At 42.0% G+C, this 144,179-nt stretch overlaps 3 protein-coding genes across 6 annotated transcripts; 1 reads left to right on the forward strand and 2 right to left on the reverse strand.

The window, feature by feature from the left end:
• Positions 1–6,912: 6,912 nt before the first annotated feature.
• TGFBRAP1 (transforming growth factor beta receptor associated protein 1) lies at positions 6,913–44,962 on the reverse strand. The gene is made up of 12 exons (XM_086769658.1): positions 44,842–44,962; positions 41,249–41,950; positions 32,308–32,502; positions 31,172–31,326; positions 25,304–25,386; positions 20,355–20,696; positions 19,082–19,139; positions 17,520–17,663; positions 16,333–16,479; positions 14,656–14,815; positions 12,624–13,057; positions 6,913–11,689 (listed from the first exon to the last, which is right to left on the reverse strand). Exons 2-12 carry the CDS (start codon positions 41,931–41,933, stop codon positions 11,501–11,503), a joined length of 2,592 nt encoding a protein of 863 aa, XP_086625784.1. The 5' UTR covers positions 41,934–41,950; positions 44,842–44,962; the 3' UTR covers positions 6,913–11,500.
• Positions 44,963–46,634: 1,672 nt separating this feature from the next.
• On the forward strand, positions 46,635–59,190 carry TSLIG2 (tRNA splicing ligase complex subunit 2). The gene is made up of 4 exons (XM_086769697.1): positions 46,635–46,827; positions 48,677–48,843; positions 54,307–54,679; positions 57,613–59,190. Exons 1-4 carry the CDS (start codon positions 46,699–46,701, stop codon positions 57,667–57,669), a joined length of 726 nt encoding a protein of 241 aa, XP_086625823.1. The 5' UTR covers positions 46,635–46,698; the 3' UTR covers positions 57,670–59,190.
• Positions 59,191–60,773: 1,583 nt separating this feature from the next.
• On the reverse strand, positions 60,774–105,367 carry FHL2 (four and a half LIM domains 2). 4 transcript variants are annotated; one of them, XM_086769672.1, is made up of 6 exons: positions 105,247–105,367; positions 77,932–78,111; positions 68,880–69,054; positions 65,081–65,250; positions 63,180–63,366; positions 60,774–61,659 (listed from the first exon to the last, which is right to left on the reverse strand). In XM_086769672.1, exons 2-6 carry the CDS (start codon positions 78,085–78,087, stop codon positions 61,508–61,510), a joined length of 840 nt encoding a protein of 279 aa, XP_086625798.1. In that variant the 5' UTR covers positions 78,088–78,111; positions 105,247–105,367; the 3' UTR covers positions 60,774–61,507. The 4 variants fall into 4 exon arrangements, with proteins under 4 accessions (XP_086625798.1, XP_086625811.1, XP_086625803.1 ...); XM_086769685.1 differs by having other exon boundaries at positions 77,932–78,106; positions 105,247–105,310; XM_086769677.1 differs by lacking the exon at positions 105,247–105,367 and adding an exon at positions 89,043–89,211 and having other exon boundaries at positions 77,932–78,106.
• Between the last annotated feature and the right edge of the window lie 38,812 nt (positions 105,368–144,179).

Below are 144,179 nucleotides of genomic sequence, written 5' to 3' on the forward strand. Positions count from 1 at the left end.
TTCACCATTAGAGCATGCCAGTATTCAAGGAGAAACAAGGTCCTTTTCTACCTCAGTTACAGTTTTCTTCCCATCAAATGTTACAAAGAAGAGGAAAAAAAGCTTTTCGTATGGCAGGGTGTTCCCAGCGCTGCAACAGCAGGAGGACAGTTGCGTAAAGCAATGGCAGGTAATGATGCGTAAAATGAGCATATCAAAGTTGCTGGGATTTTTAATGATTTCTATTGCTGGAACTACTTGAACAAGATGTTTTATAAGTTTTCTTGTGATGGATCTGCCCCCACACTGTAGGCAGCACACGCCACTTAGGTGACATCTTATACCAGAACTAAGGTAGCTAGATAAGACATGATGAAAAAACATGGATAGCACTTTGCTCTTCCTCCACCTCCCTCAGCTTACCTCCACCAGAGATGGAGGTCAGCCTCAATGGCCTGAGAAACCCACAGGTTGTAAAACTTGTTGCCTAAAACTGGCATGAACTTCATCCTCAAAATATTAGGCTAAAACCCCCAAGTTTTCTTCTTTAGGAAAATGCTATGAAATGAAGAGAATCACCCACACAGGCTGGGTAGCTTTAGCCCTTCAATGTTACGTTGGCGGCATGAAAGAAAAGAGCAAGTTCAGATGTAGCTGTCACCCCTGTTACCAAGTGTTACTGGCTACTCTGTCACCCAGCTGCCAGGGTCTCAGGCTAAATCCAGAGGGGCTTGGACATGAGAAATGAGGAACAGCCCAGCTCCCTGTGCATCTGCCAAATCTCCATCATTCTCTAGTGAGGAAAGTGGTCAAACCCAAGGCAAACTCTGTGTTTTGCCCCTTTCGCTTGCTCTCAGCTATAAAAGTTTTTGACAAAGTAGCTGATAGAATTAACCCTCTCCAAACAGCGAAGGGGATTCTGACAAATTAACAATGTCATTCACCTTTTGTTAGCTCCTTTCTGCTCTCCCTCACGGAGTCCTCTAAAGCTTATGGACACACCAAGATGTCACAAGAAGATACCAATGTATTTATTGTCGAAGAGCTGAATAGGTGAGAAATCTTTTTTTTTTTTTTTCTCTAAATGAAAGGCATAGAAAAAAGAAGGGAAAACTGTTATAATGCCAAGTAAAAAAGGCAAAGATAGGAGAGGGAAAACAACTACTTCCAACAGACCATGCTGGCAAAATGATGGCAGGAACTACTGTTTCCAGCTTTTCCCCACACCCTCCTCCAGTGCTGCTCCTCCAAAGGCCATGGTCCATGGCTGAGAACGCAGCTGCCCAGCCCCGGCTGCAGCCCCTCTGCAGAGGAAGCCCCCAGGCAGGCGACAGCCTGCACCGCCCCGAGAGCGGTGCAGCTCTTCAGCCAGGAAAGATGCCCGGAGAACAAGGTGCAGCCAAGCAAGGGAAGCAAGCAACCAAGCCAACCAGGGACCAACGGAAGCCTGCGGTTCAGTGGAGACCAGCAGCTCCTGAGAACAGGAGCGACAGGGTTTTTCCCCAAGGGAGCAAGAAGGGAGCTATGTCGAGGAAGCTTTGCAATTTAGGAAGCCACCAAAGTCTGTTCTGAGGTCTAACAAGATGTCAAAGACTAACCTGACAAGGCATGAGGTGGGGGGATTTCCTTGCAAACCTTTAAAACTTTGTCCCTACCCAACTCATAATCTTTTCCCATTTAAAATTTACTGTAGCTCCTGATTTCCTAAAGCCTGGCTTTTCCATTCAGAGCCCTCTTGGTACTTTTGGGGGTATTTGCTTTGAAAAAAGGCCCAGGCAGATCTTTTTGGCTGCCTTCAGATCCTGTCACGGCATGGGTTCAATCAAGAAAGTCTTTCCATTTTTCCTTCCACGGCGAGGAAAGTTATCAGCACAAGTGATTATGTGTACGAAACACTATGCACACTTGTAAGTGACTTGATATTAAGCAGACGAGAAAACCAAAAGCATAGGGTATCGAGAGATCAATAATTAATAGCAGCTTAAGAAGAGAATTCCTCCCTCCTCTGGGATTCAGATCTCTTTAATTTGCAGTTTTTAGTTTTGACCATCACATTTCTATGGCCATTCAGCATTACGGAATAAGCAACTGCTGTCAGAAACACTCCCGGCATGCTGACAGGAGTATCTGAGGGCGATACACTGAGCGGCTGCTGTCCAGAACAAGAGCTTTCGGGGAGGTTTTCAATGGGGAACACTAAATCTTCTGCTTGACAACTCAGCATGTCAAAATAGGCCACAGAGATGCTTTGAAATAAGATATGACAAGTTAAAACCTAAAGATGGATCAAACAAGTACAAAAATGAAACCCTTCTTTCCATTTCGCAAATATAAATCCCCAGTGCACAACATTTTTTAAAGCAGTGGATACAAATCCATCCTGTGCTCCTCCCTCCTGATCTTCAGCTGCTTGTGGTTCAAGTAGAAAAATCCATACTTCTGTCAGCCTCTGGCAGCTTTCTGGTATAACACTGCAGAGCAACCTTACACGGACTAAAGGGATTGAACCATCTTTGCATGCAGTCTGTGACTTTCAAACAGACATAAAGAACTTGCATTTTATTTGACTGTACTTCTCCAGGTCAGAGAAGCACCAAGCAGACACTCCTGAAGCTATCATCAGTAGCTTGTTATTTTATAGAAATTCCCTGTTTATTCGGTCCTCCTGTAATATCTGAAAAAAACAAACAAAACCCCAAACAATTCCTCCAAGACAGATGCACCTTTTAGCCATTTACCCACCACAGAGCCTTGCGGATGCTTAAGCAATACATTCGTCTGGCAAAGAGCTGACCAGAAGACATCTGGACCCTTCCCAACCTGGTTTCAAGATTGTCAGCACTGGTCTAAAACAAGACAACTGACCTGACACAGGTTGACCTTGCTTCAAGTTGGGGCTTGGACAACACCATGTCTGGAAAAAACAGCCAGCCTAAGTTTTTCTAGGATTTTAACACACACTGGGATGGTCAGATCCCACTCAATGCAAGTACCACACTGACAAGGCAGTGTCTTCAGGGGGCTATTGGCAATTACAGGCAACGGTAATGTTGTTCATGACTGCTGTTGGATTTTTAGGTACTGTTATCATCAGCCTCGTTACCTATTGAAAACCTGCTGTGTGTTCAGTCATCAGCTTTCTGTTGGCAACTCTGGCCTCTTTGACCCTATGCTGTCCTGCAGCTATGGTTGTTGCAGTGAACTGGACCTTTGGGGCTCATTTCTGCCAAAACTCAGCTATGCTCTATTGATTATTTGTCTTGGAAGGAGTTGCCATCTGGATGATTAGCATCCACAGTCTAGAGGCAAAATTAGCTGAAATCCCACTGTGCCAAAGCCACAATTGCTTTTTTTTTTTTTTATGCTTTCTGCATTGCCTTTCCTCTCCTGACTGGATGGATGGTTGGGGAAATGCAAACCAGGGCTCTCCAGGGTGTATTTCCTGCTGGCTGCGCTAACAAAGTGATATTTATTGCAGTAATGTTTTTTATTCCCTTCAGCATCATGCAGCACTCCAGCCTTTGTATCCCAAACATCTTCTGTAAGAGCATCCTGAGCACCCACCAATCTGCCCATGGCCTTTGCTTCAGCCCAAGGTGCAAACTTGACCTGCAAGGGCTGTAGAAACCTTGCCAAGTGAACATAGACCTGAACTTCAAGACAAGAGCCCTTCAAGACAGTTCCCACTCAGTTTGTTGGATTTTTACTCGGCTCCCCAGCTACGCAGTGCACAACCTAACTTTGGCCTCCAGTGGATGTCTGCAGTGTTGCTAGAGCCTATGTTGCCTGGCTGAGGACTCACCCCGTTCTCTACAGCCTGAGCACCAAGATGCTTCAAGAAGTTTGAGCTGAGCTCAGCTCGGTCAGAAGACATCCAGGATTCTCTCCAAAGGGCCTAAATGAGGAAAAAAAATACAACCTATACTTCTGATGAGAGTGACTCAAGCGTCTAAGCAGCAGTATCAGAGAAGTAGCTGAAAATCAGGGAAGAACTAGTCAAACTGCACAAATTTTACTTCTGCATCTATCTTTCTGATCACTCCCATGAGTTTTTTTAATACATAAACCAAACTGGAGAACGAGCATGTTTCCATTTGTTATTTGGTTTTGAGACATGAAATAAAACCACAACAGTGCAATACTGTCAAAGCCACACTTGCAACTAAAACCAAGTGGACTGAATGGCACGTGGCTGCTGCTCAGCAGTCTTTACGATATTATTTCTTCATATAAACTTACTTTCACCTAAAAAATGCAGCAACAAAGAAACAGGTGAAAATCTTGTTTGCACAGACTTGAAACAAGCAGTAAGTCCTGATGATTACATAGCGTATGCGAATAACTAAGTGATTTTTAGCACAAAAGCAGTAAAATACTGAGGTGACAGATTCATTCATACCAAGGTTAAACCGTGGCTTCAGTGAGGTCTGCCCATTTTATAGTTTGTCAGGACAACCATCGCATCCACAAGCTGCATGTGAAAGATCCAGCAGGCAAACGACATCCCACCCCTCCATGATGCACAGGCCCATAGTAATACACAAACCTAGCAGTGACCAGTGTTTTTTCAGGCCTGAGAGACATTTCATTTAGTTTTCCCATTTCTTATCACCCAAAGGCCACCACTTCCCTACACTTTCTAGCCAGCATCTTCAGTACATTTCATTCTGTCGTAGTTCAGCCCCGATTGGACCAGACTACGCAGTCTCTCTCTCACTCCCCCCACCTTCTGAGAGAACAGGGAGAGAAAATATAAGGAAAAACGGCTCGAGGTTTGAGATAAGGACAGGGAGAAATCCTTAAAGTTACCATCATGGGCAAAACAGACTCGACTTGGGGAAAACTATTCATTTATTACTACAAACAGCAGGATAATGAGACAGAGAACAAGATAACCACCCCTCCCTCTTCCCGAGCTTAACATTATCTCTACTACCTTCCCCTCCCGAGCGGCACACGGGGGAAGAGGGAATGGGGGTTGTGGTCAGTTCATCACATGTTGTTTTACGCCGCTGCTTCATGGTCGGGGGAAGAACTCCTCACATTCCTCCCCTGCTCCATTGTGGGGTCCCTCCCACGGGCCACAGTCCTTTGTGGAACTGCTCCGGCGTGGGTCATCTCTTCCACGGGTGCAGTCCCTCCAGAACAGCTGTCCCAGCGGGCCCTCCACGGGCCACAGCTGCCTTCAGGCATCCACCTCCCCCGGTACGGGGTCCTTCACGGGCTCCAAGTGGATCTCTGCTCCTCCGTGGACCTCCATGGGCTGCAGGGGGACAACCTGCTCCACCATGGTCATCACCACAGGCTGCAGGGGAATCTTGGCCAGGAGCCGCATTACTCCTCCCCCTCCTTCTTCACTGACCTTGGCGTCTGCAGCCGTTCCTCACAACAGGCTGGTAGATGTCTCTCAGGATCTTTTTTACATCTTATTCACTTCTCATCTCCTCTCCACTTCTTGCAGCTGGGCTGGACCGAGTCAGGCCCAGTCGGCTGCCTGGCGAGAGGCCAGAGGGTGAGGCCTGCAAGGCCCATGAGGCCTGCGCCTCCCCCTCTGCGCCTCTGCCCCGACTCAGCTTCTTCACATCTTCTCTTCTCTCTTTTTTTTTTTTCTGTTTTCCCATTCTTAAATACGTTATCGCAGAGGCGTTATCACGAGACATTCTGCTACCAATCGGCTCGGCCTTGGCCGGCAGCAGGTCCGCCCTAGGCCCGGCCGAGTCCACTGAACAAAGGGGAGCGACTTCTAGCAGTTTCCTACAGAAGCTACCACCTTAGGCGCCCCCTCACTAACAAAACCACGACACATTCATGTAGGATTTCCCCTATACCATGGGCAGGGGAGATGCAGAGAGAAAATACCCAAGTGCATGCAGAATGGGGCCGGAGATCAACTGAATTAGGTCACACCTACATGTCCTAAACACAGATTCCTGTTTTCTGTGCTTGTCCTTTTCGTTCCTCCCTCACTGCCTCCCCTTGGAGATAACACTGGAGATTTCCTTGCCTTACCCACAGCCTCTTCACCAGCCCCTACCACCCTCCCTTTCCTGGAGTTTCCTCATCAGCAGGTCCTACAGTACCACTGTGGTGGCCCTGGCCCCTTCTGCTGGAAGTGGGAAAAGGGGGACACCCGGCCCTTTGTACCTGAAGCTTCCTCTGAGTCGGGACCATTACTTCTGAGCAGCGAGGAGGAAGATGAGGAACACCGGCTCCCTGCTGTAGAGTATATAAGCGCCAGCCACATTTCCACATTGCAGGGATACAATAATCCCCTTTTCCTCGCAACACGGGGTAGGCTCTGGCAGTAGCTTTGCTTCTGGCTTCCCAAGGTGGAACTAGGGATCTCTAGTAATAAAAATAAATACCATCCAACCTTGGTAGGACTTGAAAATTTCAGGGAAACAAAGACGCATTTTTACTACAGGGTGCCCCAGTAGAGAAGCTGCAGATTAAACTCACTTACTATGCTCCCAGATCCACACCGGCCCTGTTCAAGGTTTTCCCATCAAAATGTTTTAGACCTTCTGTTTGTATTGCTCCAGGATGCCAGTGCAGCCACCGACCAGACCCCTCATGTAACTGCTGGCTTTAATCACAGAAGGGATTGCTTCAGCTACACAACAGAGGCAGATTGAGATCATCTGAATCTGTAATGGCAATAGCTGCTTTCACCTGAACCGGTAAAAACCCAGATCCAGTCAAGGAAGAGGTAAAAACAAAGTAAAACTTTTCCCCAAAAGTAAAATTCACTAGTTTTTAAGAACATGATTTGCTCCATTAACACCCTGCACTTGCTTAATTCATCCTTCTCATCTGACCACCTCTGCCAGTCACCCAGGCGAATCCTCTATTTACCACTGAGGAACTTTCTCCTTCACTTGGCCATTCACATCCCAGGGTTTATATGTCTAGGAATGAATGACAGAAACATAATTAAAAGGGTTTTTTTTTATTAAAAATCAACATATTTATACATTTGTACAGTCCAAATACTGCTGTATATGTTCACCAACATAACCATTAAGTCAGAAAGCATTAACAGTACAGTTATCCATCCAAACAGATTTACTGCAGGGGAACTTCAGTTTTGTAATCAATCAGATATTACAGAATATCATTAACTTCTTTTCTTCTTTTCCCTTTGAAAGTAGCAGCACATTTAATTATCAGTGTTCACAAGGCATAAGCCTCAAAGTGTTGTACAGCAAGAGAAAAATTAATTAGTAAATATAGGCAGTAGGAGGAGAGCTCATAATGAAAACGCATCAGTTGCTGCCTATTATAAACAGCAGGATGCTAATAAAACATTTAGAGCTACGCTGAATACAGACTGCAGCAAATTGGGAAGAGTAATAAAATAAAAAGTTACTTCTTGATACAACTGTATAAATAAAATATTTTTTAATGCCATTCAGGATAGGAGTCCTGCAAAGAAGAGAGGATGATATAAAGTTTCAGCAGAGTCAGGAAAACACTTGTGTGTTCAAATGTGTGATAAAGGTCCTGGAAAACGTACACATACTCCACCCTTACCACCACCTTTCCACAGCTGACATTATTAGGGTTTCACGTGATTGATGTGATACAGTGACATTTTATTGAACAAAGACAGATGTGCTCAGGCATCCACCCAGAACTCTCAATATTTACACCCATGTCAATTAAGCGCTAGAAGAGTGACATTAATCAGGTAACAAAGGTTAAAAGTTTTTGGACATCGGGAGCAGGGGGAGCAGAGAGAGAAGTTGTCATTGTAACCCAGACTCCTGTGCATGCCTGAGCCACCACAGCATGGGCTGCCTGAAGAAGTCAGTTCATAGGTACTTGTGGTGCGCTCTGTGTAACAAAAAACAACTGCTTATTTTCTCCAGGCTTTGAGATCAGTATTCTTGTAACATTATCAATGGGGTAACTTATCCCTTTAGAACTCAGATCTTAATTTCTATGATTTTTCTCATAAACATACGACCATTAACCTTATTTCAAGTCAAGTGCCACATTCTGGGCAATTTTTTCTCATTAATATTTTTCCTCTCTTTTTGACCCCAAGGCAGGGAAAAACTGCATATGATGACATTTACACATCATCAGTAACTTTTACGTGAGGAAGTGTGGAGATATGAAAGAGCAGAAAAGGGTTAAACGAGTGCTTTTTGTATGTATCAGCAACTGTTACAGAGGACAGCTAGAAAAAAAAAAGTCAGAGCTGTGATGGTTCTGTAATTAGAAGATACATGTCAAGCAAATGTGCCTCAATAGCTGCAAAAGCATCTGTATGAGAGACTAATCTAATTTTCTATGTCCTGAACCACAGACACATAGATTAAAAAAAAAATATTAAAAAAATAAAATAACCCCTGTACTACTGTTTTGGTTTTCACACATACCAAACTGGAGGAGACTCACCGGAAAAAAAAAAAAAGTGAGAGAGATGAATTACAAACACAAGTAAATCAGCAAGTGCTAAATTAAGAAGAAATAGTCTGACACAATCTCTCCCTTCAAGGGCAGATTTAAGACACCACATTCCCTAACCAGAGAGAAAAACCTTGAATCAAGCTTAAACTCCCAGAACCCATTTAGTTTCCAAACCAGAAGGATGGTCAAATAAATATGCCTCTTTCCTGCCTCTCTGTCTTCACACATCCAGTCAGCAATGAATAACCAGATTCCCATTCACTCCCTCTGTGCTGCTGCAGCCATACCAGAAGAACTTCCCACAGTAGCAATGCTGTCCCAGGACTTCAGCTACGCAAAACAAGAATGAGCAAACCGACAGTGCCAACATAAAAGCAGGAATTAATTCAGGTTCTCCAATGTGAAGTTCTCTTACCCAAGCGGTGTTTTGTAGCTGCCCCACCTCAGGGAATTTGAATGCAGACCTTTCATAAGTTTCCTGGTGATAAAGTACAGAATACCACGCACCACTCTGACACAGGCTGTCATCTCCTCTGCTTGAGTATTACCCCAGCTGCCCAAGTGCTGTACACACACTGCGAGAGCATCCTCCACCTGCTACCTCCCTGCTGAGCTCTTGTTCTACCTCAGCCTCATTTTTTTTTTCCCTTTTTCTTTTTGTTACCGTGGGATTTCCATATTAATTCACCCAAATGAGTTACAGTATAAAATTTAACAAAGAAACAGGTAACAATGTTTAAATCAAATGCCAATATTTTTTTCAGTTCACATTTCTGGGGGGCTAAAAGAATTAGATCCTCCAGTCTAAATATTAATCACCCTTCTGGTCATCTATGATTGCAAATATGCTACCTTGCATTACTCCGATTTTTGTATTTGTTCTGTATGTACAATTACTGTTACTGCTGCATTTTAGCCAAAGTACAAATCTGAAAAAATACTGAATATTAATAAAGAATTGTTTACTCTTCTATAGCCATACCTTTTCATGCACTAACAATTAAGAACTTTCTTGTGGTCTGGAATGATATGATCCCTACTCCATTGCAACACAAGTTGACAAGACTTAGTTCATCACTGCCTAGCGGCTAGTATTAGACTTAATCATGGAGAGTGGTATTTGCTTCAGTACCTCCTTATTCAATAGGAACAACGCATAATGAGGAAGCTTGCAGCAAAAGAATTTATGAATCGCATGCTACTGTACGCAACAGGCTTATCAGATCTTTGTAAAAATCACTTCCTCTCTACCAGCAAATATTTTGAGGACAGGGGACTGCAGATTTGTCTATGTCATCACTGCCAGTTGTACACACAATGTTTGAAAACCATGAATACAAAATAGAGGAACCTGTTCATACCAGTGCAACATAGGAGAATCACTCATGCCAGAATTAACTGAGAAATGCCCACATGTGTCTTTTTTCAAGGTGCCTTTCACTAAACATAAGGCTTACATGTCTTAGTAGAAAACGCAACAAAACTCCCTACTTGGATTTTATTTATTTTTTAAAATTCAACACAACAGCTATACTTTTCCAATTTCAAACTCTGGAAAGAGAAAGATCCAAAGGCCTTTTGTTTCAAAGAAAGAAATGGATATTTTTCTCCCCTGAATGTAGTCTGGTTGCCCCTCTGAGCACTATGCTTTCACAAGCCAACCTTTCCATACCAGGTGACCTCTGCCAAGATTGCATCTAGAAGACATCACGCACATATCCCACTTTGCTGAAAGTCTCCACTCTGATTTGGAACACTGCAATGGTGAGCAGTCGTACTAACTCAACTGTGTGGTGGCCAGTAAGCCTGGTATTTATTAGAGCTTTACAGAATTAAAAGAAATGTTTTGAATTTGAAATACTTAACTTTTATTTAAATTTGTAATTTTTCTTAACATCTCTTGTGGGAGGCTGCTTCTTTTAAACTGATTGCTTTAAAACAGTTAAATAGCAGTGTGAATACTTATCAGGTAGGTTAAGTAAAAGGTTTTGTTATTATTTGAAAAATCTTAGTTTACAGAATGTTTGTAGAATATAACAAATCCAGTACTCCTGTAGTGCATCTTTGTAGATTTCTTCCCAATTACACCTTCTTTTCATTACTTTGATTGCACAAAGTCATCCACAAGTATGAAAATCTGTTCTCCTGGAGTTCCAATCTGCCTAAGTTATGTTATAGCAAACATTTAGCACATAACCTGTACATTTACATATCAGCTACATCTTTGTCCTCCAAAGAAACTCTAGAATGATATAAGATCAATTTATTCAACTGTATGTACAGTATATTTGCATATTAATAAATAAATCAATATTAAAGTTAAGGTCTCTTCCCCCATATAAAAGTGACTACAGTCTGACCAGACAACCTTTGTTTTGTTTTTCCTTTTTCTTCCAAAAAAAGAAGTGTGTGACTGAGGCTATCGGTCTCCACTCAGATTATTACAGTAACTGTAGGAGCAGAGACCTAACAGACCAGTGCTTACATTTAAATTCTATATAGCAGTGGAGGGGGCGGGGGGGGAATATTAAAAAGTGCATCAAAAGCCAACAATTTGTAGAGCAAAAATCAAGTTCATAATGTGATCCTGGGGAAGAGAATCCAGCCCAAAAGAGGACATGCTGCAGCAAACATAACCAATGCACATTTTTGTCTTGATAGTAAGCTGCACGATGCCAGCCTTGTCACATAATGTTCCAAGAATTCCAACTCCAATAGATGCCATCTCCACCTCTACAAATTTATCAACATCACACTCAGTGTAAAGTGACATTTCATAAAAATAACTGTTTGCCTTGCCCCCGTAACATTCATCCTTACTGTGAAGAAAAGGCTCAGTTCCTTTAACTGTTTATTACTATATACAGAAGAGCCTATATTTGCACCTCTCCATTTCCGGTAGTGAATTTTCTTTTTTATCTACATTCATTAGAAATCAAAAAAGGTAAGTGGCGATGTTTCATATTTACTGGAAGTCTTCCCATTAACCCAAAGACTAGGTGTTCATCTTGACTTCTATCTAAAGTAGCTGCACTTTGTTCTTTTTTCCAGCCCACTTTCAATGGGGTGTAAGTCATGGGCACCTGTGGGACCACAACATATTTCAAGTCTGATTGCTGGAGCTGGAAGAGTGATGAGTTGTGTTTGAATTCAGATGTCTGTTTGCAGCACAGCGTTTGTGGACCATACTCCCATTTGGGTATCTTACAAATACAGGCTCGCAGAAAGGATTTTGGCACACCTGGCAGACCTTTTTGTCCGAAAGAAGAATTGGAGTTCCTTTTTGTTTAACCTAAAGAGAGGGGAAAAAAAATTCCAAACATGAATCTAGCAAGAAAGGAAAGGAAACTGAGGCATATAATTTCAACTGTACCAAATAGACAAACATGGTCAATGAGAGAGGTAATAGGAAAAGACAGCTTGAAGTGTTTAACTTGAATTCAGTTTCCACATTCACACTCATTCATTTTGATGCTTCCTGTTAAGTACCGCCTTTTTTTTTCCTTTTTCCTTTTTTCTTCTTTGTTTAATAAAAAGAAGCACTCACACATTTAATGCATCTGAAAACCTGATGCAGCTTCCTAAATAAGGCCACAGGACAACTCCACAGCAAACCGAGCACTGATGCATTTTTACTCCAGACATTCTGCTGGATATACTGTCGTTGGAACTAAACAGGTTTAAGAATCTGCTGGGACCTTTAAGCAACATTGCTCCAGCTAGGAATACAAGAAAGCTTCACAAGTAAATTTATCACTAACAAAAGCTACAAACAAGTTTCAATTCATACTAAGTGCTGGGTAACACTGCTCTGCAAATTCTGACAGGTCTCTATCCTAGTGAAAAAATGCTAAATCACATTTATTAAAGTTTCTGCAAGAACTTCATTAAACTGAAAATCCCAGATTCACTTTCATTCAGGCCAGAAGTTCACCAAAGCTGTTCCTATTTCCAGGCCCCCACTTTCCCTTCTGTTTTACAGAAAAAGCATAAAAATAAGTTTTAATCCAGTAGTCATGGGAAAAAAACCTAATAGATGCAGCAAGTAAAATTGCCAAGGACATGAAGACAACTTTGTCCTAATTCTTCAAACTTCTTCTGATTATTATATATCAAAGGACTTAATTGTAAAGCTTCACAGTGTCTCGATTAAAAAAAAAAAAAAAAACCAAAAAACCAAAAAACTAAACAAAACAAAACCCAAAAAACCAAACCCACCAACCTACCTTCTCATGCTTGTAGATTAAGTTTTCAGCTTGTGCTAACCCAAGTGCAGCCTGAGTCATTCTTTTTGTATGAATGCTTTGCCTCACTGCTCCAGCCAGGAAGGGGGAGAGGAGCTGCACTGACCAGCTGTCAGGCACCAGCTGCAAAACTAGAGCTGCATCAAATTCAGCAGCGTGTTTATTCAGAAGATCCACAGCAGCCATGACTAGTGCACAATCTGAAGTGCCTGGATTTAGATACACTGACAGCAGCATATGGAAAAGCCTCTGTCTGTACTGCATGTCTCTGTTCTCAGAGTTCCACATACAGTATTCTTCAGCAGCGTGGAAGTCCTTTAACTCGTGAACAAGGATATGCAAAGCCTTCTCATGTTCTTCTAGTTTTCCATATAAAATTGCACTTTCCATATGAAGGTCTGTGCCCTGGATTTTGTCTGTTAAATGAGAAACAAGGCAATATTTCCTCAGTGGAGGAGACGACCACTCCCTCTCCCAGAGTCAATGCAAACAAGAGCACAAAACTCACCTCCTGCTATTTTTGCAGGGATGCTGGCAGCTATAAAGAGGACAGATATTTAGAAGTACAAAAATGCCTAGATGTATAGAAATATATCTCTAAAAAAACAGCACCACAAAGTATGGGGAAAAAGAAATTACTAAATAACAGGTGATAAAACCAGTATCACTGACCTCTTGAATTCTAGCATGTCAGTCCTGCACATTTCTGCACACACTGATACCATGTATAATAAATTGTAAGATGCAGTTGCAATATTTTTAACCTCTGCTTCTGCCAATATTATAGAAAATTACAGAATGAAGTCCATAAGAGACAATAAAGATCAAACAGTACATCCCTTTAAAAAAAGGACGCTACAAACCCTTAACCCAGTCTGACAGTGTAAAGTGTCAGTGCGAGGCACGGAGAATGGCAAGTTCATCTGGCGTTCCAAGATAAAGTAGAAAAATCCTTTACTTACTGTAAAGGTGACAAAGATTCGGCATAGGCCTCTGTAAAAGGCATGGAAATAAAATGTTTTTCTCCCTAAAATATTTTGGTTCTCAAGAGGAACACACTAGCATGCATTGATCTCACCTTCATGTAAGGTAAGAATTGTGACATAAGAAATCCTATGTTTTGGAGTACACAGATTTCAACAGAATAATCCATCTGCTAACTCTTGCCCTTACAAATTGGGTTAAAAATTAAAAAACGAAAGAGAGCAAGAGTTTCAACAACTGTGTTATACTTGTACATTGTCTATCATATAATGTTTTGCTGACTGGAAATGCAAGGGGATATTAAAGGTTGGTAAATTATTTTAGTTGCTACTCAGCTTTTTTTATTTCCATGTCCACTGGATTTTTCCACTGAATTTCAGAAAAAGATGTCACATCTTTCAGTACAATAGCAAGTCATTTCCCTCTCATGCACTGAAATATTAAACATTGGCCATTATGAGAATTGGCCAAGGCAAAAAAATGATCTCAATTGTTGCTTGCCTTATACCAACATTAAAACGTATGTTACACTTCTCACTCAAAAAGATGTTAATATTTTTGTTTAGCAGGAACCCCAGTTTTCAGGGTGAGAGTGGGTTACAGACAACAAACAAGTCCTTGGTAATCAGATTCCTCAAAGCTTTGCTTCAGTTCACTGAGAAACAGATTGCCTAACAAAAAAAAAACTTGTAAGTCTTCTGTTTGCAAGATTGTCACAAGTTACATGCTCATCATTAAAAGAGACAATAAATTAAGATAAGTGTACAAATATATTTTTTCTAGCTAGTTATGGTATTGTCTTTGATGCAGTGGCAAACTACCATTGTACCTCACGAGCTATGGGAGATCAAAGACACCATTATCAGATATGCTTTCTAAATTAACTTGTGCCTGTTAGAAATATACATAATAAGCCTAACAACTAAATACACCTAGAAACCTCAGATCTTTTAGTTTTCTATCCTTATGATAACTTTGTTTCCTGCTGGAATTGACAAAAAGCACTTACAAAAGACAACATGCATCTTACCCAAAATAAAGTGAATTCTGTAAAGATCAGATTTCTGAAGAAGACTGCGTAGTTTAAGCAGCAGTTCAGTTGTTTCTGTACAATTATCTGCGGTCACAGATTTTAGCTGAAGTATTGCCTCCAAGTACAAGACAGCTAGATGAGTATGGTACTTTTCTCTCTACAGATGAAAAGAACAATGTTAGCCCAGTTTACAAAGATAACCCCTTCTCCCCAGCAATAACAGTGATGAATATTTACATAATTATACAGAAACATGTTTTAATTAATTTCTTTAATTCAAATTAATCAGAAAGTCTTTTGTTCATGCAGATAGACACCTTATTCAGACCAGCTTCACAAAATACACTATATCTATGTTATGGGATTCTCTAACTCACTAATACATATATTTCCAAAATGTAGATACGAAACATCTTATTCCTATACTCTTCACCTTAAATAAACAAGCTCTATAAATAGCTTTCCTTGTGCAAAAATTATTTCCTTTCAAAAGTTCACCTAATGAAAGTCAATGTAGTAAAGCAGATCTCTCCCCTTTGAGTACAAGTATGATCTCCACTGTGTCTTCTCCTTTTGTTTCCCTTGTAAAATGAGCAATTTTGATGTAACTCATTCTTCCTCATATTCAGGTATATTCTTTAACCTTTTCTATTTCTGCAATAAAATTTGAGAAAGCCACTAGAGGTAGACAAGCACTCTGAATGCACAGTGCTTTTTGTGTTACTCACTACAAAACAAGCAGATGATTTGACTTTTTTAAACATTCTCACTAAAGCATTCACAATAATCTAGTACTTTCTAAAGACCAAATCAATTTATAACCCAGCATTTACTAACAGGTAGTGTAGATTTGTTTGAAAATATTAATGACATCAGAAACCAGTACATTTATCTGTCACTGTGTCACACACCTTGACATATCTGCAATAGGGACAGAGGGAAACCATTGATCTAGCATGTGTATTCAAAGAACGTAAATTAGTGAACCAGTCATGAGTTCTGCTGAGTTCTTTCAATGTTTGTTTCCTTGCTTTATCTGAAGGTTAAAGTAACTTCTCCTGTGCTTAAAACGTCTCATATCCAAGTACCATAATGTTTGGCTGCTTTTATATTGTGCTTAAAAACCCAAAGGTAGAATACACTGTCACTTATGACTTGTGAACACATCTTTTTGACATTTAACATCTAGAGTGGTTTGGAATTCTACAGTGAGAGGTGCATGGTTTATATCATTAATTGCTCAAATCTCCCCAGAAGGACAAAATAAAACATATCCCCTTGTAAAAACACTGAATTAGCAGTTTCAGTATAGTGCTGCTGCCACAGTATTAGCAGTTGCTCAATCATTTTTCCGTGATCTTAACAGATGGAGGTTTTAGCCTCATCGGTGAAACAGAAAAGTATGCAATAATCAGATGTAAGAAAACCCCAAACCTCTGAGGGGAGGTAAGCAGCTATCTTGGCACCATGAGAGTCAAAATGTTAAAAATAATGCAGATATCTGCTCCTCATCTTCTACTTTCATCTTAAAACCACTCCTTCCCTACTCTGAGTATGTTTGAAAGCCTTCAAATTATGCTTAATTCTTCTAGGCTTCGGCTTTTTTCAGAGTTGCTCATCACAGTGCGTATTCTGAATCTCATGTCTATCTTTTAATATTCTTGTAGGACTCACCTCTATTTTTCTTTCCAATACTAGATGTTCTAGATATTTAACACGTGCTTTAGGATATTTGTTAAGGCTATTGATGATATCATCTGGATTAATGCTGTTTTTCTCCTGTTCTTCCAAAGGCCTTTTAGTGAAAATCTGTACGCCAACCTAGAAAGAGTTAATTGTATTTAGGAACTCAGTGGCAACCATTTCATTACCTTTTTATTTTAAATATTTATTTAATAGCACTATCAGATTACTTAGTACATTATTCAGGAAGATAAACAACACAAAACCCTTCTCAACACCAACAAGATTACACTACTTAATGCTTATCGTGATCTCACTCACTCCTGTCTCCATTACCTCAACTCGCAGTGTACACATCGCCCAGCCTATAAACCTTGTGTTGGGCATGACCTCTACCAGTCACAAAAAGTATTGAACAGATCTGTGTTAACAGCAGAACAGCAGACTTCAGCCTTTGCAGCAAGAAAGTGTTCAAGTTAGAGACCAGACCATTTACAGCCTTACTAAATGTGAGGCTATATATACAGAGTGAGAGACTTCTAAAATTTTGATTTGATCATTATAAAAGTCTGTCATTGCATGTAAAAACTGAGCTTTAAATTAATGCAAACTAGGCAGTGACAAGTTCCAGTAGCACAGCCTCTCTGATACGGCATCAAGCATCCCATTTAACAGCACGCCACACTACTGGATTACAAAATTATTTTTTTAATTTTGGAGGATTAATTTAATTCTTGTAGCAATGAGATTTTGTCTTGAATTAAGGCTATTTATTCCACATACTAGTGTACACAATGTATCATCCACCCCTGGAATTCTTTTTAAAAGAAACAGTAGCAACAGTTAACCTGTTCAGTCTTCTTGTTGTTTCTTTGTTTTTTTAAGATCTGAAAAATATCTTGCTTAATATGAAGAAAAATAGAAAACATGCTGCATCTTTCACTGTACAGAATGACCCAAACTTTGTTTTCAGAAGAAAAAGAGGCAATTATCACCAGCACTTGTTAACAGACTTGTAAGTTTTCTTCTGTTGATCACTATTTAACTGGCATTAAATATTCTGCAAAAATGGTCCAATCAGCTGTCTAGAAGAAATAAAGTTAATGACCATCCAAACACCACTACAGGGAAATACTTTGTATTCATGATGTTCTGTGAAAAGCACACCAATCACAAACCTCTTCATTTTTTTGTAAAACCCATTCTGAGTATTTCCACACTAGGTCCTGGTCTGAGCAGAATGTGAGGAAGTCTACTATATATTCATAGAGGTCTGAACGTGTAGAATCTTCAACGTCTCCATCAACTATTTTCACCCATAACTGCAATAAAAACACACGTGGGTTAAAGTGCTTAAAATATGTACTAGCTCTTCCGACTCAAATTTTACATGAGCTACTACAACACTTAGTATTAGCTATTGGTACTTGTGGAATTAGAAAGAGCTCCTAGGAACGTCACTTGCAAGAGACCTCGCTGGTCACTACATTTATGCCTTCTCTCCATCACAGGCTTTTCTTGCACCTGCCCCGTATCAGACCCCATATCACGTGAGTTCACATTCTAAGAGTGACTGGTCGGATCACAGAATGGTTTAGGTTGGACGCGACCTTAAAGATCACCTAGTTCCAATCCCCCTGCCCTGGGGCACCTTTCACCAGACCAGGTTCCTCAAAGCCCCATCCAACCTGACACGAGGTACACTAACCAGCTTTTGATAAAAGTCCTTTTATTCAATGCATAGTATACTTTTCATGTGTTCTATGTGTGCAAGATTAAAAGTAAATGATACAAACAATTTAGAAGAAAATCTGACTTTTTTACTCTTCCTTCATTTTGACTGAAGAAATTTAAGTACCTTGTGAGATTATTTTTATATACTTTATAATTTCAATTAAAATGTGTCACATCTATCAGTAAATCTTGTCCCTTGAAACATAAAGAAAAATATCTTGCACGTAACAAAGGTACATACTGGTTTTGTTGCCCTTACTGGTTTTCTGCTCAATAAATTACTATTTACGTAACTGACCTGAACACATTTGCCAGTGCTAGTGTGATTAATTTACTCAAAAAGCCACACTGTAAGGCAAACTACTAAGGTATTGGATATGGTCTCAGATATACATGCTACTATTGATTAAGAACATAATTTTTGTAGATGTTTTGCAGGCAGGAATAACAAAACTATTTAGTCTGCAGTCTACAGATCACTGCTAGTCTTAGAGACATCAGAAGCAGGGGGGGCCCCAAAGGGATTACTAACCCAGATGAAACCCACAGATCTTGCAGACTGTGTTCACTGTCCATCACTGGATAAGGAAATAAACACACAGTTGCTGTCAGTGTCTGCCATGAGATTATAATACTGCCTTGCTGTGTGTATACAGACTAATCGGCACACGATGTGTTCCTGAAGTCTCTCAAACACCTTTTTAAGTGATCCCTTGAATATTTTATGGCTTCTGTCCACCTTTTAAGAGTACAAACATACGTCGCAGTATCATAGTTTTGCTTAAAAATAGCACACAAGCATCTAAATAGCTGTGATCTTCAGTAAGATCTTAGGTTTTTCACATCTAGCTTATTAATTTATTCAAGGAAGTCTTAGCGTGAGTTTCTCTTACATATACGCATCACTACTTTTCAAACAGATAAATTATCACCTCAGTTTTTTATCTCAGAGGTAAATAGGTATTTCTGAATAGTTTACAGAAGACACCAAAAGCTTTATTCTAACCTGAAGTGCTGCAGCATCTTGACCATTGTAATGATACAGAAGACCCAGGGCAAAATACCTGCATAGAAAGAGAAAATAATATTAAAATTGCTAGATCTTTCCTACCAATTTCATTATGTTTGATTAGCACAGAATATAACAAGTAATTGCTCACAGGGACATGTACATGTCCATGTCCAAACTTGAACAAGTATCTGTAGGCCCTTTTTCAGAATCCAAGAAGAGAAGTTCAGTCCTAGAAACGTGCCTGCATCTCTCCTGTCTCTAAGGCAGTTTCTAGTTACTAGCTCCAACTTAAAGTATGCATCAAATTGGAGAGGATCCCCATGCTGTTCTTTTAATTTTATATACAGACTTAACACATAGCTCCAAGTAATAAATATTCCTCCAATAGTTCACTGGCTGTGCTTTTACTGCAGCATTAAATCAAGTCAGGCACGGGAGACCTTTGTACAGTGCCATTAGAGTTTTTGTTGTGTATTGTAATAAAAATACAGCTAATGCTCTGTAATAGCTGTTCTCATGGAATGATGTTCTACTGTTCACATTTCAAAAGTTTGCCATGCAAACCGTACTTACCAAGAGGATTTAACAGAACACCTGAAATAAATGAAACTACCCTAAATCTAACCACTATTAAAGACTTCTCCTCACCACTGTATGTGTCATTATTGCACCACACAATTTAAAGATTAAATAAACTAAATCCAAGACAGAGACACTACCTACGACTAGAGTCTGTATTTTACATGTTTACTATCTAGTGTTTCCTGCTTAATGACAGTCAATTCTCCACCTGCTGGCATTTCCAATTTGAAGTAATTTGCAGCTATCTTAAGGAACCTCCTTTCAGTGAATCAGTGGGAGAACAAAAAGCATGCAATTCAAAAGTAAGATCTCTCTCCCTGAATAAGCAACTACAATTTTAAAGCACCTTTTACATCTGTCTGAGTACGGTGCCCATTCAACTGCCTTTGCCACAAAGGCAAATGAATAACTTTTTTTTTTTTCCCCCAAATTTATAGCAACCCTTTATTTTTGTGTTGGACACAGAAACTTTCAGGGAGAAATCTGTATTTACCAGCATAAAACAAAATGCATTTCCTTTACCTCAGACTGTCAATTAAATGCTGACAAGTCAGGCCAAGTTGTCTTTTGGACATGAAAACACAGAAATGATAAGGATTTAAACATGTTGCTCTAGAAGCCCATAGCATTTAAGACAACTTTCCCTCTAGTCTCAAAAGGTGCGATACTAAAAAAATCCACTCACTTTTTGTGTTTTTCTAGCCAGGCAGCACTATCTGTTAAAAGACAAAAGTTCTCCGAAACTAGAAGATCCAACAGGCTTTCATGATTTGCCTCTGCGTATAGCTTGAGTAAAGCTGTGTCAATATCTTCCTTGTAGCCATTTGCAACCTCAGTGCTGCGGACTTCATTCAAGTAACTCATGAGGAATCGTTTGCATTTTGTCATCTTCTCCTGGTCTCCTTGGGTCAGCTGGTTTAGGTCCGCATACTCATGCAGAGGGGGATGAGACCGTATAAATGAAGAGGAAGTAGGCAACAGGAAGGGGTAGAGAGAGATCAGCTCCCGGACATCAAGCTGGCCGCTTCTGCAATTACAGTGTCAAACTAGATGAAGCAAAAAGAAAGAAAAAGTATACATAGGCACAAAAAAAACCCACAACATACTGGCAATGTGTGCTCACATATGCTTAGAGTCAGGACACTAACAGGTTGTCAGTTTCTGAATGTTATTGCCTTCTATGCTGGAGAAAATATATTCAGAACAAATTTGGATTTTTTTTTTTTTTTGATATTTCTATCCAAACTTGTTTATCATTCTTTTTCCTCCTCTAGACATTGAAAGCTCTGAGAATTTGGAGACTGGCCAGCCTTTTGCTATTGATATCCCATAGCTGTTCTGTGCCATATACAAAAATCAGCCTTAGTGCAGTTCCTAGGACTGTCCTAGACTTCATCCCCACATTCTGGGAGCTAGTCTCCTGATGCAGTTGAAGAAAATGGAGAGAGTGAATCCTTTCAGGCAAGCCACAAAGACAAGTGTAATTCTGTAGAAAACAGCAACTTCCTGTAGAAAACTAAAGTTTCAGAACACATGTTTGGATGAGGAAAATGTTTTCTCCAACCCTGAAATGCACCAGATTCCTGCTCTGGCTCACTTCTAAGGATGTTCTGAAAACAAATCGTGGATATTGATTATGTTTCTGTCTAGCCAATAAGTAGTAGTCTACTGTATAGGCATAGAGCATTTACACTTTATCCAGGAGCAAGCTGTAACACAGATATGCTACACAAAACATTTTCTTTCAGCCTAGATTGCAGAAATTCCTCAAGCATTTGAAGAATGCATGTTGCAGCAGAAGTTTTTTCACACATCACAGACGACAACTCAATTTTCACTGCTAGAATTACTACTCCTCACAGGTCTTGCTTCAGAAGAACAGCAAAAAAAATCAGGATTTATACTTTATTTCACTGTCAAAGTGATTATTCAGAATTCACCTTTAAAGATGAGCTTTCCTTAAATGCAGGACATACTGTTGCTAAAAAAAAAAAAAAAAAAATCAGAATAAACTGACAATTCTCTAAAAGAAATCCTGGTTAGTGACTATATTCTGCAAAAAACCCACAAATCTTCACCTCACCATCCAACTTTTCCCTGCACTCCAGAAATTCTGGCCTTAATGACCATCTGTTTCCAAAAGGCAAATCAAACCCAGCTTCCAACTCAGGCTAGCAGAAAACCCTGGGCTGTGAATCACCAATGGTCCTCTAAGCAGCTCTGACTTGGGCTCATGCTGTAGTTTTACTCTCCTCACAGCAATAGTAATCAGCTATCAAGTAGCCTCCTTTAAAGCACAGTACCATCCAGAACAAACTTCTTCAGAAAAATACCAAATACTAAACAATGACTCCACCTGCATGAATGGTTAACATTCACCTCAAGGCTTATGGCTACTGAGATCTGTGGATGTCTTATGGCTCTTTCCAGATTTGGAGGAAATAGTTTAGGAGCAGCTACAAAGGATCTCATCTCTCTTGAAAAACACATCTTAGTCTTCAGCTTCTAGCATCTCAGGTTTAGCAAAATCTAGCTAGCAACTTACTACAAAGTAGAAACCAGGCTCTTAAGACAAGTCAAGCCACGATTTAGCTGGTTTTTTTTCTAGATCTCACTGGCTGTAATAAAAGCTAATATTCTTTAATCACATTTAAAATGCAAATCTCACACTGAGTCCTACTTCTTATGTCTCCAGGTATAAGTATCAGCAATTTTTTAACCTTTTCAGTGTAGGAGAGACTTTAGTTTTAAGCCTCTCTATAGCCTTCCCAGGTGAGACAACACTGTGAAAAGAGTTAACATTTTGATTTGTTAAAAACAGCAACAAGTTTAGAAGAGTTCCAGTACCTGACATGTCAGATTGTAAGCAACATCTAACCAGGGAAAGGACATAACCAAACATGCTGGAGAGAAATGGTTTCACTGTGACAGCTACCAACATCTCGGCAAGACATCTAGAATTCAGCAAATGGCCTGCTAAACATTGCTGCTTGGGCTGTGTGTGAACCTCCAGTGATAGCAATATGAAATAGCAAAAACATAACATATAAATCACAATTCTGTTATTGCTTATAACAGAATTTGTCAGACCAAAGAAGCCCCGCTTTGACAGCTCACTCAGTTTAAGGTTAACGGATCCAGCTGAACAAAGTTCTCCTCCCTTTGTTAAGCTATTTGAATTTCAATAAAGCCATGACTTCCTTCCTTTTTGTTAGTCTTCTTCAGTACCCAGAAGTATCAGCATAACCAAAATGAACTTAGCAGGAAAGTATTTATCTTAAAAGCTTCACTATTTAAGAACTACAAAGTTAAGCATAAGATATAACTGTACCTTGACAAGGTTATCCAAGAAGGATTACTGATGCAAGGAAATGAGACCTTTAGTCCAATATAATAATTTCCCCTTGTAGCCTGTAACTGACAGCTATTTTCTGAAGAGCGAGAGAAATCTTTTTTGGTATTTGGCCAGAAGTAGGCCCATGTGACATCAAGTTCTTCGAGGTACTGCTGCCACTCTGTTTCACTGCTAAATCCATCTTTTCTCAGTCAGGTACCAAGATGCCCTTTGGCATTTTAATTCTGAAGTTATTTCTGACTAACTCTAGCTTGAAACACCAGCAGAGTAGCACATGGGGACAGGAGGAAGTGTCTGCATAGACTGCCGTTATCTTTCTCATTTTTCCTCTGAGTATGAGCAAGTCTAAACCTAACAAGATTGTTGGAGTATATATCAGCTTGAACTGCGTCTGTTCACCAGGGCTGAAAAATCAGGTAACCTGGATTCCATGAGGTGTTTTTCAGAATCACTAAAACACTCTGAATAGCTTATATATGGCTGGCCAAAAGAAAAGCACAGACAACTTCTCTTGCTTTTTCCCTTCAGTCGACTTCAGCAATTCATGAACAGTTGTTCTGCTTTGGAGTTGCAGCTTTTTGAGGAAGGGAACACCCTGGCATGCCGACTCAGCTCCAAAATTCATGCCTGGGCAGCATGTTTTCTTGTGAAGCACATTTCTTTCTATAGAGAAGCTCCCACAATCCTGGTCATTAAAGGTCATTTATCAGATGGACTGCTAGTTGGATGAAGGCTGCCTAACTGATCCTGGCTTCTTCCACAAGCTGCTACAGCTCCCCACAGAATACATTTCCTCCTCTTCAGCTTTTAAAAAATCCTGGGGCCACTACCAGCAAGGCAGAGTGCCCAGATTAGACCTCACAGGGAATTACCAACAGGCAGGGTGGAATAAAGTGACAGAAAAAAAGCTGAAATGTTAAACGTAGTCAAGACAGCAGCAGAGCTATACAAGTCTGGTCACCTAACCACACCTAGACAACAAAGACACTTTATAGCGACTGCAACTTCAACAAGCTTTTTTACCAAAGTTGGTCACACTGAAAAAATGGAAAAAAGTTAATTGGAAAGCCACATGGAAGAGCTTTGTGGGAATGTTGTACAGGATTCCTAACTATGTACAGCTTGTACTTCTACTTCAGATACACAACACAGCAGCAATTCAGTTTAGTGTCTGGAATATCACAGGGAGGAGGAAAATTGCAAGTTGCTCTCTAACGCCAAAAGTGATACAGAAAGTGGTCATGGCCAAAACAAATGACGACCAAATGCTATTCAGGCCTTTCCTGTCATTCCCTAATCTTTACTCAGTGTGCACTGCCCATTCAAGCCCAGTGTCTCCCACTATCGTGCTGAGTAGGAGGCAAAACGGCCAAGTCTCTCATCAGTGTAACGTTCCCAAAAGCTTTACTTTCCTTGATAAATTTCCATAAATCCAAGGACAACTTTTTTCCTATACTATACACATTTGCAATGAACAGCAAATTGTCTAACCTTAATCCTATTCCACAGACTCTAAACTGATTTAAAATGAATTTCAGCAGATAACAAGAAGAGTTATTTTACATGATCAGCATGGATTACACTAACTCTGGTCAGTGGCTCATCACAGAATGAGCCAGCATGGCTCAGCACAAACGAAATTATCAGGTAAAATAAAGATAACGAGCAGCACTTTTTGAATGAAAGTGGAATACCAAGGTTAATTTGTAAACAAGTGACTGCTGAAACAGCGAAACTGGGAAGGTTAGTCCAGACTTCAAGAACAAATAATCTGTCTTCTGGAAAAGACCTAGCAGAACAAGTGTTAAAACAAATTCAGTATCAGCATCCTCAAAAAAAATAGTGCAATTGCGTCAATAATATTTAAATTGTAACTAATACCTAAATTGCAATTTTTGTAATTTTGAGTGGGGTTTTTTTCCCCCTCTTGGGGGAAGGAAAAGAAGTTCATGTTGTAAATCACAGTACAGGCTCAATAATAAAGCCTAGACCTTCATGGGCATAAAGTAAAAAAAATTCCATAAACAGAACACTCAGATTATAAGATTGCAGCCTTAATGTTACTGTAAATTACTATACAAAAACCAAAATCAGTTGCATTAACTCTTCAGTTAAAAGTTGTTTCAATGTTACTCCATTTTTATCCCAAACAAAACCATTTTATCACAATGAACTCACATCTGCATCAAAAAACATGCAATCAACTAAGTTTTTAACACCCAAACCACTAACTCCTTATTTAAAGAAGATAAATCAATAATGTCTTGTCACACAATTACCTGAAGAGTTCTTTTGCTTCAAGGAACTGAAGCTGTGCAAACTGTATAAAGCCTGCTTGCTGCAGGATTCGTTTGTACATTACCTATGAAAGACAAGAGGGAGGAAAGAAAAAAAAAAAAAAAAAAAAAAAAAAAGGTTTATTATATTTGTAGGGAGTATTTACATAGTGCTAGTCACTACTGCAGTAACTACCTGCCAAAAACACTGAACACATGATCTTCAACCAGACCTGTCAAGTTACATGCAAAATTAAGCCTTGATCCTCTACATTTTAAATTATATATGTGAATATTCTGAATCTGCTACCCAGACTCAATTTGTTATACAAAAACTGTGTGAACACAACACTGCTCATGAGTACTTACTAAAAGCAAAGTCAACAACAGCAAGTTTAAGCTTTCTTACTCAAATAATGACTTATGTGATGTAAGTCTGACTTGCTTCAAGTTTTTGCTTGTGGTATTTGCAAACATAAAAGCCAATGGTCATCTTTGAAGTTCCCCATGATTCAGCAGGCGAAAAAAGATTTAAACTCAAGGGTGGTCCCACTTGACTACACACAGCCAACTTTCTCCCCACTTCACCTCATTTCTGCAGCAACCTTACTGGTGATTCTCATAGTCTCATCTCCAGCTGATGACCGTATTCCTGACTTTCTGCCAGTTTGTTTTTTGTGTGTGGTTTTTTGTTGTTGTTGTTTTTGGGGTTTTTTTTTGTTTTGTTTTGTTTTTTTTAAATAAAAATAGTTCCAAAGTAGTTCAACTTATCCAACATGCAGTACGTTATGCAATGTATGTAGAAATACAGTTAAAAAGAGGAGAAGTAAACGATATGAAAAGCTATGTGTTATGAAGTTCTACTGTTAAGATCATGCCCAGACAAGAAAAAAGTTTACAAGAAGTTCACTAGAAAAAGAACGTAAAACTACTTTAAATGCTAGGTATTTATTTAATCTGAATGGTCAATTAGTTACAGTGAGGATAAATTAAACCCTTATGCCTAGAATATTTCCAACAGCAGAAGAGAACTACTAAAAGCAAGGAACCTAGACTGTGTTCTGCACAGCATTCACCATTAGTACAACACTGGTGTTTTCAAATATACCTAGCTGCACCCACATGCCCTCAGTTTTATCCTTCAACTTTCTCATGAATATACAGCTTTCTAACATTTAACAGTGTACATGAGTGCTGTTATTAGTAACAGACTGTCATTTTCAAAGAAAATTCCCAGAGAAATCACAACACATTAGCAATGTATTCCAGGCAGGAATTGCTAAAAAGTGTCAGATCTCAAGCAGGGTAGACTCATATTCTAACTGGTGATTTTTCACCTTGATTAAAGATTGTGGATTGACCAAGAGAAAAGCTTGGCTTAAGTCCATTTAGTATGTGCATGCTTTACTAATGGATCATTTTAAGGAAATACTTAATCCTGATCATTAGCAAGCCATTAAAATCTATTGATTTGTAAGGTTGTGGGACTCTTCTTGCTTCCCCAGTGTGTGGGAGAGAAGGGGAAACAGAGGGAAATGCTTTCTGGCACACCTTTTCAGACAAATGTAACAATATAAAAATAAACAATATTTCATTACATCTTTATATTAATTAATTTTACTATGTTTTACATCCAAGTGTACTAATTCAAAAGATAGCTACCTAAAGCTAAAATGGAATTTAATTACAGTAATAAAGTAAAACTACTCCAGGTGATTAATTCACAAAATATGCAACACATTTTGGATTTATGACTGTGTTATTACATCAATAAATGTAAATCTGTGAACCGGTGAATAGCTGTCTGGTCACATTCTTACGGCTGCTGGTAAAGGGTTTCAATTTGTAACTACCTGTATCTTGTGGCACCAAAAAAAACTGCAAAATCTGCCCTCAGACTTTCCAGCGAAAGTTGAAGTACAAACATTTTTCACTCTGCTAACCGGTAAAAAAAAGTAGGTTGGTGGCTTTTGTTTGTTCCCCCCTGAAGTCTCTTCTCAATCTTTGCAATGAAGCGAACGCTAATATTTACATATTTAATGAATCAGGATATTGGAATTAAGTTTGAGTAGACCTAAGACACTGAAAATACTGCTTTAATTGTAGATCTTAGTCTGTACAGCAATCTTTTCAACTAGAAGTTGAAAACAGCTCGTTGATATTGTAAGTAAATGCCGAGGGCATCAGTTTTAAATTTGAAGTGATTAAGTGGTATTCAGTTTCATTTAAATGTAGATATATCTTCACTTGCCCCTTAAAGCCACACAACAAAAAAAAGCTGTAGGATATCTACAGAGAGATGCTCTCCCAACTTTTGAAAGGTGCAGTGATGGGATAGGGAGTGTCCAGGTTGACTTTTAGCCCACAAGATAAGTATTAGACATGAAGATGTCCTGTGGTAACGATTACGGAAACAACAGACCAGACTGTGGAAAATTCAATATTCTCGCTTTCTCACAGGTTTTTAAAAACAGCCTAGACCTATATGCCAACTACATACAGTTAACTTTTCTTTATTATATAAAAAACGTCTTGAGTTCTTCCAGATTCATTTGCCAGAATATTGCAATGGGCTTTTTAAAAAAATGTACTAAATGACACCCAGTCAAAATCCAACGCGTTGTTTATTCCCCTATAGTTTTTTAAATATCACCACAGGACTTGAAGTGCTTTAGGCAAATCCTATATTGTTGACTGAAATCACACCAAAAAAATAGCTACAAAAACACGAAATAAGATTTGTATTAATTCGTATCTGAAAAAGTGCTGGAAAACAGAAAGACGACTGCTGAAGCCACAATAGCTATAGCGAAGCGTTAATTCTCTCAAGTGCTAGAAAAATCCTTTCTAAAATGGTCAGAATTATCAACTAGATTGCAAAAAAATATTTTTTCTAGAAAGTTACTGTGGCTGTTGGTCAGGTTTGAGTGCAGTTAATATGTTTTCTGAAGCTAAAAAGAAATGAGAAGGAGAAAAAAAAAAAAAAAAAAAAAAGAAAAAAGAGAGATACCTATGCAAGATGTGTGTCAATCTAACCAAGGTCTTCACTACCATCAACCATGATTTCTGCAAACTTCAGCTGTCCTGAAAAATTAATAAGTCGTATTCAGTCATTTCATGGTAGCGTGGTAGAAAGGCCTTTGTATTCTTCTACCAAAAGTGACATTCAGCAAAGCCATCTCCTTGCAACACTTTTACTTAGCATTTTTTACCTAGCAGTAATTCTTGATGCTCAAAGACAAAGGAATTTTAATGTAATATGGCACAGATAAATTTGCAGTCTGCAGTGACCACAGGGTACATAACAGGTTAGAGCTATTAATGAATGATCTGCTTCTTTCCAATAACTAAATATTGGCTGTACAAATAATTCTGAGACTACAATACTTCACTGTTTCAATCTCACTATCATTCCGCATTACCAGTGTATACATATTTATCCTGATATAATACTGCTGATATAAAAAGAGAGCATGAACCTGCGTATGCATGCAATACAATGCAGTATTGAAGTGCAGGAAAAAAACCCATGTTGTCAAGAACTGTCTGTCCTACAATGCCATGACCGAGTCAAATCACATGTAAGATGGCAACAGCCATAGCAAACTGCAGAAATTAAAGCAGTATGTGGAAAACAGGGCACTATACTACACGTACCAGACCATTACTATCACTCTTCTGTATGGATAAATTACAGTGGTTGGATCAACTGCTTTAAATGCCAAACCTGTCCATTCCTTCTCAAGGCTTTATTTTAAGGCCTTGAAAGTGTCAGTTACTCAAGAATCAGTAAAGCTTGCAAAACAGATATCCAACGATATCTACTAGAAGATACCTATCTATCTATCTAATATCTATTACCTGAAGATCTCTCTTAGACAGGAGTTAGAAAGGAGTTAAAGTATGCCAAAGAAATGTTGCAAATGTAAAGCATGTAATTTGGTTGAACTCCATTGGATTTATATTATGCGAGACTACCGTAAACGAAAGTCTAATGTGCTTGTAACAAACCTGTAGTGATAGCATTAAGTATCAGAGGGACATTAGAATGCAAGCTCAACACGTTACGTTTCCAACTACAGATAAGCTCTGAAAAACTGGACTAACATTTCAACAACTAAGCCAAGCTGAGTCATTTTAATATGAGTCAGTGGCAGACACCATCAGTTTAAGCTGATTAATATCAGTTTGCAAGTCTAGCGCAGAACTAGAACTGGCTATTTTGCTTGCATGTAATACGTTTTCTGTTTTTCAGCTGTAGCATTGACTCAAAGCAACTGAACATCCTTAAAAGCATGTTAAGTTGGAAAGAACTTAAAATATTCTTGGAATAGTAATTTCAGGAAGTCAGACATTGTGCAGATCTGATACGTGTGAACAGAAAGTAATTTATTCTAAAGACAGAAAAATCCTAAATGCAAGAAAACTTAAAAGGAATGATATTCTACATCACATTTTAGATAATGAATCGCAGCTCATCCTATGGCAAAACACAGAAAGACATCTCCCACACTAAATCTATATATACTAGAAAGAAATAATTGGAGAATTAAAGGCCATCATACATAGAAGACATGGATTAGATCATGCATCCTGGCCTCACAGCAGCATTTCAGTTTGCTTCTTTAAACAGACTGCAAAGGAAAAGTTGGAAGTGAAAATGCAAAGCAAAACATGCTGGAAACTGAACTCTGTATTTGTCTAAATACTTTCCAGCTTGAAGAAGGAGGGAAACACTTTTCTGGCCAAGCTTTTTACTTCCAGCAGCCTCCCAGCTGTTCATTCAATGGAGGAGTTAAGGATCAACAATCAAAGCTGATATAAATTTCATTCAATTTAATGAGTGCTTTTCAAGGGCCCTGGCCAAAACTTAAATGACAAGGAATGAAAAACTTCTTAAAATTAAAAAAAAAAAAAAAAAAAAAAAAAAAAAGAAAAAAATCCTGACAGACTGAATCATTCTGGACAACCGCAATTCTGTAATTTCCACAGTCAGATTCCAAACTTTACATCTTCCTAAACAAACCAAAAGTAACGCAACACATAGTATTTTAATGGCAACAAAATGCTTCAAAGTCAATTAAAAAAACAAACCAGATTTTCTGCAGGTTACAGATCAAATTTTGCTTTTACAAAAGGAATGAAACCAAGGCAAATATTCATTCACCTACTTGGTGAGTAGAGATTTCGGGCTACTTTTTCCAATTTTCAGTCTCTAAATGACAAATGGGAACAAATATGGTACAATACATATTGTAATAGAAACCAGAGGTAGAAGGAAATGAGTACAAATCTCTAATCAACGAGTTACTAAGATACTTTGCCATACAAAAATCTTAAACATTCAGTTACACAACAGTACAAGTACTTCTTGTATGAGTTTGGAACTAGGACCTATCTGCTTTAGATTTCCCATCACTTAACTTCAAAGTTGTACTACTGTGGAGTTTAGGATATGGTGAGAATCTGATAAAAAAAAAGTGAGACCTATAAATTCTGATTTGAAGTGAAGTATACTTTTAAAAACAGCAACAGCAAATAATAACTGAATCTAGTACTAAGGAAGCATCACAGTGGATTTTCTATCACTAGTTTGTTGGGTTTGTTTTGTTTTCACACAAGTTACACACTTGAAAAAACCCAACACCAAAACCCCAGCAGAACAACAGCATTGAACCCTGCCAACACCACAGTCTTTACAAACACAAGCCAATTCAGCAGCACATCTATTTCCTCAGGCTGAAACCAGAAAAGGTATTAGATTTCTCTTCAGTGTAAATTCCTCTCCCACCCTCTCTAGTCATCTGACCATTGGTACACATGGTCCCACTGTGAAATTTATATTTCATGAAAATTAAAGGAAAGACAGACCTGAAATTTCTCTTTTGGGATATTCCTTCGAGCTCCTTTTGCTAGAACAAGGGCTTCTTCCACTCTGTGGCTAGCTAGAAGATCCTGAATCTGTTTTTCCAAAGGTAGCGGCACCAGGATATACACACCCTTATTAGTAGCAACAATCACCTTTCCTGGACAGAGCAAAGAGATATATTCAGTTTACATTCTCTACAGAAAAAAACCCACATTTCACAAATAGGCTTTAAGATTTACTATTTAAGATATAAGAACCTAAACAGTGTTGAGAGTTCCAAAACTCATCTTTGTTGTTACCATATTTACTAGATAGTATAGTTTACCTGTAAATTGCACCTCAGAAATATAGAAATAATAGTAAATTTACTTTCTTACAGCATTTTTTGTTCCACTCTAAGTAAATGAAACTGGCTATAATCTTCATGATGAACTAAGCTGTAAAGGCCACCACTGAAACTATTGCCCTAGGGACTTGAAACTGCCAGATACTTCCAAAAGCTTACATTAGAAAACTGCAACTTGTACACCAAAGGTAGCAAGTAACATGCAGTTCATAGTGCTAGAGTTTGTAGCTCTCTCGGAAAAAAATACCAGTGAAATGTATTCCACGCTTAAGAGTTCTTCAGTTAAGAAGAGATCAAAAGATTTTTGTATTTTTTTTTTTGTTTAACAATTCTTTATGAAATATCCCCTTTTAAACTTCTTGAACAGATATTTTAGAAAGGAATACAAAATAACATTTTTTAAGATGTTAGAACTTTGTCAGGATAGTCAATGGACAAATACCTGTAGCTTACAATTACTGACTCGTAGCATTAAATTAACATTGCTCCTTTGAAAGAAATAATTAAGTTACAAGAAAAAGCTCTAACTCCACAGACGCCTACCCCACAATTAACTTAACAATTAGAGTGCATCTAATGGGCATATATTTTGTCAGAAGTGTGGAATTCTGAATGAGTAAAGCTTTCTTATCATAGTCTGCAGGAATCTAATCAGGAAAGCATTTGCAGTAAAGGTTTCAACAGTTAATGTACTTGCTAGATATTTTGTTTAATAACCAAACTGAAGTGACTGTGCCCACAGCAGTGGCTGTTCCAGAATTACTGATGCAAAAAAAGTGTCTTTTTGAATACCTTCAAAGTCCTGTAGAATGTGACCTTCTTTAAAAGGCAGTGTCTGCTTTTGCTGCTGGTCCAGCATGCTGTGCACTGTAATGAACTCATCATCGAGAGCAACCACGTAAGGAAAGCACAAAGCTGCTCCAATCACGTTCTCTGACCAGTGCACAGGGGCACGCTGTGAAATGCCATCTACAGTTGCAAACATGCCTACAAAAAGGAAAAAAATCAAGCTTGACGCTCATGCTAGTTGAAGACTGTTCCCCCCGCCCATACAGACGATGGGTACCAAGGTACAGAAATAAAGTCTCAGAAGAACAGATGCAGTATCATACTGGCATGATGACAGCACATCACACCTCCTGGGACCTTACAGATGTGTTGGTTAATTCACTTCTTCCCCCCCGCCCCTTTCTCCTTCACCACAGAAACCAACACCACCAAAACCTGAAAAGAGAGGAATACTGGAAGAAACCAGCAAGAATTATTAAAGTTTAGTAAGTATCTGACTTTTTAAATAAGAATTATGCCATGTAGCTTGAATTAATTTCAAAACACTAATATTTAGTGAGACTCAGTATTCAAACAATACTGTCTTAGTAGGAGCTAAAGACCTGAACTGCCTGACCTACGTGGCAATACAGGCATATTTGTTCCTTGCAGTGTCAAATGTCTGAAGAGCATTTTAGTTGACAATCATTTACTTCCACTTCTTCACTTTTGTTACAGCAAAGTTTTCATAGAATGAGGGTCCGGCTCCTTGGGATGAGTCACTGTGAGGCATTTGTGCTTTCAATCTTTTGAAAAAAAAAATAAAGGCAGAGGCTGCGTATAAAACATTTGCCCAAAAGCCCAGCACAAAGACTTCTTTAATATCCCAGTGATACCTCCTATGCTGTCCTCAAAATAAGCACATGAAATCTTCAGTTAATTTTGGTTTGGTTTTTTTTTGCCACTATCTTTCCTCCTGTCTATTCTATCCTCCTTCCTTCTCTCAGTTTAATAGAAGTTTGACTTGCTTTTGCAGCACATGCCACTGGTTCTATTTTTGCTACATGGTATTCCTCAATTCTTCCCCAGACACTAAATGAAGAAAAACTCCAGTCAAATTTTTCAGACCTAGTTCAGTTACCCTTCGCCAGCTGAGCCATATGGAAGCACTATGTAAGCTTTTGTTCTAAACATGAATGCATACCCTTTAATACCAGTACTCTCATGCCATTAAAAAGACACATCCATGAAAACTGTTCTTTGGCAGGAATGAGCCACTTGACAGCTGGCAGAATAAGTCTGAGCTCTAAAGGACAGAGGAGATTAAAAGATTATGTTATTCAATTTACAAAATTTCTTCCCAACAGAGGATAATGAGTAAGGAGTACTATATCTTGGGAGGGGCAAAGGAAAACAGAAGCTTGTAGATTTTTACAGAACCGTGGTGTAGAAACTAAGCTTCTGGATCCTTTACAGTGGCTCTGAAATAATCAGCACTTTCCCTTGCCTAAGGATGCAACACAAAATTAAAATTTCACATCTGACTATTAGCAAGTAATGCTATTTGCTTTTTCACTATAACTATTAGCTTTTCAATCACAGAAAAATTACATTCAAAAAATTACATTTCGATTACAGAAAATAGTGTGGGTTTTTTTTTTTTGCCATAATATATAATTCTCAATTTCCTCTATAGATCTTTATATTCTTATGGATCAGAAGTGCAATTTTATACCAAGCAGACTGCACTATCTGTTTTTCATACCTTTGAGTTGTTATTCTCTGCTATAATTCCATTTCAAAAAGCATCAGAAAACTTGAGTTAAATACATATTAACCAATAATAAACTCAGGGCTAATTATATTTGAAATATTAATTCTTAGAATTTTCTATTTCTCTGACATCCTCAAAAACAAAATAGGATAAAACTCTGATTTTAAGAACTTTTTTTAAAAATGACAGAATTATTTTTTAGGTCATTTCAGAAAATCATTTATGGAAGTGCAAGGGTATGCAGAGCAATGGACAGTACTTTTCCACGTCAATGTGTCTCTACATCCCTCTGCCCTCCGTAACTGGGGCTTCTGCGGTAGAATGATGTATTTTCTGTCTTCATCCAGCTCTCATCTAAGGTTAACAATAAACACAACAACTCCAGTCAGGAACCACAGCCTTTTTATAGTACAGGAATGCATTTGATGAAACCGAGATGAACCCAGTAGTCAATTCCATATTAAAAATACATGCGCTATCCAAAGGCTACAAAAGTTACCCAAAACACAGCCAAACTGTTTTCAGCACCAAGAGATCTAGAAATCTATGGAATCATAGAATAATTTAAGTCAGAAGGGGTTTCTGAGGGACGGCCAGTCCAGCTGCCCCCACCGCTCAAAGTGGAGCCAACTTGGATCAGATTACTCAGGACTTGAAATAGTGCAATAGACCGTAGATTTTGTTTATTTGTTTGTTTTAAAACAAAAAGTTTCTTACTGAAAATACATGTAAAAATTGAAATAAAACTTCCTTATTATTATTATTACTACTTGTTTAAAAAGGAATATGAAAACTTTCAGTTACCATAAAAATTGACAGCACGAGGAACGCTACCAGTGGGTGAAAACAAGGAGTGAACATTCTGGTTACTGTTAACTACCCTGCTCTACGCCGTGTTGTCAGCTACGAGAAAAGGCACTGCAGAACCTTCTATGAACCACTCTGCTCACTACCTGTGTGCTTGTTATAAGGTACATGGCTCAGTTCAACTCCATTCGTAGTCTACTCAATCACTGTACAACTCATGTTCAAATCATGCATCACAGAAGAGTTTATTCTGGAAAAGCAAAAGGCACAAACTAAAATTAGGTATTTAAAATTTGTATTTTCTTATTCATTGAAGTCATGGAATAGTTGAAGCTTGAAGGAACCTCTGGGGCCTGTCTAGTCCAACTTCCCTGCTCAAAGTAGGGTCAACTAGAACAGGTTGCTCAAGACCTTGCCCAGTCAGGTTTTGATTATCTTTAAGAACATAGACTCCACATCCTCTCCAAGATCTGTCTCCTGGACTGACCATCACCACAATGAGGAATTTGTTCTATTTTGTTTATGTAGAATTTCCTGCATTTCAATTTGTACTGACTGCGTCTCATCCACTGGATACAGTATCAGTAAGCAATTTGGCTCTGTCTTCTTTACACCCCCTATATACGTTAAGATGTCTGCAAGCATTTTCTTCCGCAGACTGAACAATCCCAGTGTTCTGAGGGGGCTCTCCACATTTGAAGTGCTCCAATCACTTAGTTGTCTTTCTGGTCCTTCAGTGGATTTACTCCAGTATGTCCATGCCACTCCAGGGAGCCCAGAACTTATCCCAGCACTCCACGCATGGTCTCACCAGGAGTGAGGGGAAAAGTTGCCTCTCTCAACCTGCTGGCAGCACTTTTCCTAATAAAATAATTTAGGTTGGAAAAGACCCTTAAGGTCATTGAGTCCAACCGTTAACCTAACACTACCAAGTCCACCACTAAGTGCAATCCAATAGGCTGTTGGACTTCTTTGCCACAAGGGCACATTGTTGGCTCATGGTCACTTTGCCCACCAGAGGCCCCAGGTCCCTCTCTGCCAAGCTGCTTTCCAGTCAGTCAGCCCCTAGTCTGCACTGGTGCACAGGGCTACTCCTCCCTAGGTGCAGGACTTGGCATTTCCTTTTGCTGAACTTCATAAGGTTTCTGTCAGCTCATTTCTCCAGCCTGTCACGGTCCCCCTGAATGGCAACACAAACCCCTAGTGTACCAGTCACTCGTCCCATTTTTGTATCACTTACAAACTTGCTGAAGGTGCACTCTGCTCCACCATCCATGCTGTTAATGAAGACGTTAGTACTGACCTCACTGTTGGCCCCCTGGGGTACACAACTAGTGACTGGCCTCCAGCTGGACTTTGTGTTGCTGACTACAAATCTTTGAGCCTGGCTTTCAATCCACTGTTTCTTTAGTTCATTCTTCATCTGTTTGTTGAGAGATAGCATCAAAAGCCTTGTTGAAGTTCACAGTATCACTTATCTCCCTTCACACACCAAGCCAGGCATCTAATCATAGAAGACTATCAGGCTGATCAGGCAATTTCCCTTTTGTAAATCCATGCTGATTACTCCAAATCACATTCTTGTCCTTCCTATATTTGGAAACAGGTTCCAGGATTTTCTCCATCACCTTTCTTGAGATCAAGGTAAGGCTGACCAGTCTGTCATTTCCCGGATTGTTTCTCTTGCTCATCTAAGCCAGGAGTGAAGCCATTTATTTTCTTCCAGTCCTGAGGAAAATCCTCTGATCATCATGATCTTTCAAAGATAATCAAAAGTGGCCTTGCAATGACACTGAGCACCACCCTCAAGCATTCATGGGTGCACCCCCATTTGTCTGTCCAGTTTATTTAAATGTTCCATAAACCCTTCTCTACTGAGTGCAGATTTTTGTTGCTCCAGATTTTCCCACTGGTCCTAGGTGCTGAGGATTCCTGAAGGAAGGTCATACCAGGAACAACTGAGGTAAAGAAGGCACTAAGCACCTCAGCCTTTTCCGTGTCCTTTGGTACCAGGTCCCCTGCTCCATTCAGCAGTGGGCATCTATTACCCCTCCTTTGCTGCCAATAAGCTTGTAGAAGCTCTTTATGTTGCCCTTCATGGTGCTCAGTAAAGTCAATACCAGATGGACTTTGACCTCCTTAACTCCATCTCCACATGCTTGGATAGTGTCTCTATATTCCTTCCAGGCCACCTGGCTCTGCTTTCACCTCATTTGCTTCTTTTTATATTTGAGTTCAGTCAAGAGCTGTTTGCTCATTAATGCAGGCCTTTCGCCACCTTTGGCTGTTTCCCTCCTCATTGGGATGAGCCACTCCTGAACTTGGAGGAGGTAGTTCTTCTCTCCAGTGCCACATCCTGTAAGATTCTTTCAAGCATGATGCTGGACAAAGCAAAGTCTGCTGTCCAGGCTTGTGGTCTTCCTGCCTTCTCTCAGGATCCTGAACTTCACCACCTCATGGACACTGTAGCAAGGCTACTCCCCTGAAATTCACATCCCTAACCAGGTTCAACAGAACACATCCCTTCATCAGCTTCTTAGTCACCCATGTGAAGAAGTTAACACCAGTGCCCTCCAGAAATCTGGACTGCTTGTGCCCTACTGTGCTCCCCCTCTAGCAGGTATGGGAGCGGTTCAAGTACCCCCTAAGAACCAGGGCCTGCAAATGTAGATTTCTTCCTGTTACCTGAAGAAGGTCTTATCTATATAATCTTCCTGTTAAGGTGGTCTGTAGCAGACACTCACTACAATGTCATCCATGTTAGTCTGCCCTCTAACCTTATCCATAAGCTCTCAGATGCCACCTCCTTTGTCCCAAGGCACACTACTACACCTTCCTGCTGCTCTCATGTAAGAGGTAACCCCAACCTCAACTGTTAATACATAGCTGTGCTGATTTCCCCCAGAAAAGTGGGAGAACTCTCACCATCATGTTGTTTTGTACACACTTCTTTGTGTGCATACGCCTGAAGCAGGGCCTCTTCAGCCCTGTTTGTTGATTATGAAGTCTCTCATCCACATCATCCTGCACTCTTTGTTTGCCAACTCAGCCTACAACCACCATTCCTAGTTTAAGTCCTACTCACCAGGTTGGTCAGCCTGTTGGCAAAACCACTTTTGCCTCACTTGGCCTGGTGGATCCCATCTCTTCCTTAAATAGGCATCCATGGTCATAAAAGCCAAATCCCTCTTCACCACAAGCTGTGCAACCAGTTGGTGGCCTGCACGATTAACCTACTCCTCTCCAAGCTCTTCTTCCTTACCAGCAGGATTGATGAGAGAACCTCCATCTCTAATGTGAGGGAGTCTCCCACTGCTATTACTTGCTAATTCCTCCTGGTGCTACCGCATTGTACGGGCTCAGATGATCTGCTGGACACAGCCTCCCGCTTCTCATTTGCTAGTACAGCACTGAATATATTCTACACATGCAGATCTGCAGGCAGAGAAGGAGAGTTCTTCCTTTTATGTTCAGTCACAAGTTGCCAGCCTTTGCCATCACAGAACAAGTAGAGATTCAGCCTGCCCTTTCCGCGGTACAGTTGGGGGTTCAGGCTTGTGTCTGGAGAAGATTCAATTTCCTTTTTGTCATCTCTGATGCCATGCACTCTGCTGACCTCCTTCTGCATCTCCTTTACTTGGCCACAAAAATCTTCAACCAAGCACACATGTCGTGCAGGCAAGGACAAAATTTCCCCCATCCCAGTCTCAGCAAGAGGCACCAGAGAGCAGCACTCTCCCTTGGGAGCTCGGTCTCAATTAAAGCCTCTGACGTTTTAGGGTAGTTGCTCCAGCTGCTGCTAGGAAGCGAGCCCTGTGCCAATATGCTAGAACTGTTTGCTGAAATTAAAAAAACTTAAAGCCTCTGAAAGAGCTTCATGAAAGGAAAAACTGCATTTTAGTAAGCACAGTTTCATACATAATCAGAAAGAATTGATTTTCAATTAGAAATGAACTAATTACTGGACAGAATGACAGTGAATCATAAATCAAGTTCCTCCTCCTTTTGAAAGAATGAGCTATACACTAACTGCAAGTAGAGCAAACAAAGTATCAAATGGCTAAGTATATGGATCAACTATGAACAACTCTAACAATTAGTTTTAAATGCAAAGAGTCCAGGTAAGGAAAAAGGTTACATACCCAAGAAACTCAAAGACATTTTACTTCATTATTACCATTTTAGGCAGCTGCTTTCTGCCATTCTAACCCCAGTTCTAACTCAAAAGCAAATTAATCTAGGTAAGTGTCACTTCAAACACTATAAAGCCAAATATATTAATGCAGAATACACCCACCTCAGCACTAGAGTCTGAATTTAGCATAGATGCTCTACTAAGTGCCAAACGAACACGCCTTAACCAATAAGAAAACACAAAAGCAAACCAAAATTAGAATTGAAGATTTACATTAAGCCATTTCAGGTTCATTCACTTTACAGCAGAGGCCTACCCCAAATGCCAAGATATACAATGCTTATATATTATAACAGTGTTCAACCAGCTTCACAACTTCAGAGAGAAGTGCTAAAGACACTAAAGAATTTCACCACGGAAGAACAGCAAGAGGCATAATACTACTCAAAACAATAGTGGGGAGGGAATAGAGAACAGATGACTTAAAAACCCCCAATAATCTGAATTAAGTGAGGAAAAAACTATGCAATCCATAGCAAGCAGTCTTTGTAAGGTTTCTGAGCTAGTATAAGGAAGCCTTTGCCTCTGTTATGGGCAAAAAGGGAAATTTATACCATGTTTAGAGCTGCAGAAGTGCACTGGCTTAAGACACCATGTATCTGATACTTTAAGCCCAGGACAATATACTCACACAAGGATGTTGGATTTTATAAGTAAAAGCCTTATTGTATAGCTCTTTTCCAGGACACCAGATAAAAGCAAAAGTTGGACTAAATAAAATTCTACTTTCTAACTAAATACAATTATTCTTTTGAAAGTGTACCTATTCTTCTTAAATCAAAAAATAAATGAATCAGTTGAGCAGAATCTGCTCTGACATTCCTAAAAAGATAAAGACTGAAGTAAGAATGGGGTCTCCTTAGAAACCTGTCAAAGGGGAATACTTGAATTTTCAAATGTTAACTTTCATAGCACTACTAAAATGGTTAATGTCCACAAAGACACGTCCACATTTCAAGAAACTAATGGTTTTAATAAGAAGTGGGCAACCAAGATGACTTAGAAAAGCTCTACGTCTCAAAAAACAAGGTAATCTTGGAATACCTTTAATCTGCATAAACTGATCTGAGGAGTCTCTATCTCTTTCAAGAAAAACTGGTGAGTTGATGTACATCTCATATTCTGGTCACAAGACAAAATCTCAATATAAACAACTGATTGCACTCTTGCTTTTCTTTGGAATTTCTATTAAAAAAAAAAAATCAAAACCCATGCAGATCCCCGAATTCGGGACCTAAGTAGTTGTGATCTTTGCGCCATGCTATTCTTAATGTGTCAGTGAAGACACATAAAATGCATCTCCTAAATGGAGAGCCATATGGCAAACAGCGTGAAAGCATTCTGCTTGTGGTCTGTCAGCTCTGGGATATTGCAGCTTTTCCAAAAATAGCTCAAGATTATTGACCTCGCAGCACATTGTTAATTTAGACAGATTACAGCAGCAGCAGTCCTTACAATCATCTGTCTATTAGATAAGAGCATTATTTCACATGATCTAACTTTGGTTTTGCAATACTGAAACTACTATTTTCTGTAACACAGAGCTGGAAAATACTATTAAAAATTAAGCAAGTGGGAGCATAAAAACTGGGTAGTACCTGACAACATCGACAGTTAGGACAGAGTTTACTTCTACAGGAGTTAGGATACAGTTTACTTCCACTAACATTTCTTACTATGTAGTACAACATACCCACTTGTGAATCTGTTACAGTCTACAAAATGGACCTTGTATAAACTCCCCCAAACTGCAATTGAGGAAAAAATTAACTCATCTACACTAATTTAACAATTTTACAGCAACATGAGGCTCCTCAAACCCAGTCCAGCTAGTCACTACATAGAGGTTATGAGCTTCTGAAGTTTCACTTGGTACCAACCAATTTTTTCACTCTAGTCTGCAAGATGCTACTAGTGTTAGCTGTCTATACAGAAATGAAGCTTTCTACAGGCATGATTAAAATACAAATAATCAAGTTCTTGAGCATTAAAAAAGCAGGAGAGTTATAACACTTAGTGTGAAAAATTTACAATCTACCTTTTTATCTCAACATTCCAGTGTAGCCCTGTAAAGAAAATAATCATCATTTTGAACAGCACTTCATTATTTAAGCTTTGCTTCCCAAACAGAAGAAATTAAAAGAGAGAAGTTAAAAAATTGCAAAAAATTTTACAATCTTTAGTCTCACCTAGGCCTCCGGGGCCAGCCAATAGAAACTCTTGTCTGCCTATCCTTTTCACAATCGGTCGCTTCTCTTCACTGCAGTAAGGAAACAGATCCTGGGAGACTCCAGTATTGTAATTCAAAATTATATACTGTGTAGTAAGTGCAAGACATAAGTAATAACCATCTACAGCCACAGCACAGGGTTGCTCTGGAGTAAACACTTCCTTCACTATCTGGACTCTGTCTTCAAACACCATGAACATTTGAATGGTCCGTCGCTTGACCGAGATAATGCAGACTTCAACACAGAAAGGATCCCCACTCACAGGGTTTTCATTTAGTGTGAATGTCACAGCTCCTTTGATCCTAGCACCAGTGGGGACAGGTTCCAAGTTCATCATGTTAACTAGTGTTATTGTGTTGTCGCAAAGCACAAGAAGCCTGGTGAGGGCAGAGGCTGCTTTCAGCTCACTCACAGGCTTCTTCAGGCCCAAATATTTATGCAATTGCTTGGTGACAGTAAAAGTTATTTTGCCAGCTGTTGAAGTCTTTTCATCCAACAGAAAGTGATAGATAAAGCAGTCATTGGTTCCAATATAGAGGTTCTTTCCACAACACTCAATGCACTCGATGTTGATGTAATTTTTGTCTCCCATTAACATCTCCCGCTCAACAGCAGAAACGAGCTTGAAAGCTTTAACACTCATTGTGTCTTCTGGGTGATCTGATTAAAGAGAAAAAAAACCACAAAACTATTTACCTCCACATACATAATTGAATATCAGAGGCAGCCATTTAACATTCACTAATACAAAAACTTCATTGTTGCATTTTTAAATTGTCTATGCTTTATTTCCAACCTGATCACACAAGCCAGAATGAACACATTAGTAAATACAGAAATTAATTGAATTGTATGCTTCTACTTTGAGTCTATTCCAAAGCAGAACCACAAGAGCACTCAGCTATTTCGACGTGATGCTTTCTCCACAAGTAACCAGCATATTACTGGCGCTCTCAGGTATTTTCGCACTACATGTGGTTCCTGCCTGTGTAGTTAATGATTTCTAAACCTATCACGCACAGGTTTCTATCACCTACATAGGAAAAGATACAAGCTTCAGCTCTCAGATTTCTAGAGAAGCCACAGGGCATTTAGTGCTATAAGTTAACATCTCCTGTTGCTTTACACTCAATTTAGGTCTATTAGTACGTGGTCTTTTAGTGAAATATCATAGACATACTCCATTTTAATACCTACTTTACATCCTTACTCTCCAGCAATCAGAAATACAAAACTTTCAAATCACTTAAATAATAACTTATGCAAGGTATCATCCAATTAATAATAATTTTTTTTTGTTTTGTGGCTTTTTTATTTTTAGTATCTTCAGTGCTACTTACATGTTCCCTGTAACAGACTACATGCACCAGCAATTATAAAGCACAGTCACACAGCAAATTTGGAAGCATGGTACATAAGGCATTCATTAAGCTCAAGATGCAGTATCACGGAAATTAAAAGAATTTCTGTTCTCCACTATCACAACCATTCCAAAAGTCTGTCTACAAGAACTAAGTAGCACTTCTAATATTCATTCTACAAACTATACCTGCCCTTTTGCAACTAAGCACTGTCAAGGGACAGATGCAATTTATGAAGCAATTATTAGTGGCTAAAAACCAGTTTGTGTAATTTTACTGTACTCCAGACTTGTGTTATTTTAATAAGAAACCAGCAGACAGCTCTGCTCAACACTCCAAAGAAAAGCAGATGAAAAATTGCTGACCTTGTTTAATCACCTTTTAATTTGTCATGACTGGTCTGTAATGGTAATGACCAATCAGCCAACACAGGGGAAGACACAACACTGAACATCTTGAATGGATTTAAAAAAAAAAAAACATACACAATTACTTCTAGTCCACACGTACAATGGAGATATAAAACATCAAATGAAATTTCTGTGGACCAACAGAGATCAACATCAACAAGATGCTCTCCTGAACAATCCTGAAACTAAACATAGTCAAAATGAATTAATTTTCAAATTATCACATCTAAAAAACACCTTTGCTTTTGCAAGGGAACATTAAAAACCACGGCAAACTTTTCCAAAACTGAGTGAGAAAAAGTAAGGTACACAACTCACAAGTAGCCACTCAATAAAATTAGATCAACCTAAGCAGAAGTGAATCATGCTACAAAGAGTGTAAGGATCTTTTTTGCCCCAAGAACTTTTTTTTTTTTTTCAGAAGTTAAAAAGATTTTACTTTGGGCTTCCATTAGATTTTCAAATTGCATCCTTACTTGGAAGTGTAAATTAGTGTTCTGACCTTCAACATAAAAACCTCAACCCAGGAAGTACTAGAGAAACAGCCTATGGTAAAATGATAATGCAAGTCTCCTGCAACACAGCCATGTTATCCTCCAACGTTATCAAAAGAAACACTGCATATTAAGTTAAAGAGGGCTGCCCAAAGGTTGGCTGCCAAAAATATCCCAACCATTTTTCAAAGTATGTGTGTAGCCTGAAGTGATAAACTATTGTTTGGAGAGGTTAGGCAGCTTTTGTATCTGAAACTGTCAACAACTTAACTTTCCTGCAGCCCAAGGTAAAAATGTTAACGTATGCCACTGGAAGAACTACAGAGTTTTGCTCTTGACCAAGATGTATTTAAAACTTCCAAAAAACTTATAAAATGAAAGTAGATGAAAAGTAAAAGTGTAAACGAAATCAAAACAGATACACAATCCCTGAATAGAAAGAATGAAAATATAACATAGTATTCATAAGTCCTGCAGCAAAGAAATTAACATTCATGCTAAAAAAAAAACCCACGGTGTAAAGAAAGCTTTTAAGAAGAACCAATGTCAACGCACATAATCTGCATGGGATTTTTTTAATATGTATTTTGTTCTAATTTGTAAGAGCTTAGGTGCCTATGCACACTGCAAAGGAACAGGTTCTGCAGAACACACCGTTCCTTTAAAGCGCAAGGGGCCACCCCAGAGTTACAAACAGAAGTCAGTACGCTACTTTTTAGATGCTCAGAACTCTGGAAAACAAGATAACGAGGACGTCTGCTGCCAAAAATAAATAAATAAATGAATGAATCAATAGGCAAGTAAATGATCAGTCTGCTAAAGAGCACTAACGCCCCTGCACGCACTCATTTCCGGCAAAAGGTGTAAAGAGCTCTCCCTCACCGTCGGTAAGCAATACCTCGCTTTGCATTTACATTTTGTGCGCTGCCGCCCCGCAAGCCAGCGCCCTACCTGCCCACCTCATCTCCCGCCGCTCCCTCACGCACAGCCCCCCCGCACCCCCTGCAATCAGCTGCCTGCAAGCCCTAACGAGCCTTCGGACGTGACTCCACCGGCCCGAGGCGCTGGCCCACTCCCGCCCCAGCCCGCCCCCCCTCACCCCCTGGGAGAACGGAGACGCGCTTCACCCCGGCCGCGCCCGCACCCTGCCCGCCGCTCACTCCACCCCCGTCCCCTCACACGCCCGCAGCCCGACCAGGCCCGGCAGCCACCGGTCCCCCGGCCCCCGCCCCAGCAGGTGCCGGAGCCTCCCCCCCGCCTCCCGCTCGCTCGCCCTCCCCCTGCACCTGCCAGCGCCAGGCGCCGCCACACCGGGAGCTGGGCCCGCCGCTTGCGAGGCCTTGCGGCGCTGTGCCGGCGGCCGGGCACCGCCTCAGGCCGCGCTGTCAGCGCCCAGGCCTGGCGGCGGGCGGGACGGAACCGGACCGGGCGGGACGGAACGCACCGCTTCCGGCGTGGCACAAGCCCCGCCCCGCGCAGCGTCACCGCTTCCCGGAAGGAAAGGGGTGACGAAGGGAAAGGGGCCGGAGCCCTTCCGGTCAGGTGAGGGAGGGACGGCCGCCGTCCCGGCGCCAACGGGTGGGGGCGGCGGCTGCTTCGGACTTCGGGAGCGCAGCCCCGACAGTGGGCACGGCACACGGCACACGTCACTCGTGACGCCGTCACTATTGCCAAAATGCTGTAGTTAAGCCACAGCAGGGACAGACCAGGTCCAAGGCTGGCGTACAAAGGACAAACGTGGATGGAAAAAAGCAGGTGTTTTTTTTTTTTTCCTGAGCAAAATCAAAGAATAAGGGTAGACGTGGACGGGCTGGGAGGAGGCAGCTTCGAGGACGCCACGTGAAACGCTGTCAATGAATGTTATTGCGTTGCTCACTTGTATGTGTAAGCGATTTTTAAATATTCAGAATTTGAATTTGTATTACTGGAAGCGCTGCATATAGAAAGCAATAATGTTACCTACATAGTCGTATATATGCGTATATATTCATGGAATCATGGTAGAGTTTGGGTTGGAAGGGGCCTTAAAGATCACTTAGTTCCAACTCCCCTGCCATGGACTGGGACACTTTCCACTAGCCCAGGTCTCAAAGCCCCGTCCAGCCTGGCCTGGGACACTTCCAGGGACGAGGCACCCACAGCTTCCATGGGAAACCTGTTCCAGCGCCTCACCAACCTCATAGTGAAGAATTTCTGCCTTATACCCAATTTAAACCTACCCTTTTCTAGCTTAAACCCATTACCCCTTGTCCTATCACTACATGCCCCTGTCAAAACTCCCTCCCAATTTTCCTATAAGCCCCCTTGAGGTACTGGAAGGCTGCTATCAGGTCTCCCCGGAGCCTCGTCTTCTCCAGGCCGTGTTGCACGTGTAGGTACTTCTGTTGCGTTACCCGTGTTACATTACCTGTTGGCTGCACCTCTTAATTCTGTAAAATCCATCAACTACTGCAAATTACATTGCAACTTTATGCTGTGATGACAACACGGTTAATTTACTGATGTAATTATTTGCAATTCCCTATTCTGCTTTTAAACGTGTGAGCAGGTTACCAACTCAAATGGGCAGGCGGCTGTTTGGCTTTTGTTCCTGCAGATGAAGAAGCGTTAACAGGCAAAGCTCACAGAATCACAGAATGGTTTGGGTTGGAAGGGAGCTTTAAAGGCCATCTAGTCCAACCCCCCTGCAAGGAGCAGGGACATCTCCAACCAGATCAGGTTGCTCAGAGCCCCGTCCAACCTGGCCTTGAATGTTTCCAGGGATGGGGCATCCACCACCTCTCTGGGCAACCTGTGCCACTGTTCCACCACCCTCACTGTAAAAAAATGTCTTCCTGCCAAACTCCTCCCGACCCGCCCGCCGAGCCCCCTCCGGGCAGGCCCACCCCCCGCGGTCCCCGGCCCCGAGCCGGGCCGCGCACGTCAAAGGCCGCCCCCCGCTCCCGAGCGTGACGCCGAGGCGCTCTTGGGCGCGGCGCGGCTTTTCGGGAAGCCCCGCTCCCGGCCCCTCCGTTTGTGACGGCCCACGGCTGCACGCAGTCACCGACCGGAACACCGGGAAAGCGGCTCCCGGCCGGTCACGTCACTTCCCGCTCTCCGTGCGGCCTTGTGGGAGGCCGGAAAGGGGTCGCCGGGGGAAGAAGATGGCGGCGCAGGGAAGGGGTCGGGTGGGCGGCGGCAGGGAGGAGCGGCGGTCAGGGCGCCCGGAGTCGGAGCTGCTGCTGCACCCGGAGCTGCTGTCGGAGGAGTTCCTGCGGCTCACCTTGGAGCAGGTGCGGCCGGGCCCCGCCGGGCTGCGAGCCGGTCCCGCAGCGGCGGCCCCTGAGACGGGGTGGCGGGGGAGGGTGCGGCTCCTGCCCCGCCCGGAGGGAGGGGAGGCCCCCTGGGCCTGCGGGCCTGCTTCTCGTCCTGTCCCCCCATCGCGTTAGACTCACCCCGTTTGTTTCTCCGCTTTACTCCGGAGGGAAACTCCTACCTGCCTCCCATCTCATATACCGGAGGTTTTCTCCCAGTCCGCCTGCGGTTTCCACTCTTGTTACCCCCCTTAACGGGTAGGCAAGAAGCGTTCAGGGGCAAAAAAAAAAAAAGAAAGACGAACAACAAACCCAAACAAAACCCAGGTCGATACTCTGTGAGCTAGATACTTGCTGAGAGGAGGTCTGTAGGGTGAGAGTTGTCTCTGTGTTTGCAAAGAGGCTGTAGTCAAATACTGCTGCTACCCCAAAATAATTTACCCAGATCAGCACGTCTGTGAGAAAGTGTCTGCGCACAGTAAAATTATCTGGGGAAAGATGGTCTTTACTCTCTTAGAGCTGCCACATTCATACTCGGTGAGTTAAGGAAATGCATCCTACATAGTCAGTCAAGCTAATCCTTAAGTAGGCATAATTGAAAACATTTGAGTTTGAAAGTGAGTTATTAAGAGTTTTGGACCATATGAACCTTCAGTTTATGTGATTTGGAATTACGTGTTACTGCCTTGCCTGAAAGTTTTAAGTGCATGAAACAGTAGTAATCAAAGTTTTAGGTTTTTGTATGAGCTCGTTGAATTTTTGTGTGCTCTTGTGCACATAGTTTATGTGGACAAAAATGTACAGGTTTTAGGCTCACATCAGAAGTAATGAAGTGTTGCTGAAATCAGTAGTGCCAGAGACATGACCTACCTTTAGTGACCTCTAGTTTGTATGAACTTAGTGGAGCATCTTGTCTTTTAATAAATTTGGCAGGAAGTACCAAGACATTTAATTTTCACAACCCTATACATGATTAGAAAGAAAACTGAAATCTCCTTTCGCAACTTATTCTTTGGGAACTGAGGAAGGAAGCACGGCTCTACATCTGTGAGTTTGAACTGTGTTAAGTTCTAGTTGCCCTTTTTTTTTTTTTTTTTTTGAAGTGTGAAGAAGAGCTCTGGTATTGTAGCTGGATTCAGGGAAGTGTGTGTAAGAGTGCGTGAAAATATCAGTCATCAATAGTATGTCTATCATAACTTTTTCCTTTTTTGGCTGTTATTTTTATTAGGGAAAATTGCAGGATTTTGGATAGTGAGAGGGTGCAGGGTTGACCTATGTGGGCAAAGGTTATGAACTGCCCAGTACTGCTTGAAGCTGAATCCAGCTGTTTCTGAAGCTGATGAAAACAGCCCATCACACCCCAAAATTTCAAGCAGAGGCGCTCATGGCACCTGTGCTCAAAAGCAGTTAACAAAGAGTGGCAGCCACCAGGGACAGGAGACATAAAAGGTTGCACAGGAAGAGGCACAGGAGAAGATATGTGAAGAGATGCACTTGCAGGTAGTGGAAAAAGAAACCATTTTGCACTGACCCAAATGTCCTGCATTTCCCATTGCCTCACTGAAGGAATTGATCAAGTGTAATCTACATGGTAAACAAGGGAAGTTGACAGTAGGAAGGCAGGAGACTAGGCTTTCGCTGGCACAGGGCAGCTCGTAGCCTTTCCACACCAGGCACCCCTGCAGCCTCCTCACTTCTGAAACCCTGGCATTCATGCCCAATACGCTACCTTAAAGTGACTTTGGGAAGAAAAGAAATTATACCACTAAGATGCCTATGCTTGGAATTTGTCATAGTAATAACAACTTTTGCTTTCTGTTCCCCACAGAAAAATATACTAGTTGAAAATGATGTAAAGATGGACAAAGATGATCTCACTGATCTCTATATTCAACATGCCATTCCCCTGCCTCAGCGTGACTTACCAAAAAGTAGATGGGGGAAAATGATGGAAAAGAAAAGGCAGCAAAATGAGTTGAAAAGTGAGCATAAAAGGTAATATAGCTTTTATTGGGCTAGGTTTGGAGAATTTAGGACAATGCATTTAGTTTAATCTTTGGTTGCCTAATTAATGAAACTTGTACAGCTTTTGGATGTTGTTACAGTTTACGGAGAATGCCATGTCAGGTCTCCTGTGTCAGAACTGTTAGATTCTACTACTGCAATAATAGGAAAAAGGAGAAGATAATATTTTTTTTGACATCCAAATGTTATTAATGGTATGTAGCTTATAGTGCTTCTTTTCATAGAATCATAGAATGGTTAGGGTTGGAAGGGACCTTTAAAGGTCATCTAGTCCAACCCCCTTGCAAGGAGCAGGGACATCTCCAACCAGATCAGGTTGCTCAGAGCCCCGTCCAACCTGGCCTTGAATGCTTCCAGGGATGGGGCATCCACCACCTCTCTGGGCAACCTGTGCCTGTGTTCCACCACCCTCATTGTAAAAAATTTCTTCCTTATGTCTAGTCTGAATCTACTCTCTTTTAGTTTAAAACCATTACCCCATGTCTTATAACTACAGGCCCTACTAAAAAGTCTGTCTCCATCTTTCTCACAAGCCCCCGTTGAGGTACTGGTAGGCCAGTACCAGGTCTCCCCAGAGCCTTCAGCCTTCAGGCTGAACAGCCCCAACTCTCTCAGCCTGTCCTCATAGGAGAGGTGCTCCAGCCATCTGGTCATCTTCATGGCCCTCCTCTGGACCCTCTCCAACAGGCCCGTGTCTGTACTGTGCTGGGGGCTCCAGAGCTGGATGCAGTACTCCAGGTGGGGTCTCACAAGAGTGGAGGAGGAGAATCACCTCCCTCGTCCTGCTGACCACGCTGCTTCTGATGCAGCCCAGGATACAATTGGCTTTCTGGGCTGCAAGCGTGCATTGTCAGCTCATGTCCAGCTTTTCATCCACCAGTACTCCAAAGTCCTTCTCTGCAGGGCTGCTCTCAATCACTTCATCCCCTAGCCTGTATCGATACTGGGTTATTGGTACATTTCAAAATACTTTATAATGAAGGAAAAGTAAGTATTTTTTGTTCACCTTATAATTGTTAAGTAATTGTTGTATTTACAGTGTTTAAGAAAAGTACCAAAAGCATGTTTAATTATGCTTGCTGCCTGGACAGAGTTGCTCTACTCTGGAGTCAGGGGTATATGCTGCAGCAGTTTTGTATGTCCAGTTCAAAACTCACACCTGCTTTCTGAAAGAAACGTTTTGCCTTGTTTTTAAAACCTTTCTGTTTGCACTTGATCAGAAAGCAAAATCTTCCTCAGAAGTTTATTTTACTGAATCTCTTTCCCTCCCGACCTTCCTCCTGCCCAAGACTATGACTTTGACGTGTGATGTGCATGGGCAGCATTCTGATTTAGCTTCAGCAGTAAATGCTAAAGGAAGGGTGGATGGAACTTTACATTATGCTTTTGCAGTATTAGAGCTTGTTGATAGCATGAATCTGGTTTAGCTTTACTGAAGTTTCTAACTGGAAGAGCTAAACAAATTCTGTTCAGTGTTTTGTTTGTTTTTTTTAAAAAATCTTTAGCAGTGGCTAAGGTGTTGAGTTGTCTTGTTATCTCAGGTTTTGGTGTTTTTTTGGTTTTTTTTTTTTTTTCTTTTTTTCTCATGTGCTTAAAAGATTATAGTACTTCAGTTTGTTTGCAACTTAAGGATGAAAGCATGAGGTTAGTGTTTGAGTGATAAGGAACTGTTGGTGTGCTGAAATAGGTGCAAAAGAATTTTTAATCAAAGAAATAAAGATAGCAGACTGGATGTTTTTGACAGAAGGAGGCAATGTTAATTTTTAGATGAGAGAATGGCTTAATCCAGAGTTTGTATGTAGAATAAGTTTATGTGCTCTTATTTTGGTACAGTAAAATTCAGTCATGGTTAAACCTGTGTAGTATTTGCTGGGAAAGCAGTAAGTAATATGTTTAATCTGTTGGTCTGCTTTGCTTTACCCATTGCTCTTAGCACGTAATATCTAGCATGTTTGGCTTAGTCTTTTGCTCTGTTATTAGACAGTTTTAAGATTTTTCAGCAGTTACTGGTTTTGCTTGTATTGCATCTTTTGTACTTAACAAGTATACTGGCAAAATACTGTCTAGAAAAGTTAATCTTTTACTGCTATTTTTACTACTCCCAGAGAAATGGGAGAAATAGACTTTCAGCACTTTCTGTAAGTAAAGTTGCACAGAGAAGACTTCAGTTTTAATGTATTCACTGAAGGAATCAATGAAGTTCACTCATCTTTTTGGATGTTAAAATATTACACTTTTCCTCATAGTTGTGTACACCACTAAAGCAGAACTGGTACGATGCCATTGTGTAGAGGAGGAAGTAGAACTTGGCATTCTTGTTTTTAAAAACAAAGCAGAATTCCTAGGTATTGTGAGGCTGTAAGTTATGTGCAAGTCAGAGATGGGAACTAAACGTCCTGTTTATTTGTTTTAGCAGTCAGATAAACTGGTCGTATGAACAACAGGAGCTCTCTGATGAGTTCTTCTGTGGAAAGCACAGCTTTACAATGTGCGTTGGAATTCATATGAGGCTTGGAGACTTGATCAGCACAGCTCAGTGTGTGTTTGTGTGCCTCTAGTAGTTACAGATAGGAGGGAAAAACACACTAAAATTTTAAAGTCAGTGTTGAATATTACAGTTAGTTTTACTGCTGGTGATTGATGACATATCCTAAAAGACTTGTTTTATATCAGCTGAGCTGCAGTAACGTGTTATAACTCCATAATACAATCAAATATATGAGGTCACTGATGATGGTTTATACATCTTATTACTGAATATTTAAGCTTACAGACAATCTTACCAAATAAAAACAAATGCAATCTATCCACCTTTAAACATTTCAGAAAGTATTTGTGTTCAGGGACAGTTAATTTTGTAGATCTTTAAGAACATCTCTCCTGCTGGAAGAAAAAGGATGGTATGAATCTCAAAATGCTTATGTAGTTTCTGAAGTGCCATCGACTCTGAAGACGCTCACCTGCAAACTCTGTCTCCAGCAGCACTGTGGCTGTGTATACTCAGAGTTGTGGCCTTGGCAGAGCTCGTAATTTCTCCTTACTCACCTGAGAGGTTGCTTTGGCATCCTCTGAGAACTGCTAAGGCAGTGTTGAGTTCAGTGTAAAACATGGTACTTCTGACCAGTTTCAGACATTCACAGAAGAGGTGATCACCTCCCTGTTTAGGTAACAGGTGAATATTTAGGATAATCAGGGAGCAGGAGCTAAAACCTACACTTCTCTTTGATTTTAAGGTGCTACTTTAAGTACCAGGCTAAGCTACACAAGAAAGGGAGCATTTCATTAAATCAGGAGTTGCTCAGAGGCCATCCTTACTGCATGAGTAATCATGTGAAACAGCGGAAACTGAGATTGCTCATGGAGAGAAGCTTTTGCTTCCTCTAGTAAATCTTGTATTCTTTATCATGTGCTAAAAAGTAAACAGCAGGATTAGAGCATGCCCTTGGTCCAGCCTGCCCCAAAGTGTGGCTAGAACATTCCTCTAAGATGTAGAGTGCATTTAGATCTAGGTTTCACAGAGAGTGTCGTGCAGGAGGTGACATGCTCCCAAAATGGTTCTTTTCAGCTGTTAGCTAGTGTCAGTGTCCTCCCTCAGAAGAGTGCTGGCTAACATGAGTCCTGCTCTGAAGCTTTTAAGCTGACTGTACTTTATAAAAAGAAAGTGACTGTCACACCCAAGGTTCTGTGCTCTTCTGTGAGCCATGTATCTAAAAATTAGATATGGCAGTTTTTGATGGTACAGCATCCAAATTTCTTTTGGAACTTTCCCAAAGTGTTTCTCTGGGAATGTTGTGTGTATTGTAGTATGTGGTAATTTGTACAAGTGCTACAGTTCTAAAATTCAATTTAGAATAGATAACAATCCTCCTAGAATTGCAGTTATTTCCTGACTTAGCAGCTCTCAGCAAGCTGAATTAAAAAAAAAATCTCCATAGAAAAAGCAGACTTCTTATCTCAAGGAAGGTGAAAAAAGGTATAAAATGTTTTCTTTCACATGGTTTGTAAACTAGCTTTCCAAAAAGGCTGCCGAGGAATGTATTATTTGTCAGGAGCATTGAATAAATTCTTGGACAAAGCTAAAGTGAGCAAAAAGTATTGTGTTTTATTTTTGAAGTGTGTGTCAGCTTTTTAGGCTTTTCAAGTGAAATTATACTCCTTAATTTAATGGATGTGTTAAATACTATTGTTGTTTCGGTGACATATGTCATTGTGAACAGATAGTAATGTAGAAGGAAATCTGAATAAGAGCTGAACTTTCTCTTGCTCTATGAGCTCTTAACTTGTGACTCCTTTCATTTTTTTTTAAAGAAACACCAAATCTTGACAAAATTTGTGCAAGCGATGTGTAATTTCTTAGTACGTGAGGTTTATCAGCAGCTATTGATCTAATGTTGTTCCAAGTCAAACAAATAGAATCTCTGCTTGCAGCTTAAAGTCTGTTGAGATACCCAACATCAATATTGTCAAATACATTAATTACAATTTAATGAATATCTTTCATTGTTGAAAACATTATAGTTCAACTTTTATTCCTCTGTTTAATATGAGATGATTAAAGCGTAAGTGTGTACTGAAAACTGAAGTTTCTAAGCAGGAATATTATATAACTTGATGGTGGCTTGGCTTTTTTATTTGTTCAGTCTATGCTTTCCAAACACTTTCTCTTTGTTATTCTTGAGCAATGCTTTTTAAAACTCTAAACTCCTGTAGAGTGAGCTATGATAACTTTGTGCTTTGGTTTTTGTCAGTCAGGATGCTTTCTGATACTACTGTTTTGATATTAGCTTGATAGTATTTGTTTTTCATAAATCAGTTGTTACTAAATTGGGTGGCTCTGACTACACATAGGCTTAAAGGCAAAAATAATTTAAAAGAAGTAGTCATTAAGTCATTAAATCCTGTTCAAAGACAGCTTTTTTCAAAAACAGGTATGCTTTTTTTGCTTGATGTTTGCATTCTTTGTCCAACAGTCTTTTAGACTATCTTAACATTATGATTTTGAATAAGAGTGGAACCGGGAGGTTTAGAAGCTTCAGAATATTAGATGCTGTTCTTGTAGGTAAGATGGCACACGCTTTCTCAAATACTCACCTTTTGAAATACTTAACAGTTGGTATCTCTTTAGTTACTCTGGAATAGCTACAGTGGTATAAGCATATATTCTTTGGTTGTACAGCTGCAATTGTCTGCTTAGAAAGTTCCTCACATAACTCTTTGAGGAACACTTCCTCACACAACTCTCTGCCCCTCTTTATGTTTTGGAAGCAATTTCTGTTGCCTAAGTTCAGAGCAGCTAAGAGCTTAAGGTTAGTATTTTGGGATGTATTTTTACTTTAGGCAAGATTAAATTCATTTCACTACTCACATCTTGGATATGTTATTTTTGGACCATCTAGCTTGTGTTTCTGAGAATTTTACCATTTGTATTTTCAGTGTCACAACGGGGGAAGGTTTAAGGAAACGGCCATTAATTGTATTTGATGGCAATTCAACAAGTACAAGCATAAAGGTGAAGAAGACAGAGAATGGAGCTGCTGATCGCCTAAAACCTCCTCCAGCTGGAAGCACCACCAACACTGTTAGAAGATTATCAGTTCCTTCAAATGCATCAACGTACATTTCAGCCTCCAGTTTATCAGAGGACGCTAAGCTGGGAATGAGGAATAGTGAGGCTAAGCAGAACAATATTTCAAAGACTAACAGCAGTGTGTTGTCTAGTCTGAAGGTGTACCCTTTGTCACCAGTAGCAGGAACTACTGTTGTGAAGTTAAAGAGAGCTATTCCAAAAGAGGAGTCTGATTTGCCGGTATGTATGTGCAGTATCTTGTTTTCCTGCTTTTTGAATTGGAACTTGCAGGAGCCAAGGGCAGACCCTTATAAGAGTTTCCAGGATTATTTTATTTTGGAGTAGTATTAGAGTCTTTATTTAGAAACAGGCAAAAGAGTAGCTGGTTTGGAAAAGACTAGGAGGAGAGAAATAAAGTACTTCGTACTTTTCCATGGGAAACTTCTGTGTGAGAGATGCAGCTTTGTAGAAAACATGTATGTAATTTTAAAATGAGTAAGTAGGTAATACTTAAGGTGGTACTGGTAGCAGTCAAATATAACATAAAATAATCCTACTGGTAGGTCTGAAAGAGAGAACAGGTATTACAGAACAACACGAACAGCCTTAAAAGGAGGGGACAAGTGGTCTGTTTTCTGTAACAGGAAGGAAGAAAATGGAATTACAACATTTGTAACAATCACACTTGAATGGTTGAGTAGGACAAGCTTTCATTTGTCAAAGTGAAGGAAGAGATGTTATGGGAACTGAAGTGAGATGCTGAGAGCTGTAGAATATATTGTTAGAGGAAGAATGCCATCTGTTTTAAATCTCACATAGTGATTGGCAAGCTAGAGGAAGGAACTGGATGTGAAAATCTGGAGAGCTGCCTAGATTGTGGGTCTGAATGAGAAGCCATAATAACAAACCATGCTAGCTGAAGTGAGAGACCAAAGGTCGAATGCTCATTTTGAGCCATGGTGATTTTGATCAGGTACCTGGGCTTCTATGAGATGATGAGAAAGGCATGCTAAGATCTTGAACAGAAGGGTGCTATTCTCAGGTAGAAGACTGATGACTAAGCTGTTAACCGTAAAGGTAGATAGTTATCTTTCTGCAGGTTAGAGTCAGCTGCAAACAAATGGTCTGTAGAGAAGAGAACTACACTACAGATGGGGGCAGAATGAGGCTGATGATCTGAAGTGATGAGAGAAGAGCTAAGGTAGGATATGTGAATTCAGGAGGCCGTATCTTTAAAAGTGTAGGTTATGGAGCTGAATGTAGCTACCAGTTGAGGTAGAGCAGTAGTTATTTTCTCAAAAGGTGTGATTAATCTTTAAGGGCTTGTCAGTGACCAAGGAGCAATAAGACATCTCCTCTTTAAAACGTGCCGTGAAGTAAGGATCAGTCTTATGTTTGTGTTGTATTTCTTCATAATACAAATGAAGGAATTTTCATATTTCCTCTGGAATATGGGAATATCTGGAGTAAGTCTGGGCTTCAGAGGAGGAAATAGAAGTATCTGTTCTCAGTTGAACTGCAGAGGGAGCTTTGGATAGACGGTGTGCCTTGATTAAAGTTTTCCTAGGATACCAGACCGAACTTGTGTTTTCTCAGTATTGCCTTATGAAATGCTTTCTATTAATTTTTTTTTTTCTTTTTTTTGATTTAAATCCTTCCATGAAAAAAATTCAGGTAATATCCTTGCTGCATGAATTGGTTCCATCAGACTTTTGTTAAACATGAGCATCTGTACGCGTGGCTATTCTGAAAGACAGCTTTAGCAACTTTTACAAGAATCATGGCTGAGGCCCTGATCAAATTTATGCTGGAGAGATGTGTTTCCCGCTACCGGGATCACTAATTTATTTTAGTATTTAGAAATCTTCTAAGTACTGGTCAGATCTGAACCTACATAGCTCTTGAAACTTGTTTAGTATACACCTCACAGCTTTAATTTAAATGTTTTGTAGATGGAATGGTGAAGACTTTTAAGTGACACTGTGTAACTGACACTCGGAACCTATGACTTCTGGCACTTGACATTCTACCTTAGCCACAGTTTATGTTGTTCAGGTTAACACTGTTCAGTCATGCCTTGGTTAATGTTGATCAGACACGTTTGAAGTTAGGGAAGTGCGTTGTATGGATGTTACTTTACTGTTGGAAATTAAAGAATGTGGTGTTCAATAGTAAGTGGTGCAGCCAGGAAGAATCAGTATACCTGGCAGATGGCTGTACAGTGTAAAGCCTGATGTGTTTTTGATGTAACGGCAGTGATGACAGTTTCAAGCAAGTGACTGTTCTTTGACTTTCAAGAAAAACGGAAGTTCTTGTGCTGAATAGCACAGAGCTATCCCTCTGATCCTTGGGTCTAATTCTCTTAAACCTTTCAGTGGTTGCAATCCACAAGATTGCTGTGAATAAACTACTATTTAAGCTCTTAAGGAGAAGAGAGATCTGTAGATTGTGTTCTCTAAACCAATGTGTTGCAGAATGTTCTGAAAGCCATATACCTATCTTTGCTCTACTTGTGTGGACTGATAAAGCTCTAATTTATCAGATTTTTTTTTCTTATTTTGTATGGTGAAAGGTAATTATTTCAACACTTCAATCTCCTGTTGTTTTACTTTGGCTTTGCCTGTTTTTTTTCTGGTTTCTTGGGGACAGGGCCTGAAAGATCAGCTTGTCTGAGGCTTTGGCAATTATTTCACTTTTTTACGGGAAGGAAGACTTAGTTTTCCTGCTCTTTTTCTAACCTTTTTACTATTTGACAAAAGTAAATTGGTTTCCTAATTATATGTTTATTTTTTCTTACACAATATCATTTCGACAAGTATTTTAAGAGGGCAATCTGAAATAACTTCAGAAGTATGTTTTGGAACTCCAGTATGTACCTATTTCTAAGCAACATAATTGAAAGATATTTTTGCATAATTAATTGTAGGATTAAGAAAAAACAAAAGGTGTATATGATTTGCAGGTAGTTAAATTCTTTGACTTTATTTTTATCTTCTCCAGCGAAGTTCTGTAATATTTAACTTTCTCCACAAGATGGCAATAGAAAGCTACTGTAGTAGCTTGTAGCTGAGTAAAACAGTAGTCGGTACTAGATTCGAACATGGCAGGTTAATTACTAGCTTCTACTTGCACAGTATATCTGAGAATACTTAACATATTTTCTTGTTTTCTAGAATGACCTAAAACCTACGGAAGCAAAGAAGAAAATCCAGCATGTTACATGGCCATGAAGTAGCTAATGGTGCTTGAAACATAAATGTTAACTTCCATATTTTCAAACAGATAAGTCATATTTAAGCAGTTTAAGTACAGTTCTTTTTAAACCTTACAGGGATTTAGATTGCTGTGAAGTTTTAACAAGTTTAAAAGTTCCCTGTTGTAAAGCTGGAGTCATTATCACCAGTCACCTTGAGAGTATCTACTCTTGTACACCAAGTAGTTCAATTACTTCTTAAAAAGGTGGTAATATCACAATATACTAAACCCCCCTCTTTTAGTTTTCAAAGTTATTATAGTTCATCTCCTGCATGTCCTTACGATTCACACATATAAATATATGGGATTTTTTGTTTCAGTAAAATTCAGTTTCTTTTCACTTCTGGTTAAATAGTTAAAATAGCTATTGAGATTCAGAGTGATCCCAAGAGCCTTCTTAGCTTCAAAAAGATAAATCATTTAGATGAGAAAACTGACAATTATGCTGATAAGGTAGTAGGTAGTCTGAGACAAAATTTTTTCCTTTTTGTTGCACAGAACAGGAGTGTAGAATTTACAGCGCAAGTTAGGTTGAAAATAAGAGATGAACTATTTAACAGCATTACTTCAAATTGAAGTTTCTCTTATTGACTTATGGAAGAAGAAATGCACAGATAGAAGTATATTATTAGACTGTTTGATATGAATTATTGAGAGGAAGTAGTGAATGGATTAGTGCCATGTTCTCGTAAAAACACAGGCATATTTTATACATGCATAAATGTAAAATGTGCTGATGTAGCAAATTTGCTTGTTTTCCTGGTTACAATCATGCTTATAAAATGTAGGGAAAACTTGTAGAAAGCAGGCAAGTGCTTTCTCAACGTACTAACAGATGGAGAGGGACAAGGATAGGAAGACAAAGAAGTACCTTGAGAGCATTAGAATGTGTGATTACACTCTAAAAACTGACCTGTTTTCCTTTCCTTTGATAATTTAACGTGGATGTTGGTTTTCTGTAAAACTTGATGTTCATCTGGATTATTGTAGTGCCTTACAAGGCAGAAATCCAGTTAAGTTTATGGAAACATTTTTATTACATCTCAGTGGCTCAGGATGAAGTGAATTTAGATCCATTTTAGATGTGGATTGTGAATAATAATAACACTCCCAGACTTAGTAAAACAACCCCAAAAAAAGAGTAAACCTCTGAATCCGCTTAGTTAACCCACAAAAAGAAGCTGTCAGTAGTGATCTGAAAGCTTGTTTACATTTTTAACGTTGGTTAATATTGAAACCAAAAACTGTAGCTTAATTCATTACTGACAGAAGTTTTCCATTACTGTTAGGACATAAAAGGCACTTCTCGAATGCTGTAAAATGGTAGGAGTGTATGTGTTTTGAAATATTGTGTGCTGTTTCCCTTTTACTAAACACTTGTGCAGTTTTTGTACTTCAGTACAGCAAACTTTAACGTAATGTACATTTTGTATGTAAAGAGTTGTCTTTTAAGTAGCCTTATCCTATTTAAATAAATTCAATTAAAAGCAAACAAAGTAGTGCTGACTTGTTTTTGTGATGTAACTAAGCTTGTTTGTTTTATACTGTTGTATTTCAGTGGCCTTGATCCAATTAGAACTTAAGAAAAAGCTTAGAAGGTGAAAGGCTCAGTAGCTACTTTGGAGTTTTAGCAGCAGTTAGTATCATGTGAAGTGCTGGTCCTTGCACTAGTGTAACAGTCTGGTAGGAGTTCTGTTTTGTGGATTGTTTTTTGGCAGTGGTTTAGAGTCGAGTCTATATTTTGTTGTAGTTTCAGTTGCTAGGAGCACATGTGTTGTTATGTGTTAAGGAGTGATAGGCAGAACTGTACTGGGATAATAGCATGATGCTGCTATTGCATGGTAACAGTCTTATTTTCAGGCCAGTACGCTTTCCAGCTTTGTCGTGTTTCACCTACCTTTCCCCAAAGCCGGGACCATTTTGCCATTTGTTTTAGCGCTTAGGGAGCAAGATGCAAGCCATGCTCCTCTTGCAACCTTCCACTATCCCCTTAGCTAATAGTAATCCTTTTTCTCTCAGCAAAGTATTAGAGCAGAGCTGCAGTGTGCTGGGGGATTGCCAGACCCCGGAGGAGAGAGAGTAAGTGAGGTGCTTGCCCTCCTTTGGGAGGTGTGGATAGAGGAGTGTTTTTTATGGCTATTCTTCACTACAGCCTTCATCACAGAATGAAGTCACCACAGGACAAAATTTAGTCATTCAGTGAGATCAGATTAGCGTGGTGTGCGCTTAAAAAATGTCAGCCAAGTCAGATTCTTCAAATAGTGTACAGTAAACCAAATCTGATCTGATGCATCTGTGTAGCTTGTTAAATTAATGAGAGGAATGACTTGTGAGCACTTTACACTTGGTACAAAAAGAGGAGCAAACTTTCCCTACCCAGTTACATACAGAGCGAGTATATTCCTAATTCTTCTTTCCACATCTCAAGATTCCTGTCGAAGTGTGACATGTTACTTTCCTCCTTTTGCTGGATAAAAATGAATTCTGTGTGGAGGGTGTGCCAGGATCATACATTGCATAACATGGCCATATCTCTTGAAGTTTGCTTTGAGAAGAGAGTTACCTTCTTTTGGATTGTTTCCTCTTGATTTTATTGTCCTGCCAGTATGCTGTTGCTGGCAGTTGCCTTTGCAGCAAACATGTAGCAGAAATTATACTAGAGCAAAGGGTAGTATGCATTGCAATACAGAACAAAATTAAAGCTTGCCTTAGTCCAGAAGTTAAACTTCTAACTTTCACAAAGATTAAATGTGGTTTGAGTTGTCTTGACCTCCTTGCTTGCTGAGAGCAAGCAAGCTTGAGTTTAGAGCCTATAAAGGCATTTTTATCAGCTGCAGTCAATTCGTTATTTTCATACAGTTTTTCAGTTTTGCTGGTAATTTTCCCTGTTATTTCAGCTAGTAGAAGACTATGTTGTGTCAGCAGGGCCTGTATGAGGATTGTCTAAACTCCGTGGTTTCATAATGACTGGATGCAAAAAGGGTTGTTTGTATGGCTCTTACCTTGTGTTTCATCAGACTGTGAAAGCATTTTATTTGTAAATATCTAACATGTAAATACAATTAAAGCACAATCACAATTTTGTTTTAAATCATTTTATTTTGAAAAATACAATGTGCAGTGTAATGTCAACTAACTGTAATACTGACACTGTCAATCAGAACTTGTACTTCACACAATGATCAGCTAGTCATGCAATAAAATATGTAGCTGTTATGAAGCACTCCCACTTCTACTCTTTTATCATTATCTCTTTATGGCATGGCACAAATCCTTGTACATTGAAACACCCTCTACGTTCGCAGTCTTTCAACACACTTGACAGCACACACTAGTCACATAGCTCAAGAACACTGAGGTGAGACTACAGCCATATTGAAATTTAATGGTGTTTGCCATTGATTTCAGTGGGCTGAGGGTTTCACCCTGAATATCCATCTAAGAACGTACTATGTGTGGCCATTGTAGTCCTTGAACTGTATCACTTGCTTATAACTGGAATACTTAGTGGCAGGAGAAGAAAAAAAACAACAAACAAAAAGAGTATGTTATGTCAATAACACCCAATGGTTTTACATCTCAAGTTTTGCATTAGTTTTGGTTAGCTGTAGAAATCCTAAACACCAACACTGCTACTAGAGATTTTGAAGTTGTTTTCCCTCCAGATTTGGAGAGTTTGAAGAAGAAGGTTAAGTGGTGTTAATAGTACAGCGAAACATAGCATGGCAAAGCTAGTTCTGAACATCTGTGTATTTCAGACTATATATTGCAAGCACAGCTTTCCTTCCTTCTCCCCACCTCTTATTTTGACCTTTAAATATCCTTCCCACATTCAGGGCAAAGGATATCATCCCGTTCTGTGAGGAAGCCACGACCCACTAATGAGAGAGAGCACTTCTTACAGTTAAAGCAATCATTATGCCACTGCCGTTCTTCAAAGGAGATGTACTTGGTTCCTCCGAGTCCTGTTTGGAAACCAAAAGCATTCTGTTACAAGAAAAGAATAGCCCATTAGCCATCAAGTGATGCTATTTCAGACTCGCCTCAGGGATTGCTATAGAGTTCCAACATACAGTAGTGAAAAAAATGCCATTGTGACAAATCTATTTGTTGCTGTGTAATTTTGCCACCCTTATTCCGTAGCAAGTAATATCTTCATCTTCAAATAGTTCTATTGCTTTCAGCTAAGTGAGTGAACAAGGCTGTTATCACTGGTGATAAATGATGGCAGAAATAAACTTTCAAGGGATAGCACTCTGATGTATAGCAGAAGAGAAGGAAAGCAACTGCCCCTGAACAGAAGTCTTGATAGTTTTTTTTACAGAATGTTTTATGCATCTGAGCAAATTAATTTTGTTTTGTACAAATGCATTTAGATCATTAAAAAGAAGCCTGACAAGTTGTATCGTGGCTTGATTCATAGCATTGAAAGGGATGCCTCAAGAAAATAAGTAGGTTAACAAACTGCAAAAAGCATTCAGGAGTTTGAGACTGAGGTTATCATAAGGAGTACTGAAGTTGTACAGGAGAAAAGGGACAAATGTCTCTCAGTACAAATTATCTCTTGCTTAACCTCAGAAATGACAAGCAATTTGAATATGATGCATTAGAATGACTAGCTGGAAGTCAGTGAAAAGCTTTAATTGGGCATGTGTCTTACCTGATGAGAGGGGCTTTTGTTTTGTTTTGCCTTTCATAGCTACATTTTGAAAAAACAGCATTAACAGAAAGGACTGCAATATTCAGAAGAGAAATGCCTCTTTCACATGAACAGAAAACAGTACCAGTGTTGTTAAGCACTGAATTTTCTGGGAGCTGTGCAGTCAAGTGTATGTTACTGAGGGGCAGGCACAAGGGCAGGGCAATAACAAGAGAGAAAATGGTCCAGATGTAACTGAGATTTGCAGTCTTGGTCTGCGTGGATCATGCTGTTAAATGCTGATTACTTCATAGAGGAGGTTGCATATTTATGCTAAGCGTTTCATAGTAAAGCTCTATACAGTTGCTCTTTTAAGTACTTTTTTACTGGCAAGCAGTATCTAAAAGCCCTGTGATTTCTCAGGTGCTGTCCTGAAAAATCAGGGAAGAAATGTGCTGTGCTACCACACAAGGTATAAGCCGGTTAGACACTTTGTGCTGGCGGAGGAACTATGGGTGCTGAGATCAGGGATCCCTCTAATGAACGCAAGTGGAATGACATACAGAACATGCATACCCTGCTACATGTGTAGCTCTGTTACTGTGTGTCCATCATGTTCCATGCAAATCGGGTGAAAAGGAGGAAACTTCAATTTAAGGACCTCATCCATTTCCTTTTGTTAGGCACTTGAAAGGCATCATAAGTAATTTTAATGCATCTGGAATTGTATAGTGTGTTGAGTCTCTCAAGGTATTTGGAATGAATTATTGACCCATTTTTAGTATTAGAAGCAATTAATTGGAAGAAACTCTCAAAATGTAAAGGCACTGGCCATGAGAGACCTACCACTGATTGGGTTTGTGCATCCAGCACACTTTTTGGCGTAGAGGTTGCAGAAGCAGCTCAGGCAATATGCGAACTCATCCCTGGAGGTAAAGCGTTGTCCAGACAGCTGCTTCTTGCATCCAGTACAAACGAAGCACTCCTTGTGCCACGGCTGCTCCCGGTAAGTAACGCCTCCTGTAGTGATAGCCTGTTTTACGGGAAGTAAAAGAGAAAGTGCTTTCTTCAGGGTGACAAGTGTGTATCAATTTGGTAGAAAGAAAGAGTGATGAGGTTTTTGTGGGTGGGAGGAGGGAAAGAAGGTTTAACAGCAGCACCATCATCATTTTGGCTGAACTTGACCTTGAGAAAATCAGGCAAGTGATTTATTACAATTTCCTAATTTATACAAAGGAACCCCACACTAAAAGTACTTTATTCTCCATGTATTATATAATCTCACTCTCAGTTGTCCTCTTTGTTTTTAAAGCTAGTCTTTGTATGATGCTTTTCATATGTGTATGCTGGGATTCCTCTAATCTCTGTTCCGTCACCTGTCCTATTCTTCATGGTGAAGGAACTACCTTATGTGTTTCAACTTCCCTGTTCTTTTCCTTGGCAAAGATGGTTGGACTTGATGATCTTGGAGGTCTTTTCCAACCTTAAAAATTCTATGATTAAAAAAAATTCTATGAAAGACTTATTTCAAATTTCAGCTGAAGTCTTTACTTTCTACTTCTTCAGACTTTGTCTGGGGTTTTTCCTCTTATAACAAGTCATTGCCTACAAAAACAGCTCCCCTGATGTTAGATGAACTGAGCTTTTTTTCGTCCTTTGAGTATTCCTAAGAAGGCTGTAAAATTGGACAGTTTAATTTTTCTTCCTTTCTTCACTAACGGGAGATTCTCTGCGAGTCAGACTTGTATGTGATCATGCTTCCTAATATGTGTATTCATCTATGTCTTCCCCAAGTATTTTTGAGCCTGTTTTAAATGTGGCTAAAATTGGACACTAGACAGGGTTTTAAAGATATGAAACTCCTAGAAGCCTCAGAAAATTGGTAGATGCGTAGGATGCGGTTGTTTCTGGCCAGCTAGTATGCCTGACCAGACTGCAGCTTTGCTTGACTGGAAGGGCAGATAAGCAGGCAGCACACATGGAAGAAAGACCGGGTAGCGTGGGCACAAGCGGTAGCTGGAAGTACGCAGGGGGCAAGGGGAGACAAAGGGGAAACAGTGGCAGTGGGAAACGGAATTTACTGTGGATATAGCCGTAGTTTTGATTGTCTGCCTGTGCCTATATCCATAGGAAACTGGGATTCATTAGTTCTGTAAGTGATGAGATAGTTCTTTTTAGGAAAGAATTCTAAAATTCTTATTAGTTTCTGTGTATAGAATTTAGGAAATTCACAAATAAAAGGTCCTTAACCCAAAAAATCATACTCCTGAGTGTATTGAGTTTACTAGTGTTTATTGCAGGAACAGCATTTGCTCTGTGCAAAGCTTATCTCTCTATCTTGAACTTCCTTATAATTTAAAAAAATGATCTGTGTTAGCTCCTCTTCCTTCCATTTGAAAAGTTTGGGTATATGAGATATGATGGTTTATACTGGAATGAGATTATTCCACTGCAGAATTTTTATTTTGTTCTGGGATTTTTGTGTTTATGTTTTTTTTTTTTTTTTCCTTAGGTATGTTCTCTGTATGTATTCAATACAAAGGGATCTTTAACCTAGAGTAAGAGGATTCTCAGTGTAGTAAATGTTGTGCCTGATGCAGGATGGGAGCTGAAATTATATAATTCTTAGTATCAGTTGATTCTGAATCTTTTAAAACATAGAAAAATAAGATATTCTACCTACTTGGATGTAAAATGGGGTGAACTTCAGACCCTTAGGCTTTAGGTAAGTAAAATAAGAGCAGTACCTTCTTGCACTGGACGCACTGCATGGCGAACTGCTTTTCATAGCAGGGTATGCAAAAATTTTGATTGTCCTTAGGGATGAAACTCTTTGTCCCAATAGGCTGCTGGCAGCGGTAGCAGATAAAGCAGGTCTCGTGCCAGCTGTTCCCCTTGTATTCCATCTTCCGAGTACCTGTAATGAGACCAGAGCATCAACTGAACAACTTCTGGCTGAGACTGATGCCATTTGTAGCTCTCGTTTCCCTGATGGCTGTCAGTCAATAAGCAGTGCAGCTAAGAGATAGAGGCTATTTGACGTTCCCACTAGCTTTGCGTGGTAGTGGGTACCATTTTAAGTTTTTCATTAGTGAGGAGTTCTCCTCCTGTAAAGGAGAGAAACATTTACTGCTAATAATGAAGGCTTAGGACACCTCTTTTGTGGTCTTATTAGGGTTAATAATGAATTCTAATGAACAGAAAGATTCTGGGCGATTGGGGAGACACCAATAAAAGCTGCTGCCAGTGTTATTCCTCATTAAAGTCTTTGTTCATTCCAAGTCCCTTTTGCTTCTTTTTAGACAGCTGCAACCTACCTGGTTAATTCCTCACAAGCTTCTTGTCTCCCTTTCCCAATAGTGTATAGTCACTGTTGAGAAACATCATCCTGTTGAGAAACAGGATGTTTTGGTGTGTGCTCTGTTCCTGTCCTCACTGGAACAAGGTATGCCTTGTTCCTGTCCTCACTGAAGTCCGTTATAGATTTGAAATTATTTCCAGCTCTGCAACACCTGTCCTAAATGTTTTTCTGTCTTTTAAAAATTTCAGTGAGAGAAAAGCTTTCTCGCTGTCTTCAATTGTATTTAAACCATTGTTGCTAGGTTAAAGAAAGAAAAATCTTTAAACAATCCTTTACTGAAAAGCAGAAAAGTGGTACGGTAGTTAGGAGCTAAACGTACTTCTCTGGAATTAAGTTTTAGTGTGCAGATACTGTGCCTCACAGATTCAGTTCCCTATAAGATAGGTGGACTCTGAGCCCTTCCAGGAAATTTGAGATGCCCTATTATATGAATAAATTTCTTTGCACACTGTACAATTTCCTATGTACCAGTTTCAGTCAGAATATTTGATACTAGCCAGAAGGGAAAACAAACAAATGATGCTCCTACAGTTCTGCATTACCCTTGAAGCCGGTAGCAACAAACGTGATGTCAAGTGCTTGGCAGACCGACAAGCTGATCACGTGTTGGCTAAGGATGAAGAACCACACCAACTCCTTTGATACCAGCTCTTCCCACTCCCATTACTGCAGGGTGAAGTTTTACCATTTTTGCCTCCTCAAGCATGAATTCCTCTTTGTTTACTAGTTGCATATTTTTCTTCTTTTTCTTTTTTGTTCTCATTAAATTCTGCCTGAAGGCATACTTCAGGATTTTTTTTTTTTAAATAATTGACTTGCAGGAGTGTAGTAAGTGAGCTATTAATTATCTTTCTGCCAGATGCTTACATGCTTGAATATTTTTGATCCATTTTATTAATGGACAGCTCTTAAGAATTATGCCCTCACTGTGCTGGTAACTTCTATATCATACCAAGGATCAAATAACTCAATCCTTGAAGGAATGATGTTCTGGAAAAGGAGATATGGATACATTTCTTTTTTATAGTTAGTTAGACTTATAGTTAGAACCGTTAGGGTTGGAAGGGACCTTTAAAGGGCATCTAGTCCAATTCCCCTGCAAGAAGCAGGGACATCCCCAATCAGATTATGTTGCTCAGAGCCCTATCCAACCTGGCCTTGAATGTTTCCAGGGATGGGGCTTCCACCACCTCTCTGGGCAACCTGTTCCAGTGCTCTACAACCCTCATTGTAAAAAAATTTTTTCCTAATATCTAATCTAAATCTCCCTCCCTCTGTTTTAAAACCATTAGCCCTCATTTTATTACAACAGGCCCTACTGAAGAGTTTTTCCCCATCTTTCTTGTAGGCCCCCTTGAGGTACTGGAAGGCCACTATAAGATCTCCCTGGAGCCTTCTCTTCTCCAGGCCGAACAGCCCCAACTGTCTCAGCCTGTCCTCATAGGAGAGGTGCTCCTGCCCTCTGATCATCTTCGTGGCCCTCCTCTGGACCCTCTCCAACTGGTCCGTGTCCATGTTCTTTTAATACTCTAGAATTTTATTTTCTCATTTTCAGCTATTCTCTATTTGAGATTATTTTGTCACTGAAACTCAAGGCAAGGGGAGCCCTGTTTGTTAGCTGCTGGACTGAAGTCAGCCGGAGTTTAGTTTGCACAAGGACTGAAAGATCAATCTTGTAATTATTTCAGTATTTAATGGGCATGTCATGATAATGCTTTATTAAAACTAAATTGTACATTTAGTGGAGCAAGGCAAAGGGCAAGTGTAGCATTAACAGTCTCCATAAAGGGTATTCAACCACTTGCTGCTTCTTTCAAAATGAATTATGCTTCAGTTGGTGATCATAGCGCTCTGGTGTAGCTCCTGTACTAACATGGTGCGCTGCGTAAGTAGAAAATACACGCTAGGTGTGCCGCTTTCCAAATATGGTGACATCATGGCTATCTTGAGTAAGCAGCCAAAGACCAGCTGGTTGTCATAAAGCCTTATAAAAATTGATTTCTTCTGTTTCAGATTATAATAGCAGAAGGGATTCTCTGGGTCGCTGAATCCAGCCCCCATTAATACGTATCAATCCATAGGTGGCATAATAGGCAAAAAGAGATCCATTTGGTAAGTAAACTCACAGATCGTAGGGGTGCATTTGATGAAAAATCTTAAAAATATATATATATATATGTAGTTCCAGCTTTGAAACTAGCACTGGCTATTCCCAAATTTGTCAGTTGTTAGTGCTGTATTGGTAAAAACAGGTGTACATGGAATGATAGAAGGAGATGCCTAAACAAAATAATAAATGGATAGGGCCATCTGCTTCTAAATATTGTTGTTGTTTCTATTTATACATGCTATTTAATCACTGAGCCCTCATCTTTACACCTTAGGTGAATAACGTTACGGTTTTCAGCTTTTGTCTAAGATGACCAGTGTTAGAACCAGCCAAGGAAAAATTTTACTGGAAAAAGTAACTAGTAATTGTTATGGAGCATGTATATGGATTCTTCAGATTGCCTTTTAGTATTTTATTTCTGGACCAATATACCTTCCACTTTAAGCCCTCAAATCATCACAGAATGCTGTAGTATTGACACTAACAAATGAGGTTTTAGCAATCTATTACTATAACCTCGTGTTTCGTGTTGAAAAAGAAAGTAGCTCTTTCCCGTTTTTTCCTATCTTTGTGCTCAAGAAAGACTTTAGAGGCACTTTGACCAATTTTTCATTTTTATGGGAGAAGCTAAATTTAAAGTAATTACATAAAAAGCTAAATTGTGAAATAAGTAAGCTGTTAAATTTGCAAGCTGCCTCTGATCTTCAAGCAGTGGAAACCAATCCAAACAGACTACAAAGTGAGGATTGGATAGAAAGATAAATTTTAGTTGTCCAGCCATCAGAAGCCTTTTAATGAATACTTCTGTAGAAAATTATAAATCTCATTAATAAAAATGCTAAATGAAATATATACTGATTTTCAAGAGCAATCCACCTCTCTGTCATGATCCATCATGAAAATTATGTATTCTGGTCATGGAATTTACTTAGAATGCACCATAAACTGTATTTTACAAAGTTCACCACGACTTAACAGAGATAATAAAGGAAAAAACATTCATCCTAAATGTTGCTGAGTTTGGGCTTGATGTTTAGCCTAATCTTTTCTTAGTCTAAAAAGTGAGTATCCTAACCTGGCATAATAGTCTTCTTGCACTCATTACATTTGGAAGAATATTCATTGGAGTAGCAATCAGTACAAAGCAGATGTTCCTCTTTTGCAGCAAAAGGTTTGTCCACCAATGAATTCTTGCACTGGAAGCAGTGGAAGCAGGTTTCATGCCAGTGGCGGTCCTTGTAGGACAGATCCTGTAGAAAACCAAAACCACAGAGTAAGCAGAAGGAATAGTTTGCACAACTGGAAGCTCAGAGAATGCAAACATGTCCAAATCTGAGCCACGGCCAGGAGCTGAGGCTAATTCACACAGCTCAAGAAAACAAAATGTTCTGATGAAGGTGAACTTATTTTGCTATGATAATCAACAACAGCTCATGACAACTCTTGACCCTTTTTCAGTTCAAAGTAACCTTAATTTTTTGTATGTGGCAAAGGAACAATTAGTTTCTTTTAGGTATTTCCTTTGAGAACAAAGCCCCATTTTTGAGTCAGATTAAAGCTTGTTAACCATATAGGTGTAATAGACTTCCCCTGTTTGTCCTAGCTATTGCTGATTTCTAGGTAATTTCATAGCTGTTCATTCCTGGACAGAAATCCTTTTCCCAATTACTGTCTGGTATTTATTCAGTTCAACAGATTTACACCAAGAGTGGAATTGTTCTGATCTCTGTTCCTTTTTTTTTTTTTTTTTTCCTCACTGCAACTGATTTCTACCAGCTCTTGTGTTTTGGTTTACTGATGTTTCAAATGTGGATCAGACTGGAAGATGAGAGACCATGTTACACCTTGTTCTGGTTTTGTTTAGTGAGGGGGGGGCCTAAGGTGGTAGCTTCTGTAGGAAACTGCTAGAAGTTGCTCCCCTTTGTTCAGTGGACTCGGCCGGGCCTAGGGTGGATCTGCTGCTGGCCAAGGCCGAGCCAATTGGTAGCAGAATGTCTCGTGATAACGCCTCTGCGATAACGTATTTAAGAAGGGAAAAACAGAAAAAAAAAGAGAAGATGTGAAGAAGCTGAGCGGGGGCAGAGGTGCAGAGTGGGAGCGGCTGACTGGGCCCGGCTGCAAGGAGTGGAGAGGAGATGAGATGGATGATGTGAAGAGATTCTGAGAGGCATCTGCCAGTCTGTTGTGAAGAACTTTTCTTGTGAGAGAAACAGCTGCAGACACCAAGGTCAGTTCAGAAGGAGGGGGAGGAGTAATGTGGCTCCTGGCCAAGATTCCCCTGCAGCCTTTGGTGATGACCATGGTGGAGCAGGTTGTCCCCCTGCAGCCCATGGAGGTCCACGGAGGAGCAGAGATCCACCTGGAGCCCATGAAGGACCCCGCATCGGGGAAGGTGGATGCCTGAAGGAGGCTGTGGCCCGTGGAGGGCCCGCTGGGACAGCCGTTCTGGAAAGAATGCACTCCGTGGAAGAGATGACCCACGCCAGAGCAGTTTCAGGAAGGACTGTGGCGTGTGGGTGGGACCCCACAACAGAGCAGGGGAGGAATGCGAGGAGTTCTTCCCCCGACCATGAAGCAGCGGTGTAAAACAATGTCTGATGAACTGACCGCGACCCCCATTCCCTCTTCCCCGCTGTGCTGCGCGGGTGGGAAGGTAGTAGAGATAATGTTAAGCTTGGGAAAAGGGAGGGGTGGGGGGAGGTTATCTTGTTCCCTGTCTCATTATCCTGCTGTTTGTAGTAATAAATGAATAGTTTTCCCCAAGTTGAGTCTGTTTTGCCCGTGACGGTAACTTTAAGGATTTTCTCCCTGTCCTTATCTCAAATCTCGAGCTGTTTTTCTTATATTATCTCCCTCTATTCTCTCAGAGGGTGGGGGGAGTGAGAGAGCGACTGTGTAGTCTGGTCCCAATCGGGGCTGAACTACGACACACCTGCAGGTGGTGGTCTGAAATGCTTTGGCCAAGGGATTAGCATGGGCACCTAAGTATTTAAAATACTCTCCGCAGTGGTATTTTATTATTTAAAAAAAAGCAGTCCCTCTAAGAACTGTGACCTAAAGGGATGGATAGTGCCTTTTAAAATTTAAATTAAGGTGGCCTAATCATGTAACACTTGAACAGTGTCTTTGGACTTCAAACAAAATGGAGCTTAGATCATTACAAGAAAAAGTGCCATGAAATATATAGGCTTTGGTTCGAGGTGCGAGTGTGAGAGGCTAGTGTTATATTGAATGGAGAGTATAAAAATTCAGCAGAAATAACTTCTCAGGTTCTAGCTCAAGATCCGCTGTGTATTATTTACAAGCACTGAATTAATTTGGTTAACTGAAGGAAAAGAATGAGTTGTAGAATATCAGATTTTTAAAATTGTGTAAATGGAAGGATCACAAAGTGTTCAAACATACTGTGGCCTAAGCTGCTCTATGTCAGTCAGTACAGTCAATTGGTACCCAACGCGTCTTTCATCTCGGAGGTTGCACTCTGCAACAGAATATCTAAACCTCTTACTTTACAGCTTTCAGGCAGTTGTTTATCCAGGTTGTCTACTAATTTCAGCTAACTCCTTTTGAAACAACTCAAATTTCTGACTGTAAAATTTTAATCTTTTCTAATAGAAAAATGAAAAAAAAACCCACCTTATTTGGAAGTTATTTACATTTGAGCAGCCTGATCTAGTTGAAGATGTCCCTGCTCCTTGCAGGGGAGTTGGACTAGATGACCTTTAAAGGTGCCTTCCAACCTAAACCATTCTATGATTCTGTGATTGAATAGGCTAAATCTGATCTCAGAGGGGAATAATATTTTCAATCGAAAAATACAACATGCAGCCAACAGAGTTTTCCAAAATGTGAAATTTGCCTGCTAGAAAATAGAATAACAACAGACCTGTTTTTCTTTCTCTTGTCTCTTTCCCACATGCTGCCTTTCTCCTCTTCTTGCAGTATTCTGCAAGCTATTTTTTATTTCCAAAATTCATATCCTTATATGTGCTTTTGTTTTGCCTTGCTTTATCAATAAAATTATAGCCCAGAGAAAAAAAACCCAGCATGCCTTTTAGAAGAGGAGTAATGAAGAGAAGGATTAGGTGCCAATGATGAAAGGTTTGATCCTTGACAGAGTTTGATGGCAGCTTGTATAGACACTAGCTGGGTAGGTGGAAGTAGCAGATATTTCATCATCGCAAAGTGATGAAGCGCAACTACAACCCAAAGTACCTGGGATACAGACTGACTTGAATAATCTTTAGCTACCTTGGATTATTATAACAGGTATTGTCGCTGAATGTAGAGGGAGTCCAAGATGTCTGGCTTTGACATGCCTGAAGCAGAATATTAAACAGAGGAAGCGGATATTGCTTTCTGTCTCTGAATCTGTCACATCCAAAGCGAGGGAGTCGAAGGTACTGATGAAACTGTTTCTGCAGCATAATTGTTCTTAGGTCAGTGTAATAAAGAACTGGAAATCCAGCTGAATTTACTTCAGTGTGTTGTGTATCTAACTGGAGCCTTTGGCTTGTGAATAAGTGGTGGCTGTATTGATGTGGAACAGATTCTACACTGGAGAAGTTGTGTGTGCAAAACTGACTTCAAGCTTGTCTGACTCTCAGGCTGGTCCTCAGTCAAGCTGAAAGAGCATTAGGTTTCCCTAGGCATGTGAGCTCTAGCTGATTGTAACCCAAATAAATCTGTTCCAGCAGAAGGTCCAAGTGATATACAACTAATTCATGTCTATTGCATGGATTTCCAGGAAGAACTAATTACTATCATGGACTCAGAACTGGAGTGTATCCTTAAAATACTGACGAGCATGACTTCTCAGCAGCTCGAGGGAAATGAGCCCCTGCTGCTACGTATTTCAGCTGTATCTTTTAATGCAGCATCCTGCGTTGCCTAAAAGAAATATAGAGAATGACTCTTTTTGCCATCGATCTGTGCATCTGCCTATGAAAACTGACAGCCACCCACTCTTGTTAGATAAAGCACACATAAAAACAGACAAGAGACTGAAGAATTACCTTAGAGTGACATTTGACAAATGGAACACATATAGAGATGCATGCACACAGATGCTCATGGACATGGTCTGTCCTTTATGCATGTTCTGCAGCTGAAGTGCAGGGAGCTCTAGACGAGTTCCAGATGTGCTACTAGGGAAAAGAGAAGGGGTGGAGGGCAATGCCTATCTCTGCAGAGCTGCGATAAATTCTGCAGCAGAAATTTCAGGGAGAAATATTTAATGCTTCATTCAGTTGCATTTCTTCTAAAAATGAAATGTAATCCTTCTCTTGTTGGGTTTCATACGAAGATAAAAATTAACCAGATTAGCAGTCCCTGAAATGACTAAAATTTGAATGGGTGCTTTTCTCAGCCCAATCTGAGAATCAACCTCAGCTGAAAATTTCTGCTCAGCATTCCTCGGACAACCAAATGAACAGCGGATATTTCTCAAACAGATTTCAGAGTGGGGCAAGTGCAGGTCCTTTGTGCACACGCGACTGACTGTAAGAATATCTTGCAAGCAAAATTTAATGCAGATCCTATTTGCATCCAAAATTTTTCAGAACCATCCCCTTGCAAAACGGGTTTGAAAGTTACGGTTTTGCAAAGCCATTATGTGCTTTTCAAGCAGTCTTATTTTCACTTATTTTCATTATGTCATCCCCAAAGAAAACTTTGTCAAGATAATTGTTTTCAACAGTGGCAAAATCACATTTGATATTTCCTGCATAGTTCTGTGTAGTTTTGATCTAGCGTGGTTTATTGGGCCTCTAGGATGGGACTGCCAGTGACATTTGTTTTTTGACCTAGAAGAGGCCCAAGACTAGAGTTGCCGGGTAGGTAGGTTAAGCATAGACCCCTCATATCCTGCCACTGCATTGTCTTCTACTCTGGTTTTATACGCCTGAGTAAACTTAAGCCATTTTCTATTACCTTTTCTCCCGAACTGGCTTTCAACAGGGACCCAACAGGAAGAGGGAGATTAGAGCGATTATTACCAGAGGAGTAACTGTATATGTTAGTTCATGAACGAAGACCACATCAGACCTCATCAGACTGTTCTGCTTGCCACAATGCTCTTTTGAGAAGTTTGAGCAGAGGAAATGGGGTATGACAATAAAATGCTGTGCAGATTTTAGCCACGCACATCTTGTAGCAAAACACTTAAATGTGTTAGACCGGCACATACTTATCAAAAGCACATTTAGGAAAGGTGAAAATACGAGAGATTGTGGTGAACCCAGCACCTTAGGGGTATGAGAAGAGACGAATGTGTCTGCCCCTTTTTACCATTCCACTTCACAACAACTAGTCTGATGTTCAGTAATGCCCTGAAAAAGTTTTGCAACTCAGGTTTAAACATTAGAAATTATTAAGATAAATGTTTTCTTCCTTTCCTGATCCACATTATTGGAGGCTTTATTTTTTTTGTTTAGTTTATGTGTAATACTGACCCTTTTATTCATTTTTGAGCTGCCTGCTGACGCAGTAGCTTTATCTCACAATCCACTTTTAATTTCATTCTCACGTTTTGCAGACAGTTTTCATCCCCTCCTGCCTGCAATGGCCAACTTGTGGACTGCATTAAACACTGGATTACTGTCGGTATTTCCTGTATTTGTGATGGTTTCTGTGCCATAGGGCCTGCAAGAAAGCTATTTGAAAAGCCAAAATCAACGAGAAGTCACACTTCAGCAGTTAAGCAAATGAGAATATAATGGATGGATTTACAGAAAGAAGCATGAAACTGTAGGTGTGGTGAGCGTTCACCAGGGACATAGGTGGTGAAATGCCAATTCTTTTTAGAAAGAGTAAATTTCAATTAGAACCTGTTGGCATATGGATAATGTGTAATAGCTGTGAGAGAAATGACATGGCGTTTTTCTGCCTGCCAGTGCCTCCTACCACTCACTATACAATGCTTTTAGTCTGTCTGAAAGTTTCACAGACATCAGCTGGAATTATTTGCAGGTAACAAAATGGCCTAGGTCCAAAGTTATAATTCAGACACACATTGTCATTCAGATTTTTTTTTTAATGCAAAAAAAGCCCATTTAAAATAAGGAACAAATTAGTTATTACTCAGTTACATTCACAAGTTACCCATAAGTAACCATAGGAAGACTGAAAGATAGTGAAGCAAATTCTCTCCTGATGTGAATTCAAAGAAAGTTTATCTCCAAGGTAGTTGTCTTATGGCCTCTTTGTGCTGTTGCTACAACACAAGCTGAAAATCTGGCATCAGTTTGACCCTCTCAGAGCCCAGTGCTGTCAAAGTTGGACCAGCGTCTGAGCAGGCTTAATTTCAACTGAGGTGAGATGATGCTATGCACCAGCACTGATACACTATGGTAGTATCAAGAAGCTGAGAGCTGGCTGTCCTCTTGTCAACACCTGTTTCACTTTGCTGTACTTTGTTTGGTTTTTGTACAGTAATTTTCACCCAGACAAATAAGCATTTAAGATGCTATCAAGATACTAATCCTTGCTTTGCACTCCTAAGGAATCAGGAGCTCCAAATCTTAATCCTAGTCTTTAGTCTCACATTTTGCAAGTCTTAAGAAACATCCATAAGCTAACTAGATAGCCATCCTCAGGAAGGAAATTCTTTGCAGAGTGAAAACAGGAACACCACAACTGCAGCTGGCTCCTCAGTTCAGCATTTCTTTGTGCAGAGGAACAGCGGTGGCCAAGAAGGGACTTGCAAAGGAGGATCTGTGGCGCCTTTCAGGTTCTAACGTGGATGTAGGGTGGGTGCCCCTGCCAGATGCAGAGGCCTGGATGTGACCCTACACTATCACTCCGTTAGGTTTTAGTTCCAAATTTTACAGCTGTACAAAGGCTATGTCAGAACATAAAAATAGATGGGGAGTCCATTTTTACATGCAGTAAACATGCTGGTTTTATTCCCAAACACAGTACATTTTATCTTATTTGCTCAGGGGAAAATGCAAATGCCACGTATGAGAAGATATGCATAAAAATTCATACATATATGTCTTGTGTATGTATATATGTAGTATATATGTATTATGTATGTATGTATTATATATAAACACATACTTCTTATGTGTTTATGTACCTATGTATATATACAGTTTAATGAGGAGCAGAAGCATGATTTTTTGTGACTTTGTGTTTCATGGCTGAATTACGCTTAGCCATACAGTGCACAAGCTTTGATTGAAACTTATCTTGTGGCTGAGGCACGCACAAGGGCTCTCAAACATATTCTCTAGCATCTATTACAGTCATTGAAAAACTACTCATTTTCCTCTCAGTGACAGCATTAATGGGATCTCTTTTTCCAGCCAACTACCTGTTTTTTTTTTTTTCAGAAAACTTTTAGAAATTTAAGTTTGCTACTTCTACCTATCTGTCAGAATTTGGTTAAAATTGGTCAACAGGTTCAAAAGCTGCAGCATGAGGCATGGACAGGCACAAATAGCAGACACAGAAATGAAAAAGGACACATTTGTTTCTGGTACAATTTATAGCTCTTTAAGAAGTCTTTATTTACTATCTTGTAGTTGTGTTTTCCACGTATAGTTCTGTTTTTTTTTTACATACACAAAATATTCTCATATTGGAGACAATTAGTGGCTTTTTTTTTCCTATCAGCTATTAGAGTGTGTCTTGCTTAAAAGTACAGAAGAGCGGTATATTGGATAACACCCACGCTCCCTAAATCCATAAATCTGGGTTGAAAAGTTCAGCCTGATTAATTCCTGAATACTTTGTCCGAGATTTGTTGAAGCTGGTCCAAGTTTTTAAATTCTTGAATATCAACACATGGAAATGTCTTCTCAGGGGATTAGAAAGAGACCTTAAACCAAAAGCACATTCTGGAATGGGGCAGAAATATTTTGCTTTTTCAGGTCAGGCCAGCTGTATCTCTTCTCTAATCTGAATATTTATGAGCTGTAGGAAAGCTGGCAGTTTTATACCCTCTTGCAGATTATTGCCAGTTCCCTGTCATAATGGTGAAACATTCACACCTTTTTAAGGCTTCTGAAAGGGGCTTTCCTACTGATTTGCCAGTAGAGTGGGATAGATCGAGCTGAAAGAAATGAGATACTTATTATTTCCAATTTGAGTAAGCATATATTTTTGTATCTCTGAACTAGCGAGAGAGTGGTAGTATGAGTAATAGGGACTAGTTGGTCCTTCTAGAAGTATGGATCAGCAATGCAGGAAATCAAATGTCAGACCTCCTCGAACCAGCCAAGAATCCCATGGCCATGCAATGCAAATCGCTGTTCTAGTGCAAACTCGCTGTGTCAGTGAAGCTCTTGGACGACTTTGAACAGGTCAATTTTGTGCAAGGAGGATGTGTATTGGATGAAGTCTATCTGTAGCAGTCCAACAGACACTTCAGTGGATGGCTCAAATATCATCTGCCTTCATTCAGTCAGAGTAAAACTGGCATGAACTCCATTTTTTTTGGTTAATTTAAAAGAAATGCAGATTTCTAAAACAAACACTGTATTTGTATCAAGTGAGTGTTTCCATCTGGTGCAGCTGTGCAAACAAGTAAGGCCTCTGCTCTTTCCTTTGCCATCTATAGTTAAACTCCACTATCATCATTCTGCATTTAAAAGGTAATTAGTCTAACTGCATTCTAACTGACTTATTACCTGGGTCAACTTTAGCCGGATTTTTGTGGTCCATGAGTTGGCAACTTTTCTTGAGCGTGTCTTCCTTCTTGATGACAACTGAATTTTGGTCACTGCAAAGCCAGTAGTGGCTTACCTCCCTCTGGCCCAAAGGCAGGCAAAATCAGCTTCTGCCGCCTTTCCAGATCCCAGCTGGCCCCAAAGACAGTTGGGCTCTCCTAATGAGTTGGACATACTTTCTAACATTGGATCATCAGTTCATCCTACACCTTACGGGAAGAGAAGGGTGCTCTTCCATTGCTACTAGCATGCTTGGTAAAAAAGGGTTTGCCAAGGGAAGTGGTGAAAAGCAGATACAGGGGTCCAGAAAGCATGCTCTCCCACCAAAAGAAGTCCCTAGGTAGCCATTAAGTTGGACTCATGGATCCGTCCAGGTGATAACACCACATCTTAGAGCTATGTATCCAGGCTACTCTCCCAAGACTTCCATAACAAGACAGAAATCTGTCATACCTTGCAGTCAGCGCCAATAGGTTTTTTGCATTCTTCGCAGGTGTTGGAATAAAGGTTTTCGTAGCATTTCACGCAGTAGGGGTTGTCCTCCCTCAGGATGTACTTCTTACCAAACAGAGACTCTTTGCAGTAGTGGCAATCAAAGCGTTCAGTCATATTGGTGTCTGGAATCCAGCTATCCTGCCACAAAGACAGAAATAGGCATATGTCAGACTGCGCTATATTTGACTCAGTCCCCCAAGAAAGGTCTATCAGTTCTGGTTTATCACATTGTATCTCAATTTTAATTCAACTTTCAGTCAGATAAATCAACACAGTAGGAAGAAACTATACGTTTTGCAGTGCTGGGTAATGACAGTAGCCCATCTACTTTAGCCATCCACTGACTTTTATTTGACCAGAGCTGGTGTTAGAGGAGTAAATCCTAAGGTTGAAGAATTCACATAGGATTTGACCAATACATTCAAAGCAAGAAGCTGTCTCTGTAGGGGATGGAGGGAGCCAAGTGCATTAAAAGGGTGAGCCAGCTAATCTTCAGAAAGAGCAGCATCTCCTCCATAAGGCAAGATGAAGGTTGGCATTGCTGGAAGACTTTAGTCATGCACAGGCTCTTGGGCATCATTTTTATGTGCTTCTGCTGCTTCCTTCTCTACATCCTCAATGAGCAATTGCCTCATCTGGCAATCATTGCGCTGCAGTGAGACTCTAACCCTCCATCTCTTCTCATGCGTGGGACTATGGGCACTGTTAAGAGCAGGAGATGTGGGGTTGGTGGTTGTGCATCCGATTCTTCTCTGATGCAGCTGAATGAGTTTACCAACAGCTGTGGCATACTGGGACACCACTCTGGTTTAGGCAAATGTCAAACAATGATTACAGATTGGGAGAAGCAAGTAGAAGGAAACTGCAAATAATATATCAGTTTGTTTGGATTAGGGACAACTGCTGTTTGCTCCTCAGATCTTGTTATGTCTCCGGCATTTTCTGGATGAACACACAAGCAACAATGACACAAATGCCTTTGGTTACTTGTGTGAACGTTCATTATTGCCTGGAACAGTTTATTTGGGGTTTCACTGGAGTAATCATGTTCTTTCTTAACCTTAGGCTTGCAGTGTGTGTTGCATCTGAAATCTGTTTGGAGGTTACAGCTGGAGCAGGGCATAGCTGCCCGCTTGGGAAGGGGAATTTCCCAGGTGGAAAGCACATTCCACCTGGACTGCATGGCCTTCACTGCCTCCTGGGCCTCATCTCCTCTTTAACCCACAATTTGGTTTATGGAGCCTTAAATGTTTTGGGTACTAACGGCTTAAGTGGCTGCCTCTTTCACACACAAGTGACATTTACAGCAGTTGCAGTCCTTTTGCCAACTTCAGCTCTCAGTTTTAAACAAAAAATTGTTACTTGCGTAGTGTTCTTGGCACAGGTTGCTTGATTTTGGAGTTTGTCCTCTCCTTTTGGCAGTGGGAGTCACCCTTAGGGCATTCTGAAATCCTGAGTTCTCCTCCAGGATTTCAGTTTTATCATTATCCTGTATTCCCTGTAGCTGGGGATTGATGAAGGTTTTAGGGCAGTCTGAATGGGGAAAGTTTATTTTGATGGCTAGAAAGATTTTTTTTTCTAAAAATTTATTTTTAATGCTCTGTCAACTGCTGACTTGTGTGGTGACTAGCACAGACTAAGGGGTAAATGGCGGCTCAACTGCTGGGAAGTCTTTTGAACTCCAAGTAACTACAAAAGAAGAAAGAGAGACAAACTACCAAACCCTCAAGCGTGCTTCGAAGAAAAATCTTGACAGCAGGTCATTTGTGCCATGGCCACCCCAAAAGGAGCAGCAGTCCAGCTATTTTGACCTTACAGATGATGTAGGAATTAACTACTTTTCTTATCCCAAATGGGAGCTAGGAGTATATTAGATGCTCTTGGTCCTTAAGGACTAGAGAGCATCATAAGGACTGATAACAAAAAGACGGAAAGTAAGAAGAATTATGCTGGAGAGAGAAGTGCAATGACTGCCCAAAGTTCCCCTCTAGCCTGCCTCAAACACCAGTGGCTAGCAATGAAAATGTAAAGGAAGAGACCCAGAAACAGGGCTGGTACAGAATGAGCTGCTTCCAGCAAGGTAGTCTTCTCTTGAGGCAGAGTTGCAGTCTTTACCACAAAATTGAAATGGTGATGGTGGATTTATTTTCCTTTCTGTTTTGAGCCCGTTTACACCCCCAACCTACGTAACACATTTGTACTTCCCATGAAAGAACTAGAGAGGACCTAATCTCCTTCAAGGAGTAATTTCAGCAAAATAAATGGAGTCAGACCAGTATCAACTGGTGTGTGTACGTATGACTGAGTTTGAGAGGAGTGATAGCTTTGTCTAAATAGTCTGTGTTTAGGACAGAAATCTGTACTTTTAACCAGGTTTTATTAGATATTTTTTCCAAATGATAGGATTTGGTTGCACAGTTAATTTGCATTATTACCAAGTTAAGGTGTGAGCAGGAACCATTTATGAACTTGCATTTTTCATGTTTCTTCAGAATTAGTTCTTTCTAGCCCTGAATTAGAAGTAGATGTGTGATACCAAGAGTGAAAAATTTCTCTGCAGTCAAGATGTGCAAAAGCAAAAAACATAGAGTGTGATTCCTTGACAAGTTTATACAACTTCTGTCCTTCATCCAGAGCTGCTAAATGTAAAATATAGAAGTGGTTTGTGTCTGGAAGAAGGACTATTCCCTTACAGATGGATATTCCTGTCTCTTGGTCACAGGAGGTTTCTTCTTGAGTTTTGTGTTATTTTCCAGATGCTTTTCACAGGAGCAGAGGCAAGCATTATTTAATATATTTATTTAATAATTTAAATTTATTTAATAATGTCAATTTATTAAATAATTTATCTAATTATTTAATAATTTATTTAATAATTAATTAATAGTCATGGCCAGTATTTTAGAAAATACCTATGCACTTGCTTTCCTATCCTGAAAGGGATCGAGTTTTGTTAAGTGTACTCTAAGATTGTCACAAGAGATTGTCCCCCTTGCCTTGAGTACGGAGAGGCAGGCCTGATTTCTATGTCCCAAAGGGACGTAGGCATGAACTCTACTCTATGAAGACACTGAAGGGGCAGCTCTGGATGGAGTTTGAGGCACAATTCCAGACATCTATGAAATCAAAAGACAAGAAAGGAAAGTTTCCAAGATCTGGTTTTAGTTGTGTGAATCTTTTATTGGATCTGGGACCAATTTCAGATCCAATATCTCCTAAACTTAGGAATTTAGGTTCATATCTTTTCATTCAGAAAGCTGGAATTCAGGGTGAAGCATCCCAAATTTCACGCTCTTTAGTTCTGGGTCTTGGATTGGATCTCACAATCTACTATGTGGTATTTTAAGGATATTTAACAATATAAGGGTATTCACAGTTGTAGATGGACACAAATTGCAACTCAATCTCCTTGCCACTGATCTATTTCTTCCTCTCGTGTTTGATACTTGTTGACTGCAAAGCTTTGTGAGCCAGAGGCTCAACTTTATTACACCTCTGTGGTACAACAAGGTCTTTAGATTTTATTGCAGTAGTCATTTCATACCTACGCTTTTCCAGATTGCTCTCAACATTATAATGAAGGAGAAATTGGTTTTTCTGCCATACAGTCTCCCTCCTACAACATTAGACATAACAAGTACATCTCCAAAAGGAAAAAAGCTTTTCATTGCATGCCCAGAAGAGAAGTTACAGCTTATGCCAAATGTTAGCACTTCCCACATTGTGTCTTCCAGGAAGTAAGAATTGGCATGAAAATTCCACAAAAGTTAATCTGACTTAAAAACTATGCTTCTTTCTTTTTCTTCCTGTTTGCTCAGAGTCTCATTTTACTAGCAGTAATTTTTAAAGTTATCATATTACCTCATAAAAATTAGGGCTCATAATGCCATTAAGAAATCCTCTGGTGTTCTTCCATCCCATGACACTACTGACTACTGAAAAAGGAGACTAGCTGCCCCAGACCCTTCCTGCTTTATCAGCTGTGTCTGTCAACCTAATAAAAGATGTTCTGTGCATCTCTTATTTCAACCCCTCTTAGAGGGTGTTGAAGACTGACACGTACAGATGCACACACACAAGAGAGAGAAAGAAGCCAAGGGAAACTGTCTAAAAAATGTAGGAATTGGTTGGTTTATTCAGTGAAGTGAAGCTCTGATCTCTTGTTGTAACAGTATCTGGAGACACAGCATTAAACCCCTGTAGATGCCAAAGGGGGATTTGCTGTTGACCTCAGTTGGGTCAATAGGGCTGGGGCTCTACCTGAGCCCCTGGAGCAGGATGTTCTGTTAGCCACTTGAGCAGGAAACAAAAGGTCTTTGGAGACATCCATCTTCCTCCAAGATGTACACACATTTCTCCCACCTGACTTTTTTTTTTTCCAGAAGAACAGTGCACATGGAGAATTTTCTATCTGTTTATTTTCCTTCCCCTGAGAAAGGAAGATTTGTGTCTGGCAACCCCAGTGACATAAGCCATGCAGGTCTAGAGCATTTGGAAACAATTTATGTTAATGTTCCAAAGGATAAAATGCAAAGATTTATGATACCTTTTGCAACTACGAACTTGCAGTTCAGACTATGCTGGTCTTTCTGGCAAGAGGTGATTATTTTCCTGTAACTTAGCAGCTCTTGCCACATTCCTTATCTATCATCTTGTTGCAGCAACTGCAAGCCACTCTTCTAAGAGCTAATAATTTTTTCCAAACTAGGCCATAATGCCATGCAAGGGGAGAAGGGGGAAAGCTTCTTCTTTTTTTTTTTTTTAATGTACTTTAGGAAAAGAAGAAACAACCATTTGCCAGTAGCACTGATAAGAGGGGAAAAAAAAAGGGGGATAAGAGGGGGAAAAAAAAGTTACATATAGTCAGAATCCACCTGAACTTCAGTGTGTGGAAGTCAGCTGGTGTAGCTGCACCATGGACACCCAAAACAGTCTTGTGTATTTAGATTTGCTAAAACAGGTTAAGGGGCAGTAGCCCTCTTTCTTTGGCCAGGCAGACAAAGCTTGTGCTCTGCTTCATGGGATGAGTGCCCACAGACACAGTGTTACGACAGACCAGAGGGAGAGCAAAGGGTGTCTGAATGCTTGGAGGTCAAGCTGGCCATAGGGCAGGTGCTATCTCTTTGAGTTGCTTGGGTCCACGACCCTCCAGCAGTGGCCTCCTGGCCATGAGGAGCCAAGCCAGCTGGTGCAGTGGGCCACAGATGGCCAATAAAAAAGCTAACCAGGAGCTGAGAGGCAAGTGATGCACAGCTCATCCTGCAGGAACTCCAGCCAGCCACTCTTCTCCTTCCATAGGCCCTCTGTCCCTGCCAGTGGCTGCTGGGTTGCCACTGCATGAAGGCATATTTCTTTACTAAAGAGGAGAGAAGGAAAATACTATTGCCAGGTTATGGAGAGACTGAAGCTTATCACTACGACTGTTGTTTGTACCATCATCTTTGTGTAGGTCCTTAAGAAGGAGAGTCATGATTACTGCAGGGAACAAGTTGGTGGGTATCCCTGTATCGCATGGTCTGGGATTTATGCTAAGTTTGTTAATCAGACAAGGATGCTTAGACAGATGTGGCCGCACACTAGTTTTAAGTTGAGAAGAAAGTGGAAGCCTTTTTCTCTTGTTGCTGCTATAGAAGAACAATCCAGCAAGGCAAGTGTCTCAAAAGAATTTGTCAGCCTGTCTTCAAGAAATCAAGGCCTTATAACATAATATGTTATATGTCTCAGAGCAGCCCTGTTAACAAGCCCAGTCTGCTTTACCAGTGTCCACATCAAGGGTAGGATATTAGATGTATCTAATTATGGAGGTGTTCATTGCTGCTTCAAAGGTTTTAAGCTTAAAGTAGTTATTCATAGATCTCCTAGAAGGTCCCCAGCAAAAGCCAGAAAAACTTGCCTTGATATTTGAGCATAATAGTCATAGTAAAAACCAATAAAGATCAATCTCAAGTAAAGAAATTTCTAAACTTCTTCCTAAATATCCCTCTCAGGCCTTTCTATATACATGCTAAATATTAAAAGCTATTTAAAAAAGGTTTAGTTTTTAATGGACTTTAAAAGGTTACCTGAAAACATTCTTCAGGACCACAGTAAAGTTTTTGCAGCGACTCACCTTCCTTGCACATGGCTGGCTTATTTTGCCTATGGTATAACATTCTGATGTCTCTTTTTAAGTGCTTTAGAGTAATTATTTTCTAAGCAGACTGTGCTAACGTGCAGCTAAACAAAGCATACCTGGTTCCTGATCGTAAATTAGAAAGTGGAGAGTCTGCTATTCAAGATTATTTTCCTTAACATAATATTATTGATAATAATAAAAATAAAACCAAACCAGAAGATGTTTCTTGTGTGGTAAAGTTCCTCATGCGCCTGGCTAAAGTAATCCCAGTTATAGGAACACTTCAGTTATAGTTTCTGTGTGGTTTGTTGTGTTTGGCATTCAGTACAAATCTGCTCCAATTTAGAGCAACTCCAGCAGTGGCTGGAGTGGTAGTAACTACAGAAGCCGCAGAAGAACTGAGCACTGACATTTTGAAAGCATATCCCACACAATTTACACTGTGATTACCTCAGGTTGGTATTGAAATGACTGGAGGATGTATGGTCTTACCAACATTCCTGCATACGTTTCAGTTACAAAAGGAACCTATTGAAATAACATGGAGCACGACTTAACTCTACCAGACCAAGGAAGAGCACAGTTCAAGCGGAAAGGCTTGTTCCTATTTTCTATTTTAAAGCCTTTTGAAACTGCTGTCTTCCTTCTTTCTCTTGCAGAGTAAGCAAAGGCTTACTCAAAAAGAAAGATCAAATACTTGATATTACTTAAGTATAGAAATTTGTATTTCTAATAAGAACATCTAAGCAGATAACAGAAAATTATAGAGGAGAAAAATAGTGTAAGATTAGTAAAACCAATTGCTATCTCCAGCCCTGCCCTACAAAAATAATGTATAAGCTAAATGACTGCAGACACTAAACTCCAGCGGAGATTCGTTTTTCCAGAAAAGCATTGCTTTCTCTTGTTGACAGGAACATTGCTAATCTCAAAGAAATTAGACCCTAAGATAAAAATATCCAGAAAATGCCACATGCTACCATGCAGTGACATTTCCAAATTCTTCTATATTTTAAAAATCTTGAATACTACTATCTGGGGCACAAAACCAGAAGACTGTCCCAAATATTCTATGTTTCCTTCTTTCTAGGATAGAAGCTTCTATCCTCTCTAGAGAAGATAGAAGCAAAACTTCCCTATGGAGGAAGAATGCTTTGTTATTTGTCCTGGCCTCTAGCAGAACAGCTCTGGGTCTCTCTGTCTGGTTCTGTTTACAGAGGCAGGACCACAAAGCCCCTTTTTGTCCAAGATAATTGGCATGTGTGGTGATTTGGAGGATCAGTTAATGCACATCTTTCAGCTGCCATGTTAAACTACTGCAGCAGTGGATGCCGAAGCGCTGTGAGGCACCCATATTTCTCTGCTTGGCTGCTGTGCCTTTGGCTTTCCAAAACGTGGCAAAGGAGACTACATAAACCTTAGAGGTGGCTGTTCAGCCTGGCACATCTTAGCAAAATAGACTGATCACACCTGGGTGAAACAAGTTTGGTACAATTTGTTTGGTGGGATTTGGGGCTGGAGACTGGACACAGACAGCAAAGAGATGAGCTGGTAACATTCAGCCAAAGTATCTGCGGTGCATGAGAGACTTGGGAAAATGCACGGAAAGACACTGGTCACAGGCAATCTTTTTGTGGGCAAGATCTTTTCAAACTGAAGAAGGAAGATATTTGGTCTACCAGAGAGACAAGCACAGCATAGTATGGAGGAGAAGGAATTGATCAGAGGTGGGGTCCTGGTCTCTGAAGATACTTTTGGTCTAAATCTCAAGACTGCTTCAGAGCAAGGACAGAACAGGGGTGGGGAAATGCTTACAGATATTTTATGGCTTTATGCAACTCACTATTTTTATTATGCAGGATGAAATAAAGAGTGGTGGGTTTTGAGCCTTTGTGCCTGTGCTTGCCGAGAGTCTAGAACTACCTCCTGCCACCAAAAGTGCAATCATAGGGCTTGCTCTGCTGTGGTTGATAGATTTACAACTTTGAAGCTGAATATTTACTGTGAAAGAAAGAGATGAATACTCTTGTATCAGTGTTACGCTCACCTACCTTCCTCTTACAGTGTATTGCTCTACGTACAGTAGCCATTTAGCATCCTAGTTAACATTATCTAATTTAATATAGAAGGATATGTGAAAAGGAACAAATTGAGGACTGTTACTTTTCCACCTGGCATAAGTGTTATGGTATCCAGCCTTAAAAGAAGCCTCTAGTGGTTTTTAATCAAACTCTCTCTCTATATATATAGCTAATAAGTATTGTTGAAATGTTAATATTTCAGTGGCTGTCAATGTATCCAAGATTTATTTCCATGAAACCTGTCATTACCCTGCCATTTCACACCCTCACTGGGGGCAAATCTGCATCACAATTAACTGTGCATATGTAAATGAAACATTAAAAGTACACAATTAGAATTAATCAGTCTGAAAATGCAGATTATGAGATCTCCAGTCTCTGAAGCAGTACCCTGGTGAGGGAAGGTGACTGCTTACAGCACTGCACCATCCAAAGTTTCTCTGAAGATGCTCAGGATCGATTTACCTGTCAAAGAAACATGAACGAGCCTCAGTCCTGCTTATAACTCATCTGTGGGGATCTTGAAAGAGTGACAGGGTGCCGGCCAGCAGCAACAGGCATTACTTCAGTTTTCAGCCTGATTTGTATGGAGAAGAAGCCACTTCCTCTCACTGATAGTGTCAACATTTATCCGACCCTGCCTTAATTCTGAACATCCAGACCTCTGTGACACAAGGCAAGAAAGTGAGGACAACAGCAAGTAAGACTTGGCTCATGGGCTCAGGGCTTTACAGCCCTCCTCACCTCTTTCTTTTTGAATGAAAGCTTGAATTTGCAGTGCAATGCAGCAGGAACTATCTCTAGCCCATACAATTGTCACCAACTTTTTTCCAATCTTGGTGTCTAAAGCATGATGGGATCCTGGAGGACTCTGTTGTGTATGAGTGAAGGAGTTGTCTAATTGTTTGTCTAATGCAAGGTGTGACAGCTGTGAGTGCTGATGTCTGTCTGTAGGATAGGAAAGATGTGATTTCAGGGAAAGGTCTTCCCTAGAGTTCTTAAGAAACTGTACACTCATAGGTAGGAAACAGGGCCTTGTCTGTATCCCAGTACTGTGGCTGGGAATCACCATTATGCGCTCTTCATGGCAGGAGCTTTGCATATACAAACAAAGTCAGACACAGCATAGCCACCGCTATGTGACAATATTGATCTCACAAAAAATAGTAATATTTTTCTATAGAACCCAACCACCTGGAAGTGACTACTTGGTGCCTGCATGTGTAGCCCTGCTGATTCTCTTGGGAGCATATTCAGCAAAATGGTGAGAGCCAAACATAAGAATATTCTACCCCAGCACCTCTGCCACCTTGAGATCTTCCAAGCTTTCTCAAAAAACCTCAAGAACTGGTCCATCCTCCAGCCTCAGGCCTACTAGTCAGATGGAGATGTCAGGTGGGAACCCCAGGTAACTTTCATAAATATGATTTCTCAGCAATAGTGGTTTTGGTCCTTTCAGCTGCCTCGCTCATCTCAAGCACATGTTGGCTCAAATATATTTTGTCAAGAATATACACAGGCTCTATTGACAGAGCAGCCTTTAGAATGCATCCTTTTCCAATTATATATACATGGGCAGAAAAGAAGCAAATTTTAATAAATTTTTTTTAAAACCCAACAACTGTTTTTCTGCCTTCCAAATACAAATGCCTGAAGCAATCATTTTCAAAGTTTACCGTCTTGCTGATAAGAAGATTTTAGCCAGAAAGCAGAGAGTCCCGTAAATATATGAACTGATGAAAATAGGGTTCATAAGAGAAACTGAATGGCAACCTTAGTTATAGCATTCCTTCACATCTGGATCGTGTGAGTGTCTAACAACACACCCCCTTCTGATGGTCCCTTCTGGGACAATTCCTATTTAAGATAGTGTACAAATATGTATAGTCAACCATAAATCCTATAGCTACTGACCACAGCAATCTCAGTATTAATCAGCAATCTTAGTTAATATGGCTCTAGTATAATAACTAGTAACAATAACAGACTGACTGGCTGCTGCCGGTATAGAGATTGTACAAGATTTGCTTTCTCGTGACTATATGTGTGTCTCTGTACACAGCAAAGCTGAAATATGCAGGTACCTGGTGAAGGAAATAAATGCCATAGCCCTTTAGGGAAGCGGAAAGTTTAAAACAGCCATTAATGCAGACAATGGAAGTTAGTATTTCCTTTATTATTTATACAGAGAAATCTGTGTTAGACAGCGTACATTAAGGACTTGGATTATCGTGGCTGCACACAGATGCAAGCAGAAAGAAGCAGAAAAGAAGGAATTCAGAGCTATTAATTGGGATTTGTGTTCTAATTTAATCTCTCCATGTAAAAAGAAGAAATACAATGCTGATGGCTCCCCATTTTTCCTGTATACAATCTGTCTACAGTGTTTGCCTGCAAAGTGGAAAGGCTACCTTTGTTTCATGTGCATCTGCTCTTGCTACAGTGCAAAAATCCTCCTTTGTTAAGCTCGGCAGCGGGAGTGTGCACGGAGGTGTAAGGAATCTAAAAACCCAGCTTCTACTTTTTATCACCTCCCCAGTGGATGACACACACGGCACAATGCCGTTATTAAAAATAGTTGCACATGAAGTGACCCAGTGCCTCATTAGCTCACTGTGTCACTTTACAGACGGACACGCAGCAGTCACTGCTCTGATAAGAAATTTGTCTTTTTCTCCTCTTCACACCCCTCTCTGTGCGTTCAGGAGAAAGGGGGACCGGCAATCTCTCTCCTCGCATCCTTACCCGACAACCCACTGGGGCATTAAACAACCCTCTCCTCCTCTCTGTGCCCTTTGTTTAAAGCGACACCTTCAAAGACATATTCTGTGGGTAGTGGGGAGGGAGGGGGAAAAAAAGGGATATCTACTTACAGAGCAGTGGCGGGCAGTTAATGTCACCTCCTGGACCAGGGACAGGGGGTCACCTCCATTAACAAACGTGCCAAGAGCACACCGGCCCGCTGTCAGAGGAGAGCTGCACAGCGAGCCGGGGCTTTTCTACTGCCTGCGAAGAGCGGCTGGCTCTTCCCATTCCAGCTCTGCAGTCAGTGTTGTGTGGAAAGAGGCTGCTGCCTTCCCCAGCCTAGTGAAACCCCTCTCTATCATTTTACCATATAAGGAGACAAAAGCATCAGAGACACTCATTCTTTTAGGCTCTCTGCAGCTGGCGTTCGACACTTTCTCTATTCCAAGGGTGTCGATACTTCCCCCCCTCCTAAACATCTTGTCTTTCTTGGCCCCCTTCCTAAAATAAGGCTCCCCCTCCCCTCCTCCCCAGCCTTTGTTTCTCTAAACCCCTGATGCTTATTAATAACGGAGCCTTGCTAAATCCCAGGGATCGCGCTGTACAGAAGAAAAGGTTTTACGGCAGCTCAAAGCCAAACATTTGTAAGGCTCTTCACCTGGCTGAGAGAATAGAGTATTTGGTTAAAATTGGTACGAGGCTTTATTAGCTTCAGCTGTTTTGCCTGCTGCGACTTAGTGCCTCACCCAGAGAAGAATGAAACACGCTGTCTCTCTTCTCCTTTGTGGAGAGGTGCACGTTTTTCGGAGGAGCGAGTGTGCAGGCATTTCTTTATGAGCATTCAGACCCCATTCTTGTTTCTCTCCACCCTTCTTTCTTTCCAAGTTCCCCCACAGTGAGGAGGAAAAAGAAGAAAAACAAGGGAAATTAATGAAACAAAAAAAACCCCTTGTGTAAGAGAAAGCCAAAGGAACAGATTGTCTCAGCACATGCTCAGGACCCAGCAGAGAGCCCTGCCAGTGGGCACATGTTAAAGAGTTGGGGAACCATGGAACCATTAATCCTCCTATAACCAGGAACTAATTTTTCTGCTACAAAATCCAATTTCATCTATCAGCCATTCCAGCAGAAACACGTTCTGTTAATCAAAACAGCGAGGGTCCTTTGAAACTTCCCAGAGGGAAGAATTTGGATCAGAAGCACACTGGAGATGTCTGCTCCCTGCTACTTGAGGGGTAGGGTGGGACGGCAGCTCAGGGTAATACTGGTAATGACTGGTGCTTGCCAAAGGAAGGTGCTTTAATCTGAATGCTTTCAACCTGAAGAGAAAAGAGAAGGATGAAAATGTAAAGCCTATTAGCCCGAGAGAGTGTTACTGTTCTTTCGCATCCAGATGATGCAAGGTAGTCCAAGGGCCTTTTGCGTTGGACGCTGGGTCCCAGCATGTGTCTGGGGGATGGTGCAGGTGTGCATATGGGTTAGCTAAGGGTTCATCCTGCAAAACAAACTATGCCAGAGCCCTGCCCTGTACCTGCTGTCCTCTTATGCACCCAGATGGTAGTCAGATTTGGAATGGGGATGAGATGTATTGGCTGGTCTCAGTGCTACTCCAAATCTACAAAAGCACATACAGAAAAAAAGTGGTGGGGAAGGGCCATTCCTAGTTCTTCTACCAGAAGCAAAACCTTACCCACAATAACAGATGTGAGTTATTTCGATGACCAGCAATGCCCATGGTTGTGTCTGTCTGTCGCTGTGGCCTTTGCAGTTCCATTTTCAAAACATAGGCATTGTGCCCTGGAGGACCGACCATGGACGTATGGGATTAAGGAGTTTGATTCTATGGCAATTAAAGCTTATTTAAATTAAAACTGCTGTGCTCCCCAGCCATGTGTCCCTGGCTCCCCCTTGCATTTGTGCTGGCACTGCAAGATGACTTAAACCAGACAGCAAGTCATTCTCAGTGAGCTCTTGAGCTACCATGGCGCTGCACCTATGTCCTGGGAGAGATGCTGTTTGGGTTTCCAGCCCCATCATTGTCTTGCTGGATGCCCTTGGACAAGACATTGCATCTTTCTGTTCTTTAGTTTCACTGTCTGTAAATAGAGAGCTCAGGACAAAACAGTCTTGTGTGAGTTGTTAGCAAATTTAAAAGGGACTAGTTAGTGCATAATGCATAATAATAATAATAATAATAATAATAATAATAATAATAATAATTATTATTCTTTCTTTTAGATTAAACTATTGCACAGTGACAATAATAATAATAATTAATTTCCATCTCAGTTACAGTTCTAACCTCAGCTCTGATTTGGAAGTGCATGTAAAGAAGAAAAATGGGCCCTGAAGGTGATTAGATTTGGGTTATTTGAGTCAGTTTATTTCCAAAACTTTCTAAAGCAAATTAAATATTCTGAACATGTTTTTTTATTTTTTTCAATTTCCATGATATTTTACTTTCCCTGTTTGTCTATTGCTGCCACTGCAGCAACTCTGCCAGATATTTTTTTATGTGACCTGCTGGAATACAAGTGTTTTCCATAATTACAAGTTAAAACTTATACTGGGTCCAGCTGAAATGGCTTAGTTTAACTGTTGCAGGTCATGGGTTGACTTTAGGAAGGTAAGATAATTTTTGTCTGATTTAATCTAATGTCTCTGACTCCTTGAAGGCAGAAGAGCCTCTGCCAATTTAAAACCCAAAGATCTGTGGGCTCGCTATGGGACTTGACACCCAGAAGCCACATCAGGACTGCATAGAGCTATGAAAGGGATGAGGGAGAGTTACCAGGCAGCTCCTTCCCTCATCCCATCATGTGGTATGCACCCCATCAAACACTACTAGGGAAGGCAGGGAGAACCTCTGACTTCTTATCCTTCTTCAGTCAGTCCACCCCTGCTCACTTTACCTTTCTATCTGACACGTAAATATTCATCAATGATTGGCAAAACCCCATACACCCTCTTTCCCACCAGCATCAAATCCACTAAGGGTGAGTGTGTGGGAGAAAAACAAATTTCCTTAATTGTCAGGGAGATGAGGAGGAAAGGGCAGGGGCTGTTTTTCACTGGCAAATTTAATGTTTATGTGACCCACTTTATTATGTTTTTTTTTCTTCATTGGTTCTCTGATTAACTGAGCACAGATCTGCCATCCTCAAGGTTTCAGAGGAGACAATGCAATGAAAATAGGGGGCAATGTTACTAATGAGATGCCTACATTTAAGGTTGAAAATACAAATACCATTTAGTGCCATCCTGTGATTTAGAAACATACCCTATGGCCTATATATGCCTCATATACACAGCATTTACGTAGTATATATTACTTGCTTTTCAGGGACCTGTGTGCTCTGACAGGTTTAATTCTGTGTGGAGAAGGCCACGCCTCACATATGGGAAATAAGATGGGAAAAGTGTCATTTTCATAGCAGGACTTCTCAATGATTTTACTAATCCTTCAGAAATCTCACTTCAGCTACTGGGCTGATGCTGGAATAACTACTATTTTAGCACTTATCTCCTTTTCTGGCTGAATAGAACGAACAAAGAAAAATAGTGGAAAGAGACAGCTGGAAGTGGAATATTTATATTCCCCCTGGTTTGAGTCACAGAGAAATTCAATGTCTCTGAGAGGGCAGGGGAGGTGGAAAGCTACACTTTTAGGTTTGAAAGTGGCTAAGCTACTGACTGATCCCTTCCACCACTATTTTATCCTGGAAACTGTTAAGTTACTTTATCAGAATTCAACAGCTCCCTTTCTGATCCTAGAACCTATGTAACAAAAGCGTCCGTGGAATGTGAGAGGGTGTATTTAGGAGAACTGCTATTCTTGGCACTACTCCTTAGGAAGTAGTATAGACTTGTGCAGATGTTGCATTTTAGTTCATTAAACCTAAAATAACAGCCAGGCAATATTAAATCTTCCTGAAATTTCATTCTTATACAATGTTTTCAGATACGTCGTTTTCCTCAAGCATCTGAGGAATACACAAAGGCTAAACAGATTTTTTTTCAAGTGTGTATTTTCTCTCCCCGTGCAGTCTCCCAGTCACAAGGCTTTTTGCAATATTCTGATCTTCCTTTCTTCCCCTACGTGACTCGATCCTCAAGTAGAAATAGTCAGCAAGTATGAAATATCAGAGTTTCACAGATTCTGATGAAGAAATTACAGATACCTTTGGACAATCCATTAAAACCACCACAGCCAAGGCAGAGAAGGAATTTAACATGAAGTGAATGTCTGCTTTGGGTTGATGCAGGACTTCTTTTGGTTTTTATTTTAATCAATGCAAAAAGCTTAGTGTTTTAGAAACTCCAATCTAATCTGGAAATAAATGTTTCCATGTTTGCTTTCTTACAGTGTTTGAATAGTTTTCACATACAGTCTTAAACAATTTTCTTCAGTGAATTTAAAAAAGGTGCCATGGTTCAGTAGCACCAAAGAACTTCCCATTTTGTATAGGAAAAGTTATCTTCAGAAAGATAATGTATTTCTGTGTGATAAGAAAGATGATACTGACTCAATTTCAAGGGTATTTCTGTGATAGCATGATCTGGGATGGAGCTGAAAGTAGTTTTGACCATTATGGTCAGTTTGGATAAAGATTTAGTTCAGTTTTTAAAGTTAGTCAGGACCTCCTTTTCTATCCTGTTGGCCCCTGTTTCATTCAGAGGAATCTGTCTCCTGAAAAAGATGTCTCAAAGTGAATGTGGCAGTGAGACATTGGTCAACATGTGGTCTGCCATTGTCTATGTAATTGTTCCTATGCCCCTTTCTCCATGGACAATTGAGATGTAAGGATGGTTTGCAATGGATGACCTGGGCAGAAAAACAGCTATGTCCCTGCTGCTGCTGCTTTCCTCTGTCTCAGCTGGGCAGACAAACAGCTCCTGACACTGATGAGTGGTGGAGCATGAACCGAAGGAATCACAGGGGAGAAGAGTAGTGGTGCTTGAGGAAGGAGCAGACAGCACACCAGAAGAAGCTTCAAGGAGCAAGCCAGGGTTTTAAGGAACTGGTATCTGATAAGGAGAATCTCCCTTGGTGACAATTGAGTTTTCAGCAGCTTGGAAAGCTGAGGCACCATGTTACAGGACTGACAGGTCCTTCACTGGACAAGCAGCATCATCAGAAGAGCCATCCCAGGTCCCTCATGGCTTAAAAAAAGCCATAAAAGCCCTTGTAGGATAAAGGCAGCCCATCAAACAATTCGCCAAGCAGCAGGTGTCTGTGCTGTGTGGGCCAGCCACCCTGGAGAGCCCTCACCAGGCTGCTAACCAAGTGAAGAAGAAATTATGAAGAGTTGTAATGAAGTGAGTGGAAAGCAACAGTTCTTGTTTTCCCCAAGCATATGTTATATATGCTATATGTTATATAGTCTTCTCCTTCTCTGCTTTCCCTACCATTCTTTCTCCTTCTTTTCCCTCAGTAGGGAATAGATGGTGCCTCTGCTTTTAAGGAAACCAGAGTGAAATTTTGATCTTTGCTGTTCTCACACCCCTTTGGGCTCTAAGCATTCCCTAAACTCCTCAGCTCCATAGTCTTTTCATCTGTAACCAGGGATAGAGAGCTTGGTGGCATGTCTTTGGAAGTGCTCTGGGATCCAGAGACAACCTCTGACAAGAAGTGAGTGATCTTTAGAAACGATGCCTCTAAATGATGGCAGTGCAGAGACCTATGCAGAGGAGATGTTGCTTCTTTCCTTTTGTCTGGATTGAGCTTGATTGCCATGCGGAGCCTCGAGTATGACGGACGGGAAGAGGCTTTTGGGTTTCCTACCCCTGCGGGTGGAACCTGGGATGTCAAATAACTACAGAGTTTGCAGTAATTGCTGGTCTTCTGAATTGGCAAACACTACCCCTTAATTTAGGATTTATTCACTTTAGCATAATCATGATTTATGGTTCCCTGTTTCAGACACGCGAAACAAGCACACTGTGATTGTTCCAAAAAAAACCTAATCGCTCTGTGTTTCTGATAGCACAAGAGACATGCAATTCTGTACAAAATAGCTCACATACCTAGTATTCCCCACAGTGTTCCCAGCACCTTCCAGTGTTTTTAGGCAAAGTCTCCCTTCCAGGATCCTCCCCCTCCCACTGCCCCACTGCTCACGGCTTCTTCTCCAAAACCTTACTTCTGTGTGAGTAATTTCCTTCTGCTCCCCTTGAAGCTTTTTTCTGCCTGCATCCCTAACATCTTTTATGGCCCTCTAGAAACAGCCAACAGCAACGTTTGTAACTGCCATTTCCCCTTATCAGCGAGCCAGAGGCCCTGGGGGCTCCTGGGCAAAGAGAGGTTTGTAAAACCGAGCAGCTGGCAGACGCCTCAAGAACTTATCTAATTCATTCCCAAGGCAGGAGTGACAACATCTATCTCATTCCTGACAGATCTTTGTCTAATTTACCCTTAAGGATTAATATTAGGGCTCTACAACCTCCAAAGTCAAATGAACGTAAGTTTTGTCAGTCAAACACAGATGTTAAAAGGCAGTAAGAAAGAGAAAGACATTCAGACTAGAGTTTTCAGTCTAACATTGATGGCTGTAAAGGATGATTAGCATCAGGCAGAACCTGTAATTTGCAGGTATTTGGATCATGCCACAGCAATATCAGAATCGTTGAACAGAAGAGTTCCTCCAACTTATTATCCTGACTAAGAAGTGTCTTGGGAAGAAAGTGAGAATATCCTGTAATGATATCTCCTCATAATACTCTCCCAGTCTCCAAGAACTTTGGCTCAGGGATTTCTCAGCCTGGAGGCAGTAACCGTATCGTACATAGCTTCCATGAACTTGCACCGTTCCCTCCTTTTTCCCTGAAAGGAAATGCAGTTTCCTGTAACAGGTAGCTCTACTCTATGTTGCTGAAGAGCCATCTCCTTGTGTTTGTTTTGAACATATTACCCACTAGCTTCATCTGATGCCTTCTAGATCTTATATTTGGAGAGATAATGAGCAACTGGTCTTGATTCACTCTTTACAGGCTGCTCACGTCTTTGTTGATCTTTACCATATCTCCCCTCAGCCACCTCTCTCCTAGGCTGGAGAGTCCCAGCCTACCTAGTCACTCTGTATGAAACCAGAGTGTTTTATCATCCCTTCCCAAACTTTTTCCAAGATGACAATTCACTTTTTCAGAGGAAGTGGCCAGAACTTTAACATTCAATTTGCTTTTTTGCTGGTTTTGACCACTGAGCAGGGTTTTGGTTTTTTTTTGTAAACCTATATAACCCTCAAATTTCACACCCAGGTGGTCAGCTCAGAGTCATTACTTCATAGCTAGAGTCACATTTTTCCCCATGTTTACTGCTTTATGCTTATCTATATTCAGTTTAAGATACTGTTCCAGTGCTCACTCATCCTGTTGCCTAAGATCCTTCTGTTTCTCAGTCTTAGAATTTCCGCTAATAATCTCCTATTAATCTCCCTTTCCTGTAAGAACTGCCCCTTTATCTTTCAAACAATTTTATGCAATACATACAAAGATCTTTCCTCTTATCCTGTGTCTGCTTTTGTGTTTCTAAGTGTGTTTGGTGAGGGTCCTTGTTGAATACATGGAAAAGTACAAGTAAGCAGATGCTGCCAAACAAAGATCTCCCATACCTGCGTTCTTCTTACTGTCTTACAGCAACCCAGTGGGTTTGCAGAGCATGATTTCCCTTTACAAAGCTGTATTGAGTTTCTCTCAATGTATCATATTTATTCATCTTCTCTACCCTGCACAAGAATTTCTACTAAACTCGTCAAACTTACAAGGCTCTAATTCCCCCGGTTTCTCTTGGAACAATTTAAAGAGGCTGGCACCATATCAGCTACTTTCAGGTGCTCAGGTTTAAGCTTGTTTTAAATGAGAGGCCACGCACTATTATTATTTCAGCTAATTCATCCTTGAGTTCCTTTAGATCTCTTGGGTGAACACCATCTGGTTCTGACATTTTCTTCCTATTCATTTTGTTATTTGTTCCATACCTCTTCTACAGACACTTCAGCTTGAAATAGATCCTCTGATGATCCCCATAAGGAAATGTTCTGCTGTGGGAAGCTCTCCAAGTTCCTCACAGTGAACATAGGAGCAAAAAAATTTCATTTAATTTTTTCTGTCAGAGTGATCTCTTCCCTGAGGACTCTTTTTGTACCTTGATTGTCTGTTGGCCCTTTCATTCCTGAAACTTCAACTTGCCTAGTATTCAAAAGAAGCAGATAGTTGCAGATCGCTTCCCAGATTACTTCAGACTTCTAATATTTTGGTGTAAGTAGAAACAGTCTCCATCTCCAATCTGAAGATGATTGGGGACATTCTGTTTTGTAGAGAGATCCTTCTGTATGGCAACAGTAATTTTTCTGCTCAACCACTGTTTGTATTTACTAGACATAAACCCAGAGGGTCTGAGACGTTGGCTCAGACATATACTGTGACTGAAAATATGAGCTTAGATTGTGCACTTTGAAGTAGAGTCCTCACTGTCGATCCTCTTAGGCCTGTGCTTACTTTGAACTGTGTAAGTGCTCAGGCCCTTTAAATAACAGGATTAAAGGAATCATTTAGATGCTGATGTGAATTTCATGTCTAACACTTCACATAGAGCTGAAAAAATATACCATCCATTGTCAGCCTGATAGACATATGGATTGTGTTTGTCCTTGCCAAGCCATGTGAATGGCTGTCTAGTGGAGTTGCTGTCTTAATGTGAATGAAATTCAAACGTTGTGAGTAAAACGAATTAAAGGCTTGTAACAATGGCTTATCTTGATGATAATGTGTCTCATGCTGGAAGATAATTTTTTTGAATCGTTAGAGCGAAGTCAGAAATCACATTATGAAGCAGTACTAGTCCTTTCTTTTATCCTATGGCTAACCATAAAGCCTAGCAGGTCCTTGCTGGGTTGCTACACCACAAATCCCTTACACAACTGAGCACTGCCCGTCTGGCTGGCTGCTTCCCGAAGAGCACCCGGTCCACAGTGACACTGGCTCTTCCTTATATCCAGGAGGATTTTTCAGGAATCCAGACCACTCATTTGCAAAGAAGGGTTCCTAACACTTGGATGTCCAGAAAAAAAAATGCAGGGAAGGGGCTGGCTCGTCTCATAGCACACACAGCAGTGACAGGCAGCAGAAACTTCACTCATAGGACAGGGCAGAAGACCTGGGAGGAAGGCAGGCTGCTCTTCTTGGGTGCCTGCAGCTCTTCTGCAGCCATGCCCGCGCTGCTTTCTCTGCGAGCATGCCTTGGACCCAGAACTGTTTACTCTCATTCAGCAAGTGAGGAAATCATGACCAAAAGCAGACAACTGGGAGGAGAGGCAGGCTCCAGTAGGAAGCGATGACATCAGGGGGAGGAATGGCTAGGGTGAAGGGAAGACCATGGATGGACCCAGAACTTCCCCAGCCCAAAGGCACCATGAGTGCTCCTGCTCATGGTGGTGGGAGAGGGTGGCCTGGCCATACCACATCTGTGTGTGCATTTTGCCCCTGGAAGCAAAGCAAGGGCTGGTGAGAAGAAAAGGATGGATGAACAAACTCCCCTCTCATACTGCAACCTGCTTGTCCCAGTCTCCTCAGGGACATCTCGGGGTGACTGCATCACCCATTCGTTTGGGCCCACTGCCTTCCCTGCCCGCATCTCTACCAGTAGCTTGTGTTGGCCCAAGCACAGCAGAGGATGGTCCACACTGTTCAACTGTAAGTCAGCTCACCTGACTGAGCCCAAAGCCCCCATCGCTGTCCCAAGGGGTCTCTGTCATGGCCCAAGGGCTGGCCTGCTCAAAGCACGGCTCCTAACAGGAGGGTGGATGTGTCCATCTCGTTTTGCCTGGTAAGACAGCATAACTGTATGGACATCAGCTGTGCCAATGCTAATTGGCCTCAGGGCCAATATTTTGTTATAAACCCAAATATTTCTGACTGAGACAAAACTAGCTAACAAAGAAACATGACAGTAAATCAGATCTACCTATTTTCCTCAAGGATGTCCTTAGAAAACCTGTTCCTGAGATTTCTGTTGTTGGTTTGATGTAGTCTGTTCCTCTTTCTCATGCACCATTCGTTCCTCAGGGTCAGAAAAAAAAAGGGTTTTTTGGCCCACTCTAGTCCCTCTTGCTTGAATCCCTTGCTGCTTGTAGTTCTGTGGTCCCTTGGTCTCCAGACCTCGTGGAGCGTGGATGTAAGATCCTTGAAACAGTTTTGCTGGTTGTTTTTCAAGTGTGCACTGCTGTGCCAACATCTGGGACCACTGTCTTCCACACTTCTGTCTGCCTAAAGATCTTCTTAAGCAGAAAAATATGTCTTTCTTTTTCCTGTGCACATCATATACTATGTTCATGTAATCAAATCCATATGATTGTACCCTCTGCTTAGCCACTAGTATTTCACAGCACCAAATAATATCCTAAGACACTAATTGCACTAATAAATCTAGATCTTCCTTAGGTTATGAATCTGCAAGATATTGACTGTGAGACTTAAGTAAGATGACACTGCAAATAACACCATGGCTTTATTTAAGGTTGCAATCTACAAAAAAATGTGAATATTATTACCATGAAGCTCAGAAATGTTTCTGTAGCCAATCTTGGAGGCCTCAGAGTAAAATTCTTACTGAATTTGATGAGATTGAGGGTGAAACAGTTTACAAATGAATGACCTTGGTATCAGTCCCAATAAGAAGTTAGAGAACCATAGAATGATAGAATGGTTTGAGTTGGAAGGGACCTTTAAATGTCACCTAGTCCAACCTCCCTGCAAGTTCCAATTGTCTTTTATTATCGGTTAATTATAACAACTGAGTATTTTCCCATTGATTGCCTAACTAACAAACTTACATAAACACCTTCCATTAATAGGGAAAGTTCTGTTCTTTTTCTTTTTCAGGTGATATTGGCTGAAAAGACCATTGCCATTACAAATTTTCAAATAGGTTTGTGTCATTTTCTCCCTGCAGATGAGAATGGATGGTCTAGAAAACGATTACTGTTCAGGCCCTCCTTGTAAGTTTCTGTGCTCTTTGATAACCCTTCATTCCTGAATAAACTCTTTCACACTCTTTTGTTTTGAGAGGCAAAGTCATTTCTGCAGACGATTGGTCTCTGTTACTGCCTCACTAAGCGGGGAAAAAATTCCTACCAAAATATTTCCACTTCCTACACAGGTTCTTGTTTCCACTGGAAGCACTTCTCATTCATGTGACGTGCTCCTTCTGTGCTCTGGGTCCCACTTGCACCTGAAAGCAGACTTTCAAGAGTTCTACAGCACCAGGATAGCCTTGGTCCACTTCAGGAATCTTGAGGGAATGCCCCAGAATCCATCAATAGTCAGGAAAATCAATACAAGAAGTAAAAATGACCAAGGAGAATGATAGGAAGTAAAGACAGCCCGGTTCTTATTAGAGAGAGTCTGCATTACTAAAGCGCCTTGGTTCATAAAAGTAGAAAGGAGGGGAGAGTTTGCAGGTAGGACTCAGGGGCTTGTGGTTACAGAGTCTGTTCTTTGCTCGACAAAATGCTTTGTGTAGTCTGGGCAAAAAAAGTATAGTGGCATCCATCTCACCTCATTTTAACTAATCTCACCTCATTTTAACTTACTCAGCGTTAGCCGATTCAAACAAGCCATCCACGATGCCGCTAGAGTGGGTGGAGAAAGAGAGGTGCTTGCAAGGAGGGGTTCATTAGACACCAATTGAGGATGAACTGAACTGCCCTATAGATGTGCCTTTCTTTCCACATCTAGAGGGAATCCAGTTGTTCTAGATGGACACCTGTCCTTGAACAGCTAAAGCGGGGCAGATACGTCCAGGCAGAATTCACACACCTGAATTCAGCCACTATATTCCCCCTTGCTTAATCGAGCAGAGCTGGACACAACATCGGGCATGCTGGCTAGAGGATTTTTAAGGCAGATGAAAGGAAGAGAGGAGAGAGCCTCTCTCCAGGACGTATTTCTTGGAGCCCTGGGTCACTGCAGCCCTGAGCTGGGTCTGACAGCCTGCCAATCCTTGCCGTGCTTCAGCACTTGAGTCTTCCCTTGGATCTGGCCCTTACTTCTGCTTTCTGAATTAGAAAAAACTGCTACTTTTCTCCCCTAAAAGGATGTTGAGAGAAAAAATACTCGATGATATGAAATGTGGGCCATATGCAACACATAATGTGTGCAACCTGTGCTCATGTGGCTTCCTGAGCTGGGGTTTACACCCAGAAGTTGAAAAGTACACCAAAGAGAGTTTATTCTGATATCTTCCTCTCTGTATTGTTCTGTTTCTATTATAAGCTGTATCCTAACCCTTTGAGTGTCCTGCTGCCTTCTGCACCCAACACTGGAGGCTGTGAAGCGTGTTGCAGTCAATGGACTTCATGCATAGGAAATTAGAATACTCAGCATTTTAAAAACGGGATAAATGACAGAATAATGGGCTTTTGTGTGGTGGTATCTGTGGATTGTAGGTATTCCTGTGTTCGTATGGTAATCTCTAGGCATGCCAGGCTTCGCTCCCCTAGCTGCAGACTACCAAAAAGGAGCAGTAGGCAATGTTACCTACTTCCCTCCAACAGTAAGAATGCAAATTTCTAGGGAGACTTTGGTGAAAATCTGTTAAGCTTGACAGGGAATACACTGATCTGAAAGCCCATTGGCTTTGTTTATGAAGTGTGTGAAACAATTTCCGTCCCCACATCTGTGCCCATTCTACTCCCATGACAACGTGGTTTGATAGTGTACTTATTTTCTTTTTTCAGAGGGGAGTTTTCCTTTCATTTGTTTCGATAGGGAATTGTCACAGAGACAGTAGAAAAAAAATATTATAAAATAGAACCTGTACAATTGGCTTCACACAAAATGTTACTGAAAATATAAAGTGAAATTTGGGGAAAATATGTTTTGTCCTAGATCTTTCATTTTCACTACTTCTTGGCGGCATGCGTTAACAGTAGCCAGCAAACCAACCTGCAGCAGAAACACTTTGAGTTTCATGAAGTTGATGGATCCCTTTAAAATGCGTAGGGTACTGCTTCTTCCATGTTTGTGTCAGAGCAAACTGAGCAAACCCAGGCAGAATTGCTCCAACTGCTTTCAGAAAAACTAGGACTCTGTGTAATATGACCTATGCTTCTCAAAGCTAATCAGTGTTAGACGATGAACATTGTTGAAACAGCCTGAGATTTATCAGCATCAAACTGCACTCACTGTGATGTAAAGCCAAAGATAAAATATTGCAGCCAGTAATAATTCATCTCGCTGAAAAACAACAGTGTCAGAGTGCCTACACTCTGGTTAGACAATACGCAGCTACAAAAAAGGAAAACTGCTAAGGAAAAATATGAAAACACACTTCGGTGGTGCAAATCTACACGTGTTTGGCACTATTAAAATCAGAAGGAAAAGGAGGAGATCTGAACTTTGCTAAAATCTGTGGATGTTTCTGAGAAAACTCTCATTGATTTCAGCAGGGGCAGGATTTCACCCCCAAGTCAGCTTTCACATTCCCTTCCTTTTCTGATTCTCTTCCTTGTGAAATGGCCTTTTACATTTTCTGTATTAAAGAAGAGTTTGAATGAGTCTGCCCCCTCTCAGCCTCTTGCCAGCTGCAATCAAAGGTCTGCCTTGTTCTGATGGCTTGCTGTTTGGAAGGGAAAAAGTAAAGTTATTCATCCATTAATCATATTTTCAAATGCTAGGTAGGAACAAAGTATTATTGTTGGAAAGATTGCCTTCAGAATGGGTTCACTTTGGGAATAAGCTTTGGGTCTTTCTGTTTTATTTCACTTTTAAATTCAAATCCAGTGAAAAATTGCTGCATTAGTATGTATGTTCCTGTGTTTTTTCCAGCTAGAGATCTTTGGCCAACATATTATTTAAAAAAAAAAAAAACCCCTAATGTTTTGCTGCACATGATTGGAATGCTACTTCTGCTTCTTGTTTTTAAGAGGGAATACTGTCAATACACCAGTGGAGATACTTACCACTAAGTGCCCAACCAGAACGATTTTGTTATTTTTATTGTTTTAGTCTGAGGCTTGGATGATAGACAAAGAATTTGAGGACATGAGAAAATTTCTAGTATGGGAGAAGTGAGACTACTCTATAAAAAAATATTAGTTTTGTACATGATTTCTTTATTGCACAATTTACTGTGAAGGCACATCAGTTTAGCTTGATAGCAAGATCTTGGAAAAAAAAGAAGACCAAGTGAAGCAGCGGGTCTGGCAGCTGCCAGCTCTTGCTGGTGGTCCGTTAAGAGTCAATGCTGCGCTCCCTCGTGGGATGTCCTACCTTTGGGCTCCAGGCAACTTACAAAACTCATCTCACCATTTCTGGGGAGCAGGAGATCAGAGCTCTGTGCAGGTCTGAACAGAGCAGACCATAATCTAGCAGTGAGACCATTACTGCTGGAGAGCAGAGGGATGTGCAGAGGAACCGGCTGTGGTTAAGCCTTCCAAGGCATCCCTGCGGGGACAGTAAGCCTTGAGATAAGATATGCATGTATGCAGACTATTTGGTATTTTACATTCTTTTTTTCTTCTGCTTAAGTTATGTGCTGTTCTTCACATAAAAGCTAGAGCAAGCTTGTTCCTAAGCATGCTGTCTGGATGCTATTTACACTGACAGTCATGGGCCCCTGCCAGGTTAAGCCTGGAGAGCTCAGCTGGACCAGATGTATTAACTAAGGGCATCCACCACAGGAGTGGGTCCCCATCCCAGGTGAGGCTGAACACATAGAGTCACCCTCAGAGGCTGCGGCTGTGCTCCTAAATCAAATAGGACCACAGAATGCTCCAAGGCACTGAGACTCTAGTCAACTGCACTGGTTGGTTTTACAGATGCTGGCTAGAGCTCTTCCACCCAGGCATGCCTTGGGAGCAACCTCTGCCCCTAGGATATGTTTTGGATGTGGTCACTTGGTTTCGGAGGCCAGGAGTGTATAACGGCCCAGGTACGGCCCTAGGGCTGCATCTCCCGTGGGAGCACTGCCAGGAGTATTGCATGGATTGCCGTGATAGAGCTGAAGAGTCAGCCGTGGGACCAGACCCATCTTCTCCACATCCACCAGTCCGATCAGCACCTGATGTAAACATCCACCTCTCAGCTAAAGTCAGTGGATCTGCAACAGCTTTGGACCAAGTAAGGACCTAGCCTTATGTCTTTGAAATATGCACTTAGGGACCGAGCCCAATCCCAAACACTTTGAGGTGGGCTGACCATTCCTATAAGCCTTGGGTCTGAGTCAGGTCTACGGAGTCCTGCTCCCCAGGGCTGCCTGGGACCCATGATCCTGTCAAAGTCCATGGAGCAATGGTTGTTCAGCATGAAAAAAAAAAAAGCCTTCTTTCATTTAATTTCCTAAGTAATGGAATTGTAAACAGACTCTGGTGCAAAATGTGATAGCTTTAGTTCTCGGGCTAAAGCAAATTAATATTTCTTACCTTTGTGTCATATTTTGTGATCCTTGAATGAAAAAGCCTTTTGTTATAAAAATGTTTATATTAAAAATGCATGTGTAAATGCATCCAAACAAATGTACACACATGCACAAACAATCTGATTTTTTCAAAGAGGTCTTCTTTTATTGGCTTCATTTGAAAATTAATGCTCTCATGAGATGAGGTTAAAAGTAATTTAATGTAACAATAGCCTGATAATTGGCATTTGGCAGTTATTGCTAATGGTATTTTACAAGCTGGTTCTGACAAATTCTTGCTTTGACACCCAGTTATGTCTCAGTGCTTCGCTTTCTGTTCCCTTTCCCTACAGCTGCTGTAATCCATAACAAGTAATTGTTTAAACATCAAATCAGCAAGCTTCGCCTGTAATTTGCCTTGCTTTCTTTCACGGCCATTAGAAAATGGTCTGAAAGAGGGGAAAAAAAGTAGAATGTTCCTTCTGTCCTCTTTTTTCTCACTATCTATTCGTTTTCCAAATATTCATCATAAAGAAGAAAATGCTGATAGAGAAGGAAAAAAAAAAACCTAATCAAAAGCTTTCTGCCTGAAGTCATTCAGTTTGCTATTCAAACCAGGGAAGTGTCTATAGTTAGACATGGTTGCGTTGCTTGAGTACGTGAAAACATGACAGCGTATTATTAGCGCAGAAAGTAAAGAGCAGCTGTTAGTTAGCACCTGGTTCCCAACAGCAGACTGGAAATACAAAGAGAGACGCTCTGTATGTGCCCTGGCAGCAAGAAGGGAACAAACATCTTAAAAAACCACTCTTCCTGTAAGAAAGCAGCACTCCCGTCAGGATGTCTATGCAAAGCCCTGAGAAATTGTTGCAAAGGGGAGGTGAAAAGGAGAAAAGGGCCCGAAGGACAGTGAAAACCAAAATAAGTCACTGCCTTACCTTGCTGCAGCTTGGTGCTGCCTCTGCTTGCGAGTCTGCAAATGAGGGAGGACGAGGACAGACCCGCTGCTTTATTGGATTGCCCAGACTATGTGTTTAGTAATTAGACAGTTAGGCATTCGTGCTTGGGACGAGCTATAAATATAATATCTCCTGAGTACCAGCCATCTGCAGGAGATAAGGACCGCAGCACCTCTGTGCCACCAGCCTTTTAAGGCATCACAGCTAGAGTGGCACGAGGCCCTCGACAGAAAGGGCTGCTCCACTCCCGAGCAGCCCCGGCCCTTCGCTCTGCTCCATTTGGGAGTGCCTGATCCTAAAATGCACTCACCTGCTGTAGGGAGGTCCTGCGAGGGACCCCAGGAAGCTGGTGTTATTTCAGGGTGCAATATTTTGGCTGAGCTATAAGGAACTCTGATTTCTCAGATTATCTGTCGGGGCTCTGGGATTGACAGTAACACCGTGACTGCTCTGCGGATGTAACAAACTCCAATTCCCCTTTGTCTGTCTGTCCGTCTGTCCGTCCATCCCAGGTGTGCAGCCTTGTCTGTGCCTCGTGTCCTGCCTCGTTTTGTCCCTGCATTGCCTCACGTGGAGGGAGGTAGTGCCAGTGCTACCATTTCACAGAAAAAAAGACAGAGACTTCAGAGACTAGCCTGAGGTCATGAAATAAATCCGTATGGGCTGCAGGACTGTAGCTCAGGAGTGAGCTCTCTGCTCGGCTCTCTTCCCGCTGCAACATCCCAGGTGTGATGCCAGGTGAAGGGGATGCTCGTACATGGAAGGAGCAAGATATTAGAAGTGGGAAAAACCTCTCCCAGCAGCTCCCATGGGCAGTGTCTCCCTGGCTCCAGAGGAAAACCTGCCTAAGCTCAGTGCAGAGATGGGGTTACAACCTGTCCAACTTCTTGCCAATGCTGGGCTCAGCTCTACATTTCCATGTACTTCTGGCAGAGCAAGTTGCAGCAGAGACACAGCCCTTGACCCAAAGCTGAACTATTTTAAGGTGTTTTTTTAAGAGGAAGAAACTCTCTTTAAGACAAGGAGGTGAAGAAATAGCATCGGGTAGCCTCCATCTGCAGGCAAAAGACTCTTTTACACAGCAGCGTACTCTCTGAAGAAGTACCGTGCTGTTAAACTGAGATTGCCTGTTGTTTCGCCTCCTGGCTGAAATGGGAGTATTTGCTGAGGGACTCAATTTCTTTGCTGGATTTATTTATTACTTCCACAGTCCTGGAAAACTCCTGTTCCCTTCATCTCCCTCTTCTCTCTCTTCTCTTCAGAGTGCTTGTCCAGTAATAGCCTTTAGGAGATAGTGTCACCTCCTAGCTTGTCTCCGAGGTGTTCGTTTGGATAGCAAGCATGGGTCAAGCCGTGGGGACTGGACATTAACCCAAAGTGGGCGCCAGGCTTTCTGACATGACAAACTGATTTATGGCTTGACATGGAGCCCAGTCAGGTTTTACGGTTTTAACTCCAAACCAATGAGAAGTTGGCATCTGAAGGGTTCATCCTAACAGAAAAAAGCTCATAACAGCATGTCCTCGGCCCCTGCCAAGCAACATGATTTGAAAGCCTGAGTTAAGTCTCCTGGAACAAATGACTTTCACCCATCTCCTTTTGTCCATGCAGAAATGCCCAGCTTCCAAGTGCTGTGAAGAGCGTGGTGAAAAGCGTGGCCTAGGGACATGGGTTAGGGAGATAAGAGAAATGTCCCACAGGTTCCTGATGAAATTATTGTTCATCCTAGAGCTAGCGGCCTTTTGCCACATGTTCCTTTAGCTACCATATAAACAGTCCTTTCTCATTTCCCAGAACAATAAATAGTTATGAAAAGTTGTATAAGCAGCAAAAACGTGGTAGTTAGGACATACGTTTGGACAGCTCTGGAAAGCCTCAACCTTTTCATGTTAGCCAATTTTTTTGTTTGCATGATTCAAAAGTCCTGGTAACGTTGTAGAAACAACCTGGATAAAAAACGGTTGTCCCCAGCCCCGGTCCAGGCGATTCTGGGCACTAACGACAAGTTTAATCCGCTGGCGTCAGCCCGATTACGTAGCACATTTGGATCTGGTGGAAACATCAAGCAACTGGGGACCAGCTTAGGGTGAACGTGGCCTCCCAGCACAGTTCATCTAACTACTTGAGAAGGTGGATTACAGATCTGTTAATGCAAACAGTATCGCTTTTCTCTCTGAAAAAAGAAAATGTCTTGTAAAGCTGGTTGCCTTCCACTGTCGCAGTTTCATTTTGGATATTGCTTTACCCTTTGCTAAGGCTCACCGAGGAAAAGAGGGCTTCTTGAAAAAGGATGCCGTCAGAAGGCTAAGGAATCAGCGACAAGTAAGGCTGCTGAGCCTGATCCTGTGCTTCTCGCAGCAGGTAATAGCTGAACCATTCCACCATGACGGGCAGGGAAATGCTCCCACGCTCAGGGCACCAGCACTTCTGAGGTAGAATAAAATCATAGAATAGTTTGGGTTGGAAGGGACCTTTAAAGGTCACCTAGTCCCACCCCCCTGCAAGGAGCAGAGACATCTCCAACTGGATCAGGTTGCTCAGTGCCCCATCCAGCCTGGCCTTGAATGTTTCCAGGGATGGGGCATACAGAAGGGTCACAGGCTAACGATGATACAGATACAGATACAGATACAGGTACAGATACAGATACAGAAGGATTGCAGACTAGCGATGGAGGAGAGGTATTCCTGTGGATGTTGTCAGGTTTCTTAGCTTTACAGCAGCATTGGGATTTGGCTGTTTAAAAAGAGAGTCAGGGGTTGAAGCTCTGAGGCCCAAAGCAGTGGTGGTACGGTGGGCCACTTTGCCATCTCCATGGGTCTGCAGCACCGGATTCAGCCTGCTGCTCCCACAACTAAGGCACAGGGAGTAAGCAAAGCACGAATTTCAGCCAATTCTCTGCTCCAAGGTGATGGGAGGTGTGTACACTAGAAGAACTGCTTTAGAATCATGGAATCATTTAGGTTGGAAAAGACCTTTAAGGTCATTGAGTCCAACTGTGCTTTTGAAACGCAAAGGAAATGCAGCAAGCTTTAAAGCACAGCCCCCTGCGGAAACCGTACCAAGGTCTTGTTACCCATTCATTACACTGAGGTTAGCAGTTTTGCCACTGATCCCTTACAATCAGGATTCACCCCGCCATTCTCTCCAAGTCACAGAAGATGCCAGAGTGTGGGTGTCTGAGAAGGATGTAAATCTCCAGGATAGCTTTAACAAACAAAAGCTTACCAGCTTGCACTGGTACTGCCCTTTCTAAAGGAAGAGCTCTACTGACAGATGTTCATGGGAATCTGACCTTGCTGTCCTGACATTTGTGTTCATGGTACACAGAGATTAAAACCGTGTTATGGTGCTGTTGAGCCTTTAATCTAATTTGGATGATTCAGAGGTAGGTTCTGTACATAAGATATTGACTGCCAAAGACTTAGTAGCAGAGCCAGAGGGGAAGAGAGAGCCTGCGGAGATTTTGCTGGTAGTCAATATTTTGCAAACGCTTTACACTCAGGCTCTCGCAGGGAGGAAGATGTGATTAGCGTTTGCTGCTATGAACCGGGGATTCAGCTGTGCTAGCAAGCCATCGGCCTGCCTGCTTCTTCTTGCCCTTTGCAGCTACAGGTCACACCAGTATACCCCTTCCAAATAAGACATTTGCACATAAAAACCCAAACCCAGCTGCCCCATGCCTGGAGGAAGAAAATGCACAAATGCTGATGCTCCTACAAACCCACGGGCACACAGCCTTTTGCCAGGAGGCACACAGGGCATGAGGAGGATTGCACATCTTCAGGCCTTCCCACCCCTGCAGGCAGTGTTTGGGCTACAGCAGCGGTGGCCTCAGGGACGCCAGTGACCTTCAGGTCCCTGGGGATGGAGACTCACCTGGAGGACACCAACCCCAGCTCCCTCCTGATGGGCAGCTGTCCTTGTTGCCACCATGGTGCCCAGGGTCTGGGGCACAGGTGAGGTGGAGATGCCTTCATACAAAGCAGCAAAGTGTGTGTGATTTCCAAGGGCCTCGCTTCTGCCCGGCTTCCCCTTCTGCCCTGTGTTTCAAGCCAAGGCTCCAAGAAGATGTCATCGCTGCAAAGCTGTGCGCAGGCTTGAGAGCAGGCTGAAACGCTCACTGCCCTGCGACCCCTGTGTTTTTCATGGGCGCTGTCATCAGCGATTCACCTCACTCCTTTTTGCCATCAGAAGCTGGCATCTGGTGTAAGCCGGTTATCTGCCTGCTTTCTTTGGTGAGGGGAGGTGCCTGTCTCCAGCTGCTGACTACAGGGGCAGAGGAGATGACTCACACCCGACAGCTAACTTCTGGTGACTGAAGGGATGTGAAATGCACTGCACTCAGCGTGAGATGGCCTTGCTGTGTGTAGTGTGCCACAAAAACGCCTGCCTTGGGCCAGATGTAGGTTAGCCTAGCCCATTTTCTTGCCTCCAGCAATGGCTAGTAGTTCATGCTTGGGAATATATATTCCCCAGAACAATTTCCTGAATTCTCACAGGTTTTGGTTTAGGGACCGAGATAGAAGCAAACTGTATTTAATGACCTTGATGGACTTTTTCTTTTTCTCTTTTCTTTCTGTGAATTTCTTCAGCTGTCTCTAAACCCAGAGGCTCAGGGTGTTTGGTCCCTCCCATGCCCAGCCCCTGCAGCTTGCACCCTCCAGGCCTGGGGGCTGGCAGAGGCCCAGAGCACAGGCAGGAGCTTTCCTGCCAGCACAAACTATACTACACTTGGGTAAATGATGCAGATGAGCCTTAGCTTGAAAACTCAGACACCCAGCTCTCCGAAACCTCTAAAACCAAAATTTGCAGGGACAATGTAGGGAGCTTTCTGCTTCCTCCCCCTCTCCATCCCCTGCCCCACTCACACTGAGGGAGATGAATCCAGTCCCTGTCTGCACTGCTGCCTTTCTGCCCCTACTTAATGCCCCTGTATCTCAGGGCTCCCTCTGCAAAGCTAGTGACACAGCACTGACAGATGCCCTGAGTGAAGAGAGGCTTGGACGCTGCCTCTTTAGCCAGAGCGAGCTCTGGGTATATTTTCAGAACCTAAACAATTTTGGAAGAACAGGAATCATTTCTTCTTTACTCCTCCATTTATCTACCCAGTAAATGTTACAGCTCACAAAAGGCCACTGATCTTAGCAGCTGTTTCAGTCCCACCTCTGCCCTTTCCCAATTTGGCTGAAATACTCATTCACTCCTCTGGAGCTGCTGGTTTTGGCCCATGCTAAGACTTCCAGTCCAAAAGTAAACCTACCCTCATAATTCACCTACCTAAGTCCTGATAAAGCTAAGCAGGCTTCACTTAACAACAAGCTGAGATATAACTATTTGTGGGATACAAGTGATTGTCAGAGTTCAAAGCAGATGGGAGAAGCAATCCCAGTAACATCGAATTTCAGCGCCCCATTTGCACACTTACCTGCCTGTTTGAATTAATGTCTTTGCCCCACTGTACCTAACTCCAACAGTGAGTGTAAGTACACATGCAAAAGAAACTTTCAAGACTTCTTTTAGAAGGAAGATAGTTTCTCATGAGATAACTGCTATCTGAGAGAATACAGTGCTGTGAATTCCAGGTGGGAATTGCTACCAACAGCACTAAGCAAGAAATAGCCCCTTTGCTTTGCCTGCCCCCAAGTACAAGGGTGCCTGGATAGATAAGGAGTTTTAGCCTAAACAGTTTTATTTCTTGGCATGTATAAGTGACTAAAGCAGACTTTTGTAATAGAATCTGTAGATTGCCTTAGGCATAGGTATAATTGCCAGCCCGCCCATAATAAGTAATAATAATCCCAGCTCTGGCATTAATTCATTGTGTGACCTTGGACATGACACTCGCATTCACGTTATCAAACCTGGCAAGTGAATACAAGTCCCAACTGAATGACAGAGGAGCTGCAAGTGCCAAACACTTAAAAAAAAAAAATCAAATTAAGCTCCCTGGGGCTCAGGTTTCCCACTTATAGGGGAAATTATGAGAGAGATCATTGCTGAGAACAAGATCTGAAAAATACACTGAGATCATAAAAACCCCCCAACCCTTAGAGGACTAAAAATTTCCCAGACCTCCACAGCCATTAGAAAGATCCTTATGGCAGGAGCACATTTTCCAGCAAAAAGCCCCAAGATTGGCTGTGACAGCCCTTTCCCTACATCTTCTGCCTCAGGGTTCATAAGGAGTTGAGGGGCACATAATCTCAAATAAAGGTGCTTTAGCACCCCAAAATGATCCTGTCTGCATACACCACACAACAATCAATAGGCTGTTCTTAGGACATATTAAGTAGAACTTCAATTGTACAAGTTGTATGATATTATAGCACCTTCAAAGGCACTTCCCAAAACGGTGCAGAAATAGAAACTAGGCTAATGTAGCTGGCAGTGTCGGTAAATCTAAAATCTTCCACAAAATGTTCAATCCTTGTAACATCTTTGCACGCTGCAGAATAGGACAGTGGCCCCCCTGTTTGGCACTGCTTTGGGGTAAGCCTGGTGGCCCAGGTTACCCTGCTGAAGGCCATCACGTGCAATTTGAAACGAGCCCAGCAGTATTAAAAAGTTATGTTTATAAAGAGCAGCTGTTGGTGTTATGGTGTATATCCTTCCCCTGGAGACATAATCAACTGCATAACTGGTAACTCAATCTTTGCTAGCCATTTGTTGTGTTGATTGATAAAAGCGCAGCCCAGGGCTACCATGTACCTTTTAGGCCATTTAGCACAATGCAAAAAATTTCACTGGAGAGCCTAGATTAGCCTGGACGCACGTGCCAAAATTAATGTCAAATCCAACACCTACGGTTTCCCCTTACCCAGATACTGTGCGTGACTATGATGATCCTCAAGTGCTTGTTTTCCCTCTTCCTTGAGGTTTGCTTATTTTCTCATCCATAACATGAAAAGCCTTCAGCTGATTGTATTAATACTTCAGCTGTTTCAGTGATGCCTTTTGTGAGAGCTCACAGTGATTTTGCTGGTGGCTGAAAAAAGCTATGTGTATGAAAACTAGTACCCTAATTTTATGGCCAAGTTCGACAGAGAACATGATGTTTACCAGGAGGATAGATCTTTATAGTACTTTAGTTAAACAACAGAGCTACTTCTGTCAACATTGGAACTGCTCAAAATTTTCAAAAATAATTCAAAGACAAATTACTTCTATGGCCATGCATTAATTTAAAAGTTTTGACAGATACATGTAGCAATTAAGTTGTTGGAGCACAGAAACCAAAACCAAAGCACGTTGAACAAGGAGGCGACGGGTCTTTGCGGTGTGTCTGGTCAGCTGAGACTAGCAAAATTGTTAGTTACACACTGATCAAAATACACAAAGAGCTCTCTGATTTTCAGATTGTTGGGAAAAAAGCACAGCACCTTTTTCTGCTTTAAAAAGATACACTTATATACAAAACAGACGAAGGACAGTGAGATAAGAGTCTTTATCATGCAAAATCTGCATTCTATTTTTGCACATATCCTGACTATGAATTTGCTGATCTTTTTCAAATTGCCACCTGTGTGGCTCATAAACCCACCATCTAATGTAATACTAGACTACCTTAGCATTACCATAATTTTCTTGGAGGTTTTTTTTTCCATATTCCATCTCTCTTCTCCTCTCAGCTGTTACCATTGGCACGCCACAGCTCTCCTCTCCTTCCTTTCTGCCACAGGCACCTGCAATGTCAGCAGCGTGGTCTGCCAGCCCCATCTCTCCACTCAAGCCATTAAAACCACAAGTTAGTCCTCTCAATCTCTGTGTCCTTAGCATCCTTCCCCACTTCTTTCCCCTCAAGGATTAACAGGTGTTTCCTCAAAACATCTGCAGTTTTCCCCCTTCACCTCATTCCCCACATCTCCCTGTTTAACTTTATCTCCCTATGGAACATTATTCCTCTTCGTTTACTGTTGACAAATGTTCTCGCATTATTCCCCATTCATCAAGTGTGCGCATCTGGCACCGTTTTGGTGGGGCGTGCCAAACCAAGAGGAGAGCTGAAGCCATCTGTTGCAGCTGTTTCATGGCTCCTCTGCCATGCTGGAGCATGCCCCTGCCTCGCAAGCGGGAGTCTGGTGGAAAGCAGTTTGAATCGATAAATCACCCAGACACGCAGGGTATGCCCAGCACCAGCGATAAGGGCAGCTGCCGAGCGTAGCCCAAGCATCTCTTGGAAAACACTTCTGTAAACAAATCTGCCATTTAATTTTTGGGCGCAATATTAAATATTCCCTGCCAAGATGGAGGCGAGAGGTTCACACCTCTCTTTGATCTGTGGTTGCACTAAACTTGGCTCCTGCTCAGCAAGCAGCGGCGCTTCTCTCTATCTTTTCGGAAGAATGTGCTCCTTTGCAAGAGCGTATCAAGGTGTTTTGCTGAGTCCCTGCATGAGCCATGGGCATTGCCCATGGATTGCAATTGAGCTTGGGCCTGAAGAGGTTCAATAGCTGCCAAACCTAAAGAAGTATAAAAAGAAAGGCCTCCTGGCATTGAAGAGTCTAGAACAAAGGATCATGAACAAGTAGAAAGAAAGAGAAGTTTTTATCTCTGCTTTTCATCCTGAAATGCCTTTAGGGCATTCAACTCTGTGCATCATCACAACAAAATCCTAAAACAACTCCAGATCACAGACCTGTGGGCTCTCTGGCTCTGATCCTGCTTTGGTCCTGATCTATCCTTGTGTACAGGAAGGGCTCTGGAGACAACTTTGCCTTCTAGAGACCAAATTTTTATAAAAACAAATACTGAATTGTATAGAAATACAATAATTTAATTAATAGAATCTAATATATATAGATACATATAGAATATAATAATTTAATTAATAGAATCTTGGGGGAAGATATATCTTAAAAAAAAAAAAAGAGTGATGCAGAATAGGTGCAAATCTCCATTTACTCTACAGCTAGGTATCAAAACAGCACAGAGGATGCCTGCTCCTCTGCAAAGCTGCAGGACCTTTCCAGGATGGCTTGGGCAGAGCCATGGAAGAGCATTGGTAGGAGCTCACCTGGACACTTAACCAGCTCAGTTGCGCTTTTCATTCCCATGGTTTACGGCATCAAGGCCTGACCCGAAATGATTAAGGACCCAAAGCTGAGCTCTGTGATGGGCCCTTCCCATGAGGTCTCCCACTGCCCCAGCCCTGGCAGGAGAAACCCCTCTCTCCCCAACCTCTGCTGCAGCTTCACCCCAGGACTGCCAGCTCAGAAGGAACTACTCTGCAGTCATAGCTGTCTGTGGCCAAATGTGATGTAAAGTCACTTCCCTGCCTATAAAAGAGGGTTATACTACCTCTGTTACACATGCTGCAGGGCATCATGGCTCAGGGGAGGAGGAGGAGGAAGGTGTGGTAGGGGAAGTCCAGGGGATCCCAAATACACAGCTCCCAACATCCCCTTTCTGTCACAGTTGCATCAAAGGACTGAATAGAGAAGCCTTTCAAATGTGTGACCTATTGCTGCTATGACGGAGAACGGTTTGCATCATCTCTCAATGTGACTGTGAGCAGCAGAGCATTTATGCTCCTTTTCAAACATGGCATCATGCTAGCAGCTCACATTGCTTGGCTTTTTCTTGGTAGCTCAGTAGGTTCAAATGCCAGGACAACCCTTGTGTGTAACATCATCCAGCCAGCAGTGCTCATGCAAGGCAAAATGACCTGTAGGTCAAAATCTTTCTTCACTCCTCCTGATGTTAATGTGACAGTGGCAGGTATGTCTACAGTCCTTACAAAAGAAGTAAAAACTTTTGGCATTGGTGGCCAGTTTTGAAACTTTGCAAATGAAGATGGACACCAGTGTCACATATGAGATCTAAACACAGAGCCTGCTTGATGCAAAGCATTGGCTAACACGGAACCTGGATTTGGGAGAAGAGATAGAAAATAAAACTGTGTTAATAGAATATGGAGTATGATAAATGACCTTTGGTTTTAAAGTTTTTCAAAAATCTCTCATCCAGTACATCCATACTTTCAAAGGAAGAAACTGCCCTCACAGGGTATTGCAGGGATGTTTTCCTGTCAAGTATGTTCATGTCATTGTGATCCTGAAATAATTTGGTTACCATTAATTCTTGTCTCCATGTGGCCAAGATCTAATTAACTACATGCATTATCCATGTTTATATGTTTATATCTGCTATAATTGCTAGCTTATGCATATATATGAGCTGGTATTTTGAGTGTATAGAGAATTAATGCAAGGAGGTTTGAATCCTGCTCTGCCTTTGAGGAGCAGCTTTCCTTCACAGTCAGCATGCATTAAGGTAACACCAGGATGGTGATAGCTTCCCCCTCTCCAGGCAGGAGGAGATGCTATCCAGCAGGCACCAACACTTCTCAGGTCAGGTGATGGCGTGAATGGGAGAGGTGTGAGGGGGACCTGAAATATCCCGGGGGAGAAAAGACGTGTGCAAGGACATACAGATCCCTGAATCAAGATCCGTTTGATGAAAGACGTGCTCTGGATCAGGTCTTGTTTAAAGATGACTTTCCAGCTGAGAGGCATGTAAGCATGCTGAGAGAGTTTTAACTGGATAAAAAAGAGAACAGAGTTAGAGAGCTGTTTGGAGCTGTAAGTTTTCTTTTATTTCTGCACAGCTGCCTCTAAATAAGGAGATCATACTGCTGATCTTTGGATTCCTGAATAAATGCATTCCTTACTTTATCTTCAAGCCTGTCTGGTAGTAGGAGTGATTTAAGGATAACTGGCAAACCACTGTCATTCCATTCCCAAAGAAGTGACGATTCAGTAAAGGGGGGTGTTGGACCGTTCTCCTAGAAAAGACACAAAGCCAGAGGTAGCCAGCTGTTTCTCCCTGAGTTGCATGGGACATTTTGAAAGTTGATAACAAGGCTTGGAAAGGAAGACTTCTTGGGACAGAGTCTATCTCTGGAAAGCTGGGAAAGTATCACAACACAGAGTCTCCAGCAAGTTCATGGTGTTAGGGGTGGCCAAATCTGGTGAGCTTTGGGGTGTAAGTGAGGCTGTCGCAGCTCCATGCTCATGGGTCCAGCCTGTAGCAAGGTTGAGCATGTATTCCTGACAGGCAAACACAGACACATCCACTGCATGTAGCTGGTCACACAGATTGGCATGAAAAGGAGTCAGTGCCTTCATCAGCACAACCAGCACTCACACAAACCTGAGCAGCACAGACAGTCCCATTCTGTTCCTGCTGTCTAGGGGATCAGGACTGAAGTCTGCTACTGGGATATGCACACAATGTACGGGTCACTCCAGGAGCTGGTCAGACCCTCTGTCCTCTAGTTGGCACCTAGCTCTTGGTCTTCTCCAGCTGCTGCTGCTTGGACCTATGAGACCCAGAGGTTCGCAGTCCCCCTTCAGGTGCTGGTACCTTCTAATCATACCAGTCTGGTCTGAAGATTGGTAGCACTCATACAAGATGACTCAGGACAGAAGTGCATGCTCAAAGAAGCCAGTTAGAAATATGGTATAATGAGGATGTAGGATAGATGGTGGTGATGAAGCATGAGGCTCAGTCAGGCAAGTGTACTCACGAGAGACTTGTACACACTCAACTGGGCCTTTTAATCTCCTTTTTTTCCTCTATTTCCTCACTCTTGTCATCCCCTCCACTTCACCTTTTGTCCTTCCTGTAAGCATCCCTTATTGCATCTCGCACATTCCCACAGTCCACTTAAAACCTGCCATATGAAGTTTTACACAATCCCCAAATTCTCTTCCCATTGAATCCCACACTAAGTCATATACCCTGTTAAACCATATATCTTTTTTGTTTGCATGGCTGCATGCAAAGAGATTTCTTTGGCTGACCCATCCCCGGGGGTTTCACACTGGTACAAGTCTAATCATTCTTCTTTGATGGTCGCAGGGAACTGCCAATTTGATGGGCCCTATTTTCACCGCTCAGGTCACTAAGCTTCCTCCATCTGCCATCTGATTCCTGTTGGTGTTACTGCTTGATGTGGTCGTCCTTTAGTTGTATAACCTAAAATATGGAAACCTAACACTCCTCTTTGAGTGGCTAGTAAACATCGAGGACAAGCAGAATTTCCTGCAGGGAGCCATGATGTCTTGGCACGCCTGGCTGCATGGAGGGTATCTAAACCACTTAAAACTCATTCTTTAGCACAGAGGAACAGCTGGTTCTCCAGCTCTCCTTGCATGCGTAAGACAAAGTTTCCACAAGTGATCTTGATGGCTTCCATCTTGGAGCATCCAACTCAAAATGCATGAAAGGAGCATGATTTCTAGAGGATTCAGATGCTAATGAAATTCAGTCCTCTGAAAGCATCATCTTCACGCAGAACAGAGTCTATCCCCTTCCCTGAAAGCGCAAGTGCCATGTTTATCCTCAGCATCTCTGCCTCAGATACTCCTGGAACTGAAATAACCCTGGTTGCCATAATTTAATTAAACTATCAGTTTGAAATGTCTGAGTGTTGTATTGAGACTGTGTGGAAAATACGAGCACAGATAATTGCCTTAGCTAGGACTAACGAGACAGCTTGCAATGTAAGACTAGAAAGGCCAGTGTTCAGTGCCGTCCAAGCTGACAAATCCTGAGATTATGGCATTAGGCGGGTCCTGCTGTGGATGGCTGAAGAACTGAAACTCTAACTGCTTATTTTAAAATGGGCATCTGAGGATATGTTCTGAATCATTTGTTTCTCCTGAGTGTGATTGTGTATTCCCTTAATATCCACTATTGATAATAGCCCAGCCAGTGCTTGATAATGCTTGAGCAAAGCCATTTGTAAGAGAGAGAGCACAACTCACTGTTGGCAACATCTGGATCACAGAGATGCTTAGAGACTGACCACAGCCAAGGAGGCTTTGGCCCCTTTTATTTATACTCAGGTGGCTTTTTTCTTTACTGACATTATGTTTATTGGCACATCGCTCAGACTGAAGAACTCTCCCATGAGAAAGAGGAGAGCTGTAAGGGAGCATCATTGCAGCCTCACAAAGCGCTCTGCCTCTGAAAGAGCCACCGGTTTATCAGTCTCCTGTATCCTGGGTGGGGGGCTATGCCATGTGGCTTTGCACTTTGCTTTAGCAGCAGAGAAATGTGCGACAAGGCTGTAGCGATAGCCTTCTGCTCTGTCCTCCTGAGCACTTCAGCTCTACTGAGGGGTCTCCCCATCCCCAGCACCTCCTGGTAACTCCTGCCCGGGCAGGTGGGTGACACAGCAGGTCTGATGTTCGGAGAGATGCAGCTGGCGGTAGCCATTAGTGGGGAGAAAGTAGCATCGTTATGCTTGCTTATCCCTTATTGACATACTTTGAATAAAAGGCCATAATGCTTGGTTCTTTATTGACATACATTAAAAAGAGCCTCTGCTACGAGATTGGAAGTTATGGTAGCTAATTAGTAGAAGAGTCATTAAAAAGCATTTTATCCTAAAAGTAGCAAGGTGTGAAAACCATTTTTTGTTTGTATGGCTGATTGATTGTACCATATCATTTCATAAAGCAGGGCTGCTTAAGGTAATCATTAAAAAGTAAAAATCCAACTGCTCTGAAGATGTTATTTTTAGGATGTGTGTTCCTATTAAATGTATCTATGCGCTTCTAAACCAAAAGGATATGAAAGGAAACAAATGTGCGACTTTTGTTTCACATCAGCAGCCTGGCTGACAGGACTTCCACACTGGGAGCCTGCTCTCTGGGCTCTCTCAAAAATGGAAAAGCAAAGCTTAGTTCAGCCAGGACACAAACCAGAGCATTAAGACTGACTTTGGACCAGGTCCAGACTAAACAAGACCATGGCTCATGTTAACCCAAATCAGACCTAGTTTTCCTGGAGCTTGCTCATGAGCCCTTGGGATAGTCACAAGGGCTGCGGGGGGTTTGTGAACTCTGCTGCTGAATCTATGGGCTCAGGGGTCACTCTGTTATCTGGTGCTGCTGCACCAGGTGCCGGTCACCTTCTGTCCCCCACAGCAGTGTCTGCCCAATGTGGCTCTGGGGAGACGAGATCCGAGCATGGCTCTGCAACCTCATCCTGTCCCAGTGCCCCCACTTTTCTCTGGCCCTCTGGGAGCCCCGATTGCCAGCTGGGTGGTGGACTGTGCTTCTCTGCAGGAGCTCCTGCTGCTCCAGTTCAACTGCCTGCTAGGCCCTGCGGCCAAAGACTTAACCCTGCGGGCCATTCTCCTTAGAAATCACAATGAGAAGAAGAATGTAACATTAAAAGTAATCCAGGCGTTAGATTATGAGCTGCTGTGGGGAAGAAAAACCCAACCAAACAACAAAAAAAATAACCAACAAAAACCAAAACGTCACGATATCCCACGTCTCTCTGCCTGAACTATTTTCCTGGATCTTTCCAAGGGAAAAATCCAGTTTATCTTTTCCCTCTTCCAGGCTGTTGGGTAGCTTTCGGACATGATCCAAACTCCACTGAAGTGGAGCTAAATATTTCATAATGTCAAATAATTTTGGATGCCTGAACAATCTTCAAAATGAAAACATTTTATCAGCCTGTAGGTGTACCCAGGCAAGTGAGATACCTGTGGAAGCAGTGTCATAGAATCATAGAATGGTTTGGGTTGGAAGGGACCTTCAAAGGTCATCTAGTCAAACACCCCTGCAAGGAGCAGGGGCATCTCCAACTGGATCAGGTTGCTCAGAGCCCCGTCCAACCTGGCCTTGAATGTTTCCAGGGATGGGGCATCCACCACCTCTCTGGCAACCTGTTCCAGTGTTCCACCACCCTCAGTGTAAAAACTTTCTTCCTCATACCTGGTCTGAGTCTACCCTCTTTTAGTTTAAAACCATTACCCCTTGTCCTATCGCTACAGGGCCTGCTAAAAAGTTTGTCTCTATCTTTCTTACAGGCCCCCTTTAAGTACTGAAAGGATCCTTGGGGAATGGTCTACTCCTTCATAATGCCATGGCACAAAAAGCCTCTGCCCTACGCAGTGTCTCTGGCTTTGTTTAGGATCACTGCTGTGTACTCAAGGAAAGGCCCTTGGTTTGCACTGTCTGATTTTCGATTATTATTCCACTACATAGACTGTATTGCTTTTCATAGCCTACACAGCTTTTGAAGTCAATTTTAAAAACATGCAGAGCTGAGGATTTTTTTTTCTTTAACGTGCAGTCACTTTTAGGGATCACATTCTGTACAGCACAGTAAACAAGCAGGTAAGGCTGTGAGGCAGTGCAACTGCTGCAGGCACCCCATCCTGCATTGATCTAGTACTGTTATTGTTGTTGTTATTGCTATTATTATCAATACTTTAAAAAATGCCAATAAATATAGTAGCTGTTTTAAGTTAGCTTCTGTCAACATCTCCCTTTTTAGTGAAGGAAGGCCCTTGCTAAAACTGCTTCATGCTGCGGAAGATTATTCTGAACCACTTCTTCCATCATGCTCACAACAGACACTTTCCAGATACTCTAGCTCACCAGACACTCCTTGGAAATGTCAGATATGTCTTTTGTGAAGAGCTCCTGTTTTTAACAATATATTACTATTTCAAGCAAATACTTGGCAAGTTTTCAGATTTTGCCAGTGGGTCCTAGCGTCTTTGGAAAAAAAGGAGATTTATGGGCAGTGCTGGTGGGTGGAGGGGTAGACATCAGGCATATAAAAAGCATACATTGTGGTTTTAGTGACGCATGGATCATAATCACAGATGGTAGTGGGGTGCATTCCAGCCACTGTGACAAAGATAAAAGGCAAGGCAAAGATTTGTGATACTAATTATTTATGGGAGCCTGGTGTTCAACTATGCAATGCTGCTGTGGGTAAATTGCCTTTCAGAAAAGTATAACATTAGCTGTCCCCCAAAAGATCTGCTCAGTTATTTTTGCATAGATGAATGGTGACATGGTGGGAGTACTACTTCTCGTGCAGATGTGACTGGAGTACAGGGCACTTCGGGGTTACTCCCTGTGCTCCCCAAGTAAGTCACATTCTGCCACAGAGCCTCCACGGAGCAGGGACATGTGCAGCTGCCCCAGAAAGAGAGTCTCAGCCATCCTGCTCCATCCAGGGTGAAACTCCACATGGGTGCAAGTCCTCTCTTCCTTGTCCTTTCTTTTGCCTTTTCTCTCCTCCCTCTCCCTTCCCTTTAGATTACAGTCTGACCCATTTTAAGGTGTCCTCTGCCAGGCACCTTTTAGGTTACTATTATCAGATGGCTTAAACAACTATTGCCTTGCCCTCGTCTTGGCTGCTCATTCTGACCCACAAACTACCTCCCCTGCTAGACTGAAATAAGGTAGGGTTTTTTTTCAAAATGTTGTCCATTTTTTTGTTTTGTTTTTGTTTTTGTTTTTTCACCTGAATTGTTGCTAGATGTGGCACAGCAGCAGTAGCAGAGCTGTGGGAACAAGAAGAGGGAGTGACTTTATAAGCTGGATCGTGTAGCTGGGGTGCCACACGTGGAAAGCATTGCCCTGGTCAGCAACATAACAGGCTGAGGCGTGCCTTTCGCCCATCCCACTCGGCTTAGTGAGTGTAAAAGCAGTGTCATCCCTAAGTATTTAAAATAGAGAGGGAGTTTCTGACTTCAACTTGAGGTAGTTTCTGAGTTACCAGGCACAAAAGTGGGTTTTTCAAGGTGTAAGCTTAGTTGTGCAATGCAGTTGTTTTATTTCCTACGATGTAAAGTCAAGATGTCCCTGCTCCTTGCAGGGGGGTTGGACTAGATGACCTTTAAAGGTCCCTTCCAACCCAAACTATTCCATGATTCTATGATTCTGTGTACACTTATACAGAAGGGAAAGTACCAGCTGAGGGCACGTAGATACTGCAGCTTAAATAATGTTGTGGTTTTGTTTAGCGAAGGGGGGGCCTAAGGTGGTACCTACATCTGAGTGAGTCACCTCAGGCACCATGTACAGCCTGTGGAGCCCAGAGCACCACTCAGCTTACCGGAGAGAATGAGGACATCCACACTTGTTTAAACATGCTCATTTGTTTAAACATCCTCACTTGTTTAAACAGTGAGTACTTCTAAAACAAAACAAGACAAAAAAACAGCTATTAGGTGTAAAGACTTTGGAAAGAGCTACTCCAAGTCAATGTCCAGTTGGAAATCAACCTCTGGTGTTCTTCTGAGTTAGCAAATATTGTCTTCAGAGCTGAATTCAGAGAGGGAGAAGGGCAGGAGAGCCCTCCTGTGATCCACAGATACCTTTTTCAATTTTTTTCTTTTACCACACGGTACTTTTAACACAGCTGTAGCAGCTGTAGCAGCATAGCACCAAATAAACTACTACACCATCTCCTAAAATGAAGTTAATCCATACATGTGCTGAGGTGGGCTGACCACAGGCTTGCAGAAAAAGGTTTTAAAGCGAGCTGCTTAAAGCCTGCTAGTGGATGGCAGGTTATTTGCATGTTAGAACACACTACTGGTGGAGACCAGCAAGCATAAACACCACGCCAACCCTTTACAAGCCTGCTTTCATGCTCAAAGAAACCTGATGCTCAGCCATGTGGAGGAATCATTTCTTTCCTTTCCATTGCAGAAAGTTCACTGAAATGGAAAGCTGCTCTTACAGCTGAGTGCTCCAACTAGAATTATTAACTGTATTTTAATAGCTGGCAACATGATGTATTCGCTTCATCTGTTATCATGTAAATACTTTGTACTAAATGCACTAAACCCTCTTTTACAAGATTAGATCAGATTAGACACATACTATAAAATTATTCTTAATGAAAATGTTTAGGTTTGAAAGAGGATTTAAATATTATTTTCTATCACTTTAGGGTATTCGTATAAAGGAGAATCTAGTCCTTTATATTTAAATGGTTTAAAGCATCCACCTTAAACTGAATTACTTGGGAATTTCTGTGTTGCCATTAATAGCTCACTCTTAATTTGAAACACAGAAGAATAGTAATCAAAACTGGAATTTCCAGGCATTTTCTAATTCAAATCTATCTCATTTTCCCATATTAAAATACGTGATTTATACGCTAAGCTAACAGACTCTTAAAATAAGACATTAAAAGCAGAGGTTATAAAGCATATAGTTTACCTGAGCTGCCATGAGGAGTCCTTCTATATCACATGCTTGCCTGGGCTGAGCCTTTAAGGCTGAGTTAATCAGGATTTAACAGGAAAGCACTGCCACAAGCTTACCAGACCGGCAGGCACAGCTCTCTGCGAGGATGCCCTCCTTCTGCATCCGTGTCACTGCTGTCCCCACAGACGGTGGTGGCCTCATTACCCAAGTGAGGCTCACCCAGCCCCAACCAGGTGCCCTGCGGCTCCCTCGTGGTTTCTCCTTCTGCAAGGGTGGCCAAGCCTGATCTCTGGGGCAGGAGAAGGCCCTGCCTTTGGGGAGAGCAGCTCTCAAAGCCAGGTCTGGGTGGAAGTTGGATGTATTGCCTGCAGGAGCCTTGGCGAGGCTACTCTGTGTGCTATCCTGCCCAGAGACTTCCGTCGTCCTCTTCCTCAGCTCATCTACCTCAAGCTGGAGCTGGGTTTTGTGCGATGCAGCCACATGCAATGAGGCTTTGGTAAATAGCAATGTAGCTATCAGATGGACAGACTGCACCGGGGACAGGCATTGCCCCACAGGGGCCATTGCTGTCAGGGGTCTTCCTTCATCTCCACCCTCTCTCCAAGATTAAACCTGCATCTTCCCTCCATCGCAGTGGGCAAGAGATGCCAGAGGTCAGCCAGAGGGGTGAGGGAGGTGGGAGGAAACATCCAAGGTTTGCCTGACAAGAGGCCCTCTATATTCTTGGTACCTGAATCCATCTCTACCCCACTGCCCCTCTGGAATCAGCTGCCAACCCTGGTTTTCAAGCCTGTGATCCCACAGCCCAAGGAAGACACTGAAACCTCCGCTCAGCTCTGAGAACTGTACATGCTCATGGCATGTCTCAGGGAGGATGAATATTCGCACACATTTAGATCTTAGATTTTTTTTTGTGACCCAGAGGTCTTAAGCATATGCTCAGAGTTTAGGGATCAGTTCTAGGGAAACTGGTTTTGTAATCTGGAAGCTACTTCCCAGCATAATTTGGCCATTTGCTCTCCTTGATCTGTTGATACTCAACCTGATGAGGACTCTCAGATACAAGTTTGGGGAGGTCTGAAAGATGCAATCGGAGGGAATCAGTGAGATGTCTGTGTCTGGCTGCAGGCCTTCTCCTTTCAGAGCAGAGGGAGGTGACTCTCTGCAGTGAGGCGAGTCTCCCGGGAGGAGCTCTTCAGCCTGGTCCACCACATCTTCCCCTCATCCATGGTGCCCATCACTGTTAAAGGTGATTTATTTTGAAATAAATTAAACCACTTCCACTTATATGCTCAAGTGATTTTAAAATGTGGTTTTACATTACCTGAATGGTGAGTTAATATTGTACAAGGTTTCATATTCTGGAAAAAAAGGTCTGCATTTTTAACCAGCCATTAACCCCAGAATGACCAGCTCCCTGGAACTGTGAGATCATTTTATCAGCAGACAGCAAGGTGGCAAGCCTGGTTCTTGCCGAGGGAGCTGCCTGCACCCCTCTCCTCCTGCAACCCTGTTAAGGCACGGCAGCGTTCAGGCAGCAGACAAATGTTAGGGCTGGGGCTGTCACTGCCTGGTCTAGGTGAAGTGCCTCCAGTGTTCACACAGATGGTGGCACTGCCTGGTCTGCTAGGCAAAGAGAGAAGAGGCAGCAGAACTTTCACCCACACACTTGCAAAAAGGTCGATGTTCCCCACTTGTTTGTTGGTTAGTGAAACATGGGTTCATTTGGGGAATTTAATCTGTAGGGCAGCCCATATTTGGAGAATTTTGTGGGTTCCCTGTTTCAGCTCTCTGTATTTTATGTTTGCAGTTTTCTTCATTTCACAGAAGTTCACTGAGAACATTGGAGTACCTGAGGGAAGTTTGGAGCTCGTTTTGGATTGTTTTTCTGTCCCTTCTGAACTGGAGATGTGATGTCCATATAATCAGTCCAAAATAGTGATCCAAAAAAACCCCAAAGCCTCTTGTTTAAGGGCTGCCTTACATATGTCTCCTTGATCTATTAATTTGCCATGCAGTGTACAGCTCTGCTCCTGCCTGCAAAGGCCTCTCCTTCCCCAGAGATTAAGTCTGGGTGTTAGGGTCAGCCACCTACTGCTGATGGTTGAATCCCTGCCCTTAGAAATCTCTGCCCCATATGAGAGCTAACCTTCTGCTTATGGTTCTCCCCTGCTGCAGAAGCTCATTTTGGTCCCGCCACCTTAGGTCTTCTGTTAAGGGATGGCACAAGAGAGCAGAAAACCCAAGCTGTGTGAGCTAAGCATGGGCCATGATGGTCACAAATGTGATGGGTAAGTGTCTGTTTCAGAAATAGGAGCTGAGTGTGTCTAGTAGCCTATAAATAACAACGTTGGGGCCCAGGCTTTCGGACACATGTATGTGTCACAGAAATGCCTGTTACAGCTCTTCAGCACTTTAAAACTCAAGTTATAGCTGCAGGCGCATGACGGGGAGCAAGAGTGTTAGGAGATCTGAGATGTATAGCAGGTCACATATGGTATTTATAAATTATGATAGAGCAACTTCACCCCCACAGACAAATTAAAGAGCTTACAGAAGGCTACCTGTAACCTTGATCTAACCTGTCAGCCTATATTTGTCTTAATTTGAGCCAACAGGTACTGCCTTTTACAGCAGCAGGTGTAACCTAGTCTATCTGCAGTCATCTGCCAGTCTCTCTAGCTGCCTTAGCTGCCCTGCCTCCCGCATCCAGAAACGCAGCCTTGAGCTCTCCAGGTGACCATGTGCCTGAGGGATCAATCACTTTCCATGATAAAGAAAAAGGAATAGGGTAAATTGTCATTTAAAAAAATGCAGTGAAGGTGTCATCGTGGCATTTGTCAGCTCAGGCTGTCTCACGTGGAGATAAGCGGTGTAGGAACAAGGTATCCTGAAGGTTAGAAGGACAGCCAATGCTTAATTTCTCAAGAGACATGCTCTAGATGAAGTTGTACTTTACATTACAGTCTCCCCTGCCTCTGAGTAAGAAGCTGGCTGGATGAAGCAAGTACAGGTATGCAGGTTCATGTAAGCATCACACCTTCGCCTCGCATGAAGACTGCTAGGGCTCACTTCCTCAAAGACTTGTATATCTTATTGGTGCAAGCCTAGACACCCCTGTTCAGTGTATCTCGAATTCCCAAAAAGGAAATCTTTGAGGATGTTTTCCTGAGGATGTTTGCATTTTTCCAGTCTCCTAAATCCATTCCTCTGCTCATTTACAGGTTCATCTCCCTTCACAAAGCAACATTCGCAAGTGGCAAATCTGGCCAAACTCTTGAGTGTGGTGTGCGTTTCCGCAGATAACTCTCTCCAAAGCCATGCCACTGTCAGCAAACCCCGTCTCTCCTCCAGCTTGAGCTCCCAAAACACTCACTCCTGCTACTGCAACACAGAGCACAGCTGGCTCAGCTGAGCTGATACAGCTCTGCCTGAGTCTGTACGGAGAGAACCAAGCCACCTAAAAATACTCTAAAAAAAAATAATCCAACCCATTCCCCTGCCTGGTTCAGCATGTATTCCCCACAAGCAAATGCAGCAGCACAAGTAAAGTGGGAATATGGCATTGGAAACTACTGGTGAAAGCAGGGAGGTTGGCAGAGGATGTCCTAGCTGAAGTGGCCACAGAATGAAAATCTGTGGTATCACAGAAAGCTGCCTGCACTACGACAAGCTGCCATGGTCAGAAGGTTTGAGACTAAGTCTCTGTGTTTGCAACCATCCACTCCCAAGAGATCAGAAGGAAAAACAGTATGACAGATTAACAGAGGCGGCCAAAGAATTTTGAGTATGACTCATATCTGTGGGCTTTTCCCCTAAAAGAGTTTCTTGTCTAGCCTGCCTCTAACACCATACAGAGCCCACAACTTACACCTCAGATCAGCATTATCTGGTGTGGGAAGGTGGCCAAATGACTAAAATAAGCAAGAGAGCTCAACAGCAGCCTCCTGCTTCATCTGAGTTGTAACATGATCCTTATTTCACCTTTTTTTTCTCTTGATAAGAGGGCATGCAATTCGCCTGAGAGACACAAGTAACAAGGAGAGTTCAATCTCATGATGAAGGAGGACAAAGTATTTGGAATAATCTGTGCATGGGGAGCAATACTATTTTAGAGCACAACTAGGGAGGGTACTTGTTCAGCTAAGCAGACAAGTCAGCCACTGTACAAGCTTTCAGGTGAAGCTCTGATTTGTTCTCCAGAAGAGAGTGAGGAGGTGTGTATGGAAGGAAGAAACCAAACACCTCATAAAAGAATACAGGAGTCTTTCCTCTAAAGTCCTTCCCTTGCAATTTTAACAGAGGCACATAACAGAAGATGGGGTTTTTTTTAAATGAATGCAAACCACAGGATTACTGCAGAGTGATGGTTATCCCCAGCTTAAAATGTGGAGCACGCTGGCATTTAACGTACGGTACGGTGAGATGTTTGTTTTTGCACTGCATCCAGCACAACTGAGCCTTCGACCTGTCTGACTCCTGAGTGCTGCACCAAATAAAAATATTTGTTTATAAATAAATGTGGCTATTGCTTTTAAGAGGATTCCAGTTAACATAGATTATTCCAGCATAGCCTCATGTACCATGGAACAGCTCCTGAAATAAGGTTTTTTTATGCTGAAGAATAATTATAAGACTTACTAATGAACATGAATCCTTGCTTAAAATTTTCCCTGTTAGCCAGTTAAAGGATGCTAATGCTCTCTATTTACACCTTCAATGTCTCATGTTCTCATACGTGGGCAAATGTAGAGGGCTACCATTAAACTGTGGAACGGTTTCAGGTCTGCTGTTCAGGATCTCTAGCATCAGGGGATTACTACCTGCTTTCATGTCCTGACTGGTTCAGTCCAGGGAAGTGTACCATTTTAGGCCCAGCCTATTCTTCTGGTTACCAACATGGTCTCTGAACAGTTGGCTATTGCTTATTCTCACGGTCAAATTTTCTGAAGCCTTCCAAAGGGTCAAGAAGTCAAAACCTCTGGTTGCTAAATGTCAAAGGACAAAAAGGTGAGTCCAGAATGCTGAACCTCCTTCCAAAGTGCCCACAATCCCACGTGATAGAGCAGGAGGGTAAAGTGGTCCCTTTTCACTAAGTTTATTCTGGAGACAGGCTCTGCTGTGTTATTCCCCCATATCTTACAATGGCTCCATCGGCACGACAGTAAGGGACCTTGAACCCTGAAATGCCTTCCTGACTGCTGCTACTGCAGAGCCAAACTTTGCTATCTTTCCCCAGGAGCTGAGTTTCTGAGAACACTCTGCTGCATATCAGCCTCTCTTCAGAGGTGATGAATTGCTGCTGATAGTCCTCTTCAAGTGAGCCAAACAAACCAGAAGGAGCTGTGTAAGGCTTTGACATTGATTAAGGCGAGCAGTGGTTATCCACCATGGTGTGTCTGTCATTAGCTGTTAATTAAGCTAAGTAAAAGGCAAACATTGGCTTTAGGAGCCATTTCCAGGCATTATAAGTTTGTTCTTACTTTATATCCATACCCTAGCATCTGCAGAAAACAAGTTAAGTAGCTCTTAATTTCTCTGGCTATATGCATCAAACAGTATTTGCTCTTAATTTTAGAGAATGTCATCTTGCTTCTGGCATGGCTGAAATTTTATGCCATATTCAATTTTTAGCAATCTGCCTACTGTCAGTCTACACCAATGACGGCAACTAAAGCTGTCTGGGAGTCGTCTGAGAGTCTGAAAAGGATTTCCAGGAAAATCCTCAGTAGGATGATACAGTGCATTATTTGAGTCCGTGCTGGCCAATCTTCTTGGCTCTGAAGCCAAATATGTATTTTGGCTGGCATGGGGCTTTCCCCACAGATGCTGCTCTTCACTGCCTGTGATGGCTCCCAGGGGTCCCTAGGCTGCGAGAACCCATTGGGAATGGGCTGGACACATGCACGTACCCACATGAGCACTTTCCAGCCCAGCAGCCTGTTACTCTGATCCTCACCCATTGTCTCAGTCCCCAAGTGCAGAGGTGCCCATGGCAGCAGAGACTGAGCCAGGTGGCAATGCTAGCACTGCGTGGACTCACTTACCAGCTTGAGTCTTGCTCAGACTTCTGCTAATGTGACAGTGCCTCTGCCCATCCATCCCAGGAATTAGAGGGTGGCTGAGTCATTTTTGCAGGTGAGCCATCGCCACATGATCCATCTGCTTGTGTCCAGTCATGGAGATGTATCCCTAGTCAGTCCCTAGCAGAGGGCCTGGCTTTCTCTGGCTTTTTGCTGATGTATCAGGGGGCTCCCTTCTGGTACCACTGACCATTACTCTAAAAGCCAAGCATCTCTTTTTGAGCTGTGCTGTAATGTTTCTTTACTGAGACATTCACATTGAAGGCAGACAGGGAGGAGATCAATCTTGGCCCCAGAAGCAGGAACATCTCCTGTTGTCTACTGTTTAGATAGCAGTCTCAGCAAGTGTTAGTTGAGTTTAGTGTGTATTTTTGATATAAACATTCTCGGAAAATTCCAAAACTGCAAAATTTGCAGAAAGCATTCTATGGAAAGGAAATAGCTGCTGATTCAAAATGATGATGTGTATTCAAATAAGAGCTGCATTTCTCAGGAGCCAACAGAGGATAATGCCATTGCCTTAAACCTGAGTAAAACCAAAGAAAGTGCAATAAAATCTACCTCTAACTATGTATCGCCACTGTGTTGGTTTTGTTTAGAGATGGGGGCTACAGTGGCAGCTTCTGCAAGAAGATGCTAGAAGTTGCTCCCCTTTGTTCAGTGGACTTGGCCGGGCTTAGGGTGGACCTGCTGCTGGCCAAGGTCAAGCCAATTGGTAGCAGAATTGCTGCTAACCGCTGGTAACTCCTCTGCAATAACATATTCAAGAAGGGGAAAAATAAAAAAAAAAAGAAGATGTGAAGAAGCTGAAACGGCGGCTGAGAAGGGGAGGCACAAGCCTTGTGGGCCTTGTGGCCCTCCCCCTCTGGCCTCCTGCCGGGCAGCTGACTGGGCCCAACTCAGCCCAGCCTGGCTGCAAGGAGTGGAGAGGAGATGAGCTGGATGATGTGGAGAGATCCTGAGAGGCATCTGCCAACCTGCTGTGAAGAATTTTTTTTGTGAGAAGAATGGCTGCAGATGCCAAGGTCAGTGAAGAAAGAGGGGGAGAAGTAATGCTGCTCCTGGCCAGAATTCCTCTGCAGCCTGTGGTGATGACCATGGCGTAGCAGGTTGTCCCCCTGCAGCCTGTGGAGGTCCATGGAGGAGCAGAGATCCACCTGCAGCCCATGGACGACCCCATGTCAGGGCAGGCAGATGTCTGAAGGAGGCTGTGGCCCGTGGAGGGCCCGCTGGGGCAGCTGTTCTGGAGGGACTGCACACTGTGGAAGAGATGACCCACGCCGGAGCAGTTTCACGAAGGACTGTGGCCCGAGAGAGGGACCCTACGATGGAGCAGGGGAGGAATGTGAAGAGTTCTTCCCCTGAGGAGGAAGGAGTGGTGTAAAGTGACAAGTGATGAACTGACCACAACCCCCATTCCCTATTGCCCCCTGTGCCACTAGGTGGAGGAAAGGAGGCAGAGATAACGTTAAGCCTGGGAAGAGGGAGAGGTGGGGAGAAGTTACTTTGTTCTCTGTCTCATTATCCTCCTTTGTTTTTAATAATAAACAAACAGTTTTTGCCAAGTCGAGTCTGTTTTGCCTGTAATGGTAACTTTAAGAATCTCTCCCTGTCCTTATCTCAGGCCTTGTGACTTTTTTCTTATATTAACTCTCCCTATTCCCTTGGAGGGTGGGGGGAGTGAGAGAGAGACTGTGTAGTCTGGTCCCGAGTGGGGCTAAACTATGACAATCACAAAACACATCCTAGTGATGCCTCAAAGGAAAATTTCATCTGTGCCTTCCTTATTCCCTACTGTCATGACCTTTCCATACTAGATATTCCTGGAAATCTGAAAAGAAAAATATTAAATAATTTTTATTCTTTAGACAAATGACTCTTCTCTGTTCCTTTGCATTCCCCTTGCCTTATCTAATCATGTACAAATAGTCAGTTGTTTAATATGTTAAGCAAACATAACGTTTTTAACATTGAACCTAATGGACATCTTCATTTCTGTTATCATGGTATATTCAAGATACCAGATTTCGTACGATACTAGGTTTTGAAACCTCTGTACTCTGAAGATCCTTGAGTCCAGGATATGAAACAAGTGGGGCTATAGCTTTCCTCTCAAAGGGATTTAGTGTAAATAATGTTCAGAGTTGAGTTTTCTCAAACTGTGTCTTCTCAGTTCAGCGAGGTCTTTTCCATCTTTGTTCACTGCGAAAGAAATCCAAGCTGCAACCTAAACTAGCAATATGTCTTTGTGCATCTCCCATCTAAGATTCACCAGATGAAATAGTGCTTACCAGATGAAACAATGCTCGCTCAAGCCTAGCAAAGGCTCAGTAGTAGCCACGAACCATTTCGCAGGGCAGGTTCTGCATTAGAAGTGAAGGAGTGAACCTTTAGCTCTAGGGATACATCACTGCTAAGGCTTATGCATCTCCTCTGCCACTTATAATGCCCTGGAAATCATTACAGCTGGAAGGATTTTGAAAAGCAGAAGTAGCATTTGCTGTTTTTCTCGATAAATACAAGAAGCTTTGATTTAATGTATCTCGTGCCTCTCTCAAAATATGGTATATAACCACCACACGTCTTCCTAACTTTGCCTAGACACTCCCTCTTAAACAATTCCTTTTTAGAGTGTCTTGCTTTGTGCTAGGCACTTTGTTTGCCATCCACCTGAGCAGATGGAAATATGCATGCCTCTAACAAATGTGACCTTGTTAGGCTGCTCGTCCTTCCTGTCTGAGCGAGAGAGAGATGTAAAACGTTACGCCCACTACCTTCCAGAGGGCGAAGAGACTCCAACGGCGTGCGCCTGCCATGCTGCGAGGTGTCTCCTGGTAACGCTGCCTTGATATGATCAACATTGCAGCTACTGCTTTTCAGCGTCTCGGCGTTGTTATAAAGCGTATGCTCTCCCTCTCACACACCCGCCAACGCTTGCTCTCTCTTCACCTCCTGGAAATCGCACCTGGGGGCTAAACGTGGTGTGCTGAGAAGCAGCTGTGGCACAGCGCGTGGTATCAGTAGCTGTCCTTTTGGCAGCTGTTCAAAAGGGAACTCGAGAGATAAGCACAAAAATAGAAAGGTAATGTGTGAGTGGAAAAAGAGGATAAATGTAGGTTTGTAAATAGTTTTGATCTGGGACATGATCCTAAAAGAAAGTTCTAAGAAATGAGTGCAATCTGCTTTGCCCGCATCATGTTTTGCTGCAGCCTAAGTGGGATCTGACTCACTTTATACAAGATACAAGAAAGCTGTAAGTCTAAAATCTGTGTGCATGACCGAAGAAGTGAAACATGAACCCCCAGAGATCAATTCATCTGACCTCCCTTAGATGCTTAATTGTCCTCTGGAGCAGCCTATTCATTCCTAGAAAAAGAGACTATATTTGTCTCGGCCCTCGACGGCTCCAGGCAGTTGCCCACAGGGAGCTGCCCAGTGCCACTGGATATCCCCTGGGGTCTCTGAGGCTCCTGTATGGGGCAGAAGAGAGGATAGAGGAGCTGGAGGGTATTCATGCTTTTGTGCCTGCCACCTCTGTGTGGGCAGCTGAACAAACTCCCTAACTTGCAGGTCCTTATATCAGGGCTGGTGAGTCTTCCCACAAATACCCTAAATAACCACACTCAGCTCATTTCCTTAATAAGAACTGAAAGTGTTCCTGTTAAAACTCCACAAACTTCAGGCGGCCAAGTCCCACCCCTGCTCCTTTGCCAAAATGTGCTATAGGGCCAAATGCAAGGGCCAAGAATTGTTCTCAGCATGAATCACAGCTGAGGGCAACATTTCTGCGCCTTACAAGTTCCCTTCCCATCTTAAGCACCTCTTTAGTGGAAGAGTGTTCCAAAGTGGCGGGGGGATCCAAGGGAAGGGCTGTGGAGACCTGAGGCTGGGGAGTGTCGGCGGTGAGCAGCAGGAGAGAGGGGGTGCAATTCCCTCTCATCCATCTTAAGCCTTCTCTCTTCTCCTCCACACCTTTGTACAACTTCCAAACCCCCTTCATCTACTTCTGGCACTTCTTTTCGAGTTCTGTAGCTGCTGTATACAAGGGAAGGAAGAATATGCAATTAGAGTATACTAAGATACCATTAGGGGTAAAGAGGAATTTTTGTCTCTGTATTCACATAGGATGCAACTGGCACTATAATCACTTGCAATGAAATAAATCTAGGCCCTTTCAGCACATTTAAGACCACTGAAGCCTGACAATGGGCAGCAGAACAACTTGGCTTTAATCCTCCGCCCTTTGTCATCAGTGGCAGGATCCCACGGATGCAGTGGGATATGGATAGAGCTACTGAAAGCTTCACGTCTCTTTTCCAGACCGGGCAGTGTGGGTGACTGATAGCAGCTCTTAAGAAGGATTAGCTCACTGAGCAGCTGTTAGCAATAGACAAGCAAGAGTCAAAAGACAGACAGCCTGAAAATCAGAAACAAGTTAGCACTTGGGACAACTTAAAAGCAACTACCTGATACCCTATATCTCGCCTTTGTTTGGTGTGATGAGAAGGCTGCCAGCTAAAAGCATGTTCTCTCCTTTTAGGGTGTAAGTCCCTGCTGTTGGCAAATTGTTTTCATGTTTGGTAAACCAGCCAACTTGTGACCTATTAGTTGCTGACAAGTGAAGAGGGTACTCTTCTATCCTTGGGTCAATAATCAAAAAATAATAGGCCAGATTCTCAAATCTGATCTGGCACTTCTCTGGTGTTTGGGAGGTGAAAAGGAGCTGGCAAATATTCAGCTGTGAATGGCCAGCCAAAAATGCCTCTCCCGGTCACCCCACCTCACAGAGAGAGCAAAAATTGAGAAGAAGCAGGTGGAGATCTGCACCATGTAGAGATAAGCTTAACCCAGGTCACTGCGTCAGTGTAAGCGAGGTATCTTAACCCACAGCCTGGGCATGGATTGCTGAGATAATCCAACTGACCTCATCCTACTAGCCCTATTTTCTGGATCAACCTAGAGCAGGTTGTAGGTCAATCAAATTACTCTGATTACAGCTTCCTGCCAAGTAGCATTTCTTGGGGCAATTCTTGGAGGTATAGTGCTATGCCTGAGGAGGGGACTCAGCACCTTCTGAGTCACATTTCAGCAGGAGTGGAAAAGAAAGGGGAAAGCCCTTTGGAGCTCCTTGACTCCTCTCTCCTTGCTCTTGACCCACAAGAAAACTGTAAATTATTGCTTTTCCTTCCTTTCCACTTGGAATAGCTTCTCCTGAAAAGGGTATGAGATTTCCATCCTCCTCCTTAGCTGCTTTCCCCATAGGTGAGGGAGGAAAGACAACCCTGGAGCACAAGGTGTCTCCAGGCTTCACTGGCGCTCCAGACAGGAAAGAAACATCTTTCCTGGCAAGGAAAATGTTGGCAGTATTAATAATGGCCAATGCCAGGTGTTAAGAAAAAGACAAACAATGAGGCAGATTTCAACAAACTAGAGATTAAAAGCAGTGTCTCTGGCTTGTGCTAATGGTCTCCTGATACTTGAGCCTGTGATGTAAGGAAAGGTTGGATATGCGTGGGAAGGGAAGGATTAGATGTTACCTTTATAGGCTTTCTTTATCTATCACAAGGCTTGAAGGTGTCATTTTAAAAAGTGAAATCTGACATTCTTACTCAGTCCTGTGTTTTCAGGATCTGGAGCTCAAAGGAAAAGATGAAATGTTATTTAGAATCATAGAATCATAGAATCATAGAATGGTTAGGGTTGGAAGGGACCTTCAAAGGTCATCTAGTCCAACCCCCCTGCAAGGAGCAGAGACATCCCTGACTAGGTCAGGTTGCTCAGAGCCTCATCCAGCCTGGCCTTGAACGCTTCCAGAGATGGGGCCTCCACCACCTTTCTGGGCAACCTGTTCCAGTGTTCTATAACTCGCATCGTAAAAAATTTTTTCCTAATTTCTAATCTAAATCTACCCCCCTCTATTTTAAAACCATTACCTCTCGTCCTATCGCAACAGGCCCTACTAAACAGCCTATCCCCATCTTTCTTGTAGGCCCCCTTGAGGTACTGGAAGACCGCTATCAGGTCTCCCCGGAGCCTCCTCTTCTGCAGGCTGAACAGCCCTAACTCTTTCAGCCTGTCCTCATAGGAGAGGTGCTCCAGCCCTCTGATCATCTTCGTGGCCCTCCTCTGGACCTTCTCCAACTGGTCCATGTCCTTCTTATGTTGGGGACTCCAGAACTGGACACAGTACTCCAGGTGGGGTCTCACCAGGGCAGAGTAGAGGGGGAGAATCACCTCCCTCGACCTGCTGGCCACGCTTCTCTTGATGCAGCCCAGGACGCAGTTGGCCTTCTGGGCTGCAAGGGAGCATTGCCTGCTCATGTTAAGCTTCTCGTCCACAGCACTCCCAAGTCCTTCTCCTCAGGGCTGCTCTCAATCCATTCCCCGCCCAGCCTGTATTTGTGCCTGGGATTGCCATGACCCAGGTGCAGGACCTTGCACTTGGCCTGGTTGAACTTCATGAGGTTGGCACGGGCCTGTCAAGGTCCCTCTGGATGGCACCCCTCCCTTCCAGCGTGTCAACGGCACCACACAACTTGGTGTCGTCGGCGAACTTGCTGAGGGTGCACTCTATCCCACTGTCCATGTCGCAGACAAAGATGTTGAACAGGGCCGGGCCCAGCACGGACCCCTGAGGGACGCCACTCGTGACCGCTCTCCACCTGGATATCGAGCCGTTGACCACCACTCTCCGAGTGCGGCCATCCAGTCAACTCCTTATCCACCGAGTGGTCCGTCCATCAAAGCCATGTCTCTCTAGTTTAGAGAGAAGGATGTCATGCGGGACAGTGTCAAAAGCTCTGCACAAGTCCAGGTAGATGATGTCAGTTGCTCATCCCTTGTCCACCGATGCTGTCACCCCGTCATAGAAGGCCACCAAGTTGGTCAGGCACGATCTGCCCTTGGTGAAGCCATGTTGGCTGTCACCAACCACCTCCTTGCTCTCCATGTGCCTTAGCATGGTTCCAGGAGAATCTGCTCCATGACCCTGCCAGGCACAGAGGTGAGGCTGACCGGCCTGTAGTTACCTGGGTCTTCCTTATTCCCCTTTTTAAAAATTGGGGTTATGTTCCCCCTCTTCCAGTCATCGGGGACCTCACCAGACCGCCATGACTTCTCAAATATGATGGCCAGTGGCTTGGCAACTTCATCCGCCAGTTCCCTCAGGACCCGCGGATGGATCTCATCAGGCCCCAGGGACTTGTGCACCTTCAGGTTCCTTAGATGATCCCAATCCTGCTCTTTGAGTACAATGGGCAGTTCTTCATTCTCGCAGTCCCTGCTTTCACCTTCTACAGCTTGGGTGGTGGGACAGGAACTCTTGTCGGTGAAGACTGAGGCAAAAAAGTCATTGAGAACCTCAGCCTTCCCCATGTCCTGGGTAACCAGGACACCAGTTCCCTTCTGGAGGGGGCCTACATTTACCCTGGACTTTCTTTTGTCCCCTACGTACCTATAAAAGCTCTTCCTGTTACATTTTATATCCCTGGCCAGATTCAGTTCTGCCAGGGCTTTGGCCTTCCTTACCTTATCCCTGGCCACTCGCGCAGCCTCTTTGTAGTCCTCCCAGGCTACCTGTCCCCACTTCCACCCTCTATAGGCTTCCTTTTTCACTTTCAGTTGGTCCAGGAGCTCCTTGCTCATCCACGCAGGCCTCCTGGCCTTTTTGCCCGACTTGTTTTTCATCGGGATGCACTTCTGCTGAGCTTGGAGGAGGTGCTCCTTGAATATGGACCAACTTTCCTGGGCCCCTCTTCCCTCCAGGGCTGCCTCCCATGGCACTTGGCCCATCAGGTCCCTGAAGAGGCCGAAGTCCGCCTTCCTGAAGTCTAGGGCAGAGAGCTTGCCGTGTATTTTCCTTGCTGCCCCGTGGATCTTGAACTCCACCATGTCATGGTCGCTGCAGCCAAGGCTGTCCTTTAGTTTCACATCCCCGACCAGTCCCTCCCTGTTGGTGAGCACAAGGTCGAGCATGGCACCCCTCCTTGTCGGCTCCTCTATCGCCTGCAGGAGGAAGTTGTCATCCACGCATTCCAGGAACCTCCTGGACTGCCTGTGCCCTGCCGTGTTGTCTCTCCAACAGATGTCAGGGTGGCTGAAGTCCCCCATGAGGACCGGGGCCTGTGACCGTGAGGCTGCTTCCATTGAATGAAAAGATCTGTGGGCATCATGATCAAAGCACAACATGTTTTGGCCTTCTTCTTTTAAAAACATCAGAGTTTCTCATGAAAACATCACACAATCATCCTCTACCACAGCTAAGACCTGCCTCAGGTTTGGCCAGATACTGAGAATCACAAACCATCCCTACAGGACTGATACACTCTATTTATTGATTAGGTTGTTCCAAAATTTTCCTTCAAAATTATTTTTAGTGAAAACCAATGTAACTTTTTTTTTTCCAACTAAATATTTGCTTTCCAAAATAAATGTTTAATTTATTTGGACAACAATTTAAATTAATTGAAATCTTGATCCTAGGACCTTTTGAAAGCTGTTGTTCAGTGGCTGTCCTCCCTCAGCTTGACTTCTGCCCTGTTCCACTACTTCCCCGGGGAATGCATCTCCTCAGCAGCCGAGTTGCATGGCCTGCTACAGGCACTTCTTGCCCAGTGAGCCTGCAGTGTGTGGAAAGGACAGGCATGTGAGAAAGCTAATAAACAGCTCTCAACAGTCACTGCAGAGGTATTGCTAAAATACATTTGTTCTTGGTGGTGATTTTTCATCTTTAACAAAAAATGATAACCTAGAGGTTTATGTTATTTTTTTCAGAAAATCAAATTTTCCTTGAAAAGTGAGGAGGAAGCATCCATTTTCTACTCAGCTGCTACAAACTATTTTTGCGCCTGTGCCATTTGGCACTAGATGCAGTTATTATTTATCTGTATTGCTGTAGTGCCTAGGAGCCCTGATAGAAACCAGAAACTCATACAAACCAGAACAACATTTCTTTTGTGAAGCTGAGGTAACAGATTTTTCAGTTGACAAATAGCAAATGCTTACATTTCTTTGACAAAACTCTTAGTACCTTTCAGATCTGTGATGGTTTAGCCCAAATTACCACACAGTTTCTCGCTCACCCTCCCCTTCCCCAGTGGGATGGGGGAGAGAATTGGGAAGGAAGGAGAACTCATGGGTTGAGATGAAGACAATTTACTAAAATAACAAGGGAAAACTACAGTAATAACAGAATATAAGGATATTAAAATATACAAAGTGAACAATATATCTTTTCTCACCACGCGATGTCCCAATGACCGATACAGTCCATCCCGAGTAGCGATCATGGAAACAAAACCGAGCGGTAAGCAAAGGAGCAAAAGGGAGCCAGCAAGGCAGAGGGAACGACGCCAGCAAAACAAGGAGCAAAGATGGATGCCAGGCAGGCAAATACCCACCCTGGCCAGCCCCCACTTATATACTGAGCATGACGTTTATGGCATGGAATACTCTCTTTGGCCGGTTTGGATCAATTATTCTGTCTGTTTTTCTCCCAGCTTCCTGCATCTGCAAATTAGCGAGACTTGGAAAGCAGGATGGTGTCCTTGGTCTCATTCACAACAACTCATATAATCAGAGTGTTTATCAACATTCTTCACACACGAAATCCAAAACACACCAGCTACTGAGAGGAAAAATTAACTCCATCCCTGCCAAAACCAGGACAAGATCATGCTGGGAATTTAAAATATAGACAAATTAAAACAAAGATGTGTTGAGGTTTCCAATCTATCAGATAGTAAATCTGAAAAAATGCCAGAATCATAGAACAGTTTGGGTTGGAAGGGATCTTTAAAGGTCACCTAGTCTGACCCCATGCAACATGTACACCACATATGACTATAAGCAGAGATTTTTTAGCAATTAAAATGAAGAACAAAATTCTACTGGTCTATACAAACATAAAATGGAAAAAGTAGGCTTTTATGGCTTTGTGTTAGATTCAGCATTATCAAACAATGCATGAGGCCTTTGAGGTGGTCTATAAGGCCTTTGACACAGTTCCCCACAACATCCTTCCCTCTAAATTGGACAGATATTGATTTGATGGGTGTACTGTTCTGTGGATGAGGAGTTGGCTGGATGGTTACATCCAGAGGGTAGTGGTCAACAGCTCAATGTCCAGATACAGATCAGTGACAAGTGATCTCCTTGTGACAAGTGATCTCCTCCAGATATTGATCAGTCGCAGGTGATGCCTTGACCTCCTCAAGGGTCTGTACTGGGACAAATACTGTTTAACCTCTTCATCAATGACATAGACAGTGGGATCGGGTGCACCCTCAGCAAGTTTGCAGACAACACCAAACTGAGCGGTGCAGTAGACATTCCTGAGGGATAGGATGCCATCCAGAGGGACCTTGACAGGCTGGAGAGGTGGGCCCATGTGAACCTCATGGGGTTTAATAAGACCAAGTGCAAGGTCCTGCACATGGGTGGGGGCAATCCCCAGTATCAATACAGGCTGGGCAGAGAATGGATCAAGAGCAGCTCTGAGGAGGGGAGTACTGGTGGACAAGAAGCTCAACATGAGCCAGCAATGTGTGCTTGCAGCCCAGAAAGCCAACCACATCCTGGGCTGCATCAAAAGAAGCATGGCCAGCAGGTCAAGGGAGGTGATTCTCCCCCTCTACTCTGCTCTCCTGAGACCCCACCTGGAGTACCGCATCCAGCTCTGGAGCCCTCAGCACAGGAAAGACATGGAACTATTTGACTGGGTCAAGAGGAGGGCCATGAAGATGATCAGAGGGCTGGAGCACCTCTCCTATGAAGACAGGCTGAGAGTTGGGGCTGTTCAGCCTGGAGAAGAGGAGACTCCAGGGAGAACTTATTGAGGTCTTTCAGTACTTAAAGGGTGATACAAGAAGGATGAAGAGAAACTTTTTAGCAGGGCTTTTAGTGATAGGACAAGGGGTAATGGTTTTAAACTAAAAGAGGGTAGATTTAGACTAGACATAAGGAAGAAAGTTTTTACACTGAGGGTGGTAGAACACTGGAACAGGTTGCCCAGAGAGGCGGTGGATGCCCCATCCCTGGAAACATTCAAGGCCAGGTTGAATGGGGCTCTGAGCAACCTGATTGAGTTGGAGATGTCCCTGCTCCTTGCAGAGGGGTTGGACTAGATAACCTTTTAAAAGTCCCTTCCAACTCAAACCATTCTGTGATTCTATGATTCTGTAAGCTCAAACTGAAACCTCTCCTTTGTTTGGGGCTTTTGCTGTGGATTCTCTGATGGCTAATGAGGAGAGCACCTCAACCCTACATTCTTCTAGGGTTTTGTTTCTCTAGCTAGCTGCTTATTTTCATGACTCTTGAAGGAAAAAAAAAAATAGATATATATTTGAGAGGACTACTCCTCTAACAATGTGCATGGAAATTATCAAGGGATTTCAGAGGTAGTTGGGTGACACACACACACACACACACGCACAATAGGACTGGACAGAAAGACATCTGCATCAAAGTACCTAACAAGCTCCCATAAAAGTCAGAGCTTACAGAGTCCAGCAGTCTGAAAACCTTACCTGTCAGACTCCTCTATATCAAATTATTTAGGAACAACATTTGTAAGGCTATTTTTGTGTTCGTGTTGGCATTTCAAAAACTTTCCCCAGAACTAGCTCTGGTGTTTTAAAGAAAGCGCCATGTAGGAGGGAAGAAATAGTGCTGAGCAAGAGCAGGCACAGCACTGGAAGGCTGCCTGCCAGGTTTTGCCTTGTCATCCTGAAATTCAGCTTTGAGGGAGTCATGGGTCACTTTCATGGATATAAAAGTAAAAATTTGTACAAACCCAATGAAAGCTATGGCCTTTATTTCCAATCCTCTGCTTGCTGCTCAGCTCTAGCTTATCTTGCCTGCTTCTCCATCTCATCCTTGCTTTTTCTCAGCCCTCATTTGCTCAGTAATTTTCTGTCTTATCTCCACAGACTTGATAGTTTTGTCACTCAGGTGCTGCAGGCAAAACAAGAGCACTGATGTCCAGAGGAGAAAAGGGAGAGTGAGTAGATCAGATCATATCTCTGCCAAGTTCATACCTGTGCCATGGCTGACCTGACAGATTAACTGGGAGTATCTCCCTGCTCCAGCCAGTCCCAGCCTTCCCAGAGGAGAGCTTGTGATCTCTTGGACAATGTTTGAGAGAGAGGTGAGGAGGAAAAGAAGGGGAGTCTTCAGACAGAAGAGAAAATGAGATGCGAGATATCCCTGTCTCTCGGATTAATGGCCTTCTCTGACAAATGTTAGGGCAAGTCTAGACAGGAATTCTTTCTCATTCAAGTGCTGAGAGAGAAAGGGGAAAGAAAGAGATAATTAATCTGATATAGGAAAGATGGGGAGAAACTCTTCAGAAGGGCCTGTTGTGAAAGGACAAGGGGTAATGGTTTTAAAATGGAAGGAGGTAGATTCAGACTAGACATCAGGAAAAAATTTTTTACAATGAGGGTGGTGGAACACTGGAACAGGTTGCCCAGAGAGGTGATGGATGCCCCATCCCTGGAAACGTTCAAGGCCAGGCTGGATGAGGCTCTGAGAAACCTGATCTAGTCGGGGATGTCCCTGCTTCTTGCAGGGGGTTTGGACTAGCCGCTTTCTAGTCAACAAGTACATCTCCAGGAAAAACATCTTTATTTTTATAAGTGTAAGCACTGTCCTGTGGCCCCCTTTTTTTTTAAGTTTATTGCTGAGTCTTTCAACAGCTGTAAACATCCAAATGTCTCTCATCTCAACTGAGAGAGCTCTTAGCCTGCTCTTCTGTGGTTCGTAACTCTGACATGAACCATCTTTTCATAGGATAGAAAGTCACTTCATGCAATCAGCAGGCCAACATTTTGTGGATCATTAGGCAGCCCAGCACAGGAGGATTGTTTTGAGGAACATAGGGCAAATGGAGGGTACAGTGATGGACATTTTTACTCTGGCATATCCTCAATTCTGAATACTTGAATAATTTATGCTTATGCACAGATTCCTTAGTGAGAGCACAAAACAAAAATCTGATAATGTTTCTTTTAAGCAAGTCTCAACAAAATCATAGCTCTTGCTTGCCAAATAATGAGACTGCTGTTTTTCCTTCTTTTTCGAAGGCATTGTACAAATTTTTGTAGTCTTGGGTTATTGCCCTGGAGAATGGCCTATAATTTGAGTGACTGAACATACTGTCTTTGTTTTGACTCTGAATGGAGTTGGTTCTAAATAAATTATGAATAACAAGAAAAACGCAGCAAACAAATACGGAAGCATCCATGTGACCAGCCCAGACAAGACTAGCCTTTTGTATCCAAGCAAATCATGTGGCGTGAAGTGGATCAGCTCTCATCACAAATGACAACTAAAAATCCTAGTGATGACTACAAACTTCATGTGTTTATCATGCAGATGGTTTGTGTACTTCCTTACACTTTTCATGGTGGGCTTTCTCAGGCAGCAGAGAAACCCTCACCTGCAGTAGGATGATCATAGAAGTTCAGACAAAGAAGACACGTGAGCCGTTCAGCATGGATGAGCCATTGTAGCCACCTACACCCTACTACGAAGGGTGAATGAATATGGTATTCAGGCCATCACAGGTATAATCCCCTACTGGAGGGGTGGAAGGAAGATGGACACCCAAGGCTAAGGACAAACTTCATCTGGAAGAGAATCAACAACAAAGTCTCTGGCAGCTGTGGGGGCACAAGGTTGCCCGTGCCACGAGACAGACTCGCTTTTCCTGGTTGGCACATCTGGATAATTTGTGGCTTGCCATCATTTCAGGACTTCCTTCTCTTGGGTTAGCTGGAGAGGGGTTGCACAGAGTGGTCTGCCTCTTGGCCACTGCAGAGCATGCTTCCTGCCAGTACACGGTCCCTTCCCCCAGGAAGGGGCAGAGACAAAGAGATGGGTCCATACAAGTCATGGCCACTTTAAGGGAGAGTTTCCTGCCTTCCCTCCTCTGGTTTCGTACCAAGCCTGGCATCTGCAGATCAAGCAGCTCCAGCAATCCCCAGGCTGCAGACGCTTCTGAAACTGATGGTTGGTATGAACATATATTTAGAGGATTAAAAAAACAACTGTGGTATAAAACCAAATATTCCTTTATTAACTTAGGTCAAGGCCTACAAATTTCAAGTTAATAAGAGCTTTACCCCTGTTTTCTGCTTTAGAACTAGTCCAGTTAGGGTTCAGTCCTTTTCCCGTTTAAATTGAACCCTATGCTGTAAATCCGAACATGTAGGTGATGTGCTTATATGTCGGAATGAATGGATCGACTAGAAATAAAAATACACTGAGGGGAATCAAAAAAGGGGGAAATTTAAGGTGAAATGATCATTTAAATGACAAAAGAAAGAAGGAAGACTTTGGTTCACATAAAGTAGATAAGGAAAACACTTGAAATATAGTTTTTATCTTTGCTGCATCTCTTTGAAAACTATGAAAGTGTTTGTAGTTGGCTGAAGATCCTGAGGGAAAACATCTACATTTTAGCAGCATTATCTTCTCAGTCTGTTCCTATGACTTCTGTGTACGGTTGTTGTGACAACAGATCAGTTACAGCTATTCCAGTTTCCAATTGAATTTGGATTAATGGGTCATTTTAAGGCCTTCTCTAAATCAACTGCATGCTCCAGATAAATTATATGGGAGTCAGGGTATTTTGGAAGTAAAGAAAATGTTTTCTAAAGCACATACATTGCTATAGATTTTTCTTTAGCCTCTTTGTGCCTTTGTCCTTTTTCCAATGGAAAATAGAGAAAAATGTAGTTCAGGATACTGTACAAACTTTCTCTGTTTAGCTGTATAGTGTTAATATTTCATTCTGGTTCTTCGCAGTGAGGTAGATGGGGTAGCTGGAATTCACAAACAT

This window comes from Chlamydotis macqueenii, chromosome 1 (assembly GCF_036417535.1).
Source record: "Chlamydotis macqueenii isolate bChlMac1 chromosome 1, bChlMac1.mat, whole genome shotgun sequence".
Taxonomy (NCBI): Eukaryota; Metazoa; Chordata; class Aves; order Otidiformes; family Otididae; genus Chlamydotis; species Chlamydotis macqueenii.

Bases quoted from the DNA above. Each gene is read 5' to 3' on its own strand.
- TGFBRAP1 (XM_086769658.1), bottom strand. From the start codon at position 41,933: ATGAGTGTTAAAGCTTTCAAGCTCGTTTCTGCTGTTGAGCGGGAGATG. The intron at 25,387-31,171 runs GTCTGTCTTTCC...TGTCTTTCATAG, and splicing joins TCCCAAAAGAGAAATTTCAG to GTAATGTACAAACGAATCCT. The intron at 11,690-12,623 runs GTAGGTTGGTGG...CCCTCTCTTTAG, and splicing joins TAATCTACAAGCATGAGAAG to GTTAAACAAAAAGGAACTCC.
- TSLIG2 (XM_086769697.1), top strand. From the start codon at position 46,699: ATGGCGGCGCAGGGAAGGGGTCGGGTGGGCGGCGGCAGGGAGGAGCGG. The intron at 46,828-48,676 runs GTGCGGCCGGGC...TGTTCCCCACAG, and splicing joins TGCGGCTCACCTTGGAGCAG to AAAAATATACTAGTTGAAAA. The intron at 48,844-54,306 runs GTAATATAGCTT...TTGTATTTTCAG, and splicing joins TTGAAAAGTGAGCATAAAAG to TGTCACAACGGGGGAAGGTT.
- FHL2 (XM_086769672.1), bottom strand. From the start codon at position 78,087: ATGACTGAACGCTTTGATTGCCACTACTGCAAAGAGTCTCTGTTTGGT. The intron at 69,055-77,931 runs GTATGACAGATT...GGTTTTCTACAG, and splicing joins CTATTGGCGCTGACTGCAAG to GATCTGTCCTACAAGGACCG. The intron at 65,251-68,879 runs GTTAGGATACTC...GTCTCATTACAG, and splicing joins CAAGAAGACTATTATGCCAG to GTACTCGGAAGATGGAATAC.